Raw genomic sequence first — 111833 nt, 5'->3', positions numbered from 1 at the left:
AGCTGTGAGGGCTGGGTAACTCTAAAGCGGAATCTGCTAAGCCATCTAGATAAAGCCATTAAGAACGACCTATAACCCAGGGTCTGCTGGATTATATTGCTACCAACCCTTCACTTTTGAAGTCACTGAAGGAAACCAGCTATGAGGTCCCAGGAAATGGCTCCACGTATCATTCCAGGAATAGTCCTGCCTTTCTTAATTTGGCTTTGATTCTGCCGTGTATTTGTAGAGTAGTGGCATGGTGGCATCATGAAGCATAGTGGTTCAGTTTTCTCCTTTGTAAATGGAACTAATATTTATACTACCTACAACACAAGGTTGCTCTAAAAATTACATTAGCGTAGGCATGTAAGTAATTGGAGCAGCACCTGGCATGCAAGAAGCTCTCAAGAAATGTTAACTAATAATATTACTTGCTACTATTTAGAAACAAGGACGTGGAAATGTAGCTTACTCTTTTCAGGGGCAATGTAACTATCAGAACATCTTTGAGCCATATGAATGCTACATACTTTCAAACCTTGACATAACTCCCTGTTTGCCATAAAGGTCTTCACTGATGCCCATAACCTCTAGTGGTCTCTCCTGTCCTGGATTTTTGTCTGCTCTCCACAATTTCACATCCAATTATACTGTTCTTTAATTGTACCTCATATCCTTTACACTATGGTTCAATGGTAGATTTTATCTCTGGCAGCACCTGCAATCACGCTGGGCACTGAACAGGAGGAGTTCCTGTCTGGAGTCTGGGGAAGCATCCTTTCTCCCTCAACAATGTTTAAAGTTGACAGAGACTTGAAAACCTCCACACAAACACCCTCCTCGCTCAAGCCAGGAAATGCTAAGCCTTTGGCAGTTGAGACGTGAGCTGGGAATTTCTCTATGAAACCTTCACTGAGAACTATTAGCATGATGGCAGTTATTTGCCTTGGATTGGATTTTCTCAGGAGTTCAGCAGCAGGTGACTGGATGTTTGGCAGGAGTCTGGTGTGAAAATCAGCAACTGAAAACAGGCTACATTGTGTGCCTCACCCAGAATCATTTCTAAGAGCTACCACCACTTACAGTAAGTATCAGTTTTGCCATCCAGGGGATGAGATAACTGTTGGGTGGAAAAGTAACCACCTGAATAAAGCAGGCAGCTGGAAAAGGTAAAGAGAACTCGTGAAGCTTCTTGCAAAATGAACCAAGGCACTGTTAAAAATGCAAACTAAAAAAATGTTTAGGTCTGCCCCAGACCTACCGGGGGGCCTGGAATCTTCATATTTACAAGCATCCCCTACGGACTCCAGTGCAGATGGTCTTCTGACTACATGCTGAGAAACGCTGGTTTCAGCTTCCAGATTTGTGCCTACTGGGACTTCAGGAGGGTTGTCTCAGATGAAGAGAATCAAGAAGGTAGTGCAAGAGTAAAGGGCCAGAGATAATAAGGGTCCAAATCAGAGGCAACCCCACTACCTGCAGTTTAAGGCCCGCCCTGGAGCCAGCCACTTGCTACCCATTGCTCCCATCCCTGCTATCACAATCACACTGTAACAGTCAGGACTTAAACAGGAGACAGAAACCATATAGTAATTTGAACAAGGAAAAAAATATATTGATTAACCATGATAGGATATTACCTACAAGGGGAAAAAGAAAACTCTGATATACAGAAACAGCAGATACAGGGAGCAGCCACTACCTACCTCTATGTCGAGGCAGAACACGAAGGAAGGCACAAATCTGGAAGACTGCCACCCATCAGGAAGCACAGACCTGTGCTGTACTTTTTAAGTCGCCTGCTTGCTCCAGGTGAGGGTTTCACAGGGTTTTCAAGCAAAGGATGACCAGTCTCCTCAGACACAGGAGGGCAAGCTGCTTCCACTGCCAAGGGAGGCTCAGGGTGACTTGGATGTTCAAGATGGTCAATTTCACCTGGGTCCAAGCAGATGTTCCCTATTTCAAGCTTTGGGATCCCATTCCTTCCCAGATTATGTCTTAACTTCACAAGGGATGTTAACAAGGCTGGAAATGCAACTAATTCAGCGCACAGAGAGGTGCCAGTCACAGCAGGCCACCATGCACTGCAGAGCCAGCTGAGAGAAGCACTCTGGAGTGAGGGGAAAGAGCTCTTTCTCTCTAACATTTCTCCCTCTAATGTCCCTCCAGCATCCTCTACTGATGAAGCTTAACACCGAGCCAAATGGCAAGAGAGAAATGTTCCAGTATTGCAAGCAGAGCAGAGAAGTATGGGGCTGGGACTGAGAATCAATAGGCTGGTGACTGGTAATGCACCCCACCTTCATTGACTCTCCCATGGTCTCTGCTACCACCCCCTAACAAAAACACAAATACTGCAAATAGAAATGAGGAAACCCAGGATGCCAACACCCATCAAGAACATCTTTCAAAAACTATATACTCACGGGCTTCCCTGGTGGCGCAGTGGTTGAGAGTCCGCCTGCCGATGCAGGGGACACGGGTTCGTGCCCTGGTCCGGGAAGATCCCACGTGCCGTGGAGCGGCTGGGCCCGTGAGCCATGGCCGCTGAGCCTGCGCGTCCGGAGCCTGTGCTCCGCAGCAGGAGAGGCCACAACAGTGAGAGGCCCGCGTACCGCAAAAAAAAAAAACAAAAAACTATATACTCACATGTATCTAGGGTGACCAACCATCTCAGTTTGCCCAGGGCCGTTCCAGATTTAGTACTTAAAGTCCTGCATCCTGGGAAACCCCTCAGTCCCAGAAAAACCGGGACAATTTGTCACCCTACATGCCTCCCAAACGTTTTCAAACATTGGTAAAAATACAGGTGACTCTGTTAAAACTGTTAAAGGTGATGCAGTTATTTTGGGTGCAGGCAGACCATGGATTGATTTTTTTTTTTTTTTTTTTTTTTTGCGGTATGTGGGCCTCTCACTGTTGCGGCCTCTCCCGTTGCGGAGCACAGGCTCCGGACGCACAGGCTCCGGACGCACAGGCCCAGCGGCCATGGCTCACGGGCCCAGCCGCTCCGCGGCATGTGGGATCCTCCCAGACCGGGGCACGAACCCGTTTCCCCTGCATCGGCAGGCGGACTCTCAACCACTGCGCCACCAGGGAAGCCCCCATGGATTGATTTTTAAGAAATGTTCTACTTGGAGGACAATCCAGGACTTCTTTGTTCCTGTTCCAAAACCATAATCATTGAAAAGAAAGAAATGACCTCCTTTGGAAGATACATACAAGATTCCTGAACCAGAAGCAGACACTGACAAATTATTAGTTGATAGTAACAACAACATAGGGTCATTGATGGGGTATACTGAGCTTCTTGCAGGTAAGCACTATATAATACAAGGTTTATTTTAAAGACTTTCACAGAATAACTTGCACAGACATAGTTAATTTAGTGCTACTTTTGCTATTTTCACACTGTAAGGTACATGATTTACCATGGCCACTTTAAAGATGTTTCTCAAGAACTCAGATGGGTTGAAGACACTCTTAACATTTACTGAGTTTCTATTGCGTTCCAGGCATTGTGCTAAATTCTTTAAATAAATTATCTCATTTAATGCTCCCAACAGAAGCTGTGCCCATTTTATAAAGAAGCAGGGTACTCGACCTAGATTATACACCTAGTAAATGATGGTGTATAGACGGAAACCCAGGTCTCTTCTCTCTCGCAAAATTTGTTAGCACTGTAGTGCCATAACGAATAAGGCGTGGTCCCATGCCCTGGTCTAAGTGCTATGATCGAGGTATGCACAGGCTGCAGCGACAACACAATGGAGGTGCATCTTAGACTCTGAATGGCTTTCGGGATAAAAGTCAAATCCTTTTGCTCAGTACATCAGGACCAGGTTCCCCAACGCCTTCGCCCTTCTGCCAGGCCGGCTGGGTCTCAGTCGCTCTTTCCGCACAGACCAAAGAAGCGGGCTCTTGGACGTCTCTAGTTAGGGGTGTGCGGGGAATATCCAGAGGGACTTCGGCCTAGTTAATACGTCTTCCTTCCCACCTTCGCCATGTCCCGGCCCCTCACGGGGCTCCACCGCACGCTCAGTCTCTGTGCTCCCCTCGAACCCCGGCACTACCATCTGCACCTTCAGCGAGTCGGCCCTCCCGGCGCGGGGAACGCTGAGCCGCCCGGATTCCAGGAGGTGGCGCCGGAAGCGGCGGCCGCGGCCCCGGCACGTGACGTCAGAGGAAGTGCCTGACGCCGCGGCCTGTGGTTGAGAGTTGCTGGAGTCTGTTCCCGGTGCTCAAGGTTCCCCGGACCGCGGGCGGCGGAGCAGGCCGGGGGCAGCGGGGTTTGCTTTAGGACGAGCGGCTTTGAACCTCTGCGCCCGTCTTTGTTGGCAGGTGCGGCCGCCAGGCCTATCGCTGGGTGCCCGGGGCTGCGAGTGCGGGGACCGCCCTGAGGTACCTTCCCGAGCAACCTCCGGGACCTCGTCCAGGGCCTCCCAGGAAAGCAGGGTCTAAAATAGAGAAAGTTGCTAACCCTTGTTGAGAGGACTAGACTCTCTTACCTTCGAGGATCGCTTAACCCGCACTTGGACCGTGAGAGAGGTATTGGTTCTTCTGTTTACAGAGGAAGAAACACGCTCAGAAATGTTAAGTCGTTTGCCTCAGGCCATGCAGCTGGGAAGTGTCAGATCAGGGTTCAAAGCGAGTCCTTTGGCTGGCGCCAGAACCCTTGCTGGTTGCACTGCAGCAGGGTTCTCACACTTAATTCGAGTAAAGAATCTCAGCATGGAAGGTGCGGTTAGTTAACAGTGTCTGGGACTGCAAATTCAGTAGGTCTGGGATGGGGTTCTGGAATCTGTATTTTCAACAGCCGTACCGTGCATGTAATAATAACACATCGCTCCCCTGTGAACACAGCAAGAACGATAGCTAATTGTTGTGTTAAGGTTTTAAGGCCTCACTTGAGAGAAAATGTCACGTGAGGGCTTACTCTGCAAATCATGTGAAACTGGAGAGTTGGTATTTGGTTCTGCCATTAACTTTTTGGGCAGATGGCAGCCTCCGTCCTCTCCCCACCTATTAAATAAGAAGACTTACAGACTTATCACTTGGGGGAATTTGTTAAACATACAGATTCCCGGGACCAGCTTTATTCTACTGAATCAGAAGGTCTGGAGGTGGGGCTGGGAATCTGTAGGCTAAATAAGCTATGAAATGAGCCTGTTACCTTTGGGAACTTGAGATGGAAATGGATTATAGGGTTGGAACACTCCCCCTCCTTTCCCATTTTTGTTTTTTTGTAGCTGTGCATGCTCCTGTATTTGCTGTGGGCTAGACTTTTATTGGCAAAAATGTCAAATTAGTATTACTGGCCATTACAAGGTGGATTTTTTACTTAGCTGAAGACTGGAACGTAATAAAATTTGAATGTTAGTCTACCTACTGTTGATTTCCTGAGTGACACTGGGTGAGCCACTTAACTTTGTGGGCCTTACATACCTGTTTATCATCATCTCCTACAATGCTTGTTACAAAGACAAACACCTGTATCCATCCTGCATCACATCCTGAAACAGGCCATAGGTGTTTTTAACAAGCTTCCGTGGAAGTTTGATGCAGCCTGTGATAATGGAATATGGCAATGCCCTTGGAAACTGTGTCTTAGCCTATTTCTGAATGTTCATAGGTGGAGTATTACAGTTTCTCTGTGTTCTGCTCTTGGGGGACTAATAAGAGTAATGTGGTTTTTGATAGGTCCTGGTTTTAGAATTTCTTAACATCTACTTTCTTGCGAATGAAGTGAAAGTACTGTGATAAGATAAACATTAAAAGATGAACATTGCAAAAGATGAACATTAAAAGCAGCATCCCCGAGTGACTTAGTAGGCTCCTTGACTGAGATGTTGTGATGTCAGAAGTTGATTTCATGTAGAAGCTCTGATTGCTATTGAACCATCTTGTCTGCCTGAAAGGATTATAATTACCCCTTGATAGTCCAAGCTCTCACAACCCCAACTAAAACATCGTTGTTTTTTTTTCTTTAAACAGATAGCATTGTGTAGTTTGAATCAGGAGTGAAATCTTCTGAAAGCTGAGAGCAGCAGCCTTCTTGGTCAACATGGAGGACAAAAGACGGCGAGCCCGAGTGCAAGGAGCCTGGGCTGGCCCTGCTAAGAGCCAGGCCATTGCTCAGCCAGGCAAGAACCTGTGGGGATCTCATGTGTGTGTGTGTGTGTGTGACTGGACAAGTATCATCCTATTTTATATATATCCCTTTGGTTTATAGTGGACTCCCATTTCAATTGATGTTAAGGTTTGAGTCTCTTCTCTCTCTTGCTTCAGCTCCCACTGCTGAGCAGCATCTCCAACAGAGACCTGGTCAAACCTGGATGAACAAGGAGCATCGTCTGTCTGACAGACAGTTTGTGTTCAAAGAACCCCAGGAGGTAAATTCGTGTTTCTTCTTCAACAGTAACAAAGATTTATTTATAAAAGCAACAGTCACATAGTAGATACTCAAATAGTGACAGAATAAACTCACTAATAAAAAGAGAGTTGAAAGTATTATAATAATAATGAAATATGGAGTATCAGTTTCTTAGTATGTCTGAGGATTCTTTGCAGTTTTCCCCCAATTTGTAGGCATATATAGTTCCCATTTTTTTTGGCAAGGAGGTGTACCATGACTAGGTTAGAGATTATACCATGACTAGAGCTTGCATTAGTTATCTAAGTTCTAACAGTCCTAAAAATTGCTAGTATAGCACATATCTCTGGAATTGGATAGAAATTTCAGCTACTACAATGCCTGATCTTTTTAGCTTTTTCTCCCACTGGGAAGAATGTAAGAAAGGGTGAAGAGTCACTTTTTAATAACATGGGAAAAAAGAGCTAAAAATCAGGCATCTTGCTATAGTAATGATTGTATAAGTAATATTAAAACCCCTTATTTCCTAGTATATCTTCTATTTTAAAAAATCCCTTGGAAAGATGGTTTTTCCAGAGCTGCTGACTGCTAGGAAAATGTATTAATTCTAATTTTGTCATCTTTTACTGCCCACTAGTAACTGTGAAGTAGTTCTAAGAAGAATAGAAACAAGAGTTTCTGGTGGAATAGTGAGAGCTTAGAATAAAAAAGGGAGAGTTTTAAACCTGATTTATTTTGACTAGAAATGAGAGGATAGAGTAATCTTGCAAGTAAGCCTCTGAGGATTAGGAATCATTCAGAAATCAGACCTGGCTGTTTCCTTGCAGGTGGTACGCAGAGCCCCAGAGCCACGAGTGATCGAGTAAGTAAATCGCTGCCCTCCTGTAACTATTGCCCACAGTGAAAGGGAGAGTCCAGGATCTTTCCCTCACCCTGGTTTTTCCATCTGGAAAAGATAATGGCCAATGTGTCTAAATCTTAGGCTGGGATATTCCTGTCTCAGATGTCTTTAAACTTGGTCTTTTGAGAAGCCTTTCTGAATTTGCAGATGGTGTGGGAAATGCAACCAGATATCTGTACATTAAACTCTGACTCTGGTGTAGATTTCCAGACCCTATTTCACTAATATGTCTGCAGATAGTAGTTCAAACATCTCCTGGGTAAAGACAGAGAGGGATTTTTTCCTGAGTCATTGAAACATGGCTCTTTGAAAAACCTATAAGTATCATTTTACTAGCAATGCTCATGAAAACTGCTAGAAATCTAGATGCTCTTACAGTTCATTTCTTAAAACCACATAACTCTTCCAGAGCAATTAAATGATAGTAAACATTTCTCTTATAGTGATCTGTGTCTAAAATATTCTTTTCCAAAATGATGAAAGATGCTTTGATTCCTCTTTTCCTGCTTCTCAGTTTCCATCTGATGCAGATAAATTATCAGTAGAAAGCATCCTTTTATTTTAGCAAATTAGCATTATGTGTATGCTATTGCTCATGATCAACTGTTAAGCTGTTTGACTGTTTGCAGATTGACTTGTATATCTTAGAAAAATTTTAAACTAACACAGATGTCATCATACTTTCAAAGAGGGTATGTAGTTGTGGCCTTGCCATTAGTTAGATATGGTAACTTACCTAGTCCTTAGGTAAGTTATTGCTATCTCTCTGGACTTTTGTTTCCTTGTCTGTAATATTAAGGGTTTGGACTGTATAATCACTTAAGACCCAGTCTGGTAGCTCTAACAGTCTGTTTTGCAAACACAAATGTGATACTGCCTCCATTGGTGGTAAAAAGAAGAAACAAAACCATGAAACCTGTTACAGATAGGACATTCAGGTTGAAAAAATGGACAATTGTGAGTTTCCAAGTCAGAGAAAAAATGACAGTACTCATTCCTCCTTGACCATAGGGTTTGTTAATTCTGTTTATCTGAAGTTAGCTATGCTAGATTTTTTTTTTTTTTTTTTGGCCTCATTGGGTCTTCGATGCTGCGCACGGGCTTTCTCTAGTTGTGGCGAGAGGGGACTATTTTTCATTGCGGTGCATGGGCTTCTCATTGCGGTGGCTTCTCTTGTTGCGGAGCATGGGCTCTAGGTGCATGGGCTTTAGTAGTTGTGGCTTGCGGGCCCTAGAGGGCAGGCTCAGTAGTTGTGGCACACGGGCTTAGTTGCTCCGCGGCATGTGGGATCTTCCCGGACCAGGGATTGATCCCATGTCCCCTGCATTGGCAGGCGGATTCTTGACCACCGTGCCAGGAAGTGGAAGCGAATCTAGGGAAGTCCCTAGATTTTTTTTTTTATTAGCCAGAAATGTCCCTAACATTTGAAGTGAGCGTTTCTAAATGTGGCCCAAAATATATCACACTGAAATATTATATTCACACTCTAGGAGACTTTATAGACAACTCATTTTGAAATGTGCTAAGTGCTTATGATAATAACTCTGCCTACATTTTGGCTCAGAGTGGTTCATACATCTACCTAAGAGCCCAGCTCAAAGATCATGAACTGCTAACTCACGTGGAAAAGGGTGATGGAAATACTGTCCCTTTATATTATTCTCTATAACTTATCTCTGTGAGAAGACTCTGACACAGTTATCTTGACAGAGGCACCTCTCCAGTCTGGGTCACTTTTCTCACCGTGGTGGGTTATAGACCTCACTACCCTGCCCATCTGTAACAGTTTTGTACTGTTGCACATTTGATTAAGTTCAGTAAGCTTTTTACTGCTCATCTATTATGTGCCAGGCACTAGGAAACAGAAGAATAACCCATTCCAGCCCTTCAGGAGCCCATAGTCTAGTAAATGAAATAGACATGTAGTCAGATAAGTTGTAATCCTGAATATCTTGGAAGTGAGGACTTGTAGGTAACGTGGTGTGGTAACAGGATGAGATAGCTAACATTATTTGCCTGGATTACAGGTCAGGAAAGGTTTAGAGAAGGTGATGCTGAGCTGAGATTTTGAAGGATGAATTAGAATTTTCCACTGGACCAAAGCTGGGGGTGGTGGATTGGGGGTGCTAGATGGCGGGGAGACATGCCAGCATGTAGAAAAACATGGGGTTAGACACGTGGTGGTGTATTCAGAAGATTCCAGGCAGTAATTACCGTGGAAGCTGATGCGTCTGTGGGAACTGTCAGGAGGTGGAGCTAGCTCATGGGGACCTTGTACTTGCTTCTGTTCAATGCATCTCTATTCCAGAGTCTCCAAGGGGGTACTCTATTTGCCACCCCTTTGTGTGATAGTTTCCTGCACCACATCAGCCTGAATTATGGGTGAAATATAAAGTGATAGCACTAGAATTTATTTTGTCCTGGTTTTTTTTTTTTTTTTTTTTTGCGGTATGCGGGCCTCTCACTGTTATGGCCTCTCCCGTTTTGGAGCACAGGCTCCGGACGCGCAGGCTTAGTGGCCATGGCTCATGGGCCCAGCCACTCCGTGGCATGTGGGATCTTCCCGGACCCGGGCACGAACCCTTGTCCCCTGCATCGGCAGGCGGACTCTCAACCACTGTGCCACCAGGGAAGCCCTTTGTCCTGGTTTTTGCCTCCATGGCCTGATTTTGTCAGGATTCCAATCCCAGTGCCATTAATGATTACCACACTGTTGCCCCTTCCCTCAGTGGTAGAAGAAGGTGGGGCTGTACTTCCTTCATAGTGCGCCTTCATCGTGAAGTGATTTTGGTGAGCTAGGACTTTGTGAACTCTGCAGGACAACCCTTCCTTCTGCTACGTGCAGTATGTTGCTTTGCTTGACACTAACAAGTCTTTGTTTTCTTTGTTTCTTTAGTAAAGAGGGTGTGTATGAAATCAGCCTGTCACCCACGGGCATATCTAGGTAAGTGAATCCTCACTAGAAAGGGACTATAATTATCGCTGAGTTATAGTCTCTTAAAATATTCTACTCCCTTGATTAAAGTAATTAATGTGGTAATATCTCCTTTTATTACTAGCTTCAAAACATTTTCAAAGCCTCTCAGGTATAGTAACTTATTTCTCCAGTTTTTCAGATGAGGAAGTGAGGTCCGGGGAGATTGAGTACTTTTTCCTAGGCTACAGGGTAATTTAATATTAGAGTTGGCTCTGGCCTCAACTTCTGTGCTGTTTGTGTTACATTATATTATTATTGTTAGATTACATTGTATGTATTGGGTTGGCAAAAAAATTGTTCGGTTAGTGAATACGTTGTTCAATAAAGTTCTTGGTGAAAGTGGAAAATGTGTCTTTTATTTTTATTTATTTAAAGCTGAATGAACTTTTTGGCCAATCCAATATTATTACATATTATGTTGATCATACATTATTATATATAATATATATTAAGTTATGTCATATTGCTATATAAAGGTAGATTTCAGTAAAATTAAAGCATATATGATTTAGGGTATATTAGGCATTAGTCATTGTTTCAAAACATTTTGAAAGCGTCACCTTAATGCATGTCACTATAAAGTAATGAGACATTTAAATAAATCAGAACTTATCTATCTAAATGAATTGCTTAGAAAGAGGTGCTGTTGGACTTGGAAGCCTCTATAATTAGTCCACTGGCACTGCTATTGTTATAGCCTTTTTCAGAACTTCCCTTTTAAAGCAAGTTTAATAGTCACACAAGAAAACCAGTTGCATTATTTTGTTCACATCTCATTGTTAACCTGGTATGGCTTCAGGTGAGCTTGGGCTTTTTCACAAAATCATTTCACAATATGTGTAAGCCAAATTATTAGGCTGTATGCTGTAAACTTATACAGTGCTCTATGTCAATTATATCTTAGTAAAACTGGAAAAAAGTAATAACTCAGATCCAAACATTTTAAATTGGACAGGTTAAAATTAATTAATAAATTACTTGTTAAACTGTTAAAAAAATTAAATGTACCTTTCAAGAGTGAAAATTTACTACCAACAAGGCTGTTGCAGAGAGTGTTCCATGGGGTTTCAGAACATTTCTTAAGAAAGGTATCCAAAAAAGCCAAATGCATTGTTAAAATGCAATAGTATATTAGGGACATAGAAATCAAAACCACAATGAAATACCACTTTATATTCACTAGAATTTCCATAATCAAAAAGACAATAATAAGTGTTATTATAAATGAGGATGTGGAAAAATTAGAGCCTTCCTGTATTGCTGGTGGGAATGTAAAATAGTACAACCCTTTTAGAAAAAAGTTTGATGGTTTCTTAAAAAGTTAAGCATACATTTACCATATGACCCAGCAACTTCACTCTTAGGTGTCTTACCCAAGAGAAATGAAAACATACATCCACACAAAGACTTGCATGCGAATGTCCATAGTAGCATTCATAATAGGCAAAAGTAGAAACAACTCAAATGTCCATCAGTTGGTGAATGGATAAGTAAAATTCAGTATGTCTATATAATGAAATATTTTATTCTACCATAAAAAGAAATGTTCTGATAATGTGCTACAACATGGATAAACCTTGAAGACATTATTCTTTGCTGAATTTTACAGTATGTAAATTATACCTCAATAAAGCTGTTTAAAGGAGAAAAAAAAAAAAGATATCCAAAACAATTTTGAGCTGGCTTGGCACTGTTGAAATAAGTGTATATTCAATGAGAAAAAGAACCCTTATTTGGATATGTTTATTTTGATAGTTATAAATGATTGCTTTCCCTACAATTAGCATAGTCTTAGAAGACTACCAATTGTTAAAGTAACACAGGGCCAAGCATTTTATTAGTTATTCTACTTTTCACAGTGATGCTATAAGGTGGAGATCATCTTTGTGTTACAGATGAGAAAAACCAAGGTTCAGAGAGGTTAAGTAACTTGTCCAAGGTTTCACAGCTAAGCAGTGCTTGGGTAATATTTGAACCATATCTATGAAAGCTGTCATGTACCTCTTTATCCTTCATTGCCTCTTTCATTTGTCTTAACTTGAAAGAGGTTTATTTTACATCTGGAGCATCGTGATCTGGGTGATATTAAGCTCTGGAGGTGTGGTAAGATGATTTCATCTCCCCACGAAAGGAAGCATCATCCAGATTTGTTCTGCTAATGATTAGAGTCTAACTCATCTTTTTCTGTGTTCTTTAGTTAATAACTGTTCTTTCTGCATCAAGGGTGTGTTTGTATCCTGGCTTTGTTGACTTAAAAGAAGCCGACTCAGTATTTGAACAGCTTTGTCAGGATGTTCCCTGGAAACAGAGGACTGGCATCAGAGAGGGTAAGTAAATCTCTGAGATCACAGTTGTTGATATTTGGTCTTCCTTTCCGGAATGTATTCCAATACCGTTGCTTCTTTGCACCGTTGCTTCTTTGAACCACAGCCAGATTTAAACAGAGATTCAAAATCTGACAGGAACCCTCGGGATGAGTGGGAGTTAGCCTGTCAAAGGGGACAGGAAGGAGTGTTCCTGGCAGAAGAAACAGCAAGTGGTTCTCAGAACATGGCAGAAGATGGGCGTTCAGGGAAGCAAAGGAAGTTTGGTTTGACTGAACTGTGGTTGATATGCTTATCTCCTTTTGTGTTTGTTCACTACTTATTACTACAAATGGTGCCAGCTTTCCTCTTTCTTCATAGAAACTGCCAGAGCTTTTTTTTCCTGATTCTATTTGGCATATATTCTTTTGTGATCCTTTTTACCAGCTTTTTATTCTCATTTTAGTTTCACTAGAAGAGTCCAGTCTCCTTTAGCTTCAGCATCTGTAGTATTCTACTGAGCTTGTTGAGATTACCTGACTTGGAACCGGCTCCTCTGTGGTCATCCACAAGCAACAGTACCTGCTATACCAGAGGCGGTCACTGGGGAGCGCCTGTGCTCTAGCATAGAATTTCCTTTCTGGCACATTGAGTGAATTTAAATTTTCTGTGGAGAAAGAGGCAAAGTATACTGGCATCATTTTTGTAACTCAGGTGTCAGAATGAGAGTCAGCTCTTTCAGGGCAGCCTTCTAATTCCCAGCAGTTTCTACAGCAGGGCTTTTGGTGACGGACTTGGCTTTGATTGCTGGCTCTTTCAAAATAATTGTTAATTTTAAACAAATTACAGTTAAATAATTTTCTGATTCTTGATTTTCTGATCTGTAAAATAGAGTGAATAATAATATTGATACCTATCTTACATGGTTGTTGTGATAATTAAATGATATAGTACATGGTAAGTACTTAACAGAATGCCTGCTACATAGTAAGCCTTCAGTGAATGTTAGCTGCTTTTATTATTGTTGTTTTTATTGTTGTAGTGGTTGAAATCAATTGTAGGAAAAATAGCAGATCTGTGGGTAACTCCCTCTCTAAATAAATTGGACATCAAAACCTTCTGACTAAAATTAGCTACATGCTATGATTGATCAGAGCACTTTTTTCTTCATTTGGAATCAAAAGGGCTTACACAAGGGTGGCACATGGGTGAACAGTTTGTCTTGTTTCTTGTATGGACGTTGGTGCCACAAGTTCCTACCTGCAAGGGTTCAGACTCCATATCCTGCATTTTAGACCCTCCCTAATCTGAACCCTTCTGTTCTGCGCTGTGTCTCCTTCACTCTTGTTTATGTCATCACTGACACAAATAAGTCACACACATTCTCACCTCAGAGCTTCACCCATACTGTTTCTGCCAGTGTACATTCTCTTATCGTCCTCCTTTTAGCTGTCAGCATTCTACTCCTGAAATCCCACGCCCTCTGTGAAGGTGGAACCTTGGGTCAGGGCCCATCCTTACTCTTCCTTTGTATTTCTCATAGCTTCTTATACATTGCAAGGCATGGTGTTGGCACTCAATAGGTACACCTTAAATAGCATCAAACCATTTCAAAGGCCCTGTATTTTCTTTCTTAGATGTAACATACCAGCAACCAAGACTTACAGCATGGTATGGAGAGCTTCCTTACACTTATTCAAGAATCACTTTGGAACCAAATCCTCACGTATGTTGGAATGTTGTTGTTGGTTTGGTTTTATAGATTGTATACTATAAATGTAGAGTACTATAAAATAACAGTAAGATACCTTGCAGAGCTGCATGGTGATTCCTAGTTCAAAAAATCCTCTGGGTTCAAACACTGAGTTTTGGGGCTTATCACCCTTGATGTGCTTTTTTTTTTTTTTTTTTTTTTTTTTTTTGCTGTACACGGACCTCTCACTGTTGTGGCCTCTTCCGTTGCGGAGCACAGGCTCTGGACGCGCAGGCTCAGCGGCCATGGCTCACGGGCCCAGCCGCACCGCGGCATGTGGGATCTTTCCGGACCGGGGCACGAACCCGCGTCCCCTGCATCGGCAGGCAGACTCTCAACCACTGCACCACCAGGGAAGCCCCCTTGATGTGCTTTTGATCCATAGATAAAGACAGAGGATGAGAAAAAAACTGGAACTAGAGTGAACTAGAACCAGACTCAAGGATTTCAGAGAAATGAATCATTTCTTTTCCTAATCTCCCTTTCCCCAGGCTTTTCCGGCCGTAGCCCTCTGTGTGCCTCCTGATACATATTTGCTGTGGGGTCTAAGCCTTATGACTGACCAGTGAGGTCAGAATGTTTCTTCCCACTTCTCAGGCTCTTTTGCCGTTTGTGAAAAAATCCGTGCTTTTCTTGTTGATTTTGCTTTCATTCTGTGGTTGCAGTTCTCATACTTCTAACTTACCATTGCTTTGGCTTGTTTCTGCTGCTTCTTTTGTTTTTAAAAATTTCCATGACAGACAGAGGGATTCTAGTATATAAATTAAGCTTGCCCAGATGATGGAATTAAGATCCAAGAAACAGCTCTCTGTTTAGTCCCTGGAATCTTGCCTTTGGCAAATAATATTATGTTTTTATTGAAAGAGACTTTGAAGAAAATGGAGTTTTGCTTATGGCATTGAAATAAAGAGAAATATGACACATTTAGAGCTTCTAGTAATTTGTTATCATAAACTACCATTTTACTAAAATGTTCAGGGATAAAATATTGACTGAAGGGAACATGGCTTTTTCACATAAAGAGATAGCTGTATGCTCTGGTTTCTACAGCTGCATTTAGAATGTGATCCAGGGAAGCGTTGAGACCCTCTGTATCTGAAGTTGACTTGGAAACGTGAAGAGAATTGAATTAGGCCAATCCAGCATAGACTGCTGGCCGTGTTTCTGTCAGAATTAGTTTATCTTCTTGTCAACAGTCATAGCAGAGAAGCTGAGGATTAAACAGCCTGTGGGGAAGAAGTTCTTATTCATTCTAGTTAATCTTTTAGAACAGGATTTCTCAACCTCGGTATTACTGACATTTCAAGCTGGATAATTCTTTGTTTTTAGGGTTATCCTGTGCATTGTAGGATGTCTAGCAATATCCATGACTTCTGCCCACGAGCTTCCAGAAGCACCCCTTACTCAGTCGTGACAACCAAAAATGGCTCTAGACATTGCCAGACCTCTGCCAGGGGTCAAAATTGACCTTGGTTGAGAACTACTGCTTTAGAATAAACATAAGGCACAAAGATCTGCTGAGTTGAGTGACCACTTATTCTTGGAGACATTTTGACAACTCTTCAAAAGAATTTTTTAAATGTCAATCCTTTTCTTATAATGTAAGTAATATGTATCTGTTATTGAAAATATAGAAGCTACAGATAAGTATGAAGAATATTAAAATTTTGGATAATAGTTCTACCTGATATTTTGGTTCCAGTCTTTTTTTTCTTTTTTTAGGCAAATATATGTAGAGAATTTTTCTATAAAAATAAAATCAATTATTTATATACTACATTTCATTTTACTATATCATTAACATATTTTAGTATCATTAAATACTCTTTTACAACATTGCATTAATAGGTACATAGTATTCCATAATCTATGTGTAGCATAATTTATTCAAGCAAGCCTCTTTTGTTGGATATTAAGGTTGTCAAATTAGAGTTTTTTCATTTGAATTTGGCTGGCTCATAACTTTGCATTTATTGCTAATAAATTTAGTTTGTATACCATCTGGAACAAAGTCAAAAGTGATGCCTCGGATTTTTTTAAAGGGGGGATTCCCTAATGTGTATATATGTGTTGGGGGTACTAGTTTAAAGTTGTTATTACTTCAAGTTTAGTATCCCATAGCACAGGAAGAGATTCACCCATAGGTAATTAAACTCCTTTTAGTCTTTTTTCAAACTAAATCTTGTATGAACCCAATGTATGAAAATAAAAGAGTATCTCGACTGACTGGCAGTCCTACCAGCTTGACCTCTCCTTTCTCCCACTGTGATCCCGGAGACATCTCTGTGGTACCTACGTCTCTACAAAACACTGTTTGAAGTCCACTGAATAGGTCCTTTTACATTTGTGATTCATATTTTCTCATACTCATTTCCTCAAATGTCTTTTAAGGATAGAATGTACTCACTGAACAGTGAGATGACTCTGAATTTTAATATAGACGTTCACTTCTGAGGGATCTGTATATAGAGTATTGGTTGGAGAGTCTAAGTTAATCCTCTAGTTCATTATTTCCTTTTTTTCCTCCTTTTCTCCTTCACCACCAAAAATAACCAAGAAAAAATATATATCCACTTAGAAACATAATGCAGACTTGGTGTTATCCCAGTGCTCAGTCCCTAAGCAAGTCAAGGAAGTGCTAATTAGTTTCTCAGTTACATTGCCGAAAAGCTCTCGTCATCCTCCTTTACATTCTTGTGTCTCTTGTTAAGTGTATAATTCTAGCATCTGATCTTTATCGCCATGAAGATAAGCTTAAGTCATAAAATAAATAGGAAGTACAGCTTGCTAACATTATTATGGAATTTTACTTTGAAACTTATTCTCTTGAACTAACTTATGTTAGTTTAATAACATTTGTGTTCTTGATCTGAGTTTTGTCTGTTATTATTGCTGTTTATTTTTTTAAATCCTCTTCTCAGAGGAGCTGAATAGACATTTTTCCAAAGAAGACATACAAATGGACAACATGAAAAGATGCTCAGCATCACTAATTATTAGGGAAATGCAAATCAAAACCACAATGAGATATCACCTCATACCTGCTAGAATGGCTATTATCAACAAGGCAATAAATAACAAGTGCTGGTAAGGCTATGGAGAAAGGGAACCCTCTTACACTGTTGGTGGGAATTTAAATTGGTGCAGCCACTATGGAAAACAGTATGAAGATTCCTCAAAAAATTAACAGTAGAGCTACCATATGATCCAGCTATCCTACTTCTGGTTATGTATACAAAGAATATGAAAACACTAGTTTGAAAAGATATGTGCACCCCTGTGTTCATCACAGCATTATTCACAATAGCCAAGATATGGAAACAGCCTAAGTGCCCATCAACAGATGAATGGATAAAGAAGATGTGGTATATATATATATATACAATGGAATACTATTCAGCCATTTAAAAAACGATGAACTCTTAGCATTTGTGAGACCATGGATGGACCTTGTGGGTATTATGTTAAATAAGTCAGGTGGAGAAGGACAAATACCGTATGATTTCATTCATATGTGGAATATAAAAAACTAATAAAATAAATGAACAAACCAAACATGTAGATACAAAGAACAGAGTGGTGGTTACCAGAGGGGAAGGGGCAGAATGGATGGCAAAATGGATGAAGGAGATCAACTGTGTGGAGATGGATGGAAACTAAATTTTTGGTGGTGAGCATGCAGTATGCTATATAGAAACAGAAATATTGGAAGAACCCAGACGAACTTTTTGGCCAACCCATATAACATTGTACACATTAAACTTATATAATGTTATAAACCAGTGTTACTTCAGTAAAATAAATAAATAAAATCCTCTGCTTAGAATGTAATGCTAATATCCATAACAAGGAATGCCAGCTTTTACCATGATTTCCATGTGACGGGGAAGCTGAGTGATTTCCACATATGCTCCCTGGAAGTTTTACCTGACAGTAGTCATGGGATATACCTTATAATGACATTATGCTTTCCTTTGCTGAACATCCATTTCTTTGCTTTCAAACATAGAACATGGACTTTGAAGGGGTTCCTTATTTTTATTTTATTTACTTATTTTTAAAATTTATTTATATTTTTGGCTGCGTTGGGTCTTTGTTGCTACGTGCAGGCTTTCTCTAGTTGCGGCAAGCGGGGGCTGCTCCTCGTTGCGGTGCGCAGGCTTCTCATTGCAGTGGCTTCTCTTGTGGCGGAGCACGGGCTCTAGGCATGCGGTCTTCAGTAGTGGCACACGGGCTCTAGAGCACAGGCTCAGTAGTTGTGGCTCACGGGCTCTAGAGCGCAGGCTCAGTAGTTGTGGCTCACGGGCTCTAGAGCGCAGGCTCGGTAGTTGTGGCACACGGGCTTAGTTGCTCCACAGCATGTGGGATCCTCCCGGACCAAGGATCGAACCTGTGTCCCCTGCATTGGGGGGCGGATTCTTAACCACTGTGCCACCAGGGAAGCCCTTGAAGGGCTTCTTTAAAGTGGCAGTTCTTAAAGTAGAGTCTGTAGATCCCTGGAAGAACTCCACGAAATTCTTTCTGGGAATCCACAAGGTCAAAGATATTTTTATGGTAATGCTAAGACTAGGTGACATTTTTCACTGTGTTGAATTTGCACTGGTGATACAAAAGTAATGGTGAATAAAATTGCCGGTGCCTTAGCATGAATCAAGACACTGCCCCCAAGCTGTACTAGTAATCATTGATTTCTTTACTACCTGCACTTCCAGTAAAAACAAAAACAAAAACAAAATGCTGATTTCATTTAAGGATGTCCCTTGATGAAGCAGTAAGCACTATTAGTTTTATTAAGTCTTGATCTTTTTTAATTGTTTGATGAAATGGAAAGTATGCATAAGGCACTCCTGCTACAAGCCAAGTATGATGGTTGTCAAGGAAGAACACTGGTGTGATTGTTTAAGCTGTAAGCTGAACGAGCTACTTTTATCATGGACCATTTTACTTGGAAGAGCAGCTGGCTCACAAACTAGTTACTCAGGCTTGAGTATTCAGCAGACATTTTCTCAAAAATGAATGAAGTGTCACTTCCAGGAAAATAATGGACAAGATTTGTCACTAATGATAAAACTTGAGGTTTCAAGGAAATATTAGGAATTCTGGAAAAACTCATATCCACCACCTTGAGCCTGACCTCTTCCCTTTACTTAGCTTTTTCTGAAGAGCTCGGTGGTTTTTTGATTTTTTGATATTGGAGATGATTTTTTGATATTGTATAATGAAATATGTCAGTATTAAAAGGGTCTGCATAACTCAGTGAGCCAATATTTTCCAAATGACCAATGCCTGATGTTACAGAATCATGCAAGATTAAAACATCCATTCAAAGTGCACTCTAGACCAGTGGATTTAGATGTAGCAATGTGAAAAGTTTGTTGATATAGTTTCAGATTCCCCATTGCATCTAACCTTTAAGAAGTCAGTTCAGTTGAGTTTTGGTGTAATGTCAAAGAATATTTACGATTATTTGAAAAGGCTATAAAAGATTCTTCCTTTTTCTAACTGCTTAACTGTGTGAAGGCAGTTTTCTTTGTATGCTTCAACAGAAACAACATATTGTAACAGATTAAATGCAGAAGCAGATATTAGAATCAACTCCTCTATTAAGTCAGACATTAAAGAGATTTGCAAAACAGTGCCACTCTTCTCACCAATTTTTTGTATTGGAAAATAGTTAATTTTCATAAAATAATACTTATGTTAACATGTAATGAGGTTGTTATTTTTTAAATGAATTAACCCAAAATTAAAAATTTTTTTAGTTTTAATTTTTAATATGGTAACTATTATAGCTATAACCCATACATACAGAAGTTCTTTGGGGCCCTCAATAATTTTTTTTTTGGCCGTGCCTCATGGCTTGCGGGATCTTAGTTTCCCGGCCAGGGATTGAACCTGGGCCCTCAGCAGTGAAAGCACAGAGTCCTAACCACTGGACCTCCAGGGAATTCCCACCTCAATAATCTTTGCCAGTGGTTTGAGAACTCCTGTTCTCCAGGAAGCTCTGTAAAGCACTTGAGGTTTCCTGGAGGCAGGACATAGAGTTCTAACAAGAACCAGTGTGAGCTGTGCTGATTGTAGCCCCCAACTACAACCTAAGCTTAGGGGTCATAGCTTCCTAAAGTATGTGTGGCAAGACGCTGAGCTCCACATATAAACAGAGGTGAACTCGGTGCTCAGGAGGCAGGGCTGTGGACTCTGTTTAAATCTTCTGTACTGCACAGCCGTGTTATGATTCTATTCTGTAGAATGTTTTTCCCCTCTAGGTTCTGTTTTTAGGAAGTTTGCCTCTCTGGAAATATTAAATATCTTTTTTAAAGAGCAGTTCTGCCTTTCTTGATAAAATAGGAATGGAACAGAGGGCCACCCAGCAGGAGAGTTGTTTCCCTCCTCAGACTTCAGTCTGCATCTGCTAACTCTTGGTGGCCCATCAGCTGTGGTGACAAACCAGGCTTACTGTTCCACACGCTACCTCAGTGACTTACTGAGGTGACTGCCCTGAGTGTATTGACAGTTGCTTCTCTGCGAGCGTCATATATTTAACATGGAAAGGATGAGATGGGTGGATAGGCCTGGTCTTCATGACATTCTATACCAAATTTAGTACCTTTATAAAAGTGTAGAGGTCAGCTTGCTTCAAAACAGAAATAACAGGAGAGAATTAAACTACTCTTCTAGCCTTATGTTTATTACGTTTCCAGTGGTTTGCTTATTTCATGCCCCTGTTTATATTATAACATTACTGATTTTGCCATTCCTGTTTTTCCACGTGGCTGCCACCTTGTGTCTTACGTGAACTGTCTCTGCCCCTTTTCTTGGCCTGTTGATTGCAGTGGCATCCTGTGCTGCTCATGCTGAAGAACCAAATTGAAGAGAACACTGGCCACACCTTCAACTCCTTGCTCTGCAATCTTTACCGAAATGAGAAGGACAGCGTGGACTGGCATAGTGACGACGAACCTTCATTGGGGAGGTGCCCCATCATTGCTTCACTCAGTTTTGGTGCCACACGCATGTTTGAGATGAGAAAGAAGCCCCCACCAGTGAGTAGTCTATTTATATTATGCTCCTCCTGCCATCTAATATTCTGTGAAAAAAACTGACCTCTAAAAGGCTCCTTTTTTCAGATTTAGGAGATTGGAGTGTGTGTTTTGTTGATGAAACATTTTCAACTGATTGCTTACCCCATGGTTAACTTGTGACTTCCAAAGAAGCCATTCGTTCATTTACTTATGCAACAGAAACTGCCTGCCGCGTGCCAGGTGCTAGAGGCTTATTTGCATTGGTGGGAAGGACAGACATGGTCCCTGTCCACATGGAAACGGGGATATACAGATACTACTAATTACTCAAGTAATTGGAATTCTGATAAATGCTAGGAAGGAGGGCTTATAAAGGCAAGGTTCAAGTTAGTGGGGGCCAGGAGGCAAAGAAGGGCGTCTCAAGGAAGATACCCCTGAAACTTTAAGTAAGTGTTCTTCATGGCAGGGTTGCCTCTCTCTTGTGAGAGAGCATCACATGCATCCTCACTGCCTTCTTAGCCTGCTCCTGAAATCCACATGGCTCTGTAACTCTTTCAGAGAGGAAATTCAAGCCAGATTATCAGACAAGCAGTGGCTAAACTGTAGAATAACTTTAGTTGTCCAGCCCAGCTCTTACCTATATTACAAGACATTTGAGGGATATGAGGGCTGTTAGTGTTTTTAAATCAAAAAGTATAGAACTTTAGGACTAAGGTAGATAGAAGGATAGTAGAAACTCTAAGAAAAGAGCAAATCTCTACCAAATTATCTTATTTCCAGGATTTGTGGGGTTTTTTTCTAACCAAGATTCCCAGTCATTTTGTTTATAACATTAAACCAGACCCAGTCAGTGTGGAAGGCCTACAAGGCTGTGTTTTGAGTATGACCTAATCCAGACCACATAATTATCAGGCAGTCAGTGCTTGTGTCTGTTCTGCATCAGATATACTTCTTTGGGCTGTTTTTCTGACACGTATTTGGGTTTCCAAGAACGGAATTTTGAAGCATATTGTGCTGTTTTGCATTTATGCCATTAAGCACCTTTCATTGGTATGTTTTCTGTTGACTGGGTTTTCTTTGCTTTTGTTTGCACAGAAACTTTAGTCTGTGTTAGTGAGGGATTGTCAGTTGCCAGTGACTTACTGAATGAACTTGCTCCCCGAGCACTTTGAATAGCCTTCACAGTTTCACTGGCAGTCAGCCTTCTCATGTACCAGGGAGTACCACCTGAGAAGCAAGGTATGGTTATGCTTTCATATGTAGGCTTCCACTCAGTTAAATCCCAAGTTCACACATGTGAAGAATTCATCCCGCCCTTAATAAGTCTCCTGTTGTATGAATAGTGGAGAAATACCACGTGTCTCATTTTAAAGTTCAGACCCTCTTCTCAAGCCAGGCATATAGAACACAAACTTTTTGCCAGGCATGGTCCTGGGAGCTGGGGCTATAGCAATGGATAAGTAAGGTGACATCATCTTTCCCCTCCTGGAGCTCCTGATCTGGCCCGTGCTAGTGCTCTGCCCGCCTCCCAGAGTTATCCATCCAGCTTTCTGATTGGAAAACAAGCTGTAGTGTGTCCAATATAATCTTTGGTGTAATCCGAGTCTCTGAGTCTTTGCTGTTATTTTCTTTGTTGCCAAGTATTGAAGTATTCAGTTACTGCTTCTCTGTACACGTACATTCACCACCACCACCATCATCCCTTTTTAAAAACATTTTTGTCCTGTTTATAGATTTTAAGCTTAAAAATTCCCAAAGCATGCTTTCTGGATAATTAATTTTGCTGTACCAGCAGTTTCCAACTATTAAGCGTTAACAATGTTCCGGTGCCCAGAATACCGCTATTCCTTTTCCCCTCTAGGCAGCTGAAGGTCTTCATTTTCTCACATAAAAACGTATTCATGGTGATCAAGAGCTATTTCTTGGTAATATAATTCAGTTATGTTATAGGTTCGTGTGTGGATGGAAAATGTAACTACCACTTTGCATTGTTTCTGAGGGCAACCATTTGGAACAAAATCTCTGTGTAAGAGGGAGACTGACCATACTTACTGAAACATTGTCTTCTCAAGGCTTCTTAGAGTCTATTTTGGTGAACATGAGTGAAAGCACAGGCCATGAAACACTGAAAATGTGGTTAAGTCCCTTTAATTGTCTACTAGTAGCAGGGGAATCTGCACTATAACTATGGTAGCTGATTTGATGAAAATACATATCTGGTAAGTAAGAACATTTGTCTGAAACAAAGTTGGCTGAGATTTGGGAAGAAATATAAATGTGTCAGTATGTCAGGTTACTGACTAATAAGTTTTGGCTTCCAGCATAGTCTTAACTATGATTGAATTTCATGCAGTTGTGTATTCCTTCAAATCTGGCTTTTGTTTAAGATGGGGAAATTATAATCATGCATTAGTGAATACAGTTTAAAAATTACTTTTTTCTTCCAGAACCCATAAAGTCCATTCTTGGATAATCAAAACTCAGGTTTAAACTTTTGGAAGGATTTCTTCAGGTTTCTTTAACAGATTTAAAAAATCTTGGGCTCCACAAACCTAGCTAAACTTAAAGTGCAGAAGCCTTTCTTTGAGTTGACATCCTTGGAAATGTATCTTAGAGTACATCATCTTTATCACAGGACAATGATCCCTTTTCTGAAGGATTGAAAGGAAAAGTTTATTGCAAATCAGTCTACTTTTCTTTCTCAACTGTGGTGATAGCTTTGAGAACATGGCTCATGATTCATATTGTACAACTCAAAGTAAAATCATAAAATAGAAAGTGTAAATTAGTCTTCTGTGTGGAATTTGTAGGAGTCTTGACTTTCTGTAGCTCCTAGGAACCTGTCTCCCTATGCCACTATAGATTGTAATTTTCATGTCTGTCATCAAGACATTTGGAGTGTGCTAGAGGTTGTGGGAGGGCATCTCTTTCAAATTCCAGTTAGTTTTCAACTATCAGAGGAGAAGAAGGTAATACCTGCTTGACTTGAGTCAAAGTTTCTCACCTAAAGCTGACATAGAGGAATCGTGAGATTGCCTGTACCTCATTCAAGTATGCAGTTTTGAGACAGAAAAGCATCTGTTTGGGGCCACTTTCAAAGAGAATTAGCCTTTTTTTTTTTTTTTTTTAACATTCAAACTCTTCCACCCCTGCAGCAGCTGTTTGTTTTGCAGTCTGGCACCTTAAGTAGTAGTTCTCTGTAGCTGCTGATCTTCTGAAAGCTGCCCCAGTTCCACACGTTACATTCCTAACAATTTCTCGCTGTGCTGAGATGGTAAGGAGATCTTTGTTTCCTAAGCATCAGTGCCCTTCTGGTTCATGCAGTTGGCTCAGGCAGCTTCATGCATGCGTCACCCCAAGGATTAAACATTCACTCCTCCAAGATGCTGATCCTCGTTTCACTGTCCTCTAGTCCAAGTTTGTCAACTCCAGCTCATTCATTTTGATTTTAGAGTCAATTACCACTTCCTTTAATGATAATAAGGTGCTTGGGGGCATAGTATACTTGCTCTTCCATTCACCCTATCCCTTCTTTTGTTAATTCAGTTAAACCTGAATGAATAGCATCATATCCATCTTCAGGCCAATGTCAGGATACACTGTCTTAAGACAAAAGTAAAGCTTTCCAAATATACCTCAGTAGACATTTTTTAGAAACCAAGAACCTTTTTTTTTTTTTTGTAAATTTATTTTATTTATTTTTTGGCTGCATTGGGTCTTCGTTGCTGCGCAGAGGCTTTCTCTAGTTGCAGCGAGTGGGGGCTACTCTTCGTTGCAGTGCGCGGGCTTCTTTTTGTGGTGGCTTATTTTGTTGCGGAGCACGGGCTCTAGGCGTGTTGGCCTCAGTAGTTGTGGCTCACAAGCTCTAGAGCGCAGGCTCAGTAGTTGTGGCGCACAGGCTTAGTTGCTCCATGGCATGTGGGTTCTTCCTGGACCAGGGCTCGAACCCATGTCCCCTGCATTGGCAGGTGAGTTCTTTAACCACTGTGCCACCAGGGAAGCCCCAAGAACTTTTTTTTTATTCTCCCAAGCTGGGCTCATTAAAGCTTTTCTATGCTCGTGTCCCAAACCCAGTTGTACTTTTCAAACTGCATCGTGTCCCTGTTGTAAAGATTAGTCTGGTTCTTTTCCCAGTATAGTTTTAATTCTATACTGAAAAACAAGCTGGAAAAGGAACTACAAAAGCCATTTGGCAGGCTGCTATTTCTCTGTCGGTTACCATAGAAACAGTGATGGCTGAGTTGGGGGGTGTGGGTATTAGATAATAGGAAGTTTGTGATGCACTGAAGGTTTGGATGCCAAAAGCCTTGTTTTCTAGAAAATTACCCGTGCGTAAGCTCTGTCCTTCAGCTGAATCCTGAAAACGTGAGGGGCTTCTATCCATCTCGAGGTGATTGAGTTGAGGCCAGTTGGACGTTTCTCTAACCATTTCTCTCTCTAGCACCTTCTGAAGGATGTGAGCTCTGTTCATATCACCAAAAGAGATGGTTGTAAAACCACTTGTAATGGTAGGGTTTCTGAGAGTTCCCAGTGCGTTTGGGTTCCTAGTACCTCCCTTGCTAATAGGTTTTTTACACACTACTGGGAAGAGTGGAGTATGAAAAGGTCAGTTTGATCATAAATACCAATATTTTTCCAGGACTGTGGAAGAAGTGAGGATATTGGAATCCAAAATAATATAAACTGACTAGCTTACATTTGAAAATTGGATGAACTGGACTGTGTAGTATTTCATGGAGTGGTGACTGAATTGCCGCCTCAGCCAGAACCCCTGCTGCGGCTCTTCCGGGCATCCACACTTCTCATTAGTCCATCTTCTGATTACGGCATCTGTTCTGAGAAATTACAAGACCTGCTTGAAAGAAATTGTTGATAACCATCATATTTTTAATACATTCCCTAATGAAATTTAGAAAATCACGTTTTGTTTCCTATTTCTGTTACTGACGTTTGTAAAAAGCACTTATCCGCCTCATTTATACTTACTCCTTTTTTGTAAATGGGGATGATAATTGGTAGCTACTTTATGGGAGTAATAGAGAAGTTTTCCCGTGAAAGGCACTATGAAAGTTGTTGCAGTAATCAGTGAATTTTTAAGCTTTTATAAATGGTGGATGCTACGGTGACTTTTCATATGTGGAAATCAAAAAAGAAAATGAACAGCCAACCTCCAAGTTTGCCTTGGACTGTGAATGGCATTCACTGAGGGAGTACAAAGGAGACTCTGAGAGGGTAAAGTGGCCTGTGGGTCAAGAATGGTGGCTGAGTTTTTGAGCTCCTATCTGTAGGGTCATGCAGTGGTTTGGAGAGCATGTGTGAGTGGGCAATTAATTTGTGCATGTTTAAGCAGATACAGATAAATAGTCCTGGTAGGACCTGAATTCTCTACCGACACGAGATCTTTTGGGAGTTAGAATCATCATTTGCTTCCTTGGGGCCTTGTCTCAGGCTAGAATCCATGTCCTGACTGCCACTGGGAATAATTAATTTTTGCAAAGAGCCTCCCAGTTTCATATTGCCACCGATAGTACTTTTCGTCTTGGGAGAACAACCTTTTCCAAAGCGATCGGTCAAGTGTCTGTGTGCCCCAATTATGTATGGGATCTGCTTGCAAACTTTTTTTTGAACGTTGTCTCAGTGGTAGAGTTTTTTTCCCTCCACTTTGCCATACTCTAAAAAACTGTTCCTAAGCCTTCTGGTAATTTTTCCATCTTTCATAAGCCACATCTTCATGGTGGATGACTGCTTAGCTGAGGCAGAGAAGAGCTTAGTGAGTTTGAGGAAGGAGGAGAAGGCCCCACAGCGGAGCAGAGCGAGCAAGGAGAGTAGCAAGTGATGAGATGGGAGGAGTGGGGCAGTGCCAGCTCACGCAGAGACTCATGAGCCTCAGGAAGGAGCGGATTTTATTTTAAGTACATCAAGAAGCCATTGAAATGTGTTAAGCAGAAGAGTGACATGTTCCGATTGAAATTTTACAAGGTCAGTTGCTACTGCATGGAGCTCGGGCTAGGTAGGAGCAAGAGTGGAAGCCAGGAGACCAATTAGGAGATTGTTATACTTCCTGGGACCGAGGCAGAGAAGAAGGGAGGTGGACAGCTTTAATGACAGGAGCTCCGAGAAGCAGGTATTTTTACGAGAGGCATGGGAATAATGGTCTGAAAGCGTTAATAAGGAGTATCCCCTGGCTCTGTAGACATGAGAGACGTGATCAGCTTCCACAGGAGAGAGAGTTTCAGGGAATTTGGAATCTTCTGAGCACATGAGGTTGAGGATATAGGGGGGTGTTTGCTCATCACTGAATGAGAATTCCAGCGGACACAGTGGAAGGGTGCCGAGGTGGGTGTGGGAGATTATGTCTGATCAGGTTATGTCCCAGAATGGTTTGGGAATGAACGTTCTGATTTAATGGATGACTGGAGAACCCTGCACTTTTGCTGGTGACTGGGGTCAGCTGGATGTCAGGCTTCGTGGAATTTGTTCTGTATGCTCTTAGAGGAAGGAAAGTGTTTATTTCTGGTGCTACAGTGTTGAGTGGAAGCTCTTTCAAAATAGCAGTTCCTTTAAGTTGCATTTCTTGGAAACATTATATCACCAAGAATGGCATCTTCATTACATTAAGGCACATTCAGTGTGGCTAGAATGACTGTAACAGTCAGTGTAAAGCCAAGCTTGTTTTTGCTTAAATTCAGTAACTTCTGACCCCCACCCCACCGCCGATACTATATCAACAACAAATCTGAACAACAAACACTGTCGCAGGTGTTTCACTGTAAACTGCATTTGCCTTTTACAATCACTGGGTTCGCCTGGTATAGGATGATTGATTGCACGTGCTAGTCCCTCATACTTAGTATTCTCACTCACCTCGCTAGAACCTTCCATGCCAAATCCATGTCAAAAGTCAGGAAAAGAGTTTGATAAAAACCCCAAGATTTGTGTGTGGCAAGCGAGCTCAAAACTGTTTTGAACAGATAACCTCGGTCATTTCAAATCTATGCTTTTCCGGCTAGCCTCTTCCTTTAGCAGATCTTATTTCAGAAACAGCTGCTTCTTTTTCTAAAGTAATGTTTTCCAGATTGATATTGAGGATGCCATCTTTGCAAGCGTGGTTTGAGTCAGCAGACTAACTGTAGAGATGACTTTGTGGGGTCCTAGCTTTATTCTGTCTCCATAATTTCCATAACTAATATGTTTTGTTTGTGTCAGATTTAAAAGATACATTACCACTATGAACAAAACGTCCAGCTGTGTTCTTACATCAGTGCTGTAGGAACAACTTTTCTGTCTAAATATAGCTGCAAGCTTTGATGATCGATGAAGCTGTCTAGAAGCCAGCCAGGTTCTCAAGGGCAAAGCAACACCACAATTTGATTGGGAAAACAAGCTGGAAAGAAATGATTAAAAAAGAGGAGAGGGGAACATTTTGGCATGGCCGTAAGTTGGGAGGTAGGGCAAGTAAAGGGACCCTTGGCTCCAGCAGGCTAAGTAGCTGTAGCACATGCTGGCATTTAGTTTTCAAATATTATTTCAGTCTGCAAAAAAGCCTTGACCATACTTGTCAAGCAGCTCTACCATGTATCTGATTCTTGGACTGGAGAGCTAGGGAAACTCCTATTCTATCTGTTACCATCTTGAGAAAACCCTTTGCTTGATTCTGCAGGCACTCTAACATCTTGGTTTCTTCTTGATTTTGAAGCACGGATTCTGGGATAAGTTGTCTCTATCTGCAGTTTCCCTTTCCTACAACTTAACTTACTTTTGGAACACCTGCTCTCTAGCTCCATCCCACCACGCTGCGAATATACTATACCACTGTCGTAAAGAGCGAGTACTCTGGCCTTTTCTCAATCATCATTCTCCTCTTCTTTGTAACATTGGTCACCAGTGTCCAGCACCTCTCTGCCTGAAACTTAGCCATCTGTTAGCTGCCTTTTCTTTCTCTTATTGGCTTCTGAAATATTGCATTATCTTAGCTATTCTCACACTTTTCTCATTGCTACTTCTCTGCCTCCTTTGAGGTTTTTTTCCCTTTACACCCCTTAAATATGGATATTCAAGGTTGTCTTCGATTCTGTTATCTTTGTCTACATTACTTTTTAGGAAATTATGAGCTAGCAGTAGATTGTAAATGCTGTATAGGCAAGGTCCACTTCTGTCTTGTTTATCATTACGTCCCAGCCTTTAGGACTGTGTGTGTGTGTGTGTGTGTATAGTGTGTGTGTCTGCGGGGGGGGGGGCGGTATTTTGTTGAATAAGTAAATAAATGGGATTTCATTTGTTCTTATGGCTTCAACCATTTCTTCTTTGGTGGAGCAACTTCTGGATCTTATTTCCAGTTTTGACTTTTATCTCAGGTTCTAGTCATCACTTTGTACATGTTCACGAGACATTTCCACATATAACAGCATGTGACGTCTAACCTGAAATTGTAAAATCAGATTTATTGTTGTTCTCTCAGAAAACTCCACAGTTTCACCCACCCATAAGGCCGTTTATGTTCATGATGTCACTATTCTCTTGGTCAGGTTTACATTGTAAGTTATTTTTAGTTCTTCCCATTCTCTCTTTTTAATTGTTTCAGTTCCCAAATCTTCTTAATTCTTTCTTGAAATGTCTGAAAAACTTATCCTTCTAACAGCAGCTTCATTCCAGGCTCTTTTTACCACACGTCTAAAATACTAAAATGACCTTTTTCCACCCTGATATCTTTAATTCTAATCTTTCCTCCCTAGTTCTGTCTGATATCCAGATGCCAGATATTTTCAGGAACAGCTCATTTTTTTTTCTCTCTCCCCCCACCTCCTGCTCACAAATGTTAATTGAGCACCTACTATGTGTCAGGGACTATGCTCAACTCTGCAGGTATAGCAGTAAATATGGCAGACATGGACCCTGCCCTCATGGATGTCACAGGAGCTAGAAGATAAATGAATGGAGAGACATAATTACAACTTGTGGTTGGAGCTCTGAATTTAGATTTTACTCTAAGTGCAATGGGAATAAATGAGGTTGTGACATGCTCTGGTTTATATTTTTAAAAGAGCTCTCTGGCTGCTGTGTGAAGAATAATTCAGGCAGAGGCAAGAGTAGGAGACTAAATGAAAGGTTGTTTCCGTATTTTTAGTGGGAAACTGGTGATTTGGACTCAGATGGTGGCAGTGGGGAAGAACAAAGTGAATGAATTTGAGGTATGTTTTGGAGGGTGAACCAGGTTTCTGGCTTGAGCAGTTGGTGGATGGAGGTGCTGTTTACTCAGAGGGAGCAGGAGCAGGGGTTTTGCATTTTATTTTGCTCTTATTTAGGGGAGGTCTGTAGAGGGTAACAAGAGTTCCTTCTTCTATATGGTATGTTCGAGATACTTGAGACTTCCAAATGTAAAGTAGGACATTGGCTATGAAGTCTGGGCTTCACATGACAGGTCTGTGCTAGAGCTATCATTTGGGAATTGTCAGGATAACAACAACAATAACAACAGTAAAGGGATGGTGATCAGTAACAAGTGTATAGTACTGACTCTGTGCCTGGCTTTGTTCTAAGTGCTTTACATGCAGCCTCCAGTAATCTTGTCAAGTTGATAGTGCTGTTATCCCCATGGTACAGGTGAGGTGGCTGAGGCACCGTATTCTATCACTTGCTCCACATTGCACAGACAATTATTTGTTGAACTGAATTGAAACTAATAATCTAGATAATATGTAAAGCTATGGAATTGCACCATTATCAATTCAGGGCAAAAGAATAGAGAAAGAGGCACAGAGAGCCAGGATTGAGCTCACTGCTTTCATCACTTTGTTTTCCAACTCAGAAGTCTTTATTTGCTCCTATTGGAACAAATCGTAAATGTAAACTCCTCAGCCAGACTGTCAAATCTTTACATAATCTATGCCCCACCGACTTTGGTGTCTCACTGTCCCTGTGCGATTGCACTGTTCTGCTGAACTGTCTCTTTGCTCCTTAGGCCTGTGCTCTCCACCTTCTCATTAACTTAAGTCCTCTCCAGGCTTCAGGGGCCCACTGTAGCCTCGAAGCCTTTCCTGGTGCCTCCAGTGAAGAAACTAATAATAGTTAGTGTATGACGGGTGCTTCCTGTGAGTTTGGGAAATGAGAAACAGGTAGAGCGCTTCTACTTTGTTTTGTTTGACCTTTCTGCTCATTTGTGTTTTGTTTTTATAAGCATCTTCTTAGTAAAAAGATGGGAAAATTTCTAGTACATAGCTCACCTAGGAGATCAGAGGTGACTTGGAAAACCAAATGTCTCACTGTTGACTAAGATCATTAATTTGGAAGCATATTTTGCGTCCATGGCCTTTTCTGATTGCGTTGGGATCACTGAGATTAAGAATGTGATACTTGAAGCAGCATATCTGTCCTGAGCTTTGTTTCAGGCACTGCCATGTGGAATGGCAAAGGGGCATCAAAGAAGCCTGGCAGATAACATGTGGCCTTGCTTGGGAGCTTACATACGATGACAAGACATGGGCATAAAAGAAGGAGTCATGTGAGGGGTCCACCAGCGGCTCAGTTGGGTAGCTCTTAAGCGGAAACTGGTCCTCAGACTTGTTTTCTTTATATACTTCCCAGGGTTTCTAAAGAAACTGAGTTAGTTGCCAAAATTTCTAACTCAGGAGATTTCATATAAAACTCCCGTTATCAGTTTCCCTGGAAAACCCAGAAGATCGGGCAACTCCAGGGGAACGGTGAGGGAGCTGCAGAGTGGCTCCCACCTGTATGCAGGCCCTGTGCTCTCTAGTTCTCCATGGTCCCCACTCCCCACTGTGTTGCACCTGGCCCACACCCCTTGTTTATGCTACTTGCTGATGTTTGTGACCCTTACAGTATAGTCAGTGTGCCATATAATTCAGATAGGAAATAATCACAGGATTTCAGAAGAAAGAGAGATAACTTTGGAGAGCACAACAAGGTGGAAAAAATACAGGCTTTAGAGCTAGGCAGATCTAAGTTCAAATACTTGCCTACCTGCCTCTAGCCAGCCTTTTGCCTTAGAAATGTACTTTCCCTCCAGCTTCCTTTGCTTATAATACAAAGGAGAGTATCATGTCCCTTACAGGGTTGTGGTGAGAATTAGCAGTACTGGGTACAGATGGTCCCTAACATGCCTGGTACTTTAGCAGTGTACACCATGGTTGATCCTGTCCAGAAAGTCTAGCAGGATGCCTTGGTTTAAGTACCTGGAAATCGTTATGAAAAGACACTTGGGGCAGGGAAGTGGGGAGCCAACTCTAGGTGGATTAAAGAGTTAAATCTAAAAAATATAGACTTTTTTTTTAACTGAAAGGAATTGCAGTTGTATATTTAAGTTTCCTGAAGACGGGAAAAAACCATGAAGGAGAGCCAAAGAAAGATCAGTAGAGTTGACTGTAAAAATTTTTGAGCTATTCTGTGTTAAATATCATAAATGCAGTTAAAAGGCAAATAGCAAATGAGAAAAATATTTATATAAAGTATAACAAAGGGAAAATATCTTACTGTACATGGTTACAGATCAATAAGAAAAACATTAACACCCCATAGAATGATGGACAAAAGACACGAACAGAGTTTACAGTAGAAGAAATGCAAACAGCAAATAGCCATGTGAAAAAACGGTGAACTTGGTTAGTTATTAAAGAACTCTATATTTGAAGAATGAATTGCCATTTTTCCCTAATTTTTTTTGCCAATTGATAATGTTCCATACTGGTGATGCGCTCAGAAGGCAGGTGCTGTCACATTTTTTTGCTGGAATTATAAATTGCCACAACCTTCTTAAAGCAGTTTGATGTATAAATCAAAGTGCCTTCAAGTTCATACCCTTAGATCCAGTTATTCCACTTTAAAGAATATATCCTAGAAATATACTCAGAGATGTTTAGCCCAAGATCTACTTGCAGTAGGTTTTTCTTTCCTTTCTTTTTTTTTTTTTTTAAGTATTACTGGTATATTAAAATCTCTGTTTCCAACCATGTGTACCTAACTGCTATATCCTTAGCACTAGCATAATGCCTAACATATGTAGGTGGTCAGAAAATAATTTGTGAGTTTAAAGGAGGAAGGATGTGTTCATACAAAGGAATATTATACAGCCATATTTTTAAAATACAGTACATCTAAGATGTAGAAAATGCTCACAATACAATGTTAAAAATGAGTGCATGATTGTATGTGTAGACTATTCCCTGTGTATGTGTTGTATGAATTCTGGATGACGGGATTAAAGGTGATTTCTATATTGGTGCTTTTCCTCAGTCATTCAGGACATATTTATTGATATGTGTGATAGGCATTGAGCGTATTTCAAGAGGGAAAGACAGCATAGCCCTCCCCTCATGGAGTTTATTATCAGAGATCAAGAAGGCAGACGTTGAACAGGTAATTCAAGTGTGTCAGTTACTCTAGTGAACTTATGTTACTTTTATAGTAGGAAAAAAAACTATGCCAATGATGATTTTCAAGCACTGATGTTTGTATTGGCTTGGCCAAAAGGTTCGTTCGTTTTTTTCCATAAGATGGCTCTAGTAGCGCTTAGTTGTCTTTAACTTCATTTGAAACAATTTTGTTAGCTTGTATTGTGACAGCTGTCATATCAGTGTGCATTAAAAAAAATCAAAATTGGTGAATTTTTGTGTAGCCATTTTAATATTAAAGATGGGGGGAAAGCAACATTTTCAGCATATTATGCTTTATTATTTTAAGAAAGGTAAAAACAGCTGAAACACAAAAAATATTCATGCAGTGTATGGAGAAGGTGCTGTGACTGATCGAACGTGTCTAAAGTGGTTTTCAAAGTTTCGTGCTGGAGATTTCTTGCTGGACGATGCTCCACGGTCGGGTAGACCAGTTGAAGTTGATAGCGATCAAATCGAGACATTAATTGAGAACAATCAACGTTATACCATGTGGGAGATAGCCGACATACTCAAAATATCCAAATCAAACACTGAAAATCATTTGCACCAGCTTGCTTATGTTCATTGCTTCGATGTTTGGGTTCCACATAAGTTAAGCAAAAAAAACCTTGACCGTATTTCCGCGTGCGATTCTCTACTTAAACATATGGAAATGTTCCATTTTTAAAATAAATTGTGATGGGCAGTTAAAAGTGGATACTGTACAATAATGTGGAACAGAAGAGATCGTGAGGCGAGCAAAATGAACCCCTGCCAACCACACCAAAGGCTGGGCCAAAGGTGATGTTGTGTATATGGTGGGATTGGAAGGGAGTCCTCTATTATGAGCTTCCCAGAAAACCGAGTGATTAATTCCAACAAATACTGCTCCCAGTTAGACCAACTGAAAGCAGCACTTGACAAATGTGTCCAGAATTAGTCAACAGAGAACGCATAATCTTCCATCAAGATAGTGCGAGACCACGTGTTTCTTTGATGACTAGGCGAAAACTGTTACAACTTGGCTAGGAAGTTCTGATTCATCTGCTGTATTCATCAAACATTGCACCTTCGGATTTCCATTTATTTCGGTCTTTACAAAATTCTCTTAATGGAAAAAATTTCAATTCCCTGGAAGACTGTAAAAGGCACCTGGAACAATTCTTTGCTCAAAAAGATGAAAAGTTTTGGGAAGATGGAATTATGAAGTTGCCTGGAAAATGGCAGAAGGTAGTGGAACAAAAGGTTGAATACGTTGTTCAATAAAGTTCTTGGTGAAAATGAAAAGTGTCTTTTATTTTTACTTAAAAACCAAAGGAACTTTTTGGCCAACCCTATAATTTCTAAGACACCTTTTTTAGGACAAGAAAGGCGCAATTACATGAAAAATCTACATAGATCTCATACAGTGTGAAGTTTCCTTTCCAGTGAAAAGAAGAATGTTTAGATTTCTTATCTGTTGGGTGGTTTGTAATGATATAACAATATACACCCAGGCTTTTTTTTTTCCTAAATAGCATTTTTTAAAAAATATTTATTTATTTGGCTGTGTCGGGTCTTAGTTGTGTCACGTGGGATTTTTATTTGCGGCATGCGGGCTCCTAGTTGCGGCATGTCGCATCTAGTTCCCTGACCAGGGATTGAACCCTGGCTCCCTGCATTGAGAGTGCGGAGTCTTAACCACTGGACCACCAGGGAAGTCCCTAAATAACATTTTTCTAAAGGAAACTGGATAAGCTGAGATCTTGGTGAAAGTTGTGGAACTTTGGAAAACCCCAGCATTCACTGGAAATTATAATTAAGCATTCAGATGAATTGACTATGGTTGGGGAGGGAGTGAGAATGTTGATTAACATTAATATTAAAAAAAATTCTTTTTTGCTTTTTCCATCTACTTGTGAGGTTTCAAGTGTGTGGAAAACCAAGAATATCAACAGCAAAACCCACCCTGTAGACTGACTGTGACCCTAAAAGTTTCTTTTAACTGGGATCGGGAATGGAAAATTTTATCCTAAGCCATGGCTTTTTAATGCGTGTGTTTTGTTTTGTTTTGAAGAAAGACCTGAGTAAATCAAAAGGGTTACAGAGCAGTGTTTGGGTAACTTAACCATGTTTAATGGCTGTGAGTGCATTCCTCTAAACAGTCTGAACTGTGCTTCCACTGTCGCTTATCCGTTTATCAACTGAGCCCTTACGCTTAGCCACGTGAGCTCCTCTGGCCTTTTATCTGCTTCCTCAGTGGAAAAAGTCTCTGTGTATCTTGGTGAAGTTAAAGCATGGCTCTTTGGTCTGTTGCTGCTCTGGTCTCAGGAAGGAAGCATTCGTGAGCTCTGTGTTGCCTTGATAGGATCCCCTGTCCTCCTTTCTGTCTCCTTCTGTGAATTAGGAATGTACTTCCTAAGCCAAGGGTGTTGGAAGGAACGAATAACAAGCAGCAAAGTAATGACATCACCTCTCGCTGTGAGTGTGCTGGTATCACTGTCTCCTTCAGGGACTGATGAGAGTAGCTCCCTGCCAAGTGAAGGCTCACCCTCTTTTGCTCTTTGGTACAACTAATGGTTATACTGGATGTAATGTGTTTCAAACCAACCTGAGGCTTTCTCTCATTTGAAAACCTCAGATCTTAGGAATAGTGAGGGAGACGTGGCTCTGTTGAACATCACTTTCCGTCCATGCTGATATTTCCCTCTTGCATTTGGAATTCTCTTTCACTTGCTGGGTCTGTTCCTGCTTCATGTTTCCAGGTAGAATTACAGTGCTCCCCTCTTCTCTTCCACTGGTCTTAGCACTCCCTCCTCCCCAATAATGGTTTTTTTTTTTTTTCATGTTTGGAAAACTGTAAGTAGTTCCGTTTATTTGGAGCACAGGGTGCCCATGAGAGAGAGGTAGGAGCTGAAACTAAAGAGAAGGAGCACGCAGGTCATCAAGAGCCTTGGGTGCCAAGCTAATGGATTTGAACTTCGTCCTGAAACCTTTGGGATGCCATTAAAGTATTTGAAGCAAGGGAGAGGCATTCTGAGATCAAATTTGCATTTTATTACAGTGGCTTTGGCAGAGCAACACTGGATTAGAAAATGCTGGCTCTTAACTTTTCTAACTTCTGCAAATTACTCCTTACACCTGTTCCCTGGTCTCACAGACCTGTGTACACAGGATCGGGCTTGGTTTCTTGGCCTCTGGGCTGTTGCATATACAATTCCTTCTTCCTAGAACATGCTTTTCCTCCTTAGTGTATTTTTTTTTCTTCTTTTAAATTGAAGTGTAGTTGAGGTACAGTGTTATCCCAATAATGTTTTAATGTTCTAAGAGATCTTCATCTCAGGATTCTCTTCCTGTTGTGTTAAGTGTCTTTCCTGTCCACTGCACTCTCCTGTCTTAGTGTCTGTGCTTGGTTTATAGACTAAGGCCCCGTTGTACTTCTGGATTATATAGAGGGCAGCAACAGTTCTGTTTCTAGCTGTGTTGAACCTTGATCTGGTAACTGACTTTACAGCCTAAATCAAGGAGCCTTGGACCCTCTGATCTCATGAACGATGCACTCCCTTCTGATATCTTTTCTTCAGTAGAACATACATCTCCTCTGTCTGGAATACTTTCTTCAGAGAGCAACCTTTTGCTTTTCTGAGATGGAGCTGGGCTACCTGAGGACAGGGTCACCTTCCCACTGGTTGGCTGAGGGGTCAGAGGTAAATGTTTTGGTGCTTACTTATTACTGGAAGACAGAAGGTGGCAGACACAAAATCAATCACTGAGACCAAAAGTTATTTCAAACATTGCTTATATCTTCTGCTTATAAAGTTATGACAGTGCTTGACAAAGTCACTGCCAAGGGCTGGGGACTGGAACCTAGACTGTTTATGGAAGTTCATTTTGTTTTGATTTTGATTTTCCTGGGGGAAATCATTGTAAACAGTTACATTCTCAGAAGCACCCCTACAATAATAAACACAGCATTGCAGTGAAATTAATCCTGTAGTAACCCAAATGTAATCTCTTGCATTGGAAGTGAAGCAGATGAATGGACGAATCTGCCCGGAATGGAGGTGAAGAAGTCAGGAAACTTGGGTCTGTCCCGGTCTCAATTCTTGACGTGCTCTTTGTTCTTGACGTGCTCTCAATTCTTGACGTGCTCTGTGAACAAGGAAGTTGTTTAATGTGCCCCTTTGTCGGCGGTGGAGGAGGAGTGACACCACCTGTTGGCCATATTGCAGCCTGTTCTGGGAGGCTTCATTACGGTGTTGGACGTGAATTGACTTTGAGCTCTGGAAGAAAGGGGCAATGTAAATACGGGCACTTGTATCCTAGGTGCTCAGGAGTTGCGATCCATTCTCAAAGGCTTACACAGCCAGTCTCAGTTTAGCAACACTGTTCTGGTCACAGCAGAGCTCCCTGCTTTGAGAAAATCTTGTTGTTGACTGTTCTGGAAAGAAACAAGAATATATCTCCAAAATACCAAAGTAGCTATAGGAAGAGTTGTGACTAGTTTTAACATAGGTACCAATTAGTGAATTAGCATAAATTATGAGAAGGGGATCAAAACTCATCACACCATGTCTTGTCTGAAAGCCTATTCTCCTAACACTATGTCAAAACACAGGGCACAGAATAAGGCAGATGTGAAGAATTATTGTATAAATGACTCTGAATTCCTTCATCAGCCAGAATGTGCTTTTCTGCATTTTGGATGCTGATAATACTAGTACTAATAGCTGTTATGCTGTACCTAATACGTACCAGTCTCCAAGTAATTCTCACATATGTAAGTTGAGGCTCACAGCAGCCCTGTGTGGCAGGTACTCTCGTCATCCTCATTTTACAAGTGAGTAAATTCAAGAACAGAGAGGTGAAGTAACCTGCCTAAGGCCAGTCAGCCGCCAAGTGACAGAGCCAGTCTGGCTGAGTGGAGGCTGGCATTTCTTTGACCAGTGTCATGATCTGTTGCAGCAACTTGATCACACAAGCAAAAAAATTCAGTGCAATGAATGCTGTTTTCTAGGAAGAGAATGGAGACTACACATATGTGGACAGAGTGAAGTTACCCTTGGGTCACGGGACCTTGTTACTCATGGAAGGAGCCACCCAAGCAGACTGGCAGGTGAGAACATGCAAGCAACGTGGATTTGCTGTCATGTAGAGGCAGTTTCCTGACTGGCTTACGGTTATTAATTTCTATATTAGACGTGGTGAAAAGCAAGTGGCTTTTATAATGAGCAAGAGGCAATAAACTGACATCATTTCCAAGGGGTTTTGATTCTACTGACAGTCAAAATGGCCCTCTACAGCAACGGTGTCCACTAGAACTTCCAGTGATGCTGGAAATACTGTGTATCTGTGTAGCCCAATGTGGTAGCCACTATACACATGACTGTTGATCTCTTGAGATATGGCTAGTGTGCTGAAGAACTGAGTTTTTAATTAATTTAGAGCTGGCAGCCAGTGGCTAGCATATGGGGCTGCACAGCTCCATAGCTTAGGCCAGGCCATTTTTAAGGTGTGCAAATTAAGAACATTTAGCATGAGAGGGGAATCTCATGCCTGTCTGTGATCTCAGCCATTTATGTGTTTTCTTTTGAGCTTTGGAAAAATGGCAGGAGGCTGAGAGGAAGAGCAACACTTAGAAAAAATGAAACTGTCTCCCTGTGAGGGTGTTGACATATCACAGTGAGGGTGGTGGTGGAGATTTGTTTCAGAGAAGAAGACCTTTCTCCACAAGACTTAAAAGAGCTATTGCTGCTCATTGACGGGAGATAAAATTGAAACATGTCTATGTCCTCATAAATAAGTTTTAAATTGCTTTGGAATAAAAGTGTAAGTGTGTGTATGTCAGAGTTATTCATATTTCCATTTAGCATCGAGTGCCCAAGGAGTACCATTCTAGAGAACCAAGAATAAACTTGACCTTTCGGACAGTTTATCCTGACCCTTGAGGGGCACACTGGTGATGTGAGGTCTTGGAGAGGGAAGCTGTGCTGAGACTGAACAAACCTTCCACCATGAAGAAACTTCCGGAGACTGGTCCAGCTGCTCTCATGGTGTGGCTCTTTGGAAGATGTGGATGGGATTTGCTTCCCAGCTTGGAGTCCTATTAAATGACAGCCTGCAGTTCATGTTTGTAGTATGTTTACTGTGGGAACAGTAATCCCTAATCATGTTTTGAAATCACATATTTTCTTTAGGCAAGTTAAAAACTGCTGTGGCTGTGTTCACAGATGATTTTGTCCATAAGCAGTTTTTTTTCTGCCCTCTCCCACTTCATTTGAAGAAATATGAATGGACTTTGCTTCCGGGGTAAATCCACACATGTTTGTTCCTTGTGCCTTTAGCAAAGTGGAGGTATACATATGAGTCAGTGACTCTGGAGCCTTCCGTAGGCAGACAGCTGCTAAAACCCAAACAGAGCTTTGCTGAAGTCTGCCTTGACTCCTGAACATCTTGGCTTGTGTGCTATTGTGATGCAAAGCTGCATATTCTGGGAGCACTTTATTTAACTGAGTCTCCTTGCCTGTCCATCTTCCCAGGATATGCCCAGACAGGTTACAGGCCTCTGAATAAAGAGCAGAGGTGGTATTCTCCAGTGCATCTCCAAGCAGCCACCTGGACTACTTGAAATACAAGAGAAAACTGTCCCCTCAAAGGGAGGAAGAATTGAGTGATGTCACGAGAAATTTCGGCTGAAGAGCAGCAAATGCCCTGCTAGTGGCAGCTGTTCTACATAGATTAGTTCCCCCTGGAGAATGACTTGAGTCATTTAAACCCTAGCCAGATAGGAGCGGGAGCGGTCCTACAGGGAATAGACTCAGTTACCTAACAGTCCTGTTCACTTTAGAGTTCAGTAGCCCTATGACTAAGGCTTTCTTCTGACTCAGTGTTTTCTTCTACACATGTTCACGAGATGAAAGGGTTAGTCTCTGATGTCACCAGGGTTCCCAAAGCAGACAGAGCAACTGCCCCTTGTTGCATCATAAAAGCATGTGTCTTCCTGACCCCTTGACTTAGGAGCAGCATGCCAATTCCAAACCAAGACAGGGAAAACCGGAGAGAAAGAGAATGGATTTAAATGGATGAAAGTAGGGCGAGAGAGTTAGAGTTCCCCTTAGCTCCCTGCGGGGAAAGTTTAGTGAGCCTTCTTGCTTTTGATCTTGTTTCCATTCCGTGCTGTAAGATTGATGATCTCCATGATCACAATAAAATGCCAAAGTCTGGGCAGGCTCTTCCCCAGAAGGCAGATGGTTGCCATGCCTGGCCAGGCGCTGTTCTCTGACAAGCTCTGTAGCTTCTTGAACCAGAGTCTCTTTCTTTTAAATGTTGTTGCCTGTGTGTTGCTCCTTTCTCTAAGAAATGCTAAATGCTTTATGAAATCTGAACATCATACTGACTGAGTCTTCCCGTGAGGGAGGTACAAATCACCATAACTATAAAATGAAACCTATTTAATCCCTAGCTTTCCTCCAATTCAAACAAACACAACCTGGCCAGGGTGGTGCAGCCAGCTTCGGCTATGAGTCGGCTGCATGACCTGGGGAAATTCCTCTTCTGTTCCCACAAGTGACAGGGCTGGCAGATGACTCCAGGTCTTAACCACATCCCTCCTGACCCGGGGTCATGCTCTCCCCTCACATCAGCTACGATTTCACCTTTTCCCTCATCACTGCTGTGTCTGTCAGGGAAACTAACTCCTACTCTTCAGCAGACAGCCTGGACGACCACCTGGGTTTCTTCACCTGAGAGCAGCAGTCTTAGGTTTTGTTTCTTGCTGTCAAATGCCGGAACTGCCATTCTTTCTACCACTAAGATAATGTCCCTTCTGAAATGTCAAGTAGGTACTTGCCATAGAATAAAAGTACAGGGTTAGGACCGGACAGGAATTCCAGACCCCGGCAAAGGAGGCCCATGGTCAGTGACTGCACCAACCTGTTGCTGTGTTTTACTGGTGGTAGATCTTAACTAGGAATTAAGGGCGAAGCTATTTTTGCCAACATTACTTGTAAAGCAGAAGGAGCAAATATAACAGCTGCCGCATGAAGAAAAACAGGTCTAGTTTTTTAGTTGCCCGTTTTTTGAACTTTAATAACCTGCCAGGACAATTTAATAACCATCCTAGGAGCTTTTCATACATAATTCCTAATCCTCCCTGAAGCCCTGCCAAAACAAGATGCTATTCCCATTGTAGAGACTAGGCAACTGAGCCTCCAAGAGGTGAAGTCATTTCCTAGGACTTATGAACGGCAGAACCAGCACACACAGCACAGGTTAATGCCTAGACTGTGGTTTTCCCTCTGCCATGCAGGATTTAGGCAGAATAGTGGGCATCCCCAGGTCCATGAGCCTCAGGGCTTGCTCATGCAGAGCGGGCAACCCAAGCTCACCCTAGTGCCCTGCTGGCCAGGCTGACTGCCAGGCCACTCTGTTTGTCCCCTGGCTTTCCTGTGAACCAGTGCAGGTATCTGCACCTCATCTCTCCTTAATCAACATGAGCATCTCCTAGTCAGAAAATCTGCTGCCAACTGGACTAGAACTGTCCAGTTTACTGGGGGAAGCTCCTTTTGGGGGGACACAGTCCAATTTATGACAAATTAGACAAATTCTCATCTAACCTTCCTGGCAAGTGACTAAGAACGTTTCTTGACCATATCCAAGCAAACTTTCAGAGGTAGACAGGTGGTCCCTTCCTCCCTTCATTCTTATCTGTGAGTGCATTTGGGGACCCTGATGCCCGGACTGAGCATCAGGCTTCCTCACGATGCTTACCAATACCACGACTCCGATCAGCAGACAGCCCGAGAAGCAGGGTGAGCTCTGCACGCTAAAAACATGTTGACGACAGGCACCTTGCCTCAAAGCATGGGTCGGAACAGTCTGACACAACATCAGATTGTATCCTCAGTATACAACTAACCACTAACTCACATGGCATTGATGATTCCTAATAAGTTTGGGTCACAGCTCATAAACCTGCCATTTTCCTGTGACACTCACTCCCTGCTGCCTCCATGGCTGGTATGACCTGCCCTCGCGAGTGGCAGGTATGTCTGGACCTGGTCAGTAAGTGGCACCGTCTCCTGAATTGTGTCATGGCAACCCCAGAAGAGTTAAGTGGGCACTGCAGTGAGCAGAACGCTCCAGTTGGACGGCTTCAGAGAAAGCCCTGACACATGATGGGTCCCTGCCCTGCTGGGAATATTTCTTCCTTGAGTTCTGGCAGCTTTTACTTGGCTGCAGAATATCTAAGACCCACTTTGCCTTTTCTGGTCATAAACACTTGTAGTGTTGAATCTGAAGTCTTGATTGCTTTATTTTCTTAACTGTGCCTTTGAAAAAGCCGAATGTTTCCATAGTGATGCATTCTGTTTGTTTAAATCTTTACATATATGTGGTTCCACCCACACGCTCTCCTCAGAGGGATTTAGTTTACAACTGTCTCCTTACCCCCCTCCCAGCTTCCCTTTGCAAGGAACCCCAGTATGAGACCCCTGTCAGTTTTGTGCTGCTGGAATCCATTCTTGGATATGATGATTCCTGTGTCTCGGGGTCAGCAGGGAAATTATTTTGATGTTTACTAATGAGGGTGGAACACAGGCTAATGGTGCCTTTTCCAGCTGGCTTAGTACTGCTGTGACAAATCAGAAAAGACTTCCCCAGCCTGTGACCAGAGCCCCATGCTGGGCTGGGCTTTCAGCTGGGCGCGTAGGAAAACAGGATAAATTAGGTAGTATTTTTGTAGCTAACATTACCCAAAAGATTGTTTTCTCAGATGAGCCAACTTGGAGATGACCAAGGCATGTGTGACACTGTTATCATTACAGTTATTTGAATGCTATCACTCCCCCTCCATGTAATGGTGATGTCATACTCCCTGGACACCAGGGACAGTCCCTATTCTCATGTGGCCTCCACGAGTGTGGACGTGCTCAGGCAGGATCCTGGCCTCTGACCCCACTAGCTTTTAACTCTGGACACAATGTCTAGGTTTCTAAAAGGGAAGGAAAGGTGAAAGCCAGAAGTGTAGAGTATTTACTGGACCTGTTGCATACATTATCTGACTTATTCTTAAAAGCAACCCTATGAGGCGGTTGGTTGGTTTTTTAAACAGATGAGGAAACTGAGGTACCTAGAGAGGATAGATTAGATCCTGAGACTGGGTGTCCCTCGTGGGCAGGCTGCTGCGTGGTTACTTGTCCGCAGGCATTTAGTGCGATCTCTGGGCCTCCCCCGGCCCTGGCGTAGGGGGGATGGGGGAAGCCGCAGCCTGAGTCTCCGGGGCTGGAGGGTCTGTGCTTTCTCATCCCCTTTAGCAGCCGGCAAAACCTCGGGTCCTTGCCTGGGAGCCTGGAAGCTTCTCCCCAGGGGGCGGGAAGCAGGAGGAAGTGGTGGGCCAGGCGCGGGGCTCTCGAGGGCTGCGTGATCAGGTTGCAGTTAGCCGCCCACTGCAGGAAGGGTGTGGGCGAGCGCTGTGACCAGCGCCTGCCGCGCAGCGCCTGTGATGCTCCAGACGCCGCCCCCCCCCCCCCCCACAAGGCGAGCGCGAGCCTGCCGGAGCAGCATTAGCCGCGGAGACCGAATGGCGGCCTCGCCTTTCCAGGAGGCTGCAGCGGCTCCCCGGGCCGCTCTGTCGCTCTGAGGACTGAGTCAGAGCCTCTGCCACGAGGTCCCTCCCTGCCCCCACCCTTGTCTGCATGAGGATGGGACCATCTAGGAAAGGAACCCACACCCTCCAGAAGGCGATTCTGGGTTGCGGGCTGTGTCGTCCCTGCCTAAAGAAGGTTTGTGGGATGGGTGGACGACGGATGCCGTGAGGGCCTCCCAGACTCGGGCCTGGGGTATTCAGGCTGCTGCCCACCCGGTCGGGACTCAGGAGAGTCCAGGAGAGGAGGAGGGCCCCCCAGAAGTGTCTCCCCCATGCCCCTGTTGGTTAGAGAAAACTTTTCTGGAATGTTTTCTCTGAAAAATGTATCAAGGGATTAGCCACTAATTTCTTCCCTGCACCCTGTCTCTGATGTTCGTTGTGAGCCTCTCTTCACCGCGTGTGAAGGGGAAAGGAGGAGTTAGCCTAGAGGCAAAAATCTGGGGAGGAAGTCTGAGTGTGTGGCTTCCCGCTCGTCCCCCAGTCGGCCCCCTGGAGGGCCTCCGTCCTGGGCTGGGAGGGGGGGCCCAGAGAGGAGAGCTGGCGTACTCTCCCCCTGCCTTTGCTCTTTGTCTCCACAAGTCCTGTGAGGGCGTAGGCTAGGAGCTACTCTCCCCGCTGGACAGATGCCCTTCTGAGGGCCACCCAGGGCCACGCCGGCAGAAGCAGCGTGAAGAGCCACAGCAAGTGCCCAAGCCAGTGTTCTTCCCACCGCTCTGAGGTTCCGCGACCTCTTCTTGAGATCCCCAGCTGAAGGCAGACCCTGGTGACAAGAGGGAACATGGGCACAGACAGCCCCAGAAGGTCGCAGTGCCTGTTGGGGCAACCCTCCAGGGACTGGTGTTGGCGGTCTCCATGCCGCCCCGGCCGGGTGGCTCGGCACGTGGCCAGCATCCCTGGCGCAGCTCGAGGGAGCGTCTTCCTGCCGAACATAGAGCAGGCTGAGCTCTGCACCAGCTGCTCGGGGGAGTTAGCTGGACACCTTCAGGCAAGACTGGTCAGGCCCCCCTTACTGTCACAGTGCTGCCTGCAAGGGTGGAATTAGGAAAGAGCTTTGACACCCCCCGCTCTGTCCCAGGCTCCACATCTGGCAGACTTACTGCAGAGCCCCCGTGGGTCTAGCCTCAACTTGAGCCAGGCTGACCTGGCCTTGAGTCCCACTCTGTCCTTCCTAGCTGAGTCACCTTGGACCCGTCTGTCAGCCCCCAAGCCTCAGTCTCCTCAGCTGTGAAGTGGACACAGAGGCAGCCACCTCTCCGAGGTCTTGTGAGGGTCGAGCTCACGAATGTGACATGTCTGACGCTAATGTGCCTAGCAATGTAATCGCTTTAAGTAGAACACTCCACATGCCCTGCTAGCCCCAACCCTAACCCCTCTGCTGGGTGGGCAGTGCCACTGTGACTGACAGATGGCCCTGTGACCCTACCTTTCCCCTTGCCCGGCTCCCTGGGTGCCTACACCTCTGTTGCGGGCAGTGAGGGGAGGCCCAGTGGCTGTGGGAGGAAGAGTAAGATGGAAATTGTGCACGCAGAGGCTGATCATATTAAGATCCAGCTGCACTTAAGTGTCTCCTGGGAAGCTCTTTACAGCGCACTGAAGAGAGCTCCCAGATGCCAAAGCGGCCTTGCATCGAGGCACGGTAGCTCTTAGCAGCCTCGCCACATGCTCCCCAGGTAATTGGTCTCCTAATGCACCAGCCCTGGCTGGGTTCCACCGCCTCTTCCCCCTCGGGTCAGTTCATGATGTTCCCCAGCCTGGCGAGTGGGTCACAGACCAGTGTGACACACTCCCGCCAGTCACATTGTTTTCTTGTCCTTGCAGGCCATTTCTAGATTCTGTACAGAATGCCTTGGCCTGGAAGAGTAAACAAGATTGCCAGGCAATCTTGAATCAGGAATTCTGTTCAAGACCAGGGCTTTTATGTCCAGAAATTGTGTGTTAGATGCAGTAGGGAACATATAAAAGGGAGACACCACCCCTCCTATTACAGATGGAAGTAAACCAGTATGGTTTTCATTTTCTTCTTCAATATTAGTGTTTATTCCTAACTACAAAAGGGATATGTGTTCTTGGTAAGAAATTTAAAAGAAAGATAAAAGGAAAATCATTTATAACTTCACACCAGAGATGACAGCTCTTCACATTTTGCAGTGGATTTCTTCTTCTCTACACGTTTGTATACTTCAAAAAAAAAAAAAAAAAGAAAGCAACTTCATACTGAACTCATCAACTTGTAGCCTTTTGCTACTTATTTTTTAAATTGACGCATGATGCATGACATTAATTGTTGTTCCTTAAGAAGTGGCTGCATAGAATGGTATATAGTTGTATCATTATGTACCCAGTCCGTTGTGTCGGATAACTCGAGCATTGTTCAGGTTGGAGTTGCTTTTGCTATTTGTAACCATTCTGTTGATTTTGGAAATCATGAGAGTGGATGGTGGGGCGGCAGTGTAGCTAGGAGTCCAGGATTTGGCCTCAATCAGACCTCAATTCAAATAATAAAGGAAGAGATAAGTAACATTTTTATAGAGTCTGAATATTGTGCCAGGCACTGTGTTAAGTGCTTTACATACATTAACTCATGATTTATGAATCCACATAACAGGCCATGGGCTAGGCATTATTTTTATTCCCACTTTACAATTGATGAAACTGAAGCACCACCCCTCCATTTTTGCAGCCGTCCTATGGCCAAACCTTTGTGCACGTGTATGATTGTTTCTTAGAATACATTCCTGAAAGTGGGGTCCTGGCCCAGATTTGGAAGGCTATACGTATTTTTAAGGCCTTGAATACATAATGTGAATGACTTTCCAGAAAGGTTGCCCCAACTTCTCCTACCACCAGTGTTTGCGTATATTTGAGAAAATCGTGCCATGCTTTGAGCAGCAATAATGTGCCAGGCCAGTGCTCTAGAAAGCTTCTCTCCTTGAAGGAGAGGCTGTGCCTGGCACAGAGTAAGCAAGCACTCAGTACATCTTAACCAGTGTTAGAATTGTCACGTAATGTGTCGTTTGTTGAGAAAACAAGATGCATATTTGAAGAACCTCAATAACAAGGTGAATGTGGAACAAGGGGTCCTGACAGTGAGTGCCACACGTGTTGGAGGAATATGGGACGTAATTTGGGGTAGTGGTCATGGAAGGCTGCATGGCGGAGGAGGCACTTGGAGAATGGGAAGGAGGACCCTGAAGTAACAGCCTGAAGGCTCATGAGCAGTGGAGCCTAGGTGGCTTGTGTCCAGGGCTTGTGTAGGGAGTGCTGAGCTGGAGGAGAGACAGTGAGAGAAGAAGATGGGCCCAGATCAGGCCTGGGAGCCGCCCCAGGCCAAAGGCTCTGATAGTGGGGAGCTTCCGAGGGCTGAGACTTTTAGGAAAACGTACTTATCAGGAGGGAGCGAGGGGATGGGACTCGAGGTGGGGAGACGTGTGCGAGACCGGGACGGGAGCCCAGGCAGAGGGCTCTGCGTGTGTGGCCTGGTAGGCACTCTGGGAGCAGTGAGGAAAAAGGATGTTGGGTTTCCTGGTGCTGGTAACACCCTTCTTGCCGCGAGTCCTGAAGCAAAAGAAAAACAGACACAGGGCTCAGCTGTGAGGTCAACATGTCTGACAGAGCTGGATGGGAGACCTTGGCTTCTATCCATGACCATGGTCAGGCTCTTGATACTCCCTCACCAAGTCTGCGCCTTGGGGCACCCTGTTCAAGGAAACAGCACAGCAGGCCCTGTCCCCACCAGCTGCTGGGAGAGTCGCTGCCAGCCTCGCCACGCCTGCGCGTGGAGAGCCGAGGAGGTGGGCCTCCAGGCCTGCTTCCAGCAGGTGGACGCTGGCCCTTCCCCGTGTCCCTCCCTCCCAGGCGGGGGACACAGGAGCCGAGCAGCACACTCGCTCTCTGTGGGCGGGCACATCTGCAAGTGGGCAGGAAAGGGATTCGCCGTTCCCCCAGGCCACTGCCTTCTCCAAGCTCCCGTGTCAGAGAAGGCTGTCCTCCTCTCCTGGAGGAGGGACTCAGGGGGCTTGGGAGAACATTTCCAGTATTCTTCCCCCTCCCGGGGCTGGAACCTTCCTTTCCTGGTTGCAACTAAGGTAAGAGATACTCCCCCCTCCCCGACAGTCATCCTGCCCCATCCAGGATCCTTTGGAGGAAAGGCTGCCGGGAATCAGCCGGGCAGGGGAGTGTCCAGGTGTCAGTTTTGGTGCCGTGTAGACCTGGTTCTAGAGCCAGCTCCTCCGCTTACTGCTGTGTGGCCTTTGGCAAATTTCTTGCCCTGAGTTTGTCTGCCAATGAGACTGTGTTGTTGTGAGAATTGAGCGTGACAGTGTAGACCCGTCTCGGTCTGGGTAACTGTCATCATCAAATAATGTAGACGGGGAGGAGGATCCTCCAACCTGCGGGCTTGGGGCGGATCTCACTGTGATGGAGGTGGCGTGACTTCTGTGTAGACGGGTCTGGGACAAGGCCTTGGGGGAGAGCGGCCCCAGCCTGGCCAGGAGAGACTCAGGAGGCGGCTGTACAGGGGCCACTGGGGTGGGGGGGCAGTGGGAGGGAGTGTGGAAAGGGACCTGATTCTGGGGTGTTCCACGGAGGGGGGCTTGGGAGGAGGGAAAGGAGGCAGGGAGAGAGCCAGAGAGGAAGGAGAAAGTTCTTTCACCCCATTGCCCCCCACCCCAATACAAAGCAGTGTATTCTTCCCACTCTCGCCTGGGAGCAACATGGGGTAACAGTTGGCAAGGCTGATTGTGTCTAAGGTTAAAAGGTGAGTAAGAAGTTGGGCCTCTGAAAGGTGGCCCCTGGGTGCTGGGGCAGTAGTGTCCTGGCATCCTGTCTCGGGCCCTGGGCCAAGCCCGTCTGCACTTGGCCCCACTTTTCCCACCTGCAGAATACAGGGGTTGCACCAATTTAATTTTTTGTAGCTGTTTTGACCACAGTTCATGTTTAAGAAAAAAAGTTTACACACACATTTAACTAAAACTAAAGCTTAATAGAACAATACTTTATTACACGTCTCTACTCTGATGTTGTCTGTTGTGCATCATTCAAAAATGCTGGTGATGGCTCCCTAACTGATTGTATGGCCCACTAATGAGCCACACCCCTCGCTCTGAACACTGACCCAGCTCATCTGGAAGTTTCCTTCCTGCGCTGGCAGCTGGCAGTTCTATTCCATTTCCTCTGGCCTCATGACCCCCATCAACCAAGCCTTTGTGGTTTTCTTCTTCGTATCTTCAAACAGTAATCTCAGATGCGGGAGGGAGCCCTTGGCCTGATGGCACTGCTCCGAGTGCCCTCTCACCTCCGTGGGAGGTCCTGGCGCACCCACTGTCTGGCTGGGCCCTGCCTGCACTGCGTCAAAGATGCCTGTGGGTGGGGAGGGCCCCGTGCCATCACCACGGGCAAAGGAGTGGGTTTGGATGTCATCCACACTCCTCTCCCCACCCCACCCGGCCACTGCCTGGGCCAGAGGACACCAGGCTTCTCTCTGGAAAAGTTGTTGGGGGGCTTCCCTGGTGGCGCAGTGGTTAAGAATCCGCCTGCCAATGCAGGGGACACGGGTTAGATCCCTGGTCCAGGAAGATCCCACATGCTGCAGAGCAACTAAGCCCGCGTGCCACAACTACTGAAGCCCGTGTGCCTAGAGCCTGTGCTCCGCAACAAGAGAAGCCACCGCAGTGAGAAGCCCACGCACCGCAACGAAGAGTAGCCCCCGCTCACCACAACTAGAGAAAGCCCACGCACAGCAACGAAGACCCAACACAGCCAAAAATAAATAAATAAATAAATTTTAAAAAAAAGAAAAAAAAAAGTTGTTGGGAAGTGGAGCCTCCCAGTTGGAATTCCAGACTCTTCCCCAGGCACAGCCGCTTCACCGTGTCCCTCCTTTCACTGAACCCCTGTCTGGGCAGGTCCAGGAGTCACCATCGTGGGAGCTGCTGATGGATGAGATGAGCTTTGGCAGTGACAGACCTGGGTTCAAACCTTAGCTCTATCTCTGCATGGCTGTGTGGCCTTGTGAAAGTCCTCTAACGTCTCTGAGCCTGTTTCCTCATCTAAAGTTTGGAGATGGGGCTTCCCTGGTGGCGCAGTGGTTGAGAGTCCGCCTGGCGATGCAGGGGACATGGGTTCGTGCCCGGTCCGGGAGGATCCCACATGCTGCGGAGCGGCTGGGCCTGTGGGCCATGGCCGCTGAGCCTGTGCGTCTGGAGCCTGTGCTCCGCAACAGGAGAGGCCACAGCAGTGAGAGGCCCGCGTATCGCAAAAAAAATAATAATAATAAAAAAAATAAAGTTTGGAGATGGCAACACCCATCTTGCAGGATAAACTTAAGGGTGAGATGATAGGTACCGAGTGCTTTGTGTTGGTGCCTGGCCTGAAGAAAACTCGTTCCTTGAAATCCCATCCCCTTGGGTGTCCCTGTGAGGGAATGGCTGGAGAAATGGCAGCTGTTGCTGCCTTAAAGAAAGAAGGGGGAGATGTCTTCCATGGGCCAGTTATAGGAGGGCAGTGTCGGAGAGAGGCTGCCTTAAGTGGGCTGTTCTGGGAGTGACCTGCAGCCCCAGCGTGTCCAAAATGTGCAAAGAGACTGGGGTGCAGCAGGCAGGCATCTTGTGTCCACTGGGCAGCCGGAGACAATGTCTGAGGAGGCAGACAGGCAGGGATTGGGGAGAATGGAGTCTCTGGGCCCCCATGGCGGGCCAGGAGCTTTTCACGAGGCTGATGGTGTGTGCCAGTTCAAGGCCAGGCTCACAACACATCACACAACAGGGCATCGTTTCAACCCTAATTTTTTGGAATACATTTAAAAATTCACCCTCCTGCAGGGCAAGTTTTACCCCATTATGTTCTCATAGAATAATCTGGTTTGATCCTCATAACCGCCACCCTGGGTAAAGGATGGGGCAGGCACAGGGCCTCCGCCTTCACAGGGTAGCAGTGCAGAAGAACTTTCTGGCAAACACTAGAACCAGGGTGCCCAAGCAGGCAGTCTCGATACGCTGTTTGCCTCTTCTCATGCTGTTACCCATTGCCGAGGCTGCGTGAACGTCTTCTTTGTGGGTTGTCTTCAGAACCCACAACACTTTCTTTTTGGTGCCCCCCTGCCATGATGATAATTATTGAAACATCCATATCCGGGCTCGGATCTGAGCCAAGCTGGAGACAGGCATGAGCGCACCTCTATCTTCAGAGACTGCTGTTCCTGGGCAGCTGCTTCCCAGAACACAGAAAGCCATTCCTCCCAGGGCTCCTGTGCGCATTGGCTCTTGATAGCTGTAGACCCCGGGGCTCTGACAGCTGAGGCGACTTGCCCAAGGCCACACAGCTCCAATAGCAGAGGCTAGCCCGGAGCCCTTTGAAATGCTACCTTATGCAGCTGGGATTTGGCACTAACTGGGAAGACCTCTGGCCCCGTCACGTCTGTGTTCTCGGCCAGCTCCAGCTGCCCTCTGCTCTGTTTTGCCAATAACCAGAAGACTCTCCTTCCAGGGCAGAGACTGGCACTTTAACCTTGGAACATAAATAAGTTCCTGGGGCTTGCTTTGGGGAACACATGGGGCTGGCTCGTGGTTCAGTAGAGGCGGTGAAATTTCTCAGAATTTGAGGTTGCATGCGCTGCTTTAGGCCTACTAGCTGGGGGGTATCTCTGGGCCTCAGTTTCCCTGCCTATATGTGAGGGGCAGTGCCAGATGGACCCCTTCCGGAGAACCTGTCCTCAGGCCAGCGAAGCTGGACTAAAAAGTTCAGGACTGGGTTCCATCCTTATTCTGCCGCCACCTTGCTGCTTGCTGTGTGAGCTTCATCTAGTTTCCCTCCCCTCTCTGAGCCCCTGTTCTCCACTCAAAAGACAGCAAAGATATCCCTGCTTTGCTGAGGTCATAGAGGGGAAACTGCTTTGCCAAGCTCAAGTGCCACAGATGGTAATGTTATCATTATCCACGTAGTGATTTCCTGGCCAGCAGGCCCGGGAGAGGTGACACTCAGGCCTGCAAAACACGCAGGAAGGACTGGGCCACAGACCCTGGGCTGCCAAAGCTGTGCCAGGTAGCAAGCCCTTAGCAGGGAAATGCATTCCCATTATTCACATCAGCAAGCCAGGCCCACAGCCTGGGCATGATTGTTGGGAGGTTTCCCTGGGCTCTGGGTCCCCAAGAATCTCCCTGATCCCCAGTCCAGGATGGTGTTCCCTGGGGTTCATCCTGGGAGTGAGGGGTTGTCAGGGTGCCTCCCCCAGTGGGATGAGCCCTGCCGTGCCACCTCCAGCAGCCTCCCTGCCAGCAGCTGGTATTCTGTTGCACTGCGTACAGTGAGGCCCAGATTAGACAGTGAGCTCATCGTGACATGAATGGGGCCACCGGGGGCGTGGAGGGGACTGGAGGCTGAAGATCTGACTTGAGGGTATCGCTGGGGATCTCCCTGCACCCTATCCCTTCTCTCTGTCTCTCAGGCTCACACTCTCTCCCCGCTCCCCTGCACACACCAACACCCTCTCTTGGAGCTTGCTGGGGATTGTCATGGCAACCGTCCGGCAAAATTATCAAAACACTTTTATGCTCACAGTCTTACCAGACCAAGAGCTCATTCTGAGTGAGGCAGAAGCAGGTGGTTGGATGCTGAAGCCACGGGCTTTGTGCGGAGGGCCCACAGCGGGGGAGAGGGCGCAACAGGAGGGGAGGGTGGGGCCCGGCGGCAGGACCCCTGGGGAGAGGCCTTGGCACTTGTTCCTCCCCACTCCTTATGCCACATTCACATTTGTATTCCATCTCCGCACACCTGGATTCACACACACACACACACACACACACACACACACGTAGACAAGCGGTCGCTGAGCCAAATACACCCAGAGTACAGATGGACCCAAACAGCAACATGTGGAATAACCATGACCTCATTGAGCGCTTGGAGGCCTGAGATCCACTCTGGGGAGACTTCTGGGTGAGCAGGAGGGCACAGCCAGCTGACCCAGGCTTCTAGCTGGCAATAGGTCTGTGCCAGGGCAGCAAGGCAGCCACAGGAAGAGGCCAAGCCCTCTTGTCGGGAAGCAGAGGAGGACCTGTGACCAGAACCACCCTGACCTGGTTCTTCCCACCTTGCTGCGCAGCCTCTGTGGCTCACTGCCTCTCTGCATCCCGGAACGGACTCAGCATCCCTGCTCCCTTCTGACCTGGGACAGGGTACCGCAGGCTCCCTTGGAAACAAAGCCCTGCTAATAGCCGAATAACCGGTGGTCGCTATTTTCAAACCCTGGTTCTGCCCGAAAGCCAAAGTGTGGGTGGGGATGGTGGAGGAGGTGATGGCACGAGCCCCTCCCCAGTCTGCTGCCATCTTCCTGCCCCATCTGCTCCCCCAGCAGCCCCCTCCATGGAGGGGAGCCTTTCCCTGCAGCCTCAGCCCGGGCTGCTTGCCCCTCTCTGGCCCAAGAGGAAACATCTGCTTCCTGCAACTGGGTCCCCCCATCTGTACATCCTTCCAAGGATTCTAGAATATTAGAGCTGTAGGGGCCCCCAGCAAATCCGAGTCTAGCCTCCTCACTTTACGGATGGGGAAACTGAGGCTCAGAGATGGGAAGCAGTGGGTTCAAGGCCACAGGGTATGTGGCTGATAGAGCTGATGCTGCAACCTGGGTGTCTGAATTCTAGTCCTGTGCTGTTCCCGTCACATCAAAGGGATGGTGAGATGCACTGTTGCAAACAGTGAGCACTGATTTCTGAGTCAGGCAGACCTGGCTTGAGTGGCGGCGTCAGCACTTAACACCAAAGGTGACCCCGGTAAGCTGCAAAGCACCCTCAGTCCTCAGCTGTAAAATGGGGTGATAGTAGGGTCCCCCTTAAGGGATGCCATGAGGAGGATTTAAGAGAGGCACGTGTAAAGCACTATTGGCACAGAGTAGGTGTTCCACAGATGACGTTCTCTGTCCTTCCTCTGCAGTTCCAGGGCTACAGGCCTGCTGAGAACAGGGACCATCCTGCATCCCCAGTAATGGCCACCCTGTGTCCCAGGGTGGCCAGGGGGAGCAACCTAGCCTGTCCTGGAAAGACAGAGTCCACCGGGAAGGCAGACCACACTGACAAGTACGAGTAAATGAGAAGGCCTTGCAGACGGCGACCGAGGGGGGAGCCTTGAAGAGGGTGGCCAGGAAGGCCGCTCTGAGGAAGCGGCAGGGGAGCTGAGACGTCCTCGGCGCAGGGAAACAAAGGGCTTGGCCCAGGCCTCACAGGAAGTTCAGGTGGAGCCAGGCTAGGACCTGTCTTTAGACTGCCATTCTAATCATCTCCCTCCTTCTAGAAACCTCCTTCTCTGGGATTCTGACATGTTCTGGTGTCGCTCTTACCCTGTTGGATGTTGCTTCTCTGAGTCCTTGACTGGCTCATACTCCTCCCATTGTTGACTGGTTCCAGCCCTGCTCTGTCTGGAAGGTGGGTTTTCACCCGCTCCCCTGTCTACACCCTGACGAGTCCCACACGGCCACCTACATCCCTCGCCTCTCCTCTAAGTTCCAGTGTCCTGCTCGACCTCTCCACCTGGATGTCTAGTGGTTCTCTTGGCTAGGACAATCTAAGTCAATATAATAGAGACCCCAAATTAGAGTAGCTTAAAAATACTCAGTTGGTGGCACTCACAAAATAGCTCCAAGGGAAATGTTTCGGGTTGGTAGAGAGCTCCATCCCACAGGGTCATTTAGGGACCCAGACTGAGGATGGCACTGCTGTCTTTAACACGAAACCGCCAGGGCTTCCAGCCAGTGTGAGGGAAAGAACACGGAAATCCCGGGCAGGACTTTCTTCTTAAGCAAGTTAGACAGGAGTCTGACTTCTGCTCACTTGCACAGATGAGAGCTTAGACACACAGCCCCCCGGAGCTGCAAAGGAAGCTGGGAAGTGGGCCCAGCTGGGTGGACAGCTAGCAGTCTCTACCACGCTCCACCCCCTAGAATGGTGAGGCCTTCCTGCCCTGGTGGTGGGGGACCCCCTTCTCTGGGGGCAGCTCCCTCATCTGGTGTCTCCCTGGCCCCCGGCTTTGCCTTTGGCACATTCCTCCTTGTCTGTGGCTCTCGACCGCCACCCAACAGGGTGTTGAAAGCCTGTCCTCCTTGAGCGCTTACTTAGGCTGGGACAATCATGGGCTTTTGAAGTCTAGCCTTTCAATTTCATTGATAATAACAACCCCTTCAGAAACGTAGTAGGCTTTGGGTCTTTCTGCTTCTAGTCAGTTCCGTGGGCAGTAACCACACTCCAAGTTCCTTTCTTGATGGAGTTACTGTCTGTCTGTGTTGCCCAACCCACCTCTTTCTCTCCCATTTTATTTATTTATTTATTTATTGCGGTACGCGGGCCTCTCACTGTTGTGGCCTCTCCCGCTGCAGAGCACAGGCTCTGGACGCACAGGCTCAGCGGCCATGGCTCACGGGCCCAGCCGCTCTGCGGCATGTGGGATCTTCCCAGACCGGGGCACGAACCCGTGTCCCCTGCATCGGCAGGCGGACTCTCAACCACTGCGCCACCAGGGAAGCCCTTTGTCTCCCATTTTAAATGAAAGTTTAAAAGTCCCTGAGGACATTTGAAATAATAGACTTGGATGACAAGGCAATACCCCTAAGAGAATACTTTGCCACAAGGGTGATTCCTTTGTTTGGCTTATTGTTTGGCCTAATAGACAGGCTTTGAGAAAGGCTCTGAGCGCCGAAGGTCTGATCTCCTGTTCTTTGGGCAAAACCAGTTGGTTTTTCCAACCCTGAGGACAGTGATTTTCTATGTTATCTCCTTTTCTGTTCATCTCTTCTTGAAAACCAGGCAATCTCTTTCTTGTAGTATCTTGCGAAAGGCAGCATCAAGCAGCCAACACATGAAAATGTTTTTGGCTCTTTCCAACCATTTTTCTAGAATTAGTGGCTCAGGTAGGCATATGGTCTGCCTTCCAAATTATCACAGGTAATGTTTTTATTAAACGTTTTGTCACAACATAACAAGGGTCATTGGTTTTCCATTCTCCAGTATTTGTTTCCATGTTGCTCACCACCTGTTGGCCAAGCCAGTGCCACATGTTTTAGGGTTTTTATACATGGAAGCTTTCCATTCCTGGTACCAATTTCTGTATCAGAATATTGCTAAGCTGCTATTAAAAGGAACTCCCCTGGGGCTTCCCAGGTGGCGCAGTCGTTGAGAGTCCGCCTGCCGATGCAGGGGACACGGGTTTGTGCCCCGGTCCGGAAAGATCCCACATGCCGCGGAGCGGCTGGGCCCGTGAGCCATGGCCGCTGAGCCTGCGCATCCGGAGCCTGTGCTCCACAACAGGAGAGGCCACAGCAGTGAGAGGCCCGCGTACCGAAAAAAAAAAAAGGAACTCCTCAATACAGTGGCTTTAGGATTAGAGAAGTGAATTTTTCTCTCACATAATATGGTTCTGATATGATCATTTCAGGCATCACCCTGGTGGGTAGTGGATTTTGATGGGTAACCTGCAGACCCCAACCCCACAATGGCCCTCCCCTCCCCAACCTTCTCTTCCCCACACCCCTCCCCTGTATCAGTGGCACCACCATCTAACATTTGCTGAGGCCAAATACAAAGATGTCAGCCTTGATTTCCACCCCCCTCCACTCAACACCTCCTCCCGCCATCCAGTCCATCAGCAAGTTCTCTCAGTCCTATCCCCAGACAAATCCCAAATCTGACCACTTCCCTACAGCTCCGTTTTCTTCACTCTCATCCAGGTCTTCCGTGTCCTATATCTGTGGGTCATGTAACGATCTTCTATGTGGGATGCCTGCTGCTTCCCCTACCCTTTCCAGTTACTCTTCACACGGCAGCCAGAGTGAGCTTTTAAAAACATAGAACGGAGCTCCCCTGCTCAGAATGCTCCAGTGCCTTACCATCGCCCTCAGGATAAAATGCAATCTCCTGACATATACACACTACTATATATGAAATAGATAACTAATAAGGACCTACTGTAAAGCACAGGGAACTCTACTCAGTACTCTGTAATGACCTATATGGGAAAAGAATCTAAAAAAGAGTGGATATATGTTGATATATCACTGATTCACTTTGCTATACAGCCGAAACTAACACAGCATTGTAAATCAACTATCCTCCGATAAAAATTAAAATAAATAAATAATTTTTTTTAAAGAAAATGCCAACTCCTTAACATGGCCCTCAAGGCCTTCTGCGAGTGTCCTTGCTTCTCATGCCTCTTGTCCCCTCCACTTTAGCCACATGGGTCTTCTTGCTGTTCCTGGAATAAGCCAAGCTCCTTCCGGCCTCACTGTCTTTACACCACATTCCCTCAGCCCTAAACATTCTCCCCGCACTGGTCACACACCGGTTCCTTCTTTGTCCTGCAAGGGGCAGACAGCTTCAGTGTAGTGTGTAAGCGAGAGGGCTTAGGAGCTAAGTCGTCTGGGTTTGAATCTCAGCTCTGCTGCTTACTAGCTGTGTGACCTTGGGGAAAGGTGCTTAGCTTCTCTGTGCCTTGGTTTTCCTATCTGTAAATGGGGATAGTAAAAGTACTTGTTATCCAGGGCTGCTAAGAGGATTAAATAAAATAGTGAACACATTAAATGAGTTAATGCATAAAAAGTGCTCAGAGTGTGGCATCTATTAAACACTTGGTGGTGCTATATTGTCCTTCAGGGGGCACTTTAAATATCACCCACTCTGGGGACTTCCCTGGTGGCGCAGTGGTTAAGAATCCGCCTGCCAATGCAGGGGACACGGGTTCGTTCGAGCCCTGGTCCGGGAAGATCCCACATGCCGCGGGGCAACTAAGCCCGTGCGCCACAACTACTGAGCCTGCGCTCTGCAGCCTGTGAGCCACAACTACTGAAGCATGCACGCTAGAGCCCATTCTCCGCAACTAGTGAAAGCCCACGCGCAGCAACAAAGACCCAACGCAGCCAAAAATAAATAAATAAATAAATATTTTAAAAAAAACACCGACTCTGAGGAGCCTTTCCTTGCTTCCTCGCCACCCCCTCCACCTCTCCATCTGCATCGCTATCACACCACCCACAGTACATTTCTTGTTTAGGTGTTTATTGTCTGTCGTGCCCCCTTACCTAGACTGTCACTTTCATGAGCGCAGGGACTTTCCTGAGCTGGTACACAGTAGGTTCTCAATAACTCTTTGTTGAATGGCTATGGAAGGAATGGAGGCCAAATTCCATGGATTCCCTCCTTTCTCAGCAGCCCCGTGAGCTGGCTGCTGGCACCCCAGGGCCGTGTGTCAGAGTAATGCTCACAGTTTCCTCTTGGGAGTCTGGGAACCCTGGGGCAGGGGACCTGCTCTTGCAAGCCAGCCGTGGGGGCATTGGTAGGTATCAACCCCTAACAGGGGACTGTGAGAGCATGGACTCTGGAGTGGAGCCCACTTTTCCCCAGCAGTCTCTAATGGGCTAATTACTTCTCCTCTTTGTGCCTCCACTTTATGTAAAACTGGGAGAATACGAATTACCTCACAGGACTGTTAGGAAGATGAAGTAGGAGAATATATGTAAAACACAGCTCACTGCCTAGCCTGGAGTAAAGCTCTCCAGATGGTTAGTGATCATTATTGTTGTTGTTAGTGCCATATCTAAGTGTCATTCTTCTGAGCACGAATGGGGGTGCGCGAGGGACTTGGGGGGTGCGGGTAGTGAGGAGACAAACAGAAGACAGGGAAGAGAAGTGGACTGGAAAAATCGGGTGTGTTTGTATTCGTGCCCGCGTGTGTGTGCGTGTGTGTATGTGTGTGTGTGTGTGTGTTTGGGGAGGGAGGTGGCATGGATCCAAAGAGGACTTCCAGTCCTTCCTCGGAACTCAGTTTTGGGGAGGCCGGGTGGCCTGGCTCTCCGTGCAGCAAGGAGACTGGGGGCTGCCCCCGCTCCGCGCGCTCAGCGCAGAACCCGCGCGGCCAAATAACCAAGCGCCTTGATTGTGCGCCTCTGGGATTAGGAGGCTGGAGAGGCGGACGTGCGGCCCCCGCGGTCGCAGCGGTTGGTCCAGACTTGGGGATCCCAGGGCGGGCAGGACCCCTGCTCCGGGGCCACCCTGCGCCCCTGCTCCGCAGCGTCCTCCGGAGCCTCGGATGCTCCCGGAACCCCCCGCGGGCGGGGCCTGCCTTCCGGAGCCGGGCTGGCGGGCGGCGCTGGGGAAAGGGCCGCGACTTTCCCAGAGTGGCGGGGCGACGTCAGGCGGAAGGGCGCGGGGCGCGCACGCTTTAAAAGGCATTCGCTGTCATCCGAGCTCGCAGCCGTGGGGGCAGGAGCCGGCTATATAAGCGGCGAGCCGGGCGGCCGCGGGGCAGACGGCGACAGCAGCGGCGGCGAGCGCCTCGGAGCGCAGCGGAGCAGCGCCCCCGTAGCCCCGCGCCCCTCGACGGGTCCGCCTGCCCTCCCGAGGAGCGCCGACCCGGGCCCGCGAGGGCCGCCGCCACCCCGCAGCAGATTTGGATCCCCCGCCCGGCGAGCCCCAGGCTGCTGCCTCCCGGGGGGCCCCGGCGCAGCGGCCGCCCCCGGAGAGCCCCGCCGCCCCGCCGCCCGACCCCGAAGACGCCGGCAGCGCCATGGCGGCCGCCAAGCCCGGCGAGCTGATGGGCATCTGCTCCAGCTACCAGGCAGTGATGCCGCACTTCGTGTGCCTGGCCGATGAGTTCCCACAGCCCGTGCGGCCCGCCAAGCTGTCCAAGGGCAAGGGCCGGCTGCGGCGGCCGCGCCAGTCCCGCTTCAAGACGCAGCCGGTGACCTTCGACGAGATCCAGGAGGTGGAGGAGGAGGGCGTGTCCCCCATGGAGGAAGAGAAGGCCAAGAAGTCGTTCCTGCAGAGCCTGGAGTGCCTGCGCCGCAGCACGCAGAGCCTGTCGCTGCAGAGGGAGCATCTCGGCAGCTGCAAACTGAGAAACAGCCTGGACTCCAGCGACTCCGACTCGGCCCTGTGAGGGGCGCCGCCCGCAGCCGGGACTCGCGCGCCTCGGCGGCCCGCCGGGGACAGGTGTGCGAACCCCTAGGGGCCCCGCCCCCCGGGGTCCCCCCGAGAACCGCCGCCCCTCGAGCGCTTGCACCCTCGCCCGGCTGCGAACTGGTCGTGGCGCCCCGAGCTGCGCTCGCCCTGGGCGGGAGCGCGCGCCGGGGCGCCAGGGAGGGGGCCCGCTTTCTCTGCCCTTGTAAATGTTTATTTTTTAACTCTTCCCAGTACGAACTCTGCTGTGAGTGTGTGCGGGGAGGCGCACCCTCGCCGAGTCGCCCCGGGTCACCAGGGCTTCCCGGAGAGCCGCTCCACGCCCTTGTCCGATGGTTTGCAACTCCGATTTTGCACACGGCTCCACCGTGCCCCCCAGCGCACACCCGTTCACACTCACGCCCACACACTCTCGCTGAACACTTTTATAATTGTTAGGCGCGGCCGATGGGACTCGGGGCGCAGCGCAGCTGCTGCTGTGGCCGGAGGATTGATATTTATTTTTGCATTGCGATGGCTGACGGCGTTTATTTAACGATCTTTTTACCTGGATATGTCTGTGAGACTCCCGAACGGAGACAAATAAAGTCAATATATTTGCACAGTGCATTTCTCAAGGCTCTTGACTTCTTGAACCTTGAGGGCCCAGGCTCCCAAGACTGGGGGAGAAGTGGGGAGGATTCGCTGGAACGGGGGGGCCGGGAATCCCCGGGTGGAGGCAACTCCACAAGCTTCGGTCACCGGAACGACGTCGCGTCCCCGGCGCCCGGGTGCATTACCCGCCTCCCCGGTGGATCCACCGGCCCAGAGCTCTCCTGCCTCCCGGGTCTGTTCCCCATCGCCGGTGTCCAGGGTGGGGTGGAGCAGCTAGGGAGGCGAAGGTTGGCGCTGTGAGGACGGAGAGCTCCTGCCTGGCGTAGCTGACCTCTCAGGGAGACCCGGGTCAGGGTCATCGCCCGGTACCCACCACAGAAGACCCCACTCACTCCGAGCCCTTTCCAGGCGACGGGTGGGGAGATGCCTGAGCCAGCGATAGGAGACCCAGGCGGGGATATGTGGGTGGTGGGGTCCGAAGCAGGGCTGGGAGCTGGCGAGAGTGTGGGTACGCCCTCAAAGTCGCCTGCGGGTGAGGGCCCCGCTGCCCCCGCGCTGACTCAGCCTGATGCCAGGCGCTCCTGCGCTGGGGGAGCAAACGGCGGCTGTTTCGGTTCTTTGGTCCTTTTCTCCAGCTCTTCCCTTTGCCCTCTTCAAGGGTCCTCAAAGAATCTGTCTTTGGTCAGAGCCTGAAGGGCGCTTGGGTACCACGGAGTCCCCCCCACCACACACACACACACACACACACACACACACACACACACACACACACACACACGCCTTTGCTTACAGATGAGAAAACAAACCTAGCAGAGAGGGAAAGGTCACATGAAGAGCAGGGGCCGCGCAGCCTGCTCTCCTGACTCCGCGTCCAGTGCTCCTTGCGTCACAGGACTCTGTCTTTCCAGTGCTTTCCAGCAGCTGTCTGCATCCCTGTCTACGCCCTGAATCCTCTGGGTTAGCAGTGTAAGAGGCTCCTCCGGCCCGTTGTGGTAATGGGGGTAATAAACCACATTCGGTTGAGGAGGGCAGGTCCTCACACTTGGAGCCCCCTCCCAGCCCACCCCTCCAAGAACACTCCAGACTTGAGCCACCAGGGCCAGGCTTTCCGCTGAGCAGTTTAGAGAGACGCGGAGAGGATGGATGCCCCCTGGTGGTGGGGGCCTGGCGCTCAGCTCAGCCCAGCCCTGCGGGGCATCTGAACTGCCTTTTATCTTCACCCTGCACCTCTTGTCGCCCTGGGCTTTGTAGAAAACGAGAAGGCAGAGGAAAGAAAACAAAGAAACAAAAATAGAACACACAGGGTGTAAGAGAATGTCCTCCCCTCTGGCTCACAGAGAAGGCCGCCAGGCTCAGGGCCTTGGGGACCGCAGCCTTTGGTGCTGCCCTCGCCTCTGGGAATACACGGGCCGTTTCAGTCCCCAGCAACAGCCAGTTCCACTGTGAGGGCACATGTCCAAGGCACTTAACTGCAAAGGCATCAGCGTGGTGAGGCAGCCGTGGGTCCATGTTTTGATTCCCGTCTCTGCAGTGGCCGTGGCGAGGCTGGTTTGAGCCCCTTGGGGTGGGAGGAGGGTGGCCCAAGCTCAGAACTCCCTCCCCGAGCCCCCTCCCCGAGCCCCCTCCCCATTCTCTTCCCTCATCCTGACCCCCCTTACATCTTGGGCAGTAGCTCCTGTTTCTACTCTTCAAGAGGCAGCTGCTGCAAGCCTTCCTACGGGTTCACCCTTCCAGACTGATATCCTGGCTAGGCATCCCCCTCTGGGCACCACGGCCCTGCCAATACCCTTCGCCCTGCTGGAGAGCCTCCTTCTCCAGTCCCCCATCTTCAGCCCATACACCAGCTAAAGGCCTCCCTGAAGGGTCTCCTTGAGTCATCCTGGCCAATGTCTGGGACGTTGTAGGGGACCACATTCGATCGCTCCAATTCCTGGTCAGCTGTTGGCAGGGCCTAGCGCCCAGTAGGTGCTTCCGAAAAGTTTGTTGGGTTAAAATGAGTAAGGGGGCAGTGAGGAAGATTGATGCTCATCTTGCCTACTTCCTGATTTTTTAAATTAATGTTTTGTTACCCAAGAACTATTTGTTCATTATATTAAAAACAAGTCAGTCATACTCCTACCACCCCCAAGATAAATATGTCAACATTTTGGAGATTATGCCTGTATTATGTGTGCATGTATATGTATATATATGTGTGTATATATGTAGATATATATACATATACACATATATATTTTTTTTTTACAAAATGGGTTTATGCTCTAAATACTATTTAGGATGCTTTTTTTTTCTTACTTGGATTTCTATTTATGATTTTTATGAACTTATCATGATTTTTATGAACTTCTCTTGAATAGATACTCCACATTTAATTCAGCTAATTTCCCACTCTTTGGTATAAAAGTGATATCTCATTTGTTTCAGTTTCTTACTTTTGCCTATACTGACAGTTAGTTCTAAGGATTGAATACGGAAAGAAGTTTGGAAGAGGTGGTGACACTGAGAGAGGCTGGGGGTAGAGATTGGGATGCTGTCATGTCGGGGGCAGCAGGCTGGGTCGGGGTGCTATGGCCCCTGCACTACACGGGGGCACTCTCTGGTTCCGAGCATCTCTGCTCTGCACAGAGGAAGAAGGAGGGGAGACAGGAGGGGCTGCTCTGAGGCCCCTGTGGAACTTCTGGGGCTCAGCTCCTCCCTGTGGCTCGAAGGCAATCCAAGGCAGCACGCGGCTCCAAGGAGGCGGCTGGGCTGGGCTGAGCTGGACTGGGAGGCCAGATAGTGGGAGAGGAGGAAGGAGAGGGAGACATGAGTTGAGGGAGCAAGAGAGCATGAGAACCAGAAAGATGGGAAGGAATGAGGCCCTCGGGGAAACGGGGAAGCTCAGAGACAGAGAGAGATGACGAAATACAGGGTCAGGAGCCAGAAAATGTCACGAGACTGAGAAGAATAGGGGCCACCCTTAGAGAGAGAGAGAGAGAGAGGAAGAGAGAGAAAGGGGTCTGTAGAAAGTAGGGGGGAGGGAAGGCGAGGTAGAAAGTACTCTGGAGAATGCGCATTGGAGCAGAGAGAAAATCGGGGTGAGAGCGCCTCTCTGGGAGCTGTAGAGCCGGCATGTGCCAGGGGTGGGGTGGAAGCCTGCCCAGCCGTCTGGCTTTACAGCCGTCTGGCTTTACAAGCTTGTCCAAGGAGACGCCTCCTTCCTTCCCTTCCCCACCTGGGCCTTAGCCCACAGTCCTAGCCTGGGTGATGAGTTTTCAAACAAGCTGGAGCTCAGAGGAGGTAGCAAGTTGCCATCCCAGCCCTGGACGGCAGCCTCTTCTAAACATTTCTCTTTGGCCCTGGGGGAGATATTTATCAGGGTGTTTCGTAGACTCGTTTAAATGCCAGGTTGTCCTTTGAAGTCTGCTGTGTGCCACTCCTGGGTCTGCTTGGTGGGGGGGTGGGGGGTGAGAGGGAAGTGCTGTCTGTGACCCCAGGGAATCGGGGTCAGCTGTGGACTTGGGAGTCCTCCGTCAGGGAGCACATTTGGGGTAGCCCTTAGGCCCACTGGGCTCTGCAAGATGGGGGGAGGATAAAGACCACCATTTCGTGAGCACCTCTTGTGGGTACTCTGATTTCATCCTGAAAAACTTACCAGGCGTTTTACAGAGGAGAAAACTGAGGGTCAGCAGGGTTAAGTTTCTTGCGCAATGCCACACGGCTAGTCAGTAGTGCGCTGGGTTGCCACATGTATTTTCTTTTCTATCTGAAAGCCTACGCTCTTTCTAGAATATGATCGCAGCTTCTTACTGTACCCCCTGTGGCGGCGATGAGAATGGGCCTTGCAGACCTCTGGTGACAGGGGTGTAACTGACCAGTGCAGAGCAGCTCTGGCTTTGCAATCCATCCCCTTCTTTGGCGGAGGCTGTGCCCCCCACAGGCTTCTCCCCACCAACGACTGTGTACGTGGCTGGGATTCTAAGGGAGAACAGTTCTTGGGAGACACGAGATTTCTTTGTTGGTGGACTTTGGCTCAAAGATTTCCCGATGGCTCTGCAGAAGCTTTCTCAGACTGTGGGGCTGTCCACGGACACCTTCTCTCCCTCTCTCCTTCTCTCGGGGTCACTCCTGCTTCGCAGCCTGCTGGCTGGCTTCCCTCTGCTTCCCTCTGTATTTCACATCACACAGGCTCTGCTTCCCTCTGTATCTCACGTCACACAAGCCCGCCTCCTCGTGAAAGCCTTGCACACTTAACTCCACCTTGGAGTCTGCTTCTCGGAGAACCCGGGCCCGCACATCCTCCCATCTCCTGGCAGCTTCGTGGCGCAGCCCTGCATCTCCCTCAGGCCCCCACTGGCACAGGGTGGGATGGCAGGCATCGTTTTAGAGAGAACTGCAGGGACATGGCCAAGTTTACCAAACAAATATGTGTTGGGATGTCCGCTGGCCGTGTGCTTCTGGATGCGGAATAGCACGCTGCAGACTGTGTGTATATACGCCGTGAGAGGGTGAGGGACTCCCACGTGGACAGTCCTCTCAGCCACGTGACTCACATGATGGCCATCTGCCCATTCAGCTCCCAGGCCCACAGTGGAGACTGCTAATTGTCCACCAACATTGATTTCCCGCTTCCTCCAGGGCACACAGCCAGCCTCTGTGTCGCAGACGCTCTTGGACTTAGGTCTATCGACGTGCTAAGTTTTTGCCAATGGCATATATTGGGAAGAGAAGCATGTTTCTCCCAGACCTCGGCCTTAATGTGTACCCTTCTCCTGCCCTGCCCCCCGTGCTCTCTGTCCCCTACCCACAAGTGACAACATGGATGTGCCTGCAACCCAGTGATCGAGCCGACAAGGCCAGTGGCCTAGGGGATGGCAGAGAAACAAGACGAAAGGAGCCCAGGCCCCTGGATGACCTTGTGGAACCAGACAGCCTGCCGATCTGGAATGATCACCGTGGACAATTACACACGAGAGAAATGCACTTCTATCTTCTCTGAGCCACTAAATCATTATTGGATCTCTTTGTTATACCAGCCTTCCCTTACCCTGAATAAAGAAATATTAGCGCTGGCAGTGGGGTACTGTTCTAACAAAACTTCTGCAGTACTAGGCATTGACTTAGTGATTTTGCTGCAAGCGGGGAGCATATAAACATTGCAGGTTGGAAGGTTAGAGCCCCTTGTTATACTTTGGAAAAGCATTTGGTAAAACCATGTTTATGACATTTTGGAAGGCTGATCATGTATTGACTGACATAGCTCTAGGAGAAGTGGTTGGAAAGAGCCAGACTATTTGTGTGCACTGGCTGCTCCCTGTGGCTTTTAGCAAATTATTACAAGAAAGACATGAATGATGGAAAGGAATAAGGAGTATCTAGAAACATGGGGCCTCACAGGGGTGAGAGCCGCCCCTCTTTGTAACCCACACAGAAGGAAATCATCTGCTGTGGCTCAGAGCCTTTCTCGAAGGCCACCCAGGAAGCCCGGCCCGGGATCCAGCCCTGGAGCAAGGTTAGACTAAGGGTCTCATCTGCCCACTCAGACTTATTGTGGGAGAATCCACATTCCCCTCTCTTCCCCTTCACCCGCCACCCCATGTAGCCCAAATTAAAGTGAGAGTGTTACGGACCAGGGTTCTTGGCCTCCTTAATCAATAGAAATTGATCAGAGGCCAGACAAGAAATTCAGGCAAAGCTTTACTGGGGCCCCTGCTGCAGCAGCGGGGAGTGAGAACAAGTAACAGGTTCCCTTGCTTGCTTGCTCACCGAGGGGTGCGGGGTGAGCTGATTCCTTATATGGGGCGAGGGTAGGGGTGCGGCCAGGGGTCGGGCCAGAGAGGCTTAGGTGTTTTGCCCACCCTTTGGGTGGTATTGTGTACAGGGGGGCATGCACAGTATCCTGCTTTGGCTCCTGACCCCCTGCTTTTGCTCCTGGCTCCTCAGAAGTGGCAGTTAGGGGCTTCCCTGGTGACACAGTGGTTAAGAACCCGCCTGCCAATGCAGGGAACACGTGTTCGAGCCCTGGTGCGGGAAGATCCCACATGTCCTGGAGCAACTAAGCCCGTGCACCACTACTACTGAACCTGCACTCTGGAGCCCAAGAGCCACATCTACTGAGCCTGAGAGCCACAACTACTGAGCCCGTGTGCCACAAATGCTGAAGCCCGCGCACCTAGAGCCCGTGCTCCACAGCAAGAGAAGCCACTGCAATGAGAAGCCCGTGCACCACAATGAAGAGTAGCCCTCACTCGCTGCAGATAGAGAAAGCCCGTGCATAGCAACAAAGACCCAATGCAACTAAAAATAAATAAATTAATTTAAAAGAAAAAAAAAAGTGGCAGTTAGGATTTTTTGTTCTTTTTTGTATCTTGTTGTCCATAATTTGCCCACTACCTTATAGTTTCTTTGTGTTTTGTTGCTGGAGGAGACATTTGTCCAGGTACAAACACTGCAGCAAAGGGTCCCAGGTCCCAGCCTGTCTCAAGAGGGCTGGGCCAGAGCAGGAAACAATGAAATAAAACTGTCTTCAGAATTATGCTGAGAAATGATCTTTGCTTATGACTCTTGGCCCTAGAATCAGCTAGAAGCACCTTGACCAGAAGCTTTTTGGACGAATAGCCAAGGCAAGTCGCAATTGGCCAGTAATCAGGATTGTTTGAGCCCCAAAGAAACCTTCAAGGAAGCCAGACTATTTAACACCTGCTTCAGATGCAGCCACAGAGGATGATGAGGAAAAGAGTCTTCCAGCACCAAGTTGGCCAGATTAGCTTCCTCTGCCAGAGCAAGTCCTCACCGTTCATGCCAGCGAGATTTGCCTCCCTCTGTGCACCAGCAACTTCTGAACGTTTCCCTTCCTCTCTTTTCCCCATGGGAGTCTGTGCTGTGGTTTTCCTATCCCTGTCCACCACTGTATTTGGGTTGGGGAGGGGGATGCGGCCGGGGTGGGGGAGGGCAGATGAATTGTCTTGCAGTTTATGTCACTGAAGTGGGAGGAGCCATGTGGGGCTCAGGAGGGGATTTCCTTTCCCCCAGGTATCCTGCACTTTGATCGGGAAACATAACCAGATGGAGTTTGGGATCCACGTCCTTGGAGAGGATGTGAGTGTGTTCTGTTGTGGGAAGGAGGGTCACAGGGATATCTGGTAGCCAGCTGAGCAGTGGGTACTGCCAGTAGCCCAGTGAAATCCGTTTTCAGCATCTTCCCCGGCACAGAGCCAGGCTGCCATCTGCCTCCTTTGCGGCGAGCAGGGCCGCGTGCTAAGCGCTCCGGAATGAGCAAGCGAGCGGCGTGTCACCGTGTCACGCTGGGCCTGGGCCTTAAGACTGCGGGCGTGTGGCTCTTGTTCTTCCCCCAAAGACCACTGTGGGCGTTCCTGTGGCCTGCGTTTGACCAAGCATGAGGGCGGTGCTGGGGACCTCAGGACATGCAACTGCCTGTGGAGGTGGGATGTCGACTCAAGATGGGCCGTTCGCTGAGAGAGAAATGGACTCCCGTCTTCCTTAAGCCTCTGCCTTCCTGCTGGGTCTCTTTGTAGTCAACCAACTAATACAGAGGCCTTTCCCTCAGTCCACAGCAGAGTGGGGCAGAGGGGCTCTCCAGGAAAATGTCCCATCCTCCGGACCGGAGTGGGGACATCAGACTCTCACCCCAGATGTACTCCAGCAGTGGGGGGTGGGGAAGGTATAAGCGGCTCAGGACCTGGACTCATGAGACACTCGCCCCAGCTCTGCTCCTTGTCGTGTGGCCTTGAGCAAGTCACTTCCCCTCTTTCTCTGAGAGCCCTCCCAGCTTTAATTGCTGAAGCTTATAGAAGACCCCAAGCACCTTGGAGCACCTAGAGCCTTAGAATCCTGACCCTGGGGGACGTGTGGGCAGGCAGTATGTGCAGGGACCAGACCTGCAACCCCAGCCTGTACAGATGGGGAGACGGAGGCACAGAGGGACAAGGTGGAGTCTTCTCTGAGACGACAGCACCTCCACCCCACGCCTCTCTCCCAACCTTGGGGAGAGTCCCAGAAACTCTAGGCTGGGCTGTTCTGTGCTGAATAATTCATACCAAACCCAAAATAACAGTCTGAGAGTCAACCCACCGCAAGCTGGGACCCCAGCCAATGTGCCATTGCCCCACGGCCCTGATCCTGCCCTCACCAGGAGCTGTTCTGGACCAGTTGGTTGGCCTTTAGGAAACCTCTGACCTTCCCTCTGATCTTGTGTGGAGGAGTCTGACAAAGCTACCCCTGCCCCCGTTGTCCTAAATGTGTAAGGTATTCCAGGAAAGGCCAGACCCCGTGAGCCTATTACTCCCAGATCCATGCCTCATAAACCCCATTTTATTGGCTGTTATATGTGTTCTGAGGTTTATTGGTTAGCTGTTCTTTGGTCTGCTGTAGAATGTAATCCCATAGAAAGCTTCTGGGTATGCTGAATCTGCTTTGGACCATCAATGAGTAGCCCAACTGTGGGACTGAGCCCAGTGGGGGGCATGGTCCTTGGCCCTAAAGAAGCCTGATGGGGACACACACATGCACACACACACGGATATATTCATAAAACAGTTCAGGATGGGGAGGAAGCTCTCAACTTGAGTTGGGGTGGAGGCGGGGGTTTAAATCCTGACTCTGGCCCTGAGTCACCTAGGTTGTATTTGGCTTCAAAAGTGTAGCACAGAGTAGCCATGGGTTAGACCACAAAGGCAATAGTTACTGCTCAAAGAGAAGACAGCTGAAGGAGGGTTGATTGGCTCAGTGATGCCATCAAAGACCCAGATTCAGAGAGAATCTCATGGATAGGAAATACAACCAGACCCAGCTTAGTGAAAGCTGGGTCTGAGGATCAGAAAGCCACCAGGGGCTATGCCACTCTCTCCATTTCCAGGAAAAATAAATAAATAAATAAATAAAGCCAGATGTCAGGGACTGGGCACTAAAGATGAGTAAGGCTTAGGGGGAAAATAAAGGACCCAGATTCTGACCATGTTCTCTGCCATCTTTGACAATGTCTTTTCCCCTCGTGGTTACAAGATGGCTGCCACAGTACCAGCATCACATCAGTCTCCCAGAATGAAGGATGGTGCTGTCAAACAAAAAGCTTTCACCTGGTAGCTCTCTTTTATCTTCTTACAGCATCATCTCAAAATCCAGAAATCTTCTCATCTAAATTATATCCAAGTTCAATGAGGTTCATCAGGTACAGTTCCTCAGGTACAGCTCCCCACCTATGGTTCCTCTTGATCTGAAGACCTGTAGACTATAGGGACAAATTATCTGTCCCTCACACATCCAACATACAGTGGTAGAATAAGCATAGTATAGCTGATACAGACCCTTCTGTTCAAAAAGAAGGAAAATAGAAGGTACACAGAAGCCACTGGTCCATAGCTATTCTGAAATATAGTTTCTCCTAACAGAGTCTTTAAGTTTTTAATAACACTGTCCTTAAGATCCTTCCAGCTTCTGTCTACTACCTGGCCCCAAAGCTACTCCAAAATGTTTAGGTTTTTGTTCCAGTTACCAAAATCTGTATTACCATAGAACTAATTACCCCAAAACTTGGTGGTGTAAAACAACAATAATTATTTAATATCTCTCGTGAGTTCTCTGGTCAGTGTTTGCGAGCACCTTGGCTGGGTGGTTCTGACTTGGAGTCACTTATGAGGCTGCAGTCTGACGTTAGCTGGGTCTGTAACCATATGAGGGCTTGACTAGGCTTGGAGGGTCCAAGGTGGCACACTCACACGGCTGGTAAATTGGCACTGTCATTGGCTGGAAGCCTCAGCTCCTCTCCATGTGGTCTTTTCTAGAGGGCAGCTCGAGTGTCTTCCTGACATGGTGGCTGGCTTTCCCCAGAGTGAGTGATCAGCCTGATTCAGTGGGGGAAGATTACACAAGGGTGTGAATCCCTGCAAAAAAGGATTACCAGGAACCATCTTGGAGCCTGGCTACCACAAAGTACCTCTGTTAAGAATGGAATAGTATGCAATAGCAAAAAATAAAGAAGTTATGTGCTGATATGGAAAAGTCCTTAAGATCCATTTTAACGTAAAAGAAGCACAGTGAAGAACAATGCATCTGTTAGGGAAAAGTTTGTATATGCATAGAGTATCTTTGGAAGGATACTTTATGGGGTTGGATAAAATGCTGCTCAGTCAGTCTTCTTGCAAAGATAGGGAAGTGGAGGCACCAGTTGGCTAATGGACTGTCTAAGCAAACAGTCTTCAGGTAATTGAAAACCAGCACAGACTTGGCTCAGTAGGGCGGGTAGAATGATCCCACATCCTTGATGAGGCCAGGGGACAAAGACTCAGTTGCAGGTACTACAGGGGAGCCCTGGTTTCTCTCAGCTGGATCTGCTATATGTTTCTCCTCACCTGGGAAGAGAGAACCAAAGACTTGGAGACAGGGGTGTAAGGTCTTTCTGTGTATTTCATATTATGCAGATGATATGCAAATTACATACACGCCTCCACTCCTCTTCTTAGCGGAACCAAAAACTTTGGAAGACTCTCAGGCAAGATGGAGCAATAGCACTGGATTTACCTTCCTTCCTGGAATAGCCCAAAGAAGTCAGACAATACGTATATGAAACAACAATTTTCAAGTCACTGGACATCAGGCAGTGAAGGACAGTGATTCTTGAGATAGGAAATAAATCATGTGAGACTTGCATTGCTCTGGATTTTTGTCTTGAGAGACTTTCAAGACTGTGGCTCAGGAAGGGGGGCTCAGATGGAGCTTGGCACACTCCCTGAATTGAGAAGAGGAAGCTGAGAGCCTGGGCAGACCACGGCGTCTAGAGTTGGCAGGGCAGTGTGCCTGAGAGGAGAGAGCTGCAGAAAGAATGAATTCCAGACATCTGCAGAGGGTCTCCCTCCAGGATTCAACAGATCAGTGAATGCATGCGAGGCTGGGGAAAGAAACAACCAGAAAGGATTAGAGGAAACCCTACCTGGTGCTCACGCAGGACTGAGAATATCAGCCAGACTGGAAAACCTTATAATTCACCGGGCATTGGGGAGAGTAGTCAGAAGGGACTTGCCTCAGTAGCGGGGGTAATTCACCCTAGACTAAACATGGCTCTGGTCCTGTGTAACAAATCCTAAAAGAAACACCCAAAAGGATACTTTAAAGCAAATATCCAATGATCTCTCTTTTATTGAATGCTTTTATAAAGAATGGAGGTGAATGTTAAATGTCTTTTGGGCATCTATGGAGATGACCATGATTTTTTTTCCTCCCTAGATCAATTAATAAAATAAATTATACTAATACATTCGCTAAACTGTACTTGAAGTCCAGGAGAATATTCCTATGTCAACATGGTGTACTGCTCTTTTAATATGCAGCTAGATTCTGTTAGATATTTTATTTAGGTATTTTGAGTTGTTTTTTGCAAATGATATTGGGCTGTGAATTTTTCTTTTTTGGTGCTACCTGAAAATGATAACCCTTGACATTTTTCTCTACTTCCTTGATAGAAATGATCTGTTTAAATGTTTTTATTTCTTTTGGATCAGTTTTGACACATTATTTTTACTGAGGAAATTATCCATTTCATCCATATTTTCAAGTTCATTCGCATAATGTGAACCAGTTAATCTCACGTGAGCCTCTCAATCTCTTCCGTTTCGGTGGAATTCCCCCTATCATTTCAGATTGTGTATATTTTACATTCCTCTGCCTTTTGCTATTGGATTTTTTTTTGAAGAACCAGCTTTTGAGTTTATATATTAGTTACATAATATTTTCTATTTTATAACTTTTGTTAATGTCTGCTTTTATCTCTTATAGTTCTTCTTTTCCTTAGTTTTCAGTTTATTGTCTAACTTTCTGAATTGGAAGCTAACTTTACTTCTTACCACTCTTTTTTAAAAAAATTGATATATATATTTAAGGCTATGAGCTTTCCTCCAGCTACTTCTGTAACTATATTTCATTTTCACTCTTTTATGGTAATACTGCAGTTTTAGATTGCATTTCCTTTTGACCTGAGTTGTTTAAATACCAGTTTAAAATTTTTCCAAGCAGAAGAATATATATTTTTTCAGATTTCGTTATTAATTTCTTTTTCTTTAGCTTCAGTGTGGCCAGATAATGTTTTCCATACTATTTCTCTTTTTGGGAAGTTGTTGAGATTTCCTCTATGACCTTATGAAAGCTCCATGGTCACATGAAAACACAGTGTGTTTACAATTTTCATATGTCAGATTTGCCCAATAAATTATAATGTTAGTATGTTCTGTGTCTGTGATACAGACTAATAGGTATTCACTGTAATCTGTTTCCCTAGTCTACCTGGGGACAGGATTAGACTACATTTACCACACCTTCTTATAGATAAGTATGCCCATGAGACTAGGTTCTGTCCAGCAGAATGTAGGTAGAAACTTGTGTGCCATTTCTACACCTAGGTCTAATGACTGTATATATGCTTCTCCCACATTTTCTACCTTCTACTTGCCAGCTGAAGCCTATATATGGTGGTGGCTCAGCTTCTACCATGCTGATGAAGACACAGCCCTAGAGATGGTGGACTAGACATTTGGAAGGAACCTCAGCCTGTCATGCTTACCTCTTTCTACTACATGAGAAAGAAATTTAGTTCTTTAAGTCACCATTTCTTCCCTAACTCTCTCTCTCTCTCTCTCTCTCCCACACACACACACACAGAGTCAACAACCCTTACCCTAACAAATACCAAAATTGGCACCAAGAGTAGGGCCCTGCCATAACTGAAACCTAGTGGGCAGGCAGCAGGTGGCAGGAACACAGATATTGTAGTTTTGCCTGCTGGAAATCTGGGGACTCTTGGCCAAATAATAGGTGAAATTGTTTCCTGCAATGGTCTGAAAGGCAGATTTTGTACTTTCCAAGGCTGTAACTCAAGGAGAAGTGGGAAGAGCTAGATGGTTGGTGAATATTGGCAGCTCCTTGTTACTTTTACCAAGATATTCAAAGAAAAGAGATGACATCCACACACATTGGACAGATTTCAAGCAAAGATGAAAGGGAATAATGTCTCAAAATTTCGGGGCTTCACAGGGTTGAAAAAGCCATCTGCTTCTGTCACCCAAACAATAGGAGATCTGACAGTTATGGCTCAGAGCCTTTCTCAAAGACTATCTGTTAAGCAAAACATTCATTCAAGGCATCCAGCCCCAAGGCAAGGATCAGACTAAGGGCGCTGCTTCTCAGTAAGCCTCTTATTTCAGTAGGACTCCAAATAGCTGCCTTTAATGTGAGGAAACAGGTGTGGCTAGAGCTGAGAAGCAAAGGCATGAAGTAGACTTGAGTGAGAAAACAGCATCAAGTGTGGTTACTGGCTTATGATATAACTGGAAGCAGATAGACTTTGATCTCTAATACATCTTCCAGGGCATTGTTTTTCCCAAAGAAACCATAAAAACCCATAGTTATTTAGACCCTAAAACAGCCCCCAAGGAAGATGTATTTTCTGACACCCACTTCAGATGAGGGCAGAAGAGAAGGAAGAATGTTCCAGAGGGCAAAACCGGAGTAGACAGAACATCCACTGCCAGGGCAGGGGTCCTGACAATTCCTGCCCTGGGATTACTGTGTATTGTCCATGCTCTGTCTTCTGAATGGGGGTGTTTATTGTGGTCTCACTTTCTCTGTTTCATTACTTTCTCTTGGTCAGATAGGTGGAAGAATTGTCTTTTAGCTTACAGGCCTTTGGACCACAAGGAACCACATCTGAACCTGGTGGAGAGGTCTGTGTGTCACTGAGAGATCACCAGTACGGTAACTGGATGGACTTTGGTGTGTCCCCCATGGAAGAGGATTGAGTGTGTCCTACTCATGGGGGACTGAGCACCCTGGGGAATGGGCTTTGGCACAGATTGGTAGTGATCCCCTGAGGTCTCTTCTATCCATTTTCCTAGGTGTGAAGCTGGGCCACTACCAGCTCACCTCACTCTTTGGATTTAGGTTTATACAGTGACAAGTTTCCTCCAATAAAATGTGAGTGCAAGTAGTATTTGCCACTTACAGACCGAGGCCTGAGATTATGGGCATGCTAGCTCCACAATCTCTCCTCGCTTCTGCCAGGAGCAACCTGAATATGGTGGTAACTTGGATTCTACCAAGCAGATGTTGCTGCAGTCTTAGGGGATGATGGAGCCACAACTTGGAAGGGATTTGGGTCCCTGAACTATTGAGTGAGCAGAGCTGTCTACCATCCTGGAATGTTACAGGAGAGAAAAACAAAGTTGTTTCTTCTGTAGGTCTCTTGTGTTCAGCAGAGCTGCCTTACGTGATACACTATCCTTGCTTTTCTGCCCCTGAGACCCGCCATGAGAGATGAATTCCAGTCTCCTACTTCTCATGTGCTCTGATTTTCCTTGCGCTGCAGTAATTAGTCCTGGTGAATGTAGCTGCTGGGTTATCTGCTGCACAGATATTCATAATAGTTATATCTGCATTTGAGTGGTGCCCTGATACATAACACAATTCCTTTCCATTTTGTTTAGTGCTTTGGCCTGAATTGCACTTTGTTTGATAATGAAATAATGACTTCTGCTAACCATCATTATTATTATTTATTTGACTAGAATGCCTCTGTTTGTCTTTTAGTTTCAACCTCTTTGTATTAGGTATGTCTCTTGCATACAGTGAAGAGTTGGTTTTTATTTTACTTTGAGATTTAATCTAAAATATATATATATATTTTAAAAATTAGTTAAATACAGACCTATAACAAGTAAAGAGATTGAATCAGTAATCAAAAACCTCCCAACGAAGAAAATTTTTAGGCCATATGGCTTCACTGGTGAATTCTATCAAACATTTAAAGAGGAATTAACATCAATACTTCTCAGGGTCTTCAAAAATTAGAAGAGGAGGGAACACTACCTAACTTATTCAGTGAGGTCAGTATTATCCTGATACCAAAGCCAGACAAAGATACCACAAGAAAAACTACAGACCAGTATCTCTTATGAATATAGATACAAAAATCCTCAACAAAATGCTAGCAAACTGAATCCAATTTAGCCTATTAAAAGGATTTACACCATGACCAAATGAGATTTATCCCAGGAACGCAAAGGTGGTTCCACAAATCCAACATCTTTTCATGATAGAAACACTCAGCAACTAGGAATAAAAGGGAACTTCCTCAACATGGGAAAGGACATTTATGAAAAGCCCACAGCTCACATCACACCAGATGGTGAAAGACCGAAAGCTTTCCCTAAGATCAGGAACAAGATAAGGATGCCCGCTTCTCTCCTGCTAGTCAACATTGCACTGGGAGTTCTAGCCAGAGCAATTAAAAATCTTACTTAGGAAGGCTTCTTTTTCCTTTTTTCTAGTGTTTACCTTCATAATTATAGCATTATATAGAACAGTTAGTTCCCTACTTGATTAGACAGTATCTGTTAGTGTCCCAGAATGAGCAATAAAAGGTCAGTACATTTCCCCACCTCCCCATCTTTTCCCTCAACACAATGCAAAATGATCTGTATACATGTTTATCTTTGTATTCTTAAATATGCTATATTAAATATATTAAACATATTGCTCTTATTTAATTTCTGTACTTGCGATGATCTTCCTTATCTCCTAACTCCTACAGACAGGGCCATCAGAGAACATACTCTATTCTCATCTTCTTTCACTCCCCCCACCCCATTTTTTACTAGATATGTCATTTCTACATTGTCATAGCATATACAAATTTACACTCTGATGTCCACATTTCTTTTTGTCTCCACTCTACATTTAAGTGCATTCAATGCTTGATCCTGGTCCTCCTTTTGCTGTGGCTTCCCTAGTCACCACTTGATGGTCTGCAATATGTCCTCTGGTAGTTTTCTCAAGAAGAGTTCATAGGAACAGTACTCCCTGAGTTCTTGCATGTCTAAAAAATGTTTGGAGCTTTTATACTTGAGGAACATCTTGACAGCATATAAAACCCTTGGCTTACACTTTTTTCCTTAAATATTCCATGAGTATTGTGCCACTGTTTTGGCACTGAAAATTGCTGGGGCTAGCCTGATTTTATCCTTTAATGAGCGATGTGATTTGTTTTGTGGGGCCTGTCTGCTCAAAGGATATTTTTGTTATCTTTGAAGCCCAGTAATTTTATTAAGGGAGTCTTGGAGTTTTCTGTTCTAGGTCAACTTTCTCTGGCGCACATAGTACCTTTTACGTAAATTGAAATCTTTTATTTCAAGAAAGTTTCCGTTAATTCTATTTTTTAAGTATTTTTTGTGTTTCATTGTTTTGTTTTTCTTGCCCAGAGACTCCAATTATGTGTATGTTGGCTCTCTTTTGTCTTTTTTTCTATATTTATCATTTTCTCTCTAATTAAAAAAAAACACTTTGTACCTTTTGCCTCATTCTATTCACTTTCCTTATTTATACCCTCCATTTCTACTGTGCTGTGTCTAGGTTCTCCTTCTGATTGCTTCCTCATTTCTGAAATTTCTGAAATTCTGCCCTCAGTTCTTCCAGCTCTTGTTTCACCTCCTCCCATTGTCTTGCCATCTCTTCACTGAGTTGTTAGATGTCTGCTTTGTGTTCTTCCTTCACAGAGGCAATTATTTCATTAAGATTTGTTAATTCATGAAACAACGTTTGGTCATATTTTTCATCTATTCCATGGTAACTTTTTTTTTCTAGCCAGTGTTCTTTATTGGTAGGTTTAATCACCTTTCCCATCCTTTTGTGAAGTATCTTTCTATTGCTTCTGTGCTAACTCAATGTTAAAAATTACATCTCTTGGAATGAGTTGGATTCCTGTGCCCCAGCTATTGTAGAAGTTTCTTTCAGGCAGTGTAATTTTGCTGGCTTTTCCTGAGATTTGCTGTCACTGGGCTACTGTGCTATTTCCTCTGTGCATTAGTTGCCTCACTCCACCTCCCACCACCCACAATGAGGCTTCTCTATCTCTACTCTGTGCTTCTCAGCTCTGTATGTAGCTTGTGTTGAATACAAGGGATCTAAGTTTATTATTTTAGCCAGTGGTTCTCAACCAGGGACAATTTTACCCCTCAGGGGATATTTAGCAATGTCTGGAGACGTTTTTGGTTGCCAAAATTTGGAGCGGGCATTGATGCTACTGGCATCTAGTGGGTAGAACCCAGAGATGCTGCTAAACATCTTACAATGCATCAGCCTGTAGAACAAAATGGCAATAGTGCAGAAGTTGAGAAACTTTTCTTTAAAATGAGCCCTCAACTAAAGGTGAAGTATTTTTGCTGGAGTTTTTTGAAATTGACCACTCCTGGGCTGGCTTGCTATTCTGCTCTCCCACAGCCTCCACCAAGCAATTTCTGTTGCACTTCATCTTCATAGCTTATGTGTGAAATCTTTGCTTTTGCTAGTCTCTTTGTATTTTTGAGTGCTTGGTTAATATAATAGAGTCTGCATTATTTTTTCTGTTTATCTTTTTTGCCTTTGAACATCTAGGAAAAGAAGAGGAAATTTGCTTCTTCCTGCTTCTCCATTCACACCAAAATCTCTGGGTGGATACTTTAAAACTTCAGCTTGTGATGTTTCAGTTTAATGTGAATTCAGGCTTCAAAACCACTGATAGCCCATGTGCGATTATGAAATCTCAGGGAAAATGCTTTTTCCCTCAACTCAGTGCTAAGATTTCTTTCTAGGTTTTAGTGGGGATGGTGAGTGGTGGCTTCTGCCTTTAGTTTCTCCCTAACCTAGTGGAGAGGCCACTGGAGATCCAGCTTTGTGCAGGGCTGGGTCTTCTGTTAGTGTCCCACCTTGGGTGGGTTCTGGGAGTTCACTCTTCTGTTTCTCATCTCTATCAATCAGCCCATGAGAACCAAAGCCAAGGTTCATATGACTTGGCAAATGCTCTCAAGGTGAAAGGAAGCCTCCTCCCCTGCCTACCTCTCTGGGTTCCTGATTTCACTTATTTTTTTGGCTTCCGAGTGTTCCATACTTTCTTGTGAGATCACTGATGAATTTTTAAAAACTTCGTATTTTAACCAGCTTTTAAAATTGCTTTCAGCATAAAAGTCAGTTAACAGATCTATCCCACTCTAGTGCCCCAAACAGAATTTCTCTCCTTACCTCTCTAAACCTCTCTTTCTTCATCTCTACGGGATGAGGGAATAGTAACACAGGTTATCTCTAAACTTTCTGTGAGGATTAGTGAGGTTAGTATATGTAAACCACCCAGAACACTGATTGGCAGATAGGAGGTGCCTGGCCAATGTTAGTTTTTCCCCTTCCCTACTTCCCAGTCCCTTCCAGTTCCTCCTTCCCCTCTCCCTGTAGTGGGAGAGAGCCCGGGGCAGTGAATCTCCTGTCCCCAGCAAGCCCTGCTGGCCCACAGATCCTGCCAGGACCCCACCTCCTGCCCACGCCTCGGCTTCCCGGCGCCAGTCCTCAGGGACCAGCTCCTCAGCCTTACAGAGCTTTCACTGTTTCCTCTTGTTGTTTCCTCCTGCCCTGGAGAAGGGCCAGAAATAATGTTTCTCGCTGTCGGCACCCTTCCCTGCCAGCCGGAAACAACTCTGTCTGCACAGAGGCACAGCTCCCTGGGTCGGTTTGCCAGTTCTAAGATCTGGCCTTGGATCTCTCTGTCTCCTCTCCCCTCCGCGCACCCCCCCACCCTGAAACAAGCATGGGGGGAGGGTTGAAGTTTTTCTTGATTTTTTTGATAACTTTTGATTTTTTTTTTTTTTTTTGCGGTACGCGGGCCTCTCACTGTTGTGGCCTCTCCTGTTGCGGAGCACAGGCTCCGGTAGCACAGGCTCAGCGGCCATGGCTCACGGGCCCAGCCACTCCGCAGCATGTGGGATCTTCTCAGACCGGGGCACGAACCCGTGTCCCCTGCATCGGCAGGCGGACTCTCAACCACTGCGCCACCAGGGAAGCCTGATAACTTTTAATTTAAAAATAATTTCAGGTTTAGGAAAAAGAAGTGCAAAAATAGTACAAAGAGCTTCTGTATATCCTTAACCCTGATTCCCCAAATATTCACATTTTGCATCATTTGCTTTATCATTTTATCTACTGATTTATCTATATAACCATATATATATATGTTTTACACACATACACCAGTATGATTATTATTATTTTCTGGACCATCTGAAAGATAGTTGCATATATGAAGCTCCTTTACCCCTTAGTACCCCTCCATGTATATTCCTAAAAACAAGGACATTGTCTTTCATATCCACAGTGCAGTTATTAAAATTAGGAAATTAATATAACTATAATACTATGATGTAACCCATAGACGTTCATATTTTTCCAGTTGTCCCAGTAATGTCCTTCATGGCCAAAAAAAATTTTTTTCTAGTTCAAGGGCCTATCCAGGATCGCATGTTGCAATTAGCTGTCAGGTTTCTTTTTTTTTTTTTTTTTTTTTTTTTGTTTTGCGGTACGCGGGCCTCTCACTGTTGTGGCCTCTCCCGTTGCGGAGCACAGGCTCCAGACGCGCAGGCTCAGCGGCCATGGCTCACGGGCCCAGCCGCTCCGCAGCATGTGGGATCTTCCCAGACCGGGGCACGAACCCATGTCCCCTGCATCGGCAGGCGGATTCTCAACCACTGCACCACCAGGGAAGCCCAGCTGTCAGGTTTCTTATCTGGAACCTTTGTCTTTTGTGATCTTAACATCTTTGAGGAGTACCAAGCAGTTATTTTGTAGAATGCCCCTAAATTTGAGTTTCTCTGCTGTTTCTTCATGATTAAATTCACGTTATGAATATTTAGGAGAGGTACTACAGAAGCAATGTTGCTTCCTTCTCAGTGCATCATATCAGGAGGTACATGATGTGAGTTTGTCCTGTCACTGGTGAGGTTAACTTTAATCACTTGGTTAAGGTGCTGTCTATCAGGGTTTTTTTGTTATAAAGACATGATTTTCCTCACTGTGATTAACAAGTATTTTGAGAGTATGTAAATATTCCATTCCTCATCAAACTCTCACCCAGTGGTTTTAGCATCCATTGATAATTCCTGCCTGAGTCAGTTATTGCTATGATATTTGCCAACTCGTGATTTTTTTCTAAAACTCCATCATTTCTTCTACATTCATTAGTTGGCATTCTTTTTTTGTTGTTTTTTGGCTGCATTGGGTCTTCATTGCTCCGCGTGGGCTTTCTCTAGTTGCCGTGAGCGGGGGCTACTCTTTGTTGTGATGCACAGGCTTCTCACTGCGGTGGCTTCTCTCATTGCAGAGCATGGGTTCTAGGTGCTCAGGCTTCAGTAGTTGCGGTGTGTGGGCTCAGTAGTTGTGGCTTGCAGACTCTAGAGCACAGGCTCAGTAGTTGTGGCACATGGGCTTAGCTGCTCCATGGAATGTGGGATCTCCCAGGACCAGGGATTGAACCTGTGCCCATTGCACCACCAGGGAAGGCCTAGTTGGCATTCTAACATAGCAAATAATTCCACCACCCCCCATTTATTTATTTATACCAGTATGGACTCATAAATTCCTGTTCTATTCAACCCCTTATAATTTTGCTATCATTATTTATATGGAGGCTCAAATTGTCCCAGACTTAGTCAGTGGGAGCCCAGTAGTATTTTAACTGTTCTTCCTGTGTCTAGGAGCAGGGCCTGTGTTTGTTTTGCTCACTGCCAATCCTAGCTCCTAGCACAGTACCTAACATATTTTTAAATGAATGCTTGAACCCTTATCTAAAGCGTAATAGCAGTAACTATTATAGGTTTTTTGCAAGAAGTAAATGAGCTATTACATATAAAGTGCTTAGAACACCAGTTATATTAATAGAAAATATTTATTCCCCACTTACTACATGCCAGGTACTGTTTTAAAACTTTGACATGTATTAATTCACTATACTGATTCTGTGAGGTAAGTAATATTGTTTTCTTAGTTCACAGAAGAGGAAACTGAGAGATAAAGCATCTTGCCCAGAGTCACAGAGGCAACATGCAGTGGATCCAGGATTTAAAAGCAGGTCCGTTTGCTCCAGAGCCTGTATTCTGACCATTGCACCATATTGCCCCCTTATCCATATCATGAGAGTGAGACAGATAAATTACTGAGCATACAGTAGGAAGGGTTTTGATACATTGAGGATGGAAAGACATCTAGAGGGACCAGCATGAGGGATGTCACACCGATGGCAGAGTGCAAGGTCCAGACCCCCAAATAGCAGCTCTGGGTCATAGCCCCCACCAGTGCTCCTTGACAGTTAGCTCCCTGCCCACTGGTCCATGACTTTGACCATTGACCCTCTGCTTCTTAGCACTGATCACTGTTGCAACTTCATAGTTATTTATTCGATTAGTCAGTTCGTGTCTGTCTATCCTGGTAGACTCTGAGACCCATGAAAACAGACATCATGTCTGCTTTTGTTGCCATTTTATCTCCTGAGCCAAAGTGACAAATAGTAGGTACTCAATAAGTACTTGTTGAATGTATGAATGACTGTAGCCCTTTACTTTTTTACCCACTCTTTCATTGACTTTTCCCCAGAGTTTTGCAACAGAGCAAAGGCTCAGTAGTTGTGGCACACAGGCTATAAAGAATGAAGGTATTCTTGATGATTCAGAGAAGAAACGGGCCTGTTTCCAAAATCCCACACCAGGCAAGTAGCAGAGCTAAAACCCAGGCTCATCCTACCTTTGTGACTTGTGTCTCCCAGTGCCCTTCACCTCAGTGTTCATGTTCCCAGCTCCATGGAAATAGCTCTGGATTTCTAGAAACCCATGCAGAAGGACTCTGGGTAGTAACTAGTGCTCAGGAAAATGAAGTCATTTATATTCCTAATACTTGGTTTTGAAATTTGTATGATTGAGGTGTTTCTGGTGATTCACACTGACACCAGGAGTGGCCTTAGAACCCATCTCAAACTGACAGCTAGACTTGGCTGTGCAGTCATGCAGGTGACCAGAAGAGACCTTTCTGGGCAGATAGTCTCACACCTCCCAGGAAGTCTGGACCCACCTGGTAATATTAGGTGTCAGGGCTAAACCCAGCAGATCAGGAGTATACCCTGGGATACAGGTGATTTGCTGTCATTGACAGGCACAAGTAAAGAGTTTCTGTATTAGGCTTACCAATAATCCCAAGTACAGACTGAATATAAATTAAAAGGAAAAGGTCCCATGTGACCCAAACAACAAGCCAGAACTTGTGGAGAACAGCCAGGAGCAGGGTTTCTCTGCATCAGAATCACTTTGGGAGCTGGTTAAATGCAGACACCTCAATAATGCTAAATCACAACCTCTAAGCAGAATTTTTATCTTTTATAAGCACCCACCCCCACAAACTGATGTTGATGACACTGGACTTGAGATCCAGTGTCTTAGAGAAAAGACTGCACAGTGTGACCTGGAATGAGACACAATTAGTGCCAAATATATGGGTGTGGACACAGATTTTGCGAGATAATCCAACACTATTTATCCCAGGCACTAAGTAATTGTCGTACATGTTCTGTGCACAAAATGATTCTGAGTGGTAGGTTTAATGTGTGAGTGTTCCATTTATGGATTCCATATGCATATATCAGGGAAGTTTTTAAAAATAAATGTAGATGCCTTGTTCCTTGGTTGGTTTTTTTTTTTTTTTTTTTTTTTTTTTTTTTCTGTGGTACGCGGGCCTCTCACTGCTGTGGCCTCTCCCGTTGCAGAGCACAGGCTCTGGACGTGCAGCCTCAGCAGCCATGGCTCACGGGCCCAGCCGCTCCGCGGCATGTGGGATCTTCCTGGACCGGGGCACGAACCCATGTCCCCTGCATCGGCAGGCGGACTCTCAACCACTGCGCCACCAGGGAAGCCCCCTTGTTTGGTTTTGATATATATGGTAGAAAAGAAACTTCAGTATATGTAATCATAGTTTGCAAAACAATAACGCTTAATCAAATACCATTCACCTGTTATTAATATTCTAAAATATTACTTTGGTCTGCCTTCAACCCCTGCAGTGGACTGGAGTAGGGCGATTTGATTGCAGTTGATATAAAAGGGGACTCCCAGATCAGGAAAGAAAAGAGAAGCATCTAATGAAAGGAAAACTGTGGAGGAGCATTGAAGTGGTTTCAGTGAGTGTTGAGAGAGCTGTTCTTGAATCCTCACTTAAAGAGTGAGGTCCTAAGGATAATTCACTCCCCGTGTTTCACTTGAATTAAGCAATGTCATAACATTCACTATTTCTTCATTTATTAACTGCAAACTCCCACCTCAGAACTTTCTGTCTTAGTTTTCCTCCAGGGGAATGTATAGGATCATTATAACATGGGGGGTTTGAAGGACCTCAAGTACCAAAGTACTGAACTGATATTCACTAGAATGAAAGCTCCATGAAGGCAGAGATTTTTGTTTCCACTGTTCACTGTGGTGTCCCCTGCACTGAGAACAATGCCTAGCAAGTGGTAGGTGTTCGATACATATTTGTGCAATGACCACTATGAGATTCCAAAAGGCAAAAAGAGGAGGTGATTTATAATTCAAGATACACAGCTTTGAATTTAGAGCAAGAATCACACCGATGGGCTGACTTCTAGTGGTAGCCAGCTGTAGTGGAGTCCTCAAGCTGCTAGAAATTAATATGTTGGCAGGGTAGGTTCCTTCTGAAGACTCTGAGGGAGAATCCATTCCATGCCTCTCTCCTACTTTCTGGTGACTTTCAGGAATCCTTGGAGTTCCTTGGCTTGTAGACACCTACCTCTAAAATTTATGAGAGGGCTTCCCTGGTGGCGCAGTGGTTGAGAGTCCGCCTGCCGATGCAGGGGACACGGGTTCGCGCCCCGGTCCGGGAAGATCCCACATGCCGCGGAGCGGCTGGGCCCGTGAGCCATGGCCGCTGAGCCTGCGCATCCGGAGCCTGTGCTCCGCAACGGGAGAGGCCACAGCAGTGGGAGGCCCGCGTACCACAAAAAATAAATAAAATAAAATTTATGAGAATACAGATAAACTTCCATTTCTGTTGATGGCAAGCTAAGTAGTTTGGATAAATCCTTCTACTGGTGACAACTTAAAAAGCTGGGTGAAATATAAATTAATTTTGTTAAAAGCATCAAAAAGTTGACAAGATAATGATGAAGTATTGAGCCTAAATCTAGAAGGTGAAAACTCAAAGAAGTAAGCCCTGCACTCAAAACTATCTTCACAATGAGGTCATTTGCTAATCTAGCAGAATCGCTTACAAAACTGGTAACTCTTTTCCTTCAAGTTGGAACCTCAAATATCTGTAACTTCAGGATAAGGGTAAGCAGAAGTAAACCAGTCCTTGAGCAGATTTGCAACTCAGATTTGCTTGACTGGGTAGCCCAGGGAATCTCAATTCTTGAACTCAATTAGGGTAATCTCAGACTGTTCATACCTCCAGGTGCCCGGCAGAAGTAAACAAAAATATTTTCTGAAGGAAAATCTTTTAAGAAGAGCACTGCCATACTGTTCTCAAACTATTTCTACAATTAATTTTTCATATACAATGTCCAGCATGCCAAGATAACCCACTGCATAAGGAAATATGAAACAATGAGTGAGAACCAACAGAAAGAGACCTCCCAAAGACTTGAGATGTTGATATCATTAGACCCAGAGAATAAAATAGTGATGCTTGCTGTGTTTAAAGAAATGAAATGTGAGCTTGAAAATCTCTGCAAGAAATAAGAAACTATAAAAGTATTATAGAATATTTGAAAAAGAACCAAATAGAATTTTTAGAAAGGAGAAAATACAGTAACTACAACTGATTAACTCAGTGAATAGTTTAATTGTAGATTAGCCACATCAGAATAGGGAATTTGTGAACTCAAGATAAGTCAGAAGAAAATATGAAGACTTTAGCAAGGAAAGATGAAAAATATAGAAGTAATGATAAGAGATATTAAAGGGTGCAGTTGGAAGATCTAATGTATATTTCATCAGAGATAAAATGTAAGAAAAAGAGAAAGAGTAGGAGGCAATATTTGAAGGGAGAATGGCTGAGAATTTTTCAGAACTGAAGGAAGGTACCAATCTACAGATCCAAAAAGTCCAAATAATCTCAAGCAAGATAAATGAAAAGAAATCTCTATTTAGACATATCGTAGTGAAACTGCAGAAGGCCATTGAAAAAGAGAAAAGTTTATTAAAAGCAGCCAAGGAGAAAAGAAGGATTACTTTCAAAGAAGCCATTTGGACTGTTCCCTGTGCTATACAGTAGAACCTTGTTGTTTATCTATTTTACATGTAGTAGTTTGTATCTGCTAATCCCAAATTCCCAATTTATCTCTCTCCCCACCCCAATTCTCCTTTGGTAACCATAAATTTGTTTTCTATGTCTGTGAGTCTGTTTCTGTTTTGTAAATAAGTTCATTTGTATCATATTTTAGATTCCACATATAAGTGATAGTGTATGATATTTGTCTTTCTGTCTGACTTACTTCACTTAGTATGATAATCTCTAGGTCCATCCATGTTGCTGCAAATGGCATTACTTCATTCTTTTCTATGGCTGAGTAATATTCTGTTGTATATATGTACCACATCTTCTTTATCCATTCATCTGTTGATCCATTTATCACTTAGGTTGCTTCCCTGTCTTGGCTCTTGTAAATAGTCATGCTATGAACGCTGGGGTGAACAGAAGTAATTTTTTAAAAGGAAGTAAGTGATCTGTAGGTCCCACAATGCCCAGACGCACTTCTAACTTAGAGGTAGTATTTGGCATCATCCTTGGCTCAGGTTACTGATCCTGTGGCTCTCCTTGGGCCACCACCAAAGGGAAGGGTGTTATATCTCCAGTGAGCCATTCCCAAGTCAGGGGCTGCTGTCACGTAAGTCAGGTGTGTGTCTGGGTAGGAAGGTAGTGTGGACTGTAAGGACAGCATCGAGATACCTTTTGTGTGCATCAGTCCTGCCTGAGCTAAAGTTGATGGATGGTGTTAGTAAGTCCCTTGTTCACACCTGACTTGTCTCCGCAGGCTTTGCCAGAGGGCAGGGGTTGTCAACCCAGAAGTCTGCTCTGACCTGTCCTAACCCAAGCCAGACCTCAGTGCAGTAAAGCCGAGCTGGATCCTACACCTTCTCTTGGTCCTCTCCTCCCTTTTAGCATCACCCTGTGGTTGTGAGGCCAGGCCTCACCCTGACCCATGGGCTGATGCTTCACTGGACCTGCTTTGCTTGCCAAGAGAAAGAAGAAGTACTGGAGGACACACACAGGTGGTGGAGAGGAGGGTACTGATGCTGTAGATGAAACTTAAAGCAGCCGCTGGCTAAACCCCTCAAGATAACTCTCTCTGCTAGGGCCTTCTAAATAAGTTCCTTCATAGCAACAGATTGGCGGGTACCAGTACTTAAAAAGGTTATCTTTTCAGCCAGCACCTGCATTAAATAGGAAAGATAAGTGCTTAACCCAAAGAGTCGAGTCCTAATTAATTTAATGCAGCTTTCTGGATCCAAACCTTCAATTATTCCTAAATCGTCTACTGAATTCAGTACAGACACCTACTCTGGCATTCAGGGCCCTTAACCTACCTTTTCAGCCACATCTCCATTACTTCCTACATCAGCAATGTGTTCTAACCTAGCTGGACCACTAGCTTCCCCAGGCCCAGGCATACCTTCTGCATCACACACACCTGAGTTCCAATGCCAAGAACCCTGTTTGTTCACAGTGGGATCTTGGGAAAGCCATGTCAAACCTCTGAGCTTCTGTTTCCTCATCTGTAAAGTGGGAATAAAATAGAACTGAAATGTCTTGGGGAGGAATCCCTGAGATAACATCCAGGGTGTGGAAACAACCCGGAGGCTGGTGTGTAGTTACTGTTCAATCAGCATGAGTTCACCCTCCCCACATCACTTTCTGTTGAACTATCTCTTCACTTCTCTCAAAATCTGAACTTATTGCCCACTCTTCCCTTTACCTGGTTGGTATTTTTCTCATTGGAAACTTTTCTTTCTTCCCTGTCACATTTTATGCTGTAGCCATTGGTACTAGATTTAGCCCACTCTATTTGCCTTAAATTTTGTTTTATTGTGGTTAAATATACATAGCCCGAGTCACCATTTTAACCATCTAAGTGTACTGTTCACTGGCATTAAGTACATTCACAATGTGCATCCATCACTATCAACTATCTCCAGAATTTTTCGTTTTCCCAAACTGGAACTGGAACTATTACACACTAACTTCCCATTCCTCCCTCACCCCCAGCCCCTAGCAACCACTGTTCCACTTTCTGTATCTATGAATTCAACTACTCTAGGAACCTCAGAGGAATCACATAGCATTTGTCATTTTGTGACTGGCTTATTTCACTCAGCATAATATCTTCAAGGTTTATCCATGTTGCAGCAGGTGTCCAAATTTCCTCCCTTTGTATGTATATACCACATTTTCTTTATCCATTTATCTGTCAGTGGACACTTGGGTTGCGTCTATTGGTCTCTGAGTGTCTGGAGGACCAGGGTTGGGTCTCCTGGCAGAGCCTGGCACATAGTAGGTATCATCAATCTTTCAGAGTTGTCAAGATATTTTCCTGGAACTTGAGCACAGAAGGTGAGAGAGGCCACTACCACCCTGAGGAGGAAGCCAGGGAAATTCAAGGCAAAAAGTGGGTGAGAACAGCTTTCCAGCTGGTCCCACCGCTTCCACTCAGCCCTCCAATCCCTCCTCCCCATGGCGGCTAATGCAAGATCACCATGTCAATCCATTTTCAGCCCTTCAGTGGCTCCCTAATGTCCTCGGGATACAGTTCAAGCTTTTGATGATGGTGCACAAAAGCCTTCATGCCACCCTCATCCAGTCTCCATTCTCATCTCTTAGCACTCACCACACCAGCTAAATTCAACTTCTCCTAAGTCATAAAACAAATCATGGGCAGGTACATGCAACTCTGTCTGCCTGGAACACTCTTGTTGGGGCTTAACTCCCATTCATCCTCAGATTCTGAGTCTGCCATTTGAATCCTTGCCTCACTGGGTGAGGGTTAAATGATAAAAAGCATGTTTTCAGCTGCAAGTAACAGGAGACTCAATATACAGTGGTTAACCAGGAAGGAGTGTTTCATGTCATCACAAGAAGTCTAGGGTTGGTTAATCCAGTGGCTCAGGGATGGCATCCAGGGTCCAGATAGCCTCCATCTTTCCTTTCTACCATCCTCAGGCAATCGACCCATCCTTTTGGCCTGGCTCTCCTCCTGGTGTCAAGATGCTCGCAGCAGCTCCAGTCGGGCTCCAGACTTGTGTATCTTTTTAGACACAAAGAAAACCTTCTCAGAAGCCCCCTGTCAGATATCCCTGAACATTTCATTGGCATGATGTCACATGCCCTTACCCCAGCTAGTCACATGGCCCAGGGAATGAGATCATGTTGAATACTCAGGCAGACAAGGACCTGCCCCCCGCGTAGGATGGGGAAGGACTCGGCACAGTGCTGCATGATGGTCGAACACAATCATTGTCTTTTAGCAAGGAAGGAGTGCAGCAATGGCTTTTTCTTAGTCTCTCTCCTCTGCATCCCCAGTACCTAACCAGTGCTTGGTACACAGTAGGCATTTAATAATTATTTGCTAAATGATGTCACAAGCCCAAAAGGAAGGATGTGGCATCCTTTCCCTGCTCTAAGCAGCATGAATATATTGCCACCAGATGCAAGCTCCATGGTGGGTCAGGGATAGTCCTTTGAGTGTTTTCGTCCCATTGATGTCCCTCAGGATCACCCATTCCCTAAACTGTTGTACTGCACTCACCGAAATACTTCATCATGTAAGCAGAAATACAAACGACCATTATATCTCATTAATACTCGTGAGGGGATTTAAGGCATGCCAAGAGAAATGAGCTACCATTTCTTACCTAACACGCTGGCAGAAATGAAACAGTTGGTGGCACATAGTACTGACAAGGGTTTGGGAAAACAGGCACTTGCATTCACTATTCATTAGAGTTGAAATTGGTACAAACTTAGGGGAAGGCGATTTGATGATAATCCTTCAAAACGGGGATATGAGTGAACCTTTGGCCCCAGAAGTTCTCCTGGTGGGAACACAGCCTTCAGAAATCTACACTAGGGTGTGCAAAGGTGGATGTGCAGGAACATCCATGGTGCACGTTATTCATAATATCGAAAAACTAGAATCATTTGAAATATCCATGAAAGGGGGACGAGCCAGGTAAATTACAGGACAACATTACACCAAGAAATTTGATAGCATTAAAAAAACTAAGTAGCTATTACACTTAATCTTAACCAAAAGTCTGAGAAGCAATAGTGTCCATAGTTAACAATATGGTACTGTGGACTTCAAAATTTGTTAAGAAGGTAGATCTCATGTCAAGGAAACACACACACACATACACACACATAAACACAGGAAACTCTGGGAGGTGTTGGATATGTCTATTATCTTGATAGTTTTCATATGTCCAAACTCATCAAATTGTACACATTAAACATGTGCAGTTATTTATATATCAATTTTACCTCAATAAAGCAATTTTTTAAAAAACAACTAAGTAGATCTACATGTACTGAAAGGTGCCCTTGGTCTACTGCTGAGTGAAAAAACAAGCTGCAAAAACAGCATTCGTATCAAGATACAATTTCTATATTTGTCTTATAAGTATATGCTTTTTATTTGCTTGGTAGAAAGAATTCTGAAAAATTTACCAAAACTGAAGTGCCCAAGTATTTGTTAAGGTAATGATAGCTGGTGTAACTAAGTGCCAAAGCTGCCTGGCATACACAGTGGAAGTTTATTTCTGGCTCATAATGTCAAATACAGGTGTCCCAACCAGTGCACCTCTTTCCTCCAAGTGGTGATCCAGTTCTATCCCGAGGTCTGCCATTTTCCATACTTGGTGTCCCAGGAGGATGGCTATAGGAGGATTCCTGGGGCCAGGCTTGGAGGTGGTGGACTTCACTTCTGCTCGTTCCCATTGACCAGAACATGTCATGTGGCAACACTGGACTGCAGGGGAGGCTGGGAAAAGAGGGCCAGCTCTGTGCCCAGTGAGAGCCAGAAACAGGTTCTGGTGGACACATTATAGGGCCCCACAGTCACACACTTCTGTGACGCACGCATATTTTCTGTGAGCAGATATCACTTTTACAATGGTAACCATAAGTAAGAATGCGTGAATAATCCTCATGCTGGGTCTTTCTGACCCCATCAGGACCAGGACAGGGGCCCTTCCCACTGTGATAAATCACTGATGTTCCTAGCCTAGGAACTGGTTTCTTGGACATTTTGTTCAGGGTGAATCCGTTTCTCAAACCCCATGTGAAGGTGAGAACTAGACCCTGTGTTTGGTGACTCCATGGACTCACAGTCATTCTGAGTGTGGGCAGAATGTCCTTACCCCTCAGGCCACATACCCAGGGTATCCATGTCCTAATCCCCAGAACCTGTGAATGTTACCTTACATGGCAAGGGGGAACTAAGGTTGCAGATGGAATTAAGGGTGCTACTCATCAGGCTTTAAGGAAATTATTCTGGATTATCTAGGTGTGCCCTGTTTATTCACAAGGGTCCTGACCTGGGAAGAAGGAAGCAGAAGAGTGAGAGCCAAAGTGATGACACAATGAGGAAGACTTGACTGGCCATTGCTGGCTTTGAAGGTGGTGGAAGGGGCCACGAGCCCAAGAACGTGCGCCCCTCTGGAAGCTGCAAAGGACAAAGAAATGGATTCTCCCCTAGAGCCTCCAGAAGGCAATGCAGCTCTGCCAACACCTTGAATTTAGCCCAGTGAGACCTATTTCCTACTTCTGAACTCTAAAATAATATATTCTGTTGTTTTAAGCCACCAAATTTGTGGTAATTTGTTACAGCAGCCATAGGAAATGAATATACTGAGCGTCCTGCCTAAGGAACCCACCACCAGGATGGTTTGGAGCCATCTCTCTCTGAATCTAACCATAGTCTTTGGTGGTGGAGGCAAAATGGCCTGGGTTGGAATCTCGACCTCACCACGGGAGCAAGTTGCTTATTTCTCTGGGCCTCATTTTCCACACCTGTAAGTTAGGGTTGTTGTGGGTAACAAATGACATCATTTTTGCATAACATTTAGGATATGCTCCATCAATAATGGGCAATAACAATGGACACACATGTCACTGGGTGGAAAGGGCCCTTCTATTACTTGCCCCTGGGAAGCCCCAGTTCAAGCCAATCAAGGCCTGTCCTTGGCCTGCCGTTTTGTCTAATGTTTCGTAAGGCCTTCATGAAGTATGGTTAGAAGACATAAACCTCAATGTACTACAAGTTCAAACAGATCACTGTGTAACAGAGGCTCTCCTGAGATTCTGGCGTTGTGGAGAGGGAGGGGCCCAGGGGCTCCCTCCCTGGCCTACCCCTGCCGGGGTCTCTTCTGACCATGCCTACAGGTGGGTTTTGTTCCCACCCAAGCAGGGAGGCACTGAGTCTCCCATCACCCCGTGCTTCTGAGGTGGCGAAACTTGTTTGTCTCTCCTGCTTGAGACAATGGTCACCAGGGTTGCTGAAACACCTCATCTACTTAATGCCTCAAAAACCCACATGACATGGATGAAACTTCCTGATGGAGAAGGTGGGGTTTTTAGCGATAAAAGGCAGACTGCTCTTCTCCAGGAATGGTGCCCCTCCTGTTTTCCAGTGCCAACTGCTCTGGTAAGGAGTTTTCATTCCTTTAATTACCGGGCACAACTTCAGCCCTGAGTGGGAGAGGCTGTGATTTGGGGTTTCATTAGGAAAGCCTTTTGGTACTAATTATTGCTGTTATGGTCACTTCTGGGTAAGGAATGTTTACAATTGTTGTCCTTTAAATCTGGGTGAGGGGCCAGGGAGGAACCCTCATGAGCAGGTTCTGGGTGGTTTCTATCTGGCCAAAGTAAAATCCCTCACTGTTTCTATTTCATCAAAACCTAATCCAGATTGAAGTTTGGTGAGACACAGGCCATCTCATGAGGGCTGTGGGATGAAGGCCTGGTTGTTTGTGGCAGTTTGGGCTTTCTATTACTAGTAAAAAGGCTGCAGGCACTCAGAGAAGCTTTAGATCCACCTAAGGTGTCCTCTCTTTGATCTACATATTGGTATATAGTGATCATCTTTTAGAACGTTCTCACTTATCCCCTAAAATTAGTTGAGACCACTCCAACTTGATGACATCTTTTTTCAAATCCATATGCTTTGTTTCTAATTATAAAGTAAATATTTTCTCATTGTAGAAAATATGACGAATATAAAACAAGTAAAAAGAACAACAAAAAAATCACCAATGTGCCACTTCTGTCAATATTTTGCTCTTTTTGGGCTTCCCTGGTGGCACAGTGGTTGAGAGTCCGCCTACCGATGCAGGGGACACGGGTTCGTGCCCCGGTCCGGGAAGATCCCACATGCCGCAGAGCGGCTGGACCCTTGGGCCATGGCCGCTGAGCCTGCGCGTCCGGAGCCTGTGCTCCGCAACGGGAGAGGCCACAACAGTGAGAGACCCGCGTACCGCAAAAAAAAAAAAAAAAAAAAATTTTGCTCTTTTCTTCTTCCAGTTTTTTTCTTGATATTATTAGTGGCCTTATTAATTAATTTTTAATTCATGAGTAAGGTTAATTAACTAATAATATATTAAAAATATAAATTAATATTAACTTTATGGTGCATGTACCATTTTATGAGCTTTCTAAAAGTGATTCTGTTGTAGGGCTCCTCCTTGGTGTTTAGAATTACACGTGGTCTTAGGAGGTGGAGTGGTAATGCTTGCACCGTGTCCTGCTAGCTCAAGAGAAGAGGGAGGACAGATTGGCATGGATTTTTCTAATTATTTGCCTGTTTCAAAATTTCAAAATTTTAAACACATTATAGAAATGTGTAATTTAGATATACAAAATCCCTGTAATCTGAATCTCGGAAATAATCTCCACTACTTAGTATATGTTATTTCCAGATTTATCTATCCAATTACAAAAGTTTACAAGGATATATAAAACTATTACTTAATCAGAAATATGATCTTGCCGTCCATGGAATTTTACGACTTCTACCTCATAATAAATCTCACCTCAACAACACATGTAAATCTCTCTTTCTCTTCAATGGCTTCCTATTCGGTTGTTTGGATATACCATAATGCATTCATTTAATCCCCTATCAACCACATTTGGGTTTTAGAGATTTTTCCTGTACATAATGTTGTAATGAATATTCTTTCACCTGAACCCTTTTTTGCACAAGTGTGGGATTTCTATTTGAGGAATTTCCACAAGTGGTTTGTGAATTTGAAACTTGAATCATAACTGCCAAACTATCCCACAGAAAGATTGGAGCAATTTGTGTTTTCATCAGCTGTCTGTTTTTGCCCCACTATTATCATCATGGGATATTATCAATCTTTTAAAAATGTTGCCAACTGGATAATTTTTATGTGCTTGAATTACTATGAAGTTAGGTTGTACATCTTTTAGTCCATATATTGGATACTTTTATTTACTCTTCTGTGATCACGGATTCATGTCCTTTGACTAAGAACTTTGAGTCCTTCGTTAATTAGGGATAATAATCCTTTGCTTGTCGTCTGTTGTAAATATTTTTATTGTCTGTTATTTGGCTCTTTGTTTTATGACCATCTATTAATTACAGCTAGTAGTTTTGGAGTGTTTACCAAGTACTATTTACTAAGAAAATTGTTTTACATGAATTATCTCATTCAATTCTTTCAACAAATTGTTGAGTTCGGTACTGTTATTAGCACTCTCATTTAACAGGTGAAGAAACTGAGGCTCAGGAGTGTAAGTCACCTGGCGAGCAGTGGGTGAAGTCAGGATTTGAACCCAGACCCCATTACATGATTTTGTTTACAGAACGTCATCTATGTGGTTATTTTAGCTTCCCCCCATAGGTAAACCCTGAGACGGGATTTGAGTGCAATTTATTTGGGATGTGATCCCAGGATGGAGTAGGGGTCAGGGAAACGAGATAAGGTCAGAAGGACACCAACACAGAGTGCATTATGGCTTCAGTCGGGCTGGGGACCTCTGAAGGACTGGGTAGTATGTCACATAGGCCCACAAGAGGGGCAACAAGCAGGGTATTTATCCATCGATTCCCTGTAGCACTGGCTGAGGTCAGCTCCTAGGGCACGTTAACTCCCTGCAGCTTCTGACCTGCCCCAAACACTGTTTTCCTTGCGTCTGGAGGGAAGCCGCAGCTAGAGAAGCACAAATACTTGTATGAAGCTGCAAGTCAGGGTGTTTGGGATACAGGCAGGAGAAGAGTGGTCTGCCACAGTAGCCAAGTTTATCTTTTTCTTTTAAAAAAAAGGGTCATTTTTGATTAATGTTTATACAATAAAGGCAAGTTCTTTTCTCCCAGTGTAACGTTATATATGCCCGTCCCAATAGGAAGGAGCCAACAACAACTTCCTATCACCCCTTGTCCACAGCATTACATGGGAAGGATTTCATCTTTCTTTTTTTTTTTTTTTAGTTAATTAATGAAATTTTATTTTATTATTATTATTATTATTTTGCTTCACAATGGTGTATTAATTTCTGCTTTATAACAAAGTGAATCAGTTATACATATACATCTGTTCCCATATCCCTTCCCTCTTGCGTCTCCCTCCCTCCCACCCTCCCTATCCCACCCCTCCAGGCGGTCACAAAGCACCAAGCTGATCTCCCTGTGCTATGCGGCTGCTTCCCACTAGCTCTCTATTTTACATTTGCTAGTGTATATATGTCAATGCCTCTCTCTCGCTTTGTCACAGCTTACCCTTCCCCCTCCCCTTATCCTCAAGTCCATTCTCAAGTAGGTCTGTGTCTTTATTCCCGTTTTACCCCTAGGTTCTTCATGACATTTTTTTTTCTTAAATTCCATATATATGTGTTAGCATATGGTATTTGTCTTTCTCTTTCTGACTTACTTCACTCTGTATGACAGACTCTAGGTCTATCCACCTCATTACAAATAGCTCAATTTCGTTTCTTTTTATGGCTGAGTAATATTCCATTGTATATATGTGCCACATCTTCTTTGCTCTTACTCCGGGTACTTTGCCTTCCAAGGTCCAGGAGGCCAGCCCAGCAGTTAAGCTCTAGGGACCCTTTGCTCACGAGCCTCTCCTGGGATGTCTTGGCCAAATGCCCAGGTGGGGGAGGGTGCAGCCTTGGTTCCTGTGGCCGCAATCAGTTTGGGTCAAGATTTTGAGGGAGAGAAGCTGGCTTCCCTCTGCCCTAGCTGCTCTCCCTGCGAGGACACCGTCAGCATCTCCTTTTCTCTTTTCACCTCCAGTCAAAATATTCTCCCTGCAAAGGAGCTGAAAGAAGAGGGCCAGTCTCTGGGTCTTGGTCTGTTTGTGTCTTTGAGGGTGTGGAGTAGCCAGAATCCGTTTGCTGAGAAAGCTTTGTTTAACACTGGTGACATAGGCAGCTCACTGGAGCAGACGGGGTACCATCGGTGGGCCTGAGGGGGGCTCCAATAACCCCCCTTCCTAATTCACAGGGTGACAGAGCCTGAGCCCCGCCCATGGTGACGGTAGCCAGGGAGCTGTTGACGGTGGGCGGCATGCTCGGCTGCCCCATCCTCTCCCTTCATCTCCCTCAGAGCGGCCTCCTCAGGACCACCCATCTCACCTGCCTCTCCCAGCCCAAGACGCTCTTGACCAGTTCTCCCTGTTTCTAAACTTTCCTTTATACAACATATCACCACTGTATATTACTGGCTTGCTTTATTGGTGTGTGTGTGTGTGTGTGTGTGTGTGTGTGTGACTCTGGCATGGGGGAGGGAGTAGAGATGCGTCTTCTGAGCACACGTGCCCCCCACCCTCAGGCCTGGACCTGGCACGCAGTAGCCTGAACTCTGTAATGGGGACCTGGGCACCAGGCATCCCGGGCTCTGGTCTGGACTCGGCCATGGGGTTGCCGGCGGACCTGGAAGTCTATCCTGTCGTGGTCAGGTCCCCCCGGAGCCAACTCTGAGAAGGAGATTCATGTGCAGGGCCACAGTCAGGGACTGATTCAGGATCCACACTGCGGGACGGGAGGGAAGAAAGCAGGGAGTGGGCAGCAGAGCTGTGGGTACCACCCGCTCAGGTCACCCTGAAGATGGGAGGCCTTGCGGACTGAGGAGCAGGACTTTACCCCCTTGTGAGTCAGACTACGTGTGCATCACCCAGGAAGGGTCAGGACGCTGGGAGGAGGCCCTCTTCAGCTGGGGCGCTCCCCAAAGATGGCTGACCACGAGCTTGGGGGGATCAGTCCCCCAGCCTGAAGGGGGATCTGGGGGGCAGCTCCCACCCACAACCCTCGTGCCCCGTTTGGCCCATCCTTCAATGGGGATGGTTGTATCTCCTCTTCCCAAGCGCTCCAGGGACTCGAGAAGGCAACGAGGAGAAAAGCGTAGGTTAAAAGGTTTAGAATAAAGGTGCTCAGGGAAAATGCACTTACTGCTTGGAATTAATTAGAAATGGGAGCCCAAGTTTGAATTAGAGACAATTCTTAAAAAAAAAAAAAAAAGGATTTCATTGCTTTCATTTAATTCATTCGTCTAGAAATATCTATTGCACACCTTCTATGTCCCTGGAGCAGGAGATATGGTCCTTGCCTGCGTGAATGTACAGTTTAGTGGGGGAGACAGACAATCACCAAATCAGTGTACAGGATCCGTTTGGGTGTTGGTCACCGCTCTGAAGAACAGAGAAGGGAGTGACAGGGCTGGGGAGCTATTTCAGATGCTGGGGAGGGAGGCCTCTCTGAGCAGATCCGAGCAGAGGGAGGGAGGGAGGAGCCAGCAGGCACGTGGGGAAGGGGCAGGTGCAGGAACAGGACGGAGCTCAGGGTCACCGGGCGGGAGGGCAGGCACAGGGAACGCTTTGGACTGAGATCACGAGGGGACACGAAGAGACACGAGTAACGTTTTAAGGAACACGCAGAGCAGATGGAGGTGTTACGCCAGGGTCACTTGTAAATCACACGTTAAATGTTGTTCTGAAAGATAATCATAAGGGGCCTGGTGGAGGGCAGGGAGAATCAGACTTGGCTTGGATACCAGCTTCCTAACCCACTAACTATGGCTCGAGGGATTCTGTAATCTGATGGAGCCTCAGTTTCCTCATCTGTGTACCTAAGAAGAAGTAAGAACACAAATGACCAGTATAAGGAATGAAAGAGTGGACATAACTAGAGACACCACAGACATCAAACGAGGAAGGGAATATTATGAACAGCTTTATGCCAGTACATTGAAAGTGCAGATACAGAAAGTTCTCTGAAAGGCATAAATTGCAAAAAGGTATCCAAGAAGAAAAAGATAATTTCAATGCCTTTAATCAATGAAAGAAATTTTTTAAAAAGTCTGATTCTGAGCCTTTTCTGGCACATGGTAGTTGTCTAACACACACAGCCATTATCATGCACTTATTCCAAATAATGATGCAAATATTTCATCATCGTCAGAAACACCTTACAGTATAAGAAAAAAATACTCTATATAGTTTCACCATTATACTCTCTCCTATACCTACTTCTGCCCCTACTAGCCTCCAAAGACATTATCTGCTTTATTTATTATACTTGATACAAAAGACTTTCACTTGTTACTAAAAATATGCTATATACTTGCTTGTCTTGGGAGAGGATGCCCAGATAAATGTACTGCAGGCTTAGACCACCTCTCAGGACAAACAAGAGGTTTGGGTGTGCAGAAGCCAGAAAGGTGGGTTATGCACCGCCCCTGAAACTCCACAATGACCTAGCAAGGCTCTGTATTCAGGGATGCTGCCAGGACATGACGCTGTAGCCAGGGTCTGAATAAATTAACAGTAACCCGGAGTTAGTGGCGCCCGAAGGACATTTGTCTGTCGACCTTGCCAAGATATTCATTTCAAAGAAGGCCCTGGCTCCTTCAGGCGACTGTTCCCGTCGGTCATGTGCCTCCCCTCGCAGGACTGTGTTGCACAATTGACTTTCCAAGCAGAGGTCAGGTCTTGTCCCTTTCCTGTCACAGCCTTGCCCAACTGAGGGAAATTGTTCCAAGCCTGGACCATGGGACTTAGATGTGGAGAGCAGGTGGTGTGTGTCTGCTGGACTGAGCAGAGGCTGCTGGGAAATGGCTACTGTGGTAGACTCAAAGAACTGCAGGGCTGCCAAGGACCTGCCCAGTTTCACCCAACTTCCCGTTTATCAGACGGGGAAACCGAGGCCCAGGGAGATGAAGGAGTCGGCCAAGGCAGCACAGTGGGTTCTTTCCAGCCTCCTCCCACAGATGGGCACAGATACTGCATGGGGCCTGGGCCACCTCCGTGGCCTGCGAGGAAGCTCGGCTAAGAGGAAGGCAGAGCGAGCCTGGGAACGTGGGTGGCTCTATGGAAGAGGCTGGAAAGAACCTGCTGGTGGGAGCTGTTGTCAGGTAGAGCGTGAGCCTGGGTTGTGGAACACGGAACAACATAGAGGGAGGCTGGCTGTCCCACAGAGTCCGATTCTACGTGGGGAGGGGCTATGTGGAGAGGGTCCCCGTGCATGTCCCCAAGGGTGCTTTCCCCAGCCCTGCACTCCTTTTTGGCCAGATGTCACAAAGCCTGCCATGCCACCACCCACACTCCTCTTTAGGGCCTTCTCTGACTTCCTGTTTTAAATGCAACGTCCCAGGGGAACAGAACCCTCCAGACTCTTCGCAAATTCTGGTTATGCCAACCACGCCCTAAATGCTTCTTCCCTTGTTTCCTGTGGGTAGCAGCGATCAGGTGGGCACTGCCTCTGCCCACCTCCCAGGGTGGTTTGAAGGACCACTCAAGATAATGGCAGGCAAAGTGTTTTGAGGACCGAAGTGCTGTGCCTGCGCCAGCATAAGAGGTGGTCCTAGTTAATGATTTATGCCTGGGGGCTGTGTTTCCTGGCAGGAAGCTGGCGGAAGAGGAGACCAAAGTGAGAGATGGCAAAGCCGGAAGCCAGCGGCCGAGTTTCCCGGGGGACCAAACTGGACAGTTTCCTCAGGCAGTGTCTGTCACGGGGGCCTCGATTTCCAGCTCCATCTACACACCCAGCAGCCTCTCCCCGTTCAGTTTATTTCACAGAGATTTACTGAGCACTTCCCTACCTCCCTGCCCACCAGGCTCCAGCCCAGCACTGGCCTCAATGCTGAGAACAGGGTTAGGAGCCAAGCCAGGCTCAGCTCCTGCCCTCGAGGGGCGAAGGGAACAGGAAACAGAAACACAAGTCATCATATATGAGCATCACAATTATTGTCACTGCTGTGCCTATCCAACTGCCTCCTTCACATCTCCCCTTGGATGTCTAAAGGCATCTCTAACTTAGTCTGAAGCCAAGCATTTCATTTCACTGTCCCCCAGTCTTATTAAATGCCATCCGTCAGGTTACTAAAGCCAGAAGCCATTCTTGTTTCTCCCCCTCTCACAGCCATCAACTCCTCAGCAAGCCCTGTCACTTTTGTCACCCAAAGCTCTCTTCAGGCAGTCCGCTTCTTTTACCATCAACACTGCCACCCTTCAGGTGACAGCATCATTCATCCTGATCATTGCACAGCCTCTTAACCAGTCTCCCTGCTGCTTCTCTCTCTCTCCTATCTCACCCCCATCTGCCCTTTATTCAGAGTAAAATATGCTCTTAAAACATAAATTGGATCCCATCAACCCTCCTGCTTATAATCTTTCCCTGGATCGCTGGTGCTTTCAGCATAAGACTCAAGCTTTACACCCTGGTCATGAAGCCCTGTGTGACCTGGCTCCAGCCACCACCCATTGTGGGCTTTTTTGTGTGTGACAGTGCTGAGATCTTGCTGACCCCAGGGCACTTGCACCTGATATTTCCTCTGCCTGGAAAAGCCCTTTCTCTAGAGCTTCACCAGGCTGGTTCCTTCTCCTTCTGTGGGCTCAGCCTAAATGCTACCTCTTCAGAGTTTATCATACCCTCCGTACCCTCCTTTCCACCAAGTGCATCCCAACCCTGTTTGCTTCCATCACACGGGTGTTGCAGTTGGTCATCCCTCATTCCTTTGCTTGCTTGTTGGTTGGTTTTCTCTCCCACAGGTGCAGGGACCTTGTCTGGATGGTTTGCTGGGCAAATTCCCCAAATTAACTTTTGTTAACTGGATAAAGGAATGTGTTCCCTCACCACTCCCATCCCAGAAGAGGTGAGTAAATTCTAGCGATGCCCCCACTCCAAGAACTGGCATGGTGTGGGCACTGCAGGACCCCAGAGCCTCTTCCCTCTCTCTAGTGTCCTGAGCCCCTAGATTTTTCTTTAAGAAGAGCAGTTTAATGGATTCTTGATTCCCCTGTCACTGTGGTAGGGGCACCTGCATCAGGGTTTTCACACATTTATTCAGTCACGCATGCATTTCTTTTGAACTTCCTGAGAACCTGGAGTCAGAAGACCTGGGCCTAGATGTGGCCTCTGCCACCAACTCACTGTGTGTAGCTTTGGTCAGGTCTCTGCCGCATCCTGTGCTCAGTTTGTTTCTGTGCCAAAAGGGAGACAATGGAGGCTGGACCTTATGGACAAACTCTTCAACTCCATCAGAAAGGGCGGCCCAGGTGGGACCAGGTGGGCTGCATGATGCCCGACTCCTAGCTGGAGCGAAGCCTGAGTCTCAAGGCCTCACAGCAAGGAGACTGTTGGCTTCCTGCTGGCCCGTGGTCTGTGTCCAGCCCCAGCTGGTGTCTGGGAATGGAGGGAAGCGGGACCGGAAGTGCAATGTGGGTCACCAGCCCACCCAGCCTCCCCATTCCACCACCCACGTTCCCAGGCTCGCTCTGCTTCCCTCTGAGCCAAGCTTCCTCGCAGACCATGGATGTGGCCCAGGCTCCGTGCAGCATCTGTCCCCATCTGTGGGAGGAGGGGGGAACACAGGGCAGGAGGCCTAGCTGACTTCCCCAAATAGGCCCACATCTCTTCCCAAGTGAACAGAATCCAGATAATCCAGCATTCTGGAGTTCAAGGCCAAGGCAGGGCGGAGGTCCCAGCAGAAGGGGTTCTGAGGCTGGGATATGGCAGGAACAATGAAGTGCATTTGGCAGGCAGAGAAGATTTTTCCTTTCAGGCACTTTAGGCGGATGCCTCTTCCCCTGCCCCCCACCCCAAACCTCCTGCAGGGAATTTCCTTGGGCCAAGGACCAGCAGACCCTGGAAGAATCTGCGTGGAAACTGGTCTCCCTAGTTTCTGTCCCAGAGGTCCGATCTGCATCTTCGCTCCGATCCCAACAAAACAAAACAGGATGGATGAATTCCCCTGACGTTCTAGGCTCAGGCAAGAGTTTTCCATGGTGTGAACCTCTTTCTCCTACAGACTTGATCTCGCTAGAAACTTCCCTTCCCCCTTTCAAAGACAAGTGGTTTATGAAACTAATTCATACTAGGGTATGAACAGCACCCTGCTGGCTTTCACCTGCCCTGTGTATTTGACTATGAACTCCTAGAACACAAGGGCTGTTTTACTTCTCTTCGTAGCTCCAGTGCCAAGTACAAAGTTGGTGTTGCAGGGATAACCATAAAGATGACAGCAATGGCAATAATAAATAATAACAGCTAACAATTACTGAGTGTTTTCTAAATGCCACACAATCTGGTAAGGGCTTTATGTGTGTTACCTTATCTTCAGGTACTATTCAGGTACTACCTTCAGGTAAGGTGGGTACTATTCTTATTCCCATTATACAGAGGAGGAAACCGAGGCTCAGAGAGGTTAAATAACTTATCCAGAATCTAAAGCGATGGAAGTAGGGTTTAAATCAAGGAAATCTGACTCCCAAATGCACACTATTACCTAACAAGCTAAGTTCTAACCACGGTTAATTAGGCTCACTCTAAAGTTCTTTTATAGCACTTAACACGCCCTCCCCCCCAGATGTGTCTCTAATGATGAATTTTAGGCTTCCATGAGTGTGGGGGAGTGTAGTTTCTTCCAGGAAGTCCCCAAATCCGCATCAGAGTGATTCGGGAAAGGACTGGAAAACGTCAGTGGATACGGTTGTCCTCCCTACCCTACCTCCTGCTCCCACCTGCCTGGTGAAAATCCGGGAGCCCCTGGGATGCCCAGCTTCACGGCGGGCCTGGAAAAGGCTCAGGAAAGCCAAGCCTTTGCTGGAGGGTGGGGAGCCTCACTTTGGGTTTGCTCTAAGCCCCCATTTTCCAGAGGTCCCCTGTTTTCCCTTCTCACGGCTCCTTGGTTTCCCGAGGCTCACTCAGCACAGGCATTCAATCAATCATGCCTTTACTAGTTCGTCTCCCTCATCAGACGCTGTGCTCCACAAGACCAGGCTCTGTCTAGTTCGCCAGAGGATCCCCAGGCAGGGGCACAGGGTCTGGTGCACAGTAGATCCTCAGAAAGTGGCAGCTATTTTGAGAACTGACCCTGGAGCCCAGCGCTCCCTCCCAATTCCAGCCCTCTCTGAGGCCCCAAAGCCGGGAAGAAGGTCATAACCCAAACGATCTTCACCTAGACCTCTCATTGAAAGGGAAGCCCGCAGCCACGCAGCCACAGGGTATGTGTCCCTGCAGAGGCTGCCACCAGCCCCGAGCCACAGCCTCCATGTCCATCTCCATCACCTGGGTCCTGGTTCCCCTCCTCCAGGAAGCCCTCCCTGATGAGCCCCACCCACATGCCCTGCTTTTGCAGCTCAGGTTCCAGGAATCTCGGGGCGGCCACACACACCCTATGGGGAGAAGACTGGAGAGAAAGACTCAGACTTCTTTAGGGTTCAGAAGTGGCCTTTCAGTTCAAGATCTCAGTTTCTGGCCTCCTCTCTCCTCTTTTTCTCACACAGAGGCTCTCCCATTCATCTTTCCTTTTCCCTCTCTTTTTCTTCCTTCTTTTCTCTTCTTGTCTCTTTCCCTTCTCCTTCCACCTCCCCCTCATTCCCTTCCTTTACTCCAGCTATGTTTCAGGGAAGGCCTGAGGCCACTGTTACCTTCAGCCCACCTCCAGACCGCTGGGTGTTCAGACTGGCCCAAAGTCTGCTCACAGGAATGCCAAGAGCAACACCAGCCTTAGGTGCTGCTGGTACTTCCTCTGGGCTGAGGGTCGCGACAGGGCAACCTTGGGGGTAACACTCAGCCCCAGCGGCCCACACCCTACCACCCACCCTGCTGGGCCAGCACTGGAACCAAGGCGCCCCTCCTCCCACCCCCGGCAGGTGCATGAAGGAATCCTGGGGCCGAGGAAAGAGCACTGGAGTAGGCGTCCCGAGACTGAATTCCCTGCACGCGTGGCCCCCATTTATATCCCCGGGCACAGCATGCAGCCAACGGATATTTGTGGAGTGACTGCATGAAAGCCGGAGACTGAAGTCCCAGCTGGCTGCCTCATTTCAGAGGCATCCCTTCACCTCTCTGAGCCTCAGGACCCTCGGTTAAAATGGGGAAGAATGGCCTGGCCCTTGTCCAGCAGGTGTGACGGTGCCTCCAGTTGTAAAGCCCAGGCCAGCAGGTTGTGTGGGTGACAGTGGGAGCAGGTGGGAGAGGGCTGAGCCGGGGCCCGGCTTTGCGGATGGAAGAGGATCGAACACTCTGTGCTGAACGATCCCAAGGAAACTACCGAGCATGGAAGAACTGCAAGTTTCACGTTACGGATCCCTCCTTCCACCCCAGCAGAGACCTTGCGGGGCCTGCCGGCAGCACCCCGATCGCTCTTCCCTACCAAGCCTCCCATTGCCCCGGCCCTCCCCAGGCAGGCGGGCCAGTGCCACCGGGCTGGTCCTCACTGGGCTATCCCTGGTAAGTCACGAACTCGACTTTCAGGAGGAGCTGGTCTAAGGTTAGATTTAGCCAGAAGGCAAAAGACTCCTAGCAGGTTCCGGGGTGGCCAGGCTGCAGACCCATCAGGCCTCGTGTCTCAGCCTGGGTCTCAGACCTACTCAGCTCTGCTCCTTGGCAGCTGTGTGGCCTCGGACAAGTCACTTTACCTCTCTGAGCCTCAGCTTCCTCATTTGCCACATGACAAGAATCCTCGCCTTAGCAGCCATGCCGTGAGTGTCCACAGAAGATGAGCAGAAAACCTGCCAGGGAGAGGCACTGGGCGATGGTGGGTGTCTGCTTGGCTCGGGGGAGCCTATCCACACTCCGCTCTCCCCTCCCCCGCCTCTCTTCCGGCCCAGGCTCGGCCAGATGGTGGGAGCAGGGGAATGCAGGCGAGCTGCGTGCTTCTGGTCTATTTTGAGACGCCTCCTGTTTCCTTTACTGCCTGGGGCCATGTGGTGGCTGCGGGTCTCTGCTCCCAGGATGGGCTCAGAGCTGGACCTTGTCCTTCCTCTGCCCTTCACCCCCAGCCCTTCCCTTCCACGTGGCCTGGGCCCTCCACATCCTGGCTCCCAGCTCAGGCACCACAGACTCACCCAGGAGGGACAAAGGTCAGGTGCCCAAAGGGGCTTTGGGGTGGCGGCTGGTCACTTGTCAGCAATATGGAGAAAGTGGGGAGCTGGAGCTGGCCCCTCATTGCCAGGCCCAGCCCCTGGCAGCTCAGCCCCCGCTTCTGCAAGCCTGGGCCTCCACGGCTGTCAGCATCCTCAGTTGCCCGGTAGCAGTTATCACTGCTGGGGTTGAGCATTGGGTGGAGTCCTCTGTATTCCACACACAGCTCCCTTGAGAGCCACCTGGGGGACCCACAGAGAAACACAGCCACCCGGAACGCTGGCCCGGCCAGGAGGTCAGGCAGTCCCCTGGCTTGCGGCCTGGCTCGTCTGAATTCCAGGCCAGCGGGGAAGCCGAGGACCTACATCCCTCTGTCACCTTGCCAGAAACCTGGGAGCCACCCTTACCTCCTCTCCCACCCTTCCTCCTCCCTGCACAGAGCTCTGATCTGAGTGTGCCTGGCTTTGAGTCCCACATCCCTCACCTATTAGAGCCATGACCTTTCACCTCTCTGTGCCTCAATTTACTCATCTGTGAAATGGAGCTAAGGGGAGTCCCTATTTCATGGGCCTGCGGGGAAGAGATATTGAGTTAATACTGGTAAAGTGCTTAGGACAGGGCTTGGCACATAGTAATTGCTCAGTAAATTGTAGCTCCTATTATCTGATTGATCAACAAAGTCTTCCCACTCCAGTTCTTTTACATCACTTCCGTCTTCTCTACTGCTATCCTAGTCCAACCTCTCCTGGGGCGTTGCCAAACCTTCTCACTGGCTTCACCACCTCTGTTCTCCATCCCGCTAAAGCCAAGGGCATCTTTTGAAATAAAAAGTCTGATTAGCGCTGCAGGGTTTTGAAATTAGATTCATTCATTCACCCCCAAAATATTTGAGGGCCTACTATGTGCTGCTGCAGTAACCTAAACAAAGTAGGACTCATATTCTACTGAGTTCAAGTCCCGGCTCTACAGCTGGGTGGTGTTGGGCAAGTTGCTAAACTCTTGGAGCCTCAATTTTGTCATCTGCAAAATGGGATCATAGAGAACCTGCCCCATGGGCTTGCTATGAGGATTAAGTGTTAGCAGAGTACGCAGCTCTACAAACATAGCATATGAAATATTTTCAAAGTGGTAGCTCTGGGATGAGGATGGTAAGGATGGTGTCATTCCATTCCTCATAACCTTCCAAGGTTCATGCTGGACTCAGGCATGGCGTTCAAGGCTCTCCATGATCTGATCCCAATAGATGCCTCCCCCGTCCCCCATCAACCCTTTCTCTAACGTGGTGCTCATGGTACTCGGATGCTTGGGCCACCCCAGACTTCTCACCACTCTGCAACAACTGGGCCCTTTCACACCCCTCTGCCTTTTCATGAAGCCTCCTCCTTTCTTGGAATTTCTCTCTCCCTCCCCTTCTTTTCTTTTCCACTCTCTCCTCTTTTCAAGGCAGCCCCAGTTACCTGCCACCGCTAGGTAATGTCTTTCCAGCCTCTCAGGACGAATCCCTCCTGGATCTGGGCTCTTTCTACCAGGTATTCACGCCCCCAGTACATCCCTTCCCGTGGTCATCAGTACTGTGTGTTCTCAGCCCCTGGGCAGGAATGTGTCACATTTACCTTGTGCTGTCAGAGCCTAACACTGGCTTGGCATATTGTGGCACTCATTGACATTGGATGAATGTATGCATGACTGCCGAGATACCTCTGAGGATCAACCTCAGTTTAGCCAAGTGGAAGGTGGGATCAGTGTTAGAGATTCACACTCTACTGGAAGGGAAAGACCTTGACAAATGCCATCCCCACTGCCATCGGCAGCAGAGGTGACCTGAGAGTCTTCTACATGCTGGTATAATGGGACGTGTTAGCGAGCATAGACCACAAGATGTCTGGTGGTGCACACACAGTGGAAGTTTACGTCTTACTCACATGAGGCTGAGAGGCGTGCTCCGGTCTGCATGTGGCTTCCTCCACACCATGATCTGGGGATCCTGGCTCTCTCCATCTTGAGGCCCCACCATTATTTAGGTACTTGTTGTCATTTGCATCCAATAGGCAGAAAGGGAAAGTGAGAATATGGAGGCGGTAAACAGCTACTCTTAAAAGCCTCAGCTCAAAATTGGTACAGGTTCCTTCTACTCCTGTCCCATTGCCTAAAACCCCATCACGTGGCCACCCCGAGAGCGAGGGAGGTGGGAAATGGAGGCTAGTGTGTACCCTGGAAGACGGGGAGGATGCGGATTTGGGTGAACACTGACCATCTCTGCCAGTGCAGCCACCAATCTAACTTCATTTTGCTAGCTCCTGTGTTTGTGTGGAGACAGCAGGGCAAACCCTCAGGCCACAGGGGAGGAGGCTGGGCTACTAGCCTGGCTGCCCGCATGTGCCAGACCACGCTGGACTGGAATAACTTGAGCAGTTGATGGATCACAGCCCCTCCTGGTCTGTTGGGCAGACAGAGACAGAGAGGCTGTGCATGAGTCAGGGCGGAGGGGTGGGTAGCTCAGGGAAGCCTGTCAGGGGTTGGAGGGTGTCTCTAGGTCCAGCACCCTTCCTGGGGGCCTGAGGGCTCTTCAGGGGGTTCTGGGACAGGGTTTTGCAGCTGCAGGAATCCAGACCCTGGCAGGCTGCAGCTCTCCTTCCTTTGTGGAGTGGGCCGGGCTGAGTCGTGAGTAATGTCCCGGCCTCTCAGAGGGTCACAGCTGCTTAGAGGGCAAATCTCTGCAGCCCCAGCACCAGCCAGTGAGCTGAGACCAGGCATGTTTCCACAACCAAGTGCACTCAGCTGCAGTTTGAAAGGCCCTTTGGAAGCTGAGCCTCCCTTTCCGCCAACACTTGTAAGCCACGGGAAGCAGAAGGAGCCCCCTGGCCAACCCCTGCTGGGGTGAGCAGCATGGCTCGGCCAGGACACCTGGCACCCCGCTCGGCTCCGTGGCTTCCTGCCCTGCCTCCTGCTCACTCCAGTGCCTGTCCCCTTCTCAGCAGGTCCCACGCCAAGGTCAAGGATCTCAGGAAACCTGAGAAGAGAGGATTCCTATTGACCACCTAGTCCAGTGGTCTTTAGCAGGAATGTCCGGAACTTAGTGGGTACATCTTGGATGGCGGCAGCGACGGGAGGCGGCGGGGGAGGGGGCACTGGCCAAGGATGCTCTGGATTCTGGGCTGGGTAAGAACTGTCCTGCGTCCCGCACAGCCTCTCCACACCCAGCTGCATGCTCCTGTAGGGCAGTGCTTCCCAAACTTGAACATGCAGGGCCTGAAAACACAGATCCCTGAGCTCCACCCCAGATTCCTGATTCATCGGGTCTGCAGTGAATGTGTGTTTCTAACAGTTCCCAGGGGATGCTGACACTGCTAGTCCAGGGACCACACTTTGAGAAACACTGTTGTCACGGGAAATCTGTTTTTAAGCATCTGAACCTGGAATGTAATTCTGTTTAATATCTAAATGTACTTTTTGCAAAGTACTTTTTGCATTTTTATATTCACTTAATTTTTCTGGATTGCAGCTACCATATATATTAATCTTTTTTGTTCTGTTTACCAGAAAACGGAGTCCTCCCTGGCAATGCCACTGGAGGTATCTGAGTCGCTGATTTAACTCTCTGTGGTGGTCTGCATTTGTAGCTGGGATGTTCACAGTCATCTCTCAAATGTATGCCTTCATCATGCCTTCCGTGTAGTCATACCATTACTGAAATAGTTTTGAAATGGCCATGATTTTAGTATAAAATATTTTCCTTTTATTCTCCCTTATATTAGCATTAGAGCAGTGTGTGTGTGTGTGTGTGTGTGTGTGTGTGTATTTCAGTTTAGTGAGTGGATAGTTTTTTGTTTCCAAGAATTTCATCTCGGGAGGTAAAGGGGATGTTACTAAATATTTACTATAAAAAGGGGACATCGCGTCCGTATGTCAGAGTTGAGACTACTGCTTTAGTCCAACTCCCACACTGGACAGAGTAAAATACACCCCAGACAGAGGGAGAGATGTGTGCACGGTGGCACCGGAGTCCCCGCCCCTACCCGGACCCCTAGTGCTGTAGTCTTTCCAGGCAGAGGAGAATGAACCCCCTTGAGAGCTTGCTGGGCACGGCACCAGATGTTAGTGGAGAAGGGAGTGGGTGTCATTAAGCCCATTGTTCAGTGAGGACTCGTGCTCAGGAAGGTCAGGGGACCTTCCATGTCTGTTCTGTTGGGGCATTGGGATGCCAACCTGCGACTCTGATTCCACAGCCACTAAGAAGGCTTCTGTGCCTCCATATTGGAGGGTAACATCTTCATGTCATATATGTGATACTCAACACACATAGAGGACATGCATGAGACCCTAGACAGTTCAACAGAACTGATTTCGTGCCTGTCCTCAGGGAGCTTACCTTCTGGTAGAGAAAACAGAGCATAAATAGCTCGTTGCCATGTAGATGTCCTAAGAAGGTATAGAGGACAAGGAGAGTGTGTCCCAGGGAGCGTGACCTGACCTGGGAGCGAGGGTGTTGGGGCTGGGAGGGGATGGGAGGGCCAGAAGCAGCTGATAAGTGAGGAGGCGGGAAAGAGAGAGTTCTGCTCCCAAGGAGACAGTGGTAGGTGAGCTGAATTTAAGAGGAAGGAGGCCAGGGAGTTTGGAGCCCAGAAAGCAAGAGAGAGAATAAAGCAGGAGAGGTGGCTGGGCCAGACCTCAAAGGAACAGGATGGCCGTGGGAAGAGTTTGGTCTTTATTCTAAACACAAAGAGAAGCCTGTTTAGGGTTGAATTGTGTCTCCCCCTCCCTCTGCAAAAGATGCTGAAACCCTAACCCCTAGTACATGTGAATGTGATTTTATCGGAAATAGGGTCTTTGCAGATGATCAAGTTAAGATGACGTCATTAGGGTGGGCCCTCATCCTATATGACTGATGTCCTTATAAAAAGGGGAAATTTGGACATGGAGACAGACACAAGCATGGGAAAGACCTTATAGAGACATGGGGAGAGCCATCTGCAAACCAACAGATGCCCAAGCCTCCCAGAAGCCTGAGGAGAGGAGAGGCATGGCACAGATTCTCCCTCACAGCTCTCAGAGGGAACCAACCCTGCCCACACCTGGTCCCAACCATATGGCCTCCAGAATAGTGAGACAATAGATATCTGTTGTGTAGGCCTCCCGGCTGTGGTTCTTTGTAATAGCAGCCTCGGGAAATGATACACAATGGGTGGCTTTTAGCAGAGGAGCAGCATGACTAGCTTTGGTGTTTTGAGATGGTCTCGCTTGGTGTGGACCATTCTCTATAGAGAATGGACCCGAGGGACGTGAGTGGCTGTGGGGAGACCTGTCAGGAGGAGACTGTCACATTCTACTGACGGTTGATGGTAGGTCGGTGTGACTGGGGTAGATGGAAATGACAAAGTGGACAGATGTGGCAGGCAGATGCTCAGAAGATAGAGTTTATAGGGTGCGTCAAGGATGAGTCCTAGGATGCTAGCTTCTGCTGAGGAGTGGACAGCGGTGCCAGTCCCTGAGATGAGGGACAAAAGGGCCAGGTTTGACGGTAAGGATCATGAATTCGTGTCGGATTTGAGGTGCTTTCAAGGCATCCAGTGGAGCTACAGGTTCTGTCCCTCAGGAAAGTTTGGACTGGAGATAAAGTCTGGGCCCTCATTTCAGATGTTTCCAGAAGCCTCTGGCTTGGGGACTCAGCTAGGGCAGCTTTGATGGATCTCATTGGGGAGACTCATGTGCTCAATAGAAGTTCTCTGCCTTGGCTTCACAGTATACTCATGTGGGAAGATTTTAAAATCCCAGTGTCCAGGCCATATCCTGGACCATTAAACCGGAATCTCTGGGAGTGGGACCCAGGTGTCACGGTTTTGTTGTTTGTTTGTTTTACTTTTTTAGCTAAACAAAGGGTGCCACGTTGCTGTTTCACTGTGGGCTGGTCTGGTTGAACTGTTTCTGGGAACCCCTGGTGTCAGTTTCCTTTGGTCTGTGGGAGTTCCAGAGAAGATTCTTCCAGGTTCCCTGCATCTTCTGCTAGGGTGTGGTCAGGTGGGAGGGGCAGGTCGAAGGGAGGTTGCCCAACTGCTAGGAATGGGAAAGGGATCAAGGACTCCACATGCTTTTCTACAAACTGTCAACCAATCCCTTTATTTCAGTCCACTTCTATCCTCAACCCCACTCCCACTTCCAGAGACCCTGGGGGCTGGCAATTCCCGATCCTCTAGGGGATTCTGCAGTGCCAATCAGGTTAATTCTCTGCTTTTCCTCAAGTGCTGCCTTAGGATGCAGGTTTCTGGGGGTCTGCTAAGTCAGCTGCAACCTGTTTGACTGCCTATCAGCTGCAGCCTTTTTCATGCCGTTTTTCCCTCTCCTATTCGCCCTATCCTTGTAGTTTTATGGCTAAAAAACATCCCCTTGACTATCGTTTCAGTGCGGTTTGGGGAAGAATGAAAAGTGGAGAGTTGTGTTTAAACTTCACCCAACCAAGAAACATGTGTGAACACCTTGAGATACAGATCACCTGTTGCCAGGGGATCATCAGGAAGCCTTCTGGCTGCGTGTACTAGGAACCCCAAGGAACAATGGCTAAAACAAACGTGTCATCTCACACAAGAGGCTAGACATTAGCAGCTGGAGACTTTGGTTCAGGGGCTCAGCAGTGCTGGTGGCTGCCTCTCTTGGCCTTGCCTTGTGCGGGGAGAATGTTTCCCTTCTCCATCACCTCTGGAGGAACAGGCAAGGGAGAAGGGGCCGGGATGTGCTGGGTTAGCCATCCAATGGTGTCTCTCTCTTGCTCGCCAAATCGCCA

The 111833-nt window shown here is 46.4% G+C and overlaps 2 protein-coding genes across 3 annotated transcripts; both read left to right on the top strand.

Annotated features, from left to right (window-relative positions):
• Positions 1-6046: 6046 nt before the first annotated feature.
• On the top strand, positions 6047-39804 carry ALKBH3 (alkB homolog 3, alpha-ketoglutarate dependent dioxygenase; the record flags this gene model as incomplete). Of its 2 annotated transcripts, none has more annotated exons than XM_079708621.1 (9): positions 6047-6125; positions 6271-6374; positions 7183-7217; positions 10153-10200; positions 12457-12560; positions 14174-14262; positions 21123-21332; positions 38694-38792; positions 39547-39804. In XM_079708621.1, the coding sequence occupies 9 exons, from the start codon at positions 6047-6049 to the stop codon at positions 39622-39624; spliced, it is 846 nt and encodes a 281-aa protein (XP_079564747.1). In that variant the 3' UTR covers positions 39625-39804. The 2 variants fall into 2 exon arrangements, with proteins under 2 accessions (XP_079564747.1, XP_079564746.1); XM_079708620.1 differs by having other exon boundaries at positions 6047-6148; positions 6288-6374.
• A 19966-nt stretch (positions 39805-59770) lies between these two features.
• LOC307056019 (uncharacterized protein C11orf96 homolog) lies at positions 59771-60860 on the top strand. Its single transcript, XM_079708398.1, has one exon. The coding sequence runs from the start codon at positions 59862-59864 to the stop codon at positions 60231-60233; it is 372 nt and encodes a 123-aa protein (XP_079564524.1). The 5' UTR covers positions 59771-59861; the 3' UTR covers positions 60234-60860.
• Positions 60861-111833: the final 50973 nt, after the last annotated feature.

This window comes from Hyperoodon ampullatus, assembly GCF_949752795.1.
Source record: "Hyperoodon ampullatus genome assembly, chromosome: 7".
In the NCBI taxonomy this organism is placed as follows: Eukaryota; Metazoa; Chordata; class Mammalia; order Artiodactyla; family Ziphiidae; genus Hyperoodon; species Hyperoodon ampullatus.
Note: the sequence above shows the minus strand (reverse complement) of the source record. Positions and strands in the feature narration are given on the sequence as shown.

Coding starts and splice junctions, on each gene's coding strand:
- LOC307056019 (XM_079708398.1), top strand. CDS start 59,862: ATGGCGGCCGCCAAGCCCGGCGAGCTGATGGGCATCTGCTCCAGCTAC.